We start from the raw sequence: 144,179 nt of genomic DNA on the forward strand, positions 1-144,179 counted from the left end.
ACATCTCAGGGTGGTTTCACGGGAGAATCCTGCTCTGAGCACAGGGGCCGCGGAGCTGTACTCGGGGTGGTTGTGCTGAGTATCTGGGAGGAGCTAAACACCAGGGGCGGACCACACACTGATTATCTGGGCGGAGCTGAACACCTGGGCAGTTTGGCTGTGATCAAGGTCCCAGCGCTCTAAGAATCCTCGGAGGCTGGGAAGAACTAGTCTGAGGCAACCTAAATTCACAGAAAATCTGCCCACATCACCCAGACCCTAGACCAAAAAAGAAAGTGGAATAAAACCACCAAAGGGATGGCTCACATGGCCCAAAATCAAGCCTCCAGGAAGAAAGGGAAAAAGGTGACTATTGAAAACTTTTATGGTGGGAGTACCCAAGGAAAAGAAGAGAATGAGGATGAAATCCAAAAAAAAATCAGAACATGCCTCCCAAAAAGGAAACTATCAACAAGCTCTGGAAGATCTCAAACTGGAGCTTACCCAAAAGATGGAAACCTTCTGGAAAGAAAAATGGGAGAAAGAGATCAGCAGTCTGATAGATAAGACTGCACAATTGGAGAAAGAGCAGGAAGCATCCAATAGAAGGACAGACAAAGCTGAAAAGCAAAACCAGTCCCTAATGACCAGAATTAAGCAACTCGAAGAAAGTGAGATCATAAAACAGCAAGAATCAATAAAGCAAAGCCAAAAAAATTAATGAATTAGAAGAAAACATAAAATATCTCACTGAAAAGGTCACAGACTTGGAAAACAGAGGAAGAAGAGACAACCTCCAAATTATCTGTCTCCCAGAAAAACCAGAGATAAACAATAACCTCAATGTTAGTCTACAGGAGATTATTGAAGAAAATTGCCCACACATTCTGGAGCAAGGGGGCAAAATAGAAATAGAAAGTGTTCATAGAACACCCTCTATACTAAATCCCCAAAAGACAACCCCCAGGAATGTAATTTCCAAATTCAAGAGCTTCCAAGAAAAGGAGAAAATCCTACAAGAAGCCAAGAAGAGGAGCTTCAGATATAGGGGGTCTCCCATAAGGATCACACACGACTTAGAGGCTAACACACTAAGAGACCGCAAAGCATGGAACACGATATTTAGAAAGGCAAGAGAGCTGAGTCTCCAACCAAGAATCAACTACCCAGCAAAACTGACTATATACTTCCAGGAGAAAGTATGGGCATTCAACAAAATAGAAGACTTCCAAGCATTTGCTAAGAAAAGACCAGAACTTAGTGGAAATTTTGATATCCAAGCACAGAAAACAAGAGAAACATGAAAAGGTAAATATGAAAGAAAGGGAAAAGGAGATAAATCTTATCTTTTTCTTTAAGTCAAACTCTCTTCTATAAGGACTACATTTACATCAAATTATATATATTAATATGTGGGGGAAATGTTTTGTGTAACTCTCAAAAATTGTATGCATCATAAGAGTAGTTAGAAGAAACATGCATAAGGAAAGATTGGGGCATTAAGAAGATTTGGTGAAAGTGGGGGCAAAGAAAGGAAAAGGGAGGGGGGAACCGCGATAATACTAAGATTTACTTCAAGAAATAGGGGGGGACTTAATAGAATAATCTTTCCCACATAAAGATACACATGGGAAGGGGAGGGGATGAACTCTCATATGAGAAGGAAAGGAAGAGAGCGTGAAGTGGAATTACTTAAACCTTACTCTCAGTGAAATCAAATCTGAGAGGGAAGAACATCTAGATCCAGTGGGATCCTGAATTCTATCTTATCCAACAGGGTAAGGGAGAAGGGAAAATTAAGGGGGGACCAGGGGGGAGGGAGTATAAAAAGGGAGGGAAGGAGAGGAGGGAGGGGAAAGGAGCATAAAAAGGGAGGGGCTAGAAAGGGAAACATATCAAGGGAAGGGACTAGGGGGACTGACCCAAAGTAAATCACTGGTTCAAAAGGATATAGCTAAAGAAGAAAGGTCAGAACTAGGAGAAGATATCAAAATGCCAGAGAATCCACAAGTGACAATCATAACTTTGAACATGAATGGGATGAACTCACCCAAAAAATGTAGACAAATAGCAGATTGGATTAGAATCCAAAACCCTACCATCTGTTGTCTTCAAGAAACACATATGAGGCGGGTCGATACTCACAAGGTTAGAATTAAAGGTTGGAGTAAGACCTTTTGGGCCTCAACTGATAGAAAGAAGGCAGGAGTTGCAATCATGATATCTGACAAAGCCAAAGCAAAAATAGACCTGATCAAAAGGGATAGGGAAGGTAAATATATTCTGTTAAAAGGGAGTATAGACAATGAGGAAATATCACTAATCAACATGTATGCACCAAATGGTATAGCATCCAAATTTTTAATGGAGAAACTAGGAGAATTGAAGGAGGAAATAGACAGTAAAACCATATTAGTGGGAGACTTGAACCAACCACTATCAAATTTAAATAAATCAAACAAAAAAAAATAAACAAGAAAGAGGTAAAAGAAGTGAATGAAATCTTAGAAAAATTAAAGTTAATAGACATATGGAGAAAAATAAATAGGGACAAAAAGGAATACACCTTCTTTTCAGCACCACATGGCACATTCACAAAAATAGATCATACACTAGGTCACAGAAACATGGCACTCAAATGCAGAAAAGCAGAAATAATAAATGCAGCCTTTTCAGATCACAAGGCAATAAAAATATTGATCGGTAAGGGTACATGGAGAGTCAAATCAAAAATTAATTGGAAATTAAATAATATGATACTCCAAAATTGGTTAGTTAGAGAAGAAATCATAGAAACAATTAATAATTTCGTTGAGGAAAATGACAATGGCGAGATATCCTTTCAAACCTTATGGGATGCAGCCAAGGCAGGACTTAGAGGAAAATTCATATCCCTGAGTGCATATATTAACAAATTAGGGAGGACAGAGATCAAGGAATTGGAAATGCAAATCAAGAAACTTGAGAACAAACAAATTAAAACCCCCCAGAAGAAAACCAAACTAGAGATCCTAAAAATTAAGGGAGAAATTAATAAAATCGAAAGTGATAGAACTATTGAGCTAATAAGTAAGACTAGAAGCTGGTACTTTGAAAAAACAGACAAAATAGACAAAGTACTGGTCAATCTAATTAAAAAAAGGAACGAAGAAAGGCAAATTAACAGCATCAAGGATGAAAAGGGGGATCTCACCTCCAATGAAGAGGAAATTAAAGCAATCATTAAAAACTACTTTGCCCAACTATATGGCAATAAATATACCAACCTAGGTGATATGGATGAATATTTACAAAAATATAAATTGCCTAGACTAACAGAAGAAGAAATAGATTTCTTAAATAATCGCATATCAGAAAAAGAAATCCAACAGGCCATCAAAGAACTTCCTAAGAAAAAATCCCCAGGGCCTGATGGATTCACCAGTGAATTCTATCAAACATTCAGAGAACAGTTAATCCCAATACTATACAAACTATTTGACATAATAAGCAAAGAGGGAGTTCTACCAAATTCCTTTTATAACACAAACATGGTACTAATTCCAAAGCCAGGCAGGCCAAAAACAGAGAAAGAAAATTATAGACCAATCTCCCTAATGAATATAGATGCAAAAATCTTAAATAGGATACTATCAAAAAGACTCCAGCAAGTGATCAGTAGAATCATTCACCATGATCAAGTAGGATTCATACCAGGGATGCAGGGCTGGTTCGATATTAGGAAAACCATCCACATAATTGACCACATCAACAAGCAAACCAACAAAAATCACATGATTATCTCAATAGATGCAGAAAAAGCCTTTGATAAAATACAACACCCATTCCTATTAAAAACACTGGAAAGCATAGGAATAGAAGGGATGTTCCTAAAAATAATAAACAGTATATATCTAAAACCATCAACTAATATCATCTGCAATGGGGATAAACTAAATCCATTCCCATTAAGATCAGGAGTGAAACAAGGATGCCCATTATCACCTTTATTATTTGACATTGTATTAGAAACACTAGCAGTAGCAGTTAGAGAAGAAAAAGAAATTGAAGGCATTAAAATAGGCAAGGAGGAGACCAAATTATTGCTCTTTGCAGATGACATGATGGTCTACCTAAAGAATCCTAGAGATTCAACCAAAAAGCTAATCGAAATAATCAACAACTTTAGCAAAGTTGCAGGATACAAAATAAACCCACATAAATCATCAGCTTTTCTATATATCTCCAACACATCTCAGCAGCAAGAATTAGAAAGAGAAATCCCATTCAAAATCACCATTGACAAAATAAAATACTTAGGAATCTATCTCCCGAGACAAACACAGGAACTATATGAACACAACTACAAAATACTCTCCACACAACTAAAACTAGACTTGAGCAATTGGAGAAGCATTAACTGCTCATGGGTAGGACAAGCCAATATAATAAAAATGACCATCCTACCCAAACTCATCTATCTATTTAGTGCCATACCCATGGAATTTCCAAAAAAAATTTTTTACTGATTTAGAAAAAAACATAACAAAGTTCATTTGGAATAACAAAAGATCAAGGATATCTAGGGAAATAATGAAAAAAAAATACAAAGGAAGGGGGCCTTGCAGTCCCCGATCTCAGACTATATTATAAAGCAGTGGTCACCAAAAGAATCTGGTACTGGCTAAGAGACAGAAAGGAGGATCAGTGGAATAGACTCAGGATAAGTGACCTCAGCAAGACAGTATATGACAAACTCAAAGATCTCAGCTTTTGGGACAAAAATCCACTATTTCATAAAAACTGCTGGGAAAATTGGAGGACAGTGTGGGAAAGATTAGATTTAGATCAACACCTCACACCCTACACCAAGATAAATTCAAAATGGGTGAAAGACTTGAACATAAAAAGGAAACTATAAGAAAATTAGGCGAACATAGAATAGTATACATGTCAGACCTTTGGGAGGGGAAAGTCTTTAAAACCAAGCAAGACATAGAAAGAATCACAAAATGTAAAATAAATAATCTGGAATACATCAAATTAAAAAGGTTTTGTACAAACAAAACCAATGTAACTAAAATCAGAAGGGAAGCAACAAATTGGGAAGCAATCTTCATAAAAACCTCTGACAAAGATTTAATTACTCAAATATACAAAGAACTAAATCAATTGTACAAAAAATCAAGCCATTCTCCAATTGATAAATGGGGAAGGGACATGAACAGGCAGTTCTCAGCCGAAGAAATCAAAACTATTAATAAGCACATGTAAAAGTGCTCTACATCTCTTATAATCAGAGAGATGCAAATCAAAACAAGTCTGATGTATCACCTCACACCTAGCAGATTGGCTAACATGACAGCTATAGAAAGTAATGAATGCTGGAGGGGATGTGTCAAAGTAGGGACACTAACTCATTGCTGGTGGAGTTGTGAATTGATCCAACCTTTCTGGAGGGCAATTTGGAACTATGCCCAAAGGGTGATAAAAGACTGTCTGCCCTTTGATCCAGCTATAGCACTGCTGGGTTTGTACCCCAAAGAGATAATAAGGAAAAAGACTTGTACAAGAATATTCATAGCTGCACTCTTTGTGGTGGCCAAAAACTGGAAAACGAGGGGATGCCCATCAATTGGGGAATGGCTGAACAAATTGTGGTATATGTTGGTGATGGAATACTATTGTGCTAAAAGGAATAATAAAGTAGAGGAATTCCATGGAGACTGGAACAACCTCCAAGAAGTGATGCAGAGGGAAAGGAGCAGAACCAGGAAATTATTATACACAGAGACTGATACACTGTGGTACAATCGAAGGTAGTGGACTTCTCCATTGGTGTCAATGCAATGTCCCTGAACAATCTGCAGGGATCTAAAAAATACTATTCACAAGCAGAGGATAAACCGTGGGAGTAAAACACTGAGGAAAAGCAACTGCCTGACTACAGGGGTGGAGGTGATAGGACTGAGGAGAGACTCTAAATGAACACTCTAATGCAAATACCAACAACATGGAAATAGGTTAGAAACAGGAACACATGTGATAACCAGTGGAATCGTGTGTCGGCTATGGTAGAGGGAAGGGGAGTGGGGAGGAAAAGAAAATGATCTTTGTTTCCAGTGAATAATGTTTGGAAATTACCAAATAAAATAATGTTAAAAAAAAAGAAATAATGGGCCAAAGAACAAATCATAGAAACAGTCAATGTAAAAGAAGATTAAAGCAGTTCTGAAGTTCTGCCTCATGCCTACCAGATTGGCAAAGATGACAAAAGAGGAAAATCACAAATGTTAGAGGGGCTGTGGATTGGTTCAGCCATTCTGGAAAGAAATTTAAGCAATGGCCAAAAAGTCAATGAAATGTTCATGCTCTCTGACACAGTGATACTACTAGACCAATATCCCAAAGAAGTCAAAGAAAGAGAAAAAGAATTATGCATATGAAAAATATTTATAGCAGTCTTTTTCAGATTAATCTCAAATTAGAAAATAAGGAAGTACCCATTAATGGGGAATGGCTAAACAAATTATGATATATGAATATGATAGGATATTATTGTGGCATAAAACTAATGAAATTAGCACTTTCAGAGGAAACTTGGTATGGCTCTATGACTGTTACCAAATGAAGCGAGCAGAACTACGAAAATAATTTATATACTCAATATTAAAGACTATGTACCAGGTGCTGTAAAAATGGCATGATTTAAAAATAACTTTTTTTCATTCAAATATACTTTATTTTCAAAATTACATGTAATAACAATTTTCAACATACAGTTTTTGAAATAATATGATCCAAATTGTCTCCCTCTCTCTCTTTACTACCCTCCCCCTTTCAGAGATGGTAAGCAATTTGATCTGGATTATATATTTATTATTATACAAAACATACTTCCATATTGATCATTGTTATAAGAGAATCTTCACATAAAACCAAAATCACCAAATAAAATTATAAACTCATGTGAAAGATAATATGCTTTTGATCCTGTATTTCTAGTAAATCTATATTTCCTACATTTAGTGATGTCTTTTATTGCTTGATTGTAATCATTTTTCTAAGTTTTTGAATCATAAATTCCATGCTATAATTTCCTTCATTGTTTCTTCTTAATTTGGGTAAGAAAGGTTTTAATTCTTTTAATTTTAATTGTTAAACTCCTTACAGGAATATTTCCTATATGCTCTTTTTTATTTAGTCTTTAAATTTTCTATTCTTTTTCAGTTGTTAGGAGGCAAGGAGAAGAATATGTGTTTGTGATATTATTGATATAGGGAATTCTCAGTGTGGATATGTGTCCACCATGCAGATCACCAAATTTTTTTATAATGTAATTTTTTTAAATTGTGAATTTAAATACAAAACAGAATGAGCATTTCCACATGCATAGTTTAATGGGAAAAGACAACAGTATATGAAACTGCAGGTCTTTGTTATAGATCTCAAAACTCTGAAAATAAATAACAATTTTAAACCGCATCTTTCAAAGCTGTTCTAGTTGATTATGATTTTTTCCGTGCTTCCTATTCTTATTTTCTGGGCATTAAAGAAAAGGATGGTTCAATGACCCATTGTTATTTTTCTGCTACTTTATCTCTATCTTCCCTATCCCTATCACCCATCCAAATGGTTGGGAGAGAGAGAGAATATAGGGGGAAACCCTGCAAAAATATGCAGAGTCAAATAAGACAAATTTTATTGGCATCTTTTTTCCATTATTAGTACTCTAGCATTGTGTTTGACTATTTCATTAGAAAGAGTTAAACTTTTTTTAAGTGGTTTTTAAAAATAATGTTATCATGGCATCTATTCTGTTTCTTCTTGCTCACTTTATTCTACATCAGTTCAAAAAAAGTCTTCTGAGGTTTTTCTGAAACCATTCATTCAATTATTTTTTATGTACAATAATATTTCATTACATCCATATATCATAATTTATTATATAACAACAATAATATAACTTCCTAATTAAGGAGAATTACTTAGTTTCCAGGTCTTTTCTATTGCAAAAAAAGAATTGTCATAAACTTATTTTACCAATGAGTCCTTTTCTTCTTTTTTTATATCCTTTGGCCATTAGTGGTACTGCTATAGTCATCCAAAGTCATGACTTCTGATTTCTGATTTTTTTCCAGAGCAGATGAACAGTTCAAGATTTTCTGCGTCATTATCCAGCATCTGGTAAAATGAAACATGAATTTAAAGTCGTTTTTTTTAAAACAGCAATAGTGTCAGTCAATCTCAAGTATCCTAAAAATTCCTAAGGACCTGCTATAGGGACAGAACCCTATACCTGACTCCTCTCCAGCAAAGGACAGGCAAACTCATACAACTACCACAGCTCTGGGAGCCCTCAAGCTACCAAAAAAAAATACCTCTGAAAGAAGATAGGTTGCATCTTCATAAATTTAAATCTGGTCTCAGACAATTACTAGTTGTGTGACCCTGGGCAAGATACTGTACCTTTTTCACCTCGGTTTTTCAACTGTTAAAAAACAATTGAGCTAGACAAAGCAATGGCAAACTACTCTAAGTATCTTTGCTAACTAAATGGAGTTCACAAAGAGTTGAACACAATCAAATAACAACAATAAACCTGAAAAAGTTTAGAACTATGATCAATGTTGCAGTAAATCACCAGTACATTTGTACTAAATGAAGAATGAGACATAATTTTTGCATGTGGCCAAATTGTGGACTTGCTTTGTTGAACCATATATATTTTCACGAGTTTTTCTTTTCTTATCATTCAATGAAACAGTGGGTCAGTAAGGAGAGATAAATACTAGTAAAGAAAGCACCATTTTTTTTAAAAAAATGGTTCTCTCTGGGAAGGATACAATGTAGGTAATTTAAAAATGAATGATATAAATAATTTTTTTAAAAGAAGAATGACCTGGGTTGGGGGGGGGGGGGCTTGATAATAGCCTTTATTTAAGAGTGGGTTAAGAGATGTTATTTCATTGGTATTGGATTAGTGTAACAGTTAAAATTTAGGGGAGATGGGGAGACTGAGGCATCTGAGGCAGGTAGAAATTAGTTTCTCTCTGCAAGAAGTATTATATTTTTTAGAGGTTTATTAAAGGTTAAAGATTAAAGAATATACAAGTAAGAAACATGTGCCTAGGCCAGAGGCCTAGACAAAATAACCTCACATCACGCAAGAGACGTGCCTGCTCCAAAACGGAAGTCCAAAAAGAGCCAAGAGAGAGACTCTCTAAAGCCTTTGAATCAGCTTAAATACCTTCTCGATCTCGGCCCAGGTGAGATTACAAGGCATTCTGAGGAAGTGGAGCAAAGGCTCATGGGGATTGTAGTCCTGTATTCGAGTCTATTTTTTACATTAGGAAATTCATTAAGAGGAGACTCCCTCTGCTGATAGAGGGAATTCCTATCATTAAGTATTGTACAATATAGCATAGTAGAGTAACTAACTGTAAATTATGACTTTAAAGTTTTTTCACCATATAGTGCTTGGTCACTCCAACCAGTATGTGTCAAAGGCAGGGTTTAAAAATCTTCATAATTCCCTCTATCATTCAGTGGCTCTGTTTCTGTAATTCCCCCTAACCCTCAACCCCTTTGCAACTTAAATTTTAATACTTCCCTGTCTTTTTGGTGTTGCATCAGCTGGACATAGTTTTCCAATTATTTGAAAACATCTGTTCATTTGATGAGTTTGTTTTGTCAGCACCTGATACAAAACTCATCATATAGGACTCCTGAGATACTTGATTGAAAAGAAAAAAAGACTCAAAGGGTCTCTTGGCTATCTTTTCTGTTCTTGGACTCCATTTGTCCAGGCAAATCACAAGTTTTGGTCTAACGTCATCAAAAGGTTGGCCATCCAACCTTTCTTTCCTCAGATCTTCCTTAGGGGACTGACTATGTTATTCCAGGCAGGAACAATGAGAGGAAACTATATGGAACCATTACGCTAAAGTAAATTAAAACAACAGTAAACTTGAGCTCAGATGAATGAATCTTGATTCCAAAAGACGGTTGATAAAAATTCCCCTACCATCTGTAGAGAAGTGAAAGGTTATGGCAAGTTTTGTCAGTCATAAATGGGGAGTGAGTGAGTTTTGCTAAACTTTTTCTTTGTGACATTCTGAGAATATTCTCTGGGTAGGAGGAGACCTGAAAGATCTGTGTTGGAAGAAAACAAACTGCATCATTGAAAAACTAATTAGAGTTACATAAAAAAATCACTCCATAGTCATCAACACTTCCCGTAATTCCCGGTATTTCCTATATGCCGTGAGTTCATTGCCCTCTACTTTGGCAAAAAACCTGCTTTGCATTCCTGCCAGACGTGAAAATGAGTTAAGACTCCACCTCTCTGCTTTTACTACTCTTAGCTCCTCCCTCCCTATTCTAATATTCTAATTACTACCCAACCCCGCAGCTGTCCAGCAGCTGTATGGAGAGGAAAAGGAAAACTGGGGGAACTGGAGTCAGGTCGGGGGAGTTTTTCCCTGGAGTAGTACGGGGAGAGCTGAGTGGGGTTCATCTCATTGAGCTAGGAAGCTTGAACAAGACTTTTCTTCCCTTGGAAACCGGATACCGTTTGCCATTCGCCAGAGCTTCCAGCCTTAGGAAGTCACATTGGAGGTTTGGGATTTTTCTTGTGCGCAGGTAAGTCTTTCGAGTCCTCGTTTCTGCACCCACTGGGTGCAGCAGCTGCCCCCAATACTATACTTCCTTTGACCACTTTTCTCTGTGCCAGAGACGGCGGGATATGCCTGACAGAAAATGGGCTTTGGGAGTCAGGTTGAGTAGAGTCGGAGTCCCGCCTCTGAACCTACCTGGCTTCGTAACCTTGGACAAGTGTTAGATCTGGGGCACCTCAGAACTGTCTGTGGAAACTTCTTTGACTCTATAGTTGAATGCCAAAAGCGGAGGAAATCCCATTTGAAGAAAGTTGGGGTCCTTAAAAAACGATAGTCAGGGATGCAATGAGGATGAGGGGAGGCAGAAGAGGTAAAGGGGAGAGGAAAGGCGAGGAGGGGAAGGCAGAAGCCAGGATGATAGAGGATGATAGCTTGAGTCTCAATTACTGAAGGTACAACTTCTCTGCCTCCGTTTCCCGATCGGTCCGGTAGAACTGAGGAGAACAACTCCGGGTTTTTCTCCCCGAAGTATAAGTAGACAAATTAAGAAAAGATGTGTTGTGTGGTGGGAATGGAGGGAGCTGATGGGGATGCAATCAAACTTGTCAAGATGCTGACATTCCCCTTATACAAGACTAAAGAGAATAATATTAGTTTAATTTTATTTATTACAAATTTCAAAAAAATTACAAATTATTATTTATTACAAATTACATTGTTATTGTAAATGTAACCACACATTTCCACACAAGTTTTCCCCATTCTTCCTTCCCCTCTCCCAAATTTGGCAAGCAATTCAGTCTGGGTTTTACATGTATTATCACGCAAAACATTTTCCCCATATTATTCATTTTTAAGTGAATAATCCCATAAAACCAAAACCCCAAAACATATATCCAAATAAACAAGTGATAAATCATATGCTTTCATCTGCAAGGAATGCCATTAAAAAACAAAAAAAACAACCCTTACCTTCTGTCTTAGAAGTAATAAGGGCTAGGCAATGGCGGTTAAGTGACTTGTCCACTGTCATACAGTTTGGAAGTGTCTGAAGCTAGATTTGAACTAGGATCTTCTGTCTCTAGGCCTGGCTCTCAAACCACTGAGTCACCTAGCTACCCTCAGGGAATGCCATTTATAAGACTGGGAGAGGAATGTTTCATATCCTTTTTGTAAAAACTTCCTGGGGGAGGGGGTGACAGTCTGGGGCAAGAGAACTAGTTTTGACTAGTCACCTGGCTAGATAAATTTCCAAAGATCCACTCACTTTCTCAAGTCTATGTCTGGGCTGTGCAGAATACAAAAAAATAAAGATGATGAGAAAAACACAGATTTAAAGTTTTGCTAACTGTTTTTCTCACAACCACCTTTTTATGCAATATAATTTAGTTTTATTTAAAATAAATAGAAAAACAGAATACAGACTTCACAGCACTGATATGTTAACTGCTAAACTTCATGCTCCATTAAAATGATACACTGGGATAAGAGCATGATTAACACAATAAAAAACATTACATTTAAAGAAAGAAAAAGAAACTTGAACACAAAAGAAAAACATCCAACACTATAATTGTGCACATAAGACACTGCAATCAATTGAAGTATTTGACCTGTGTTTGGGAAATAAGCAGGTGAAAAGTGGTCAATTAAAATAAACTGAAACATGCTTAACCATTTTATAGGAATGATTTCTTAGAATGTTTCAGCACCAGCTATTACTTAAAACTGAAAATAATGATTAGGAAATAGTTCCTTATTTGGTTTGCGGGCTGGTATATGAGAACTTTGCTTACAACATAAAATAGCTAGAGAAGGACACACAAGATCAATTAATCAGCACACATTTATTAAGTGCCTATTTTGTGCCAGAAATTCTGTTAGGGGTACAAAGCCCCCCCCCCCAAATGAATCAGGCTCTACCTTCAAGGATTTGCATTTACTCTGGTGAGACATTAAAGACTTCATGTTTTTGTTCACTTGTGTCAGAAATCATGACCCCAATTGGGGTTTTCTTATAATGGCTTACCATTTCCTTCTCCAGCTCATTTTACAAATGAAGAAACTGAGAAAAACAGGTTTAAATGATGACTTGTCCAGGGTCACCCAGCAAGAAAGTATCTGAGGCTTTGAATGAGAGTCTTCTTGACTCCAAATCCAGCACTCTATTCACTGTGCCAACTTGCTACCCCAAGACATCATAGTATACACAAATAAGTACAGGATAGTGTGTGTGTGTGTGTGTGTGTGTGTGTGTGTGTGTGTTTGTGTAGGGACTAGCAGCTGGAGGGGATAACAAAAGACTTCATATAGAAGATGGTACTTGAATGAACTTTTAAAGAAAGGAGAATTCTATATCTATCAGAAAGTTAATCTTTAAGTCAAGTATTTAGAACTCACAATGAATTTTCCCATATAAACAGCATTGTAAATGATGTGATTCCCAGACAGCTCACAAATAAAGTTGATTCAACCCATAATAGAGCTGAAAGTTATATATTTGCATTTTTTCAAAATAGAAAAATAAGCCTATGCAGTCACCTTTTTCTTTTAAAAATTAAAATGTCACATATCCTGTTCACGGAATATGTTACAAATTCACCTGGGTGGCCTCTAGCTTTTCTAGCCAAGTCAAGTCAACAAGCATTTAGTGATAGTAAAGTGTCACACAGGGTGAGTGCAGAGGGGAAAAACAAGAAACTAGTTCTTCTAGAAGGATGCCTTCTGACTGGACAAATGGATTAAATAATTCTCATTGGTAGAATAAGAACACCTGATGAGTCTCATTTTTGTCTCCTCTATGAAGTCTCTGATTTTTGCAATTGTATGTTGTTTCTCTCTACACACTTTCTCCCCAAAAGGTCCTTGAAGACAATGACTGTATTAATTTTGGCTTTGTATCTCTAGGGCTGGATAAATGGTTATTCAATTAAATTGAAGCAACATGCAAACTTTTTAAAAAAGGAAAAGAAAAGAAACAGTGATTTCCCAGAATGTTCTAATGTTTATGGTGAACCAAAACTGAAAATAAAATAGAATGGGGAAATAGTTTCTTATTTACTTTGAAGGCTGGTATTTAAGGAAATGCAGGATTTAATTAAAGCACCAGTGGTTTACTGATGTAGAAATACTTCCAGATATTCTGTGCAATTCCAGGACAGAGGCAGCTAGGTACAATAGATAGAGCATTAGACCTGGAGTCAGAAAGACCTGAATTCAAATTTGACCTTAAGATGCTTTCTAGCTGTGTGTTCCTGGCAAGTCATTTAACCTCTGTGCCTCAGTTTCCATATATGTAAAATAGGATTAAAAATAGAACCTACTTCCCAGGGTTGCTGTGAAGATCAAATGAGATAACATCTATAAATCCCTTAACTCAGTGACTAGTACATAGCAGGTGCTTCATAAATATTTTTGTTCTGACATTTATACAACTCAGTAGAATTTCTTGTCAGCTCTGGGAGCAGGGAGGGAAGAGGGAAAGGAAAGAAAATGAATCATGTAAACATGAGAAAATATTCTAAAATTTTTTAAATTAAAAAATAATTTTAAAAATTTCCTTCAAAAGCTTTAGAAGCTGGTAGCACTTGTCTGTTTGAAGGGATACTTTTCTCATGTATTTCCAGGGAATATACACTATTGTCTTCTTTTTCTCAGGGAGAATCTCATTGTAATATGGGATGGAATCTTTTTGGTCTAAACTAGAAGTGGCAAATGTAAATGGCTTGGATATCTCATGGTTTATATAAAATGCCTTGGTTTCTTCTTTTATTTGAGAGGTCTAAGGCTTTTTCTAACTTGTGAATTTGGCGGGTAGCAGCTATGCTTGGCCCAGAATAACTTTCCTTCCCTCTAAGGGGGCAAAAAAAAAAGCCAAAAAACCCAACCAATGCATGGATCCTCTCTGGACTCCTTCAGGTCACCCACCTGCCATTTAAAATTAATTCACTTTCAAACCCTATTAGTCATTTGTCAAATGACATTCTTTGAGTATTATTAAACCTCTTAAGCTTTTTAACAAGTCTATTGGTTCCCTTGACTCCAAGCCATGACTACGAGGAGTATAAATATGATAACCTTTGAAGAATATCCCTAATCTCTCCCAGCTGATCTATCCCTTCATTACATTGTACACACCCCCTTTTTAATTTCTTCCTGTTGAGATTCATTTCAAATCAGTTCAACAGTCCTACATGCTAAGGATAGAAAGTCAAAAATGAAAGATGATGAGACGGTGATAGCATCAATATTTGTTCATTCATTACATTTGGAGAGAGAGGAAGAAGGGAAGAGATGAGTGAAAATGAATGGAAGAAGGATAGTGCCTTTCACAGAGTTTGGGAAATTATGAAGAATGGAGAAAGGTAATGAGTTTTATTTTAGACCTGTTGAGTTTGAGTTGCTACTGAAGATACTGTGGGAGATAACCAGTGAACTATTGATGAAGGACTTGACCTCAAGAGGGAAATGAAGACTGGATTTTAGACTTAGGAATCATCTCATAGAGTTGTTAATTGAATCTATGGGAGTTAATGACACACCAAGAGAGAGTAAAGAGAGGGAAAATAAGAGAGTTCAAGACAGCTCTGGGTTACATGTAGAGAGGATGATTCTGAATAGTACACTGAGAAGGAATGGTCACACAGTTAGGAGGAGAATGAGGACTGATCAATATCACAAAAACCCAGAGAGCAGAGAGATCCCAAAATCAGATATTTAACAGTGTCAAATGTGCAGTGAAGATGACTGAGAAAAGGCAATACAGAGACCAGTGATGACATTGAAAAGTACAGTGTTAGGCAAGTGGTGGAGATAGAAGCCAGCCTGCAAGAATCTGAAGTAAATTTGGAAATAATAAAAGAGAGAATGAATCGAGTGAGAAGGCAAAATGGATAAAGTGTTGGATGTGAAATCAGGAAGACTTTGTTTTAATTTTATTTATATCTCAGATACTTAACTGCCTATAGTACCCTTGGCAAATCATGAAACCTCTTCAGTTTCAGTTTCTTTTTCTGTAAAATGGGGATAATAATAACACCTACTTCATAGGGTTGTTGTGGGGGTCAAATGAAGTAGCATATGTAGCATTTTTTAAACTCTAAAGCACTATATAAATATTGATGGGTTTGAGGAAGTATGTATTCAGCTTTTCTTTTTTAATTTGATTTTTTCCCTAATTACATGTAAAAACAATTTTTAGCATTTTTTAAGCTTTGAGTTCCAGATTCTCTTCCTTCTTTTGATCCTCCCTCCCTCCCTCCCTCTCTTCCTGCCCTTACCTCTCCTTGAGACAGAAAGTAATCTGATCTAGATGTGCAATCATTTTTCAATATTAGCAATTTTGTGGAAGAGTTCTCAAATGAAAAAGAAATAAAGAAAAAGAAGTCGAGAAAATTCGGTCTGCATTCAGACTCCAGTTCGTTCTCAAAAGGCAGAGCATTTTTCATCATGAGTCTAGAATTGTCTTAGATCATTGTATTGCTGAGAATAAAAATGGGCCATTCACAGTTGTTCATCAAGAAATAGTGGTGTCATCATGTACAACATATTTCTGGCTCTGCTCAATTCACTTTGTATCAGTTCATATAAGTCATTCCAGATTTTTCTGAAATCATCCTGCTTGTCATTTCTTATAAAGCAAGAGTATTCCATAGTTATCATATAGCATCCACAGCTATTACATCTTGTACAGCAATTCCCCATTGATGGATAATTCCACAATTTCCAATTCTTTGCTACCACAAAAAGAGCTGCTATAAATATTTTGGTACATAGCTTTTCTAAAGAGTTTTGCCATGAAAGGTTGGAGAGAGCATAGCTTGTGGGGATGATAGGGTTAAATAAAAGCTTTTTTTTTCTTTCTCTAAAATGGAGAGAATGGAAAGGGGAAAGGAGCCAACTTGGTGATACCTTGTGTAGCAAATTCACTCTTTGTTTCATTCTCCTAGATCCAACATGCTATATCTTCTCTCAGGGTTCTAAGGTACCCTGAGAAGGTTAGCATGTATCTTTTTTCTACTTCAATCCACTCAGGCTCAAATCCCTCAGTGGTTCTACTTCTTCCTATTTTGAGAGCTCAGTGATTAGCCTCGGGTTCAATTTGTCAACTTAATATATAATTTATTTTACAAAAATTTATTTACTCCAAAGATATGTAAAAAAACAAATGTACAAATATTTTCCCTCAACACTTCCAAGACACACACTTAGATCTTTTTCAATATAACATTGTTGCAAAAAAAAAAAAGGATTTTCATGTCCAGATGTGACTGGATTGCTGAATGAATTCTTGTTTCACGTTCTGCTGTCTTGGCTCCTGAAGAACATTCCTTGTCCCTCTGAGCACAGATGTTGCATTGGCTTAAAAATCCACCCTCCACACTCTGGGACTTTAGAGTAGCCTCCTGACCTTTCAAAATTCCCAAGAGTAAGGCTTCAATTCTTTCACCTAAAATGGAAAAGAACAAATGAAAAGACCAATGACCTGTTTCTTGAGGCTACATGTCCTCAATGAGAAGAACCAAGGCCTCTCCCCCTTCAGCACTGAGATCAAAGGAGTCAAATCCCTAGAGAATGGCTAGCCAAGTTCTGGTATAGATGGGAAATTACTTCACTCTCAGGAGAGAAAACAAATTAATACAACCTGTTTACAACCTGACTTCCTCAAGCCCTGAAGTCCCTTTTGGATGATCATTTTTCCTCTTCTCTGGACACTATAATCAGAATGAATTCTATCCCTCAGTAACTCCAGTCAGTCAGTCAAAGTCAGCAGTTTTTTTAAACCTTTATCTTCTATCTTTGAATTGAAACTAAGTATGGGTTCCAAGGCAGAACAGTAATGGCTAGACAATTGGGGTTAAGGAACTTGCTCAGAGTTACACAGCTAGAAAGTATCTGAGGCCACATTTGAATCCAAGACCTCTCATCTCTAGGCCTGGATCTCTATCCACTGAACCACCAAACTGCCCCAATAAGCATTTTTAAGTGTCTGCTATGTGCCAGGCACTGTGCTATATGCTGGAGATACAAAAAAAGTCCAAACACTGTCCCCCACCATTAAGTAGCTCACAATCTAGGCAGGAAGGGATGACAAGCAAAAAAAAATATATATATATATATAACAAGCTATATAATAGGAAATAATTAATTGAAGGAAGTTACTAGAATTAAATGAGATTGGGAAAGAAAAGAAAAAGTCATCATAATCCCAGAGCACTTAAGACACAGGGACTTGGGGTGGCCTCACCTCCAGTGAGAAACTATCCTGAATGGAAATGCTACTGTAATTTCCTCAGTATGGTAAGGTCAGCCAACTGAAGTCTAAACAAACTTTTCTGTGTCCCTTTCTACATGGAGCATAACAAAATTTCCCTAGGGGTCCAGGTCCAGGCAAACTTTCTCTAGATTCTTATTCCAAAGAGCACTTGAAATTTCCCTCAGTGGATTCCTGCAACATAAGGGCAATCCAAAATGAAATTCTTAACTCTCCTGGTAACAGGATACCTGTTTTCAAAGATAGAAAAGGTTTCTAAGAGAAGGAACTAAGCACTGAGAGTTTCTAGATACACAGACAAATATTAGACTAAAAGTGAATAAAGATCTCCTAATAAAACAAGCATGCTAGTCCTTACTAAACACAAAAAGAACCATGTAAGCATTTCTCAATTAGGTACACCATTTTTAGTGACACAAAGACCACACTTTTTATATTAGTCTTAATATCAATATTACATAAGATTCAAGAATATATCAAGTTATAACACTTAAGTATTCAATAAATCGACAAATGCATGATTTGTAATATAATCTTAAATGGAAACAACTAGTGAAAGTAAGCATCTTGGTAAAATGACTATATAATTACAGTCCCAAATGTTTTTTGGGAGGAGGGACAATTTTCCTAGGATCCCACAAAACAAAAGTTTTCAAAAATACATGAACCAGGTGGAGAATCTTTCCAGGGTTCCCAAAATTAAAGAGCTCAGTTTTGACCAAGAAGAGTCTTATATATTGTATGCATGCTCTGGTTCCTGTCAGCTCTTCATGGTCCTAGGATACCTTAAGAGATTGGAGAGTCTAACTGGGGTCTGTTACATGGAAGAGTGCCTCCATATTGAAAGTTATCATCTGAAGAACTCTTTCATGTCCCAGACCCCTTTTATATTTAGATATCCTTTAAAACCCAACTCAGATGTCATAGTCTCCATAAAGTCTTTCCTGATTCCTTCCTGTCTGCCACACCCCCATACAACACTACCAACCTCAAAGTGACTACTCAAATTGTCCTAGAGTATTTCATCAGTATCTCTTTCCTTCCTTATACTTATTTGTTTACATATCGTATTCTTTCCCATTGTATTATTGGATTTTTGAGGATGAGAACTCAATATTTTTTTCATATTGGTCATAATAGTCAATGTTTATGTAGTATTTTAAGATCTGGAAAGCAAAATTTTTAATATATATATTGTCTCATTTGATACTCACAATAATATTGTGAAGCAGGTGAGATTATCACCCTGTTTTGTTTTTTTATAATTCAATTTTATTTTATTTCATGTCCAAATTCTCTCCCTCTCTCCCCCCTACCTCCCATTAAGAAAACAAGAAAAATGAAACTTGTGACAAACATGTAGTCAAGAAAAATTGCCACGGGCAAGGTCCAGCCTCACTTGTGACTCCAGGGGTTCCCAACAGGTAGTAAACAATCAGTCAAAAAAATAACAAACGGAAGACAGCTGTATATTTACAGCCATGGGCATGCTTTGCGTCTGATAGTTGCTCCACCATCCCCAGGCCTGGTGTTTATTTTTCTACCCATTTTCTTGGCACACAGACACATTACCCAACACACATGTTCAAAGAGAGATCATTGGAAAAGTGATACATTAACTTTTAACAAATCACTTGATTAACATTCTATATTCTTATATTGTGATTACAGACAGCATACAAGATAAATGATTTTATCACAGGTGGCTTAATTTTCTCATTACCCTGTGAGAAGTTTTGAGCTTACAAAGAAAATTACTTATTGCTTTTAATAAAATGGAATAATTAATCAACAGTTCTTAAAAGACAGTTCAACAATCATATCATTGAGGTTGAGGGGTACTGAGAACACAATTCAAATTTAATATTAGACTGGTCATTTCTCAGGGTTTACTAGGGAGTTTCCAACTGGTGAATTACTGGTTTGTGAAGTCGAGTCACTGAGGCATATTGAAGCTTAATGTACCTGTACGTTTTATATGGGCTTTTATGATTGATTTGTGTGTTGGCTTCATGAGAATAGGTTTTTGTGAGTGGGAAAGTTCTGGACTGGGCCTGTAGCTATGGTTTCACTGGGGATTATGTACCTAAGTAAAAGTTAACCCATGATAGTCTTTTGGGATAGTGTTTGAGGGTCTGATCCTTTTGGCATGTGGTAGAGAATTAGGGTACAGGTATTTTGCTCTTGCATTATTCCTTCTGAGTCTAGGGGAATTGTGTAATTATATCAATTTCATAGGTAAGGGGCATTGATGAGAGAGGTCATGCAAGGGGGACTGAGTGGGCAATGTGAATTTTAGATTACTCCACCCTACTTAGCCTAACAAAAACAGGAATGTCTATACCCCTACTTAAGGATTAAGTATTTAGGAGGATGGCCTATGAGAGACATGTGCTAGCAAATGACAAATCATAAACAACTGACAGACCCCTGGGCTATCCTAAGTCAAGCTTAAGCTACCATTGGTACATGTGAGACTCAGGAAAGGGATGTAAAAACTATCTATATGTTTCACGTCACTTCCTCCTTCCACTCTCTTTCCACGGAGAGGTGGCTCTGGCTGGCAGCGTGCTGATTGTTTTGGCATCTTGGCGTGGCAGCAGCTATTGTCTGGTTTGATGGTGAATTTTCCTTGATACTATACTGGGAGAGGCTTAGTAGTCTAGTTCAGGTGAGGCATCTTAACTGAGCTCTCTCGGAGTTTAGGCTGCTTCCTTTTTCCTTTACCTCCCAAACATTATCCTCTGAGAAAGCCTCTAATCTTCTTCAGAGACCTCATGGTGGAAGGCTTTGAACTTCCCCTGGCACAGGCCAGGCAGGAGAAATCCTATACCCTCCTTCTCTTTCTTCTCCTTAATTCCTTCCCTCTATATTAATTAAAATCACCATAAATTTCCAACTGACTTGGGTATTTTATTTGGGATTTCCTCTGGTGACCAAAATTAATTTAGATTTGAGTCACAACCCTAAAATTACCTTTACAGCAATCACATCTTGCCAAGGGCCATTCTGTGGCCTCCTTAGCTACCACACGTGACTCTGTCAAGGCATTGTGGCCTGATGGCTCCCAGCAAAAAATAAATTCCCATAATGGCTATGTACACACACACACACACACACACACACACACCTGAGGCTATTACCTCTCTTTCTGGCAATGAGCAGCATGTGTTAGCATAAGTTCTCTGTAATTGTGGTAATTGTGGTTGGTCATTGGGTTGATCAGAGTTCCTAAGTTTATTGAAGTTGTTTGTCCTTTCAACATTGCAGTTATTGTAGAAATCAGTCTCCTGGTTCTTCATTCTTTATCTTTTACATTTTATTTTAATTCCAGTTCCAAATTTTCTTTCTCTCTATTCTTCCTCACCATTTCATTGAGAAGACAAGAAAAACAAAACCCATTTAAATGTATGTAGTTCTACAAAAGCAAATTTCCATATTAGCCAAGAAGAACAGAAGAAAATAAGGAAGGAAAGGAGAGAAAAGGCAAAGGGTCTCACAGCTAGGAAGTGTCTGAATCCAGATTTGAATCCAAGAGGTTGGCTCTAGGCATGGCTCTCTATATACTGAGTCACCTAGCTGTCCCTCCAATTTGGTCACTTTTACAAATAGTCTTTTTTGACATGAGATCCTACATCTCTATGGCATTTTCTAGCTTACAAAGGTCTTTTCTCACAGCAACCTATGAAATAGGTGGAGAGTGTATCTTCTTATCCCCACTTTTCATATGAGGAACTTGAACCTCAGAGATGCCAAGTGACTGACTCAAAACCATCTAGCTAGTAAATGAGAGAGCTGGCACTGGAACCCAGGCCTTTCAATTGCAATCATATTTGTAAAACACGTGTAAAACATATTTGTAAAACAGAGCCTGGCACATAGCATGCACTATCTAAATACTCATTCTCTTCCCCAGTCACTTCTGTTTCTACTATACTTCAATGACAGTTCACAGAAGCTTTCAAATGGTCTCTGATCTTTGTTCTTGGAGGGAGTAGTACTAACTTATTTCATATTGCTGATTCACAACCAGCATTCATTTCACTGCTGTGTGCCTTTTTCTCTGAGCCCATCTGGTATCTTCACAGTCACCCTGCTTTAACAGAGATCCAAGGAACATTGGATTTTGACCCCACTGAATTTATTTTCGTGGGTGTTCCTCTGTATGTGTGTGTGTGTGTGTGTGTGTGTGTGTGTGTGTGTGTGTGTGTGTGTATGTGTGCATGTGCATTTTGTAGGTTTTAGGAAATTGTTTACAAGATTTGGACTCTGATCAGTAATGTCAGAAACTTGATCAGTAAACATTTGTTAATCATTTACCATGTCAGGCTCTGTGCTAAATGGAAAAAAAAAACTGTAAAAGACAATCTCGATGCTTAAGAAGTTCATAGTTTAATGGGGAGACAGCATGCAAACTGGACAAATAAGATATATACGTATACATTCATATATATAAATACACATGTACACAGAGAAATATTATCTCTATAGATCTTCTTATCTGTCTAAAGCTATATAATATATGAATTGTGTGAGAATTTATTTTTCATATACTATATTAATTCTTATATCAGGGGTCTGGAGTAGAAAGGTCCCAGTTCTTATATATTAGAGAGAATTACTGTATATCCCTGTGTCTGGGATCTGGGTCAGAGATTCCATCTAGTCTACTGTTTTTTGCATTTTCCTTGTCCCTTGAAATCCCAAAGAATGCCTTCCCTTTTTCCTGTGTATGTGTTTCCCATGACATGGGGATAGGGAAGGGTGGATAATTTGATGGCCCACCTCTTAAATAGCTGTGTACCAATTAGAGATATCTTGGGATATTCAAGGAGGGGACTGACTAATAAGCTCCTAAAAATCTATTTATGGAATTGATTGACTAAGTTTTGGGGTCTCTGATAATTGAGAAAAGGTCATTGATCCATGTCACTTCATTGGTTATGATGCTGGCCTAACCAATGAATTGATATAATCAATAAACTAATATTTCTTACCAAAATAAGTCTTTCAAGATCATTTTAATTTTAACAACTGGAAATGGACTGACATTAGCAGAGGGAAGGCACATTAAGTGGGACCAGGAAAAGTTTCTTGTAAAAGGTGAGACTTTATCTGGGACTTGAAGTCAGGAGGCAGAAGATAGTGTTATTCCTACTACATTTCCCTTTGGCTTTTACATCATCCTCCAGATCCATATGTGAGGTGTTAGAGTAGGTGACCTAAAGGGCTCATTCCAGCTCGGAAATCCCATGACTCATTGATTATCTTTGGACTGGGATTCCCTCTTCAGTCAGTTTGCTATTTTTTTTTTGTCTTGGCAGCCAGTCTAATAAACCTGACCTATCAGTGTCAGCACAAAGTGCTGGGAATTATATGCCTGAGATAAAATATAGTTGTTATAGTGGGAGGCACCTAGTTAAAAGCAGGATAGTATTTAGGCACAAGTAGAAGTGAAGAAAAGCAGTAGAGTGTTTTCAAACTGACTGACATTGATAGTGGCCAGAAAACAGTTTATAATATTTGAGTCAAACTCAGATTGGGGGTGAGGACTCTTCTGTATATAAGTAGTCATGTAGGGCAGCTCAGTGGCTGGGTCTAGAGTCAGGAAGACTCAACTTTCTGTTCAAATCTGACCTCAAACATTTACTACTGTGTGACTCCGGGCAAGTCACTTAACCCTATTTACTCAGTCTCCTCATCTGTAAAATGAGCTGGAGAAGGAAATGACAAACACTGCAGAATCTTTGCCAAGAAGTCATGAAGAGTCAGACATAACCAAACAACAATACAATAGTTTTTATAATGTTATCAATGTTTTACTATATTTTTATGTATTTTGTTAAATGTTTCCCAATTATATTTTAATCTGGCTATGGCTGGACTCAGACTTTTGGAGCTGTTGTATTGGACAGTTCTGAAATAAAGCCCAAATTGCCATTCAAAACAGTAGAATAATGACACTGCCAGATTAGATTTAAAATCCTGAATTTCAGAGTTTGAAGAGTCCTCAAAGGCCATCTTTTCTGACTCATCCCTGAGTAAAAATCCTATCCCACAACATAGTCAGCAAGTAGTTATCTAGCTTTCCCTTAAAGAACAAAACACCATTTTATGCAAGGGAAAGAGGAATAGACTTGGAGTCAGTCTGAGATTGAAACCTGTTTTGCCCGCTAATATCTATTTGACCTTGGGCAAGAGAATTGAATTCTCAGAGTTTCAGTTTCTTCATCTGTGAAATGAGGGGACAAAATGATCTTTAAATCCCTTTCTGGTTCTAAATATATGACCCTCCTGCCAGAGATAAACCCGTCCCAGTTTTGGATAGCTATTGTTATTAGCTTTACTTACTTTCTTTATTGACCTAATCAATTAATCAACAAATATTTATCAAAGACCTACTATATGCTTAACATTGTACTTAGCAGTAGGATACTAAGAAAGGCAAATGACAATCTTACTCTGAAGGAACTCATCATCTAATAAGAGAGAAGGCATGCAAGCTACTATTCATAAACAAGATGCATACAAGAGAAACTGAAGATAATCATCAGAAGGAAGGCATTATCCTTAAGGGTCATAGGGGTAGAATAGAGCTGCCAGTGATACCAATGGATAGGAAAGAAGAAAGAGAGAATTTCATGCATGGAGGCCAGCCAGTGAAAATACCGAGTAAGGAGATGAAGTATTCAGGGAACAGTAAGACCAGAATCATTGAATCCCAGAGTCCATGAGGGAGTATAGAATGTAAAGAGTCTAGAAAGCTGGTAGAAGGAGGGCAGATTATGAAGAGCTTTGCTGTCAAACAGAGGATTTTATATTTGATTGTGGAGATAATGAGTAACCACCAATGTTGTCTGACCTGTGCTTTAGGAAAATCAGTTTGACAAACTGTGTGGGGCATAGAATTGAGGGAGGAGGGAAAGATGAACATGAGAAAAATAAAATAATTGCTCATGTCAACAAAATCCAGGGGTGCAATGCAGCACATTGGCCATCTCAGAATCCCAAATGGGACTATAACAACTCTGAGGATCTTTTACGACTATACTATTGTATGAAGCCATCTTAACAGCAATGAGAGAGTGTGCAGACAGTACAGATAAGTGGACAGAATTTGAAAAGATTATGCAAAATAAGGAAGAGACACCCTCCAGATTCATGGACAGAATAATCGAGTTTGGGGGAGATACCTGGATTTTAACCTATCTAAAGAAAATTGCATAAGACAAGTTAGAAGGAACTTTGTCAATAACTCTTGCAAAGTGATTAGAGATTATTTTAGAACACATTGCCCAAGATGGCCAGAGGTGGACCTTGAAGAATTGCGGAAAACAGCTCTATATGTTTCAAAGGGAAACAAAGAAAAGGAAGAAGAAAATAATGATGTCATGGAGGAAATAAAGAAAGAACTGAGATGTTTAAAAGATAAGATGGCTAAAATGGAAAGTGGGCATGATGCTCAACCAATGACACTTGCCCCTCTCCAGGAATCTAATATAAATAAATATTAATGACCTGCCAATTCTGTGAGAAGGGCCACAAAATGATAGAGTGTAGAACTTTACTCAAGAATATCAGAAGGAATATGCCATTTATTAACAACTACATAATTATAGAATTATGATAATTATAGAAATAACTATAATAATGATAATGGAAACCACAACTTTAGAAATGATAACTATAGGAATAGATATTGGGAAAATGGTAACTAAAACCAAATGACTCCACAACAATATAACTTAAGTGGTGCTTGTCCAAAAAATGCTTGGGGTGTTAATGCCCCTCAGCGGGGTGCCTTTCAGGGGAGTGCCCAAGGAACTTCCCAAATACAATGAAGGTGTCTGGGAGTGGCTGGGGCACAGAAATCAGAGGATACAACCTTCGATTTTCTGGACCCTGATGTCCTACTACCCATTGTCCCTATCCATTGCCCCCCCTATACTAATGAACCCCATGTTACCTTAAAGGTGGGTAACACCTATTATGATTGTCTTTTAGACACTGGAGCTTCCAGATCTGTATTGAAGAGTACACCTGATTTACACTGTTATTCTGTTGGCTCAGAGAATATAATGGGAGTGTTAGGAATACCCCAAAGGGTTAAAAAGTTTCCCCTAGAATGGTGTCTGTAGGACCCCTAGAGGTACAACATTCCTTCCTTTTGATGCCTGACTCCCCTTTAAATTTGCTGGGGAGGGACCTTCTATGCAAACTCAGAGCCACAATAACTTGCTCCTCAGATGGTTCCTTATCATTGGAAGTACCTGAGGAATCTTTAAATTTACTCCCTGTAATTCTCTCAGAGAGTCAGGAGGGGAAAGAGCATCCCACCTTTGTAATACCTGAAGATATACTGGAGTCTCTTTGGGCCACATCTTCTTCCAATGTAGGCTTACTTATGTCAGCTGTTCCTGTGTAAATAAAAATGAAATCTAGCCCACCTCCTTCCATTCCTCAGTATCCCCTCTCAAAAGAGGTAATTGAGGATATTACCCCAGTAATAAACTCATTAATTGATCAGGGAATAATAATCCCTCATAAATCTGAATACAACATGCCCATCCTGCCCGTTAAAAAAACAAAAAGGGGGCCCAATGGCAAGCACCTTTATAGATTTGTACAGGATCTGAGGGCTGTGAACAATCATGTTATAAAGAGACACTCCATAGTTTCCAACATACATACAATCATTTCTTCTATTCCTAGCACAGCTACATACTTTACAGTAGTAGACTTGTGCTCAGTTTTCTTTTCCATACCCATACAGGAGAACTCCAGGCATATCTTTGCTTTCACCTGGAAGGGCTCTAAATATATGTGGAGTCGTCTGCCACAAGGTTAAGTGGAAAGCCCGAGTTTATTTGCACAAATTTTGAGTCAAGACACAGATAATATAACATTTAAAAATAGCAAATTAATAAAATACATAGATGATCTACTCTTGGCTTCAATAGATGCAGAAGCATGTCAAGAAGATAGTAAACACCTTCTTTTGGAATTGCACAAAAGAGGACATAAGATCTCGAAGGGTAAAGTTCAGTGGTGTTTCCCTAAAGTAGAATATTTGGGGTTCATCCTGTGTGATATTGAAATCACTTTAAAAGACTGATATATATTAATTTAAGGTTGCCAAGGAATTCACCTATGTAATTCCTAAATGAAACACTCAAGTCAGCTGCCAACTTTTTTATGGTGTTTTAATTACAAACAGAAGGAAGAAAGTATTAGAGGGAGAGAGATTTAATTACGAACAGAAGGAAGAAAGTATTAGAGGGAGAGAGAGAGAAAGGGGAGAGAAGGAAAGAGGGTTTTAAATACCTACTCTGCGCTCAGGCTGAGCCAAAGCGGGCTTAAGGCCCTGGATAGGCAAGGCAAGGAAAGAGATCAGATGACCAAACTGGAGAAAAACAGTCTGCGGGCTCCTCCAACTCCAAGCACCAGGCTCCAACTGCTTCTTGCCCTCCTCACAGGAAGTCCCAAGAACTCCAGGGGCTGTTCTCACCCTCACTTCCTGCATCTCACCTGTGCCAATGGTGGCTCTAGCTTTACCTAGGACTACCCAGAGGTCTGTCCTTTTTTGCACATGTCTGTTGAAGGCCATATTCTCAAATAATTAAATCTTGAGTTTTGCTGCAGCCCTTCCTAATCTTGTTACCCTGAGTAGGGTGGAGATTGTAGTTTCCAAGACCTGATTCTGTTATTCCAAGTATCTCTATTGTTATTGATCAGGAAATAGCTAAATCCCATCTTCTAAAGAATGGTCTGAATAGGGTGGAGTCATTTTGAAATTCACACCTGAATGCGGGTGCCCACTCTATTTCTCCCAAACAAATTGAGAATATTCAAAATTTAAGCGCTCCTATCACTAAGAAACAATTGAGAGCAATTTTAGGAGCAACAGGGTTTTGTAGACAATGGATTCCTTGTTATGGGGAAATTACTAAACCCCTTATAGTACTAACAAGGGATTCAGTCCCTGAACCCATCAAATTAGAGCCAGAACACTTGTCAGCTCTATCAAATCTAAAACAGGCTATCCTGTCTGTCCCTCCCCTCTAGGCATCCCATATTACAACAAGCCATTTACTTTGTATGTACATGAGGGAAGAGGGGTAGCTTTGGGTGTTTTAATTCAGACTTTGGGGCCTTCTCAGTACCCAATTGCTTATTATTCTGTCCAACTGGACCCAGTAGCATCAGGAGCACCACCATGTCTTAAAGGAGTAGCTGCTACAGCCTTAGTAGTGACAAAAACTGTTGATCTAGTATTGGGATGCTCATTAAGAATTATGTGCCCACATGAGGTAGAAGCATCGTTGCTTAGGCATAGAATGCAGGCATTCTTGGATCAGTGAATTACAAGGTATGAAATAACTTTGTTAAACAGCAAAAATATTACCTTGAAACGCTGTACAACCCTTAACTCTGCCACCTTGCTTCTATATTTACCAACTGCAGGAGAACCATTACACAGTTGTGAAATAAGTGTCCAAGGTAGAAAAGCCTTGAGATGATCTCTTGAACACTCCCTTAAACAACTCAGATCTGGTCTTATTTACTGATGATTCTTGCTTGGGGATAACTCCCAAATTCCATGTTCCAAATCATCCCCAGAGGTCAGGCCAAGTTGAAAGAATGAACAAAGAACTTAAAACTATAATTGCCAAATTATGCACTGAGACACATTTAAAATGGCCTGAAATTCTCCCTCTGACCCTATTTTATCTTAGAAGCAGGCCTAGAGGAGACCTACACATCTCTCACCATTTGAGATGCTTTTTGGACATCCACCTATACAGGCTAAGCCTTTCTCCCCTGCATATACATCACGATTAGGGGGAGATATTACTATTGCTTCCTATATACAGGAATTACAGCATAAACTGCATGAACTCTATGAATCCAGAGCTGCCGTACAAGCCGGACTACTAGACTTTTTACTTCACTACCTTAACCCAGGAGACAAGATGTATATTAAGAATTTCCAGCATACTGGAGCAACTCAGCCTTCCTGGAAAGGGCCATTCCAAATATTGTTAACTACTCCAACATCTATAAAGATTGGAGAGAAGGACTTTTGGATTCATTGCTCACATGTAAAGAGAGCATCTTCTATTGAGATTGATTCACTGTATCCTATCACATGCATTGGAGATAATAATCCATTGACGAGTGGATACTGTTTTCAGGAATACATTGAATTCCTGATTTCCCCCCCTTGTTTTTATTATTGCTTTCCTTTTATTTTGATTAGAATATTTTATTTTTCCCCCTTTTCTCATTTCTTGTACTTAAGGTACATACAATCAATATTAATTTTATTCTACAATAATATAAGTTTAATATATATATATGTACTTGCTATAGTATTAATACATACCCAAACAGCTTTAGACTGTGGGAACCTGCCATTTATTGATCATTGTTATGGGACTGTGATTAAGGTTTATGTCTGATTCTAGGAAACGGGATCAAAAAGGAGCATAGACTTAAACTGAATAGTGCCAAAAGAGCACACAGGTCAAAAAAAAAGAGAAAGGAACCAACCCAGGTAGGATTGATGCACTTCTAAGCCAATACAAAGGACTTGAACCTAGTGTGAGACTTGAGGTTGTGATGCTTAACATATGTTAAGATGTAGGCCTTCCTTGTATCCACACTCTTTGTGAAAATACTTACAGACAAGTACCAAAATTTGGCTATCATCCTGGCTCCCTCTATCCCCGAGAATGAAGGAAAAATCAGATGAAGGAATGACACTTCCCTATCAAAATAAAATTCTAGTTCCTTTTCTTCTTATAGTATGGCACCTTCCTGTAGTCTTGGCTACAAATAGGTAAGTGAAATATTACTGCATTCTATCCTACAGACTTGTGGGATAGAAATTACTTTAAATTGGACCTGGACAAGGGCCTATTATGAATTTATTCTTTCTTACTCAACATTTTATATACATAGATTTTGGTATTTTGATTCTGATTTTGAATTTTTTTCTTCTTTCTCCCAAAAGTTTAACTTTTTTCCATTTTTCCCCTTTATATATTTTTTCAAATCTTTTAATAATTGACTCATATACCGCCCTCCCCCTCCCCATAACTCAACCATGCATCCTGAGCTGAACTGGATGTTTTTTAACACCCACTTCAGGGGGGGATTGTATTTTAATAAAAATCCAAGATTTTGAAATATTTTGTTCGAGAAAGATCTTCAAGGAAGAAGCTTGATAACTCCTAAATCCAGAGGATGAACTGTTACAGAAAGATGCCAGAAAACCTACACTACATCAACAAGAATAAGAATGAACTTTGGGTGTGATTGATTGAACTGAAGTTTGATTGAACATTTATTGTAAATGTATATACTTTTATGCCAAAGGGGATTGCCCCTAATTTGGCTTTTTGTCAATGCGCCTAGCAAAACATTGGTTTTGCTTTCCCTCTTTTCTATTCCTCCCTAACTATTGTAATTTCCTCTTAGAAATTGAATACCATATACATTTGTAGTTGGAAGTGCTTTAGGACTACAAGATGATTATGTTAAATGATCAATGGGGAGACTAGTCTCCCAATGATCATCAGAGGGGACTGTGATTTTCAAAACTACTCCACCCTACTCAGACCATACTTTAGAAGATTTGATTTAGCTATTTCCTGATTTGTAACAATGGAGATACTTGGTCTAACAGAATCAGGTCTTGGGAACTCTACATTGCTGCACCCTACTTAGTTTAACAATGTCAGGAATGTCTGCACCCATACTCAAGGATTAAGTATCTAAGAAGATAGTCTTCAATAGATATGTGCAGAAACAGCTGACAGACCCCTGGGCTATCCAAAGTCAAGCTAAGCTATCATTGGTACAGATGAGATGCAGGAAAGTGACATAAAACTGTCTATATAGGGCATGTCACTTCCTCTCTTTGCCCTCTTTTCCCAGAGAGGCGGCTCTGGCTGGCAGTGTGCTAAGAGTTCCGACATCTTGGTGTGGTGGCAGCTGTTTGTCTGGGTTTTGGCAGTGAGTTTGACCTTGAGCTAATTCAGGTTCAGTCATCTTGGCTGAGCCCTCTTGGATTTCAGGCTGATTCCTTCCTCTTTTACTCTCAAAAACCTTACCTTCCTAAAGCCTCTAATCTCAAGCCAGGCAGGATAAATCCTACACCCTTTCCTTCTCCCTTCTTCTTAATTACTTTTCACTACATTAATTAAATCATCATAAATTTCCAGATGACTTGGGTAATTTTTTGTTTGGGATATCCATGGCGACCAATAATTAACATAGTTTAGGTCACAATGCTAAAATTATCCTTTACAGATTTGAGGCAGGGAGACCCAACAATAGGTTATTGCAATAGTCCAGATGTTAAGTGATAACAGGGTGGTAGCAGCAGCAGAGGAGAGAAGAGGGTGGATGTTACAAGGGAAACTGAAACTGGCTGGATGTAGGGGCTGAGAGGAAGTAAAAAACCAAGATTAATACCTTGGTTTTGAGCCCAGGTGCCTGGTGGTGCACTTGACAACAATAGGGAAGTTAGAAAAGGTAATCTTTTAAAGATCCAGAACAAAGATAGATAGATATCTATATACACATATATAAAAATGTGCACACATGTATTTATATGGGCATACATATGTGTTTAATGCACACACGAATATGCATGTGTGAATATGTGGAAAGGAAAACTAAGGCAAGTTCTGGGCTTTCTGCCACTGAGTTGGAACAAATAGCAGTGGTAGTGTTAGAGAGAAGATATTGACAAAACTGACAGTTGGTGGGGGAAGGGGCAACTGGGAGTGGCAGTTGGTCTTGTGATGAGCACTTCCTTCCTGGCCCTGGAACGGGAAGAGGCTCTCTCCCTGTCTCTGGAAAGAAGTGGCTCTATTCCTGAATTTTCCTATGGTGTACTCTACCTGTGTTCCTGTGATTGTGTTCATTGGACAAAAGGACTTAAGGGAAGCAGTTTCTACTATAAGGCAGGTCTTTAGGGGTGTCAGCCCAAAGAGACAGGCCCAACCAGCTCTGAAGGTCAGAACTTTCTTCCTCTTGCTCTCTACTACTAAGACTTTGAATTTAAGAAAACCAGCATGGATTAGCATACACAGGAATAAAGGAAACCCTCCACCAGCCTGTGAGGCCTGGTCTCAGCTCACAAGCTGAGAGAGACTCAAAACTTCATCTAGGGAAATCCCTCTTCCCTCTTCCCTGATACCTCCCCAATACAACTTGTTATTAAAATTTATCTTTATTCAAATATCACAGTCAGATAAAAGGACTAACATTTCAGGGGACATAGAGGGAGCTGAACCTCAGGAAGCCAGTCAACTATAAACAGTCCTTATTGGACCCCTGCTGGGCGACTAAGTCTGGGAGGAGGCTTGACCTTCAGAAGGATCTGTGCTTACCTTCTCTGGGGTATCTGCAATATCAATCTATAGAGAAGACATCCCCTCAGGCTATCATAAGTGGCCCATTTCTCAGGAACCCCACTTTTCAAAATATAGCTGCTCGGCAGGGGGCCTCTCACTCCTTTTACCTCACCAGCAGCCATATTCCCTCTCTCCCTTCAACTCCTCCTTTACCTGCTACAAATCCATCAGTCTCCCCTGTTTCTTCAACCCCACCCCATTTTCCCAATAATTATTACAAATATTTATATACATGTATGTATATACATGCATATGTGTGTAGATGTGTGTTTAGGGTTATTGTTGGTATACACACACATGTATATAATCATTCAAGGATGGAGTTTATCTTAGCCTGATGACTTGTGCTTTATTATTATCTCCCCACTAATTTTGTTTCAACTCTTATTTTTTTAAAATTTTGAACCCATACCTTCCATCTTAGAATCAATACTGTATATTGGTTCCAAAGCAGAAGAGGAGTAAGGGCTAGGCAATGGGGGTTAAATGACTTGCCCAGGGTCACACAGCTAGGAAGTGTCTGAGGTCAAATTTGAATCCAGGACCTAGCTAACTTCCTCAACTATATATGTCACATTTGCTCTCTTCTTGACAATCCAAATGCCACTCCTTTGGTAGAAGGAACTACTTAAATTGGGGCAGCTAGGTAGCACAGTGGATAGAATGCCAGGCCTGGAGTCAGGAAGACTTGAATTAAAATCTAGCATGACACTAGTTGTATGACCCTGGACAAGTCACTTAACTGTTGCCTCACTGTCCTCATCTGCAAAATGCAGGCAATGGCAAACCACTTCAGTACCTTTGCCAAGAAAAACCTGAATGAGGTTATGAAGTGTCAGATATGACTGAAATGACTGAACACCACACAATTACTTAAATGGGTTTTTGATCTCACTGATTTGGTAGCTTTCTCTAATGGTTGTGGTTGGGATTCGTCCATGTCTGTGCTTCCTTTGCAACTTTTGTCTCTACATTCCTTTAAGTTCACCCTTGTGGAGTCCATCCAACATACTAAGAGGTTTGAGAGTGTCAGTAAAGCCTCTAACTATGTGACCACTGACCATCTCTTCTTATTGTTGCATTTCAAAATTAAGGCAAATTGAGGCAATAAAGTTCTGAGTACATTCATTTTATTGGTGAGAGTATCAATCACTAACAAAATGGGTCTTGTACTCCTCAGCAAGCTGAGACCACAAGATGGGGTATACTAGTCTAGGTTCAAGAAGTACAAGAGAGCAAAGAATGGGAAACACCACAAATGGGAAACTATGATTGGTTAAAAGATCTGAACTATCATAGGTGGCAAAAATAATATGATTGGGTAGACATTGAGAGCTAGCGCCAATCTCTCCTTCCATCCTGCCATCAGGAAAGGTTGATTGATAGAGTCCATCTGTTTATTAGTTGAACAAAGACACCAGACTTCTTGGTGCCCATCTGCATTCTGTAAGGCTCGTTAGTGGGATAGCACATCTCCTTTAATAGTATATGGGTATGCAAGGCTGTATTTGTTGTTGTGTTGTTTCAGTAAGGAACAACTCTTTGTGAGTCTGGTTTTTTTGTTTGTTTGCTTTTGGCAAAGATGCTGGAGTGTTTTGCCATTTTCTTCTCTAGTTCATTTTACAGATGAAAAAACTGAGGCAAACAGAGACACACAGCTAATATCTGAGGACACATTTGAACTCATGTCTTCCTTGAATTCCTCCCAAAACTGTCCACTGGACCATCTAGTTGCCCACAAGGCTGTATAGAAGTAATGTATTTCTTTCAGCAAAATTGATTTTTAGGACAACTGAATTTTAAACTAATTCAGAAAGGAAAGTAACTTCTGGACTCATGAACTTTAATTTTTTCCCCTTTATTTTATTCCAGTAAGAAATCTACACATAAGTTTTCCAAGGTTACATGATTCATGTTGTCTCCCTTCCCCCTTCCCAGAGTTGACAAGCAATTCCACTGCATTTTACATGTTTTATCACTCAAAATCTAATTCCATGTTGTTCAGTTTTATAATAACCTTTTAAAACCGAAACCCCAGATCATATACTTACATAAACAAGTGATAGATTGTATGTTTTCATCTGCATTTCTATTCCTACATTTCTTTCTCTAGAGGTAGATAGCATTCTTTCTCATAAGTCCCTCAGGATTGTCCTGGATCACTAAATTGCTGTTAGTGGCAAAGTCTATCACATTTGATTGTCCTACAACATTTCAGTTACTGTGTATAATATTCTTCTGGTTGTAATGGAGAAAAGATTGTGGGGTAAAAGAAATAGGATCTAGGAGCGACAGCTGATTAAAAATCACAGGTTGGTTCACAGAGAGGAGAGGGGGTTTGAAGGTTCTCCCCCTTCAGCCTTCCCTTCTCAGGTATGGCTGCTCTCCCAGATTTGCTCTTGTCCCCCTTGTCCCCCCTCCTCCACTACTATAAAGGGTTTTCTTAGGAAGATGTCTCTCCCCTTGATCTGTTCACTCACACTTGATTCAAAGTTTGGGGATAAGATAACTACTTTAATGTCAATTAACTCAATCAGGATGACACAAAGGAATAACTGACAGGGAGAATGGGAAAGAAAAGTGGGGAAAAGGGGGTCCCTTTCTCTAGTTAAATCCCTTTTCCCTCCCTCCTCAAGTTTGGGGGGAACTCAGGTTTTGGCAGCCTGAGCCCCTGAGAGATAGTCAGGGTGACTGACCCTGGGTTTGGCCCCTTGGCTACAGTTCAGACCCAGGGTATCAGGAGCTTAGGTAAAGTCTTGACAGAGATTCAAAATGCCTTTTCTCAGATTTCTCTTCAGTAGTTTTTTTTCAATTGGGAATTGTTGGGAGGAAGGAATTCCAGTCACAAGCAGGAAAAAGGTGGGTAACCTTCATCAAAAATCTTATCTGGCCCTCCCTTTTCAGCTTCTCCAAACTGAGAGACCAATTCTTCAGAAGGGAACATTCTGCTCCTCAAGATTCCAGCCCCTCCCCCATAGAGGTGATCAGATCCACACACTCTTTAGCCTGGCACTTTTCCCCTAGTGCCAGCCTCTGTCACATGGTTCTGCTTATTTCACTCCACATCAGTTCACATAGGTCTTTGGGGGTCTTTTTCAGTTCAATCCTCAGAAATCAACCATTTCATCATTCCTTATAGCACAATAGTATTCCATCACCATCAAATACCACAATTTGTGACATCCCCTCATTTTCCAATTCTTTGCCACCACAAAAAGGACAGCTATAAATATTTTTGTATCAACAGGTCCATCCCTATTTTGGACTTATGAACTTCTTCTGAACCTAACTCAGAGACAAAGAAATGTGGCTTAGGCAGTTAGAGAATAGAAACAGTTCCAGAATGAAATAAAATAGAAAATGTATATATAATTTTCTCACTATCAGGTATTTCCATAATAACTTATTTTACTCCTCTGCTTTGGAATTTTCTATTAGTTAATATGTTCATGATCACAATATGCCTCTGTTACCACCCATGTTATTTAAATTTTTTAATTCATTTTTAATTCTTTAGAGATTGTTGCATTTTGTGTTTCACCACAATATAGTAACACTGGTCAGATGTTCACATATAGAGAGCAGCTAGGTGGCTCAGTGGATCGAGAGCCAGGCCTGGAGTTGGGAAGACCTGGGTTTAAATCTGACCTCAGTATTTCCTAGCTGTGTGACCCTGGGCAAGTCACTTAATCCCATTTAACTAGATTTCGTCATCTGCAAAATGAGCTAGAGAAGGAAATGGCAAACCACTCTGGTATCTTTGCTGAGAAAATCTCAAGTGTGTCACAAAAAAATCAGATATAACTGATGACTTGCTACTAGCACAACATTAATAATAATAATAGCAGCTACCATTTATATATCACTTTAGCTGCTTTACTTTTCAAGATCCTTTACAAAGCTTTTCTCATTTGATCCTTACAACTACTCTAGAATGTAAGTGATATTACTATTCCCATCTTATAGATGAGGTAATTGAAGCAGACAGAGATTTAGGGACTTGCCCAGGGTGGGAGGCTAGTAAGTGTTTGAGACTAGATTTAAATTCAGGTCTTCCTGTCTCCAGATCCAGTGCTCTGTCCACTATGCAGTTTATCTGCCAATTTCTCAAGGTAGCCTTTTCTATTGCCAGACAACCCACAATGCTAAAACGTTCTTTCTTATTTTAACCTAAAATCTGTATACCTATAATATATACCCATATGAACCTCTACTAATTTCTGAAGCCACCCAAAATAAATCTAGTCCTTTTATGTGAGAATCCTTCATAAACTTGAAGGCAGCTACCTCATTTACTTTCTCTTCACACAGTTCTCCTCGTTTCCTCCAAATTGAACATTTCTAGTTTTCTAGAATTCCTTAGTTAACAATTGTAGCATCTTAGTCACAGCTACTTCAGTTTCAGAAAAGAAAGTTCTTCCCACTCAAGCTAAATGTTTCAACTTCAGAAACAGATATATTTTTTTAACAATGGACATAACTGTAAAGAATATGCATTGTCTTCTTGCCTGGATGCTAAACCTTAGGACCACTGAACTTTTCCATCTGCCCTGAAGTTGAAACATCTTAGATGTACCGCCTCCTCTTAATCAACAGGGAACTCCAAGAAAACAGGTCTGGTCTCACTTTCCTATCTGTTTTTGCTAGAGTTTAACATAGGATCTAACACATGGTAGATGCTTAATAAATGTTTCTTGATTGATTCATTGACTCATTTATCTTAGTCTCCCTCCTCTGGAACCACTTCATCTTTTCAATAGCATAGCCATCCCAAGATGTGGCTTCCACAATTGAACAATGGGCTCTGTAATGGTGCTCTGTACTCCAGAGATGGAACATCGCTTGATCTTGACACTATATTTTTGTCCCCCCTCTAATAATGTACTTATCTCTAATATACAATACTGTGTTATATGTCACTTTAATTCAATATAACAATTGAACAGTTTATTAAGTAATTATTATGTACAAGTATTTATTTATGTCTGTCAGTTGGTAAACATTAAGTATCTACCAGGTGCCGGGGAATAAGCACTGGAGATACAAAAGAAAGGCAAAACAATAACTCCTGCTTTCTAAAGAGTTTTCTCCAGAATATAATATGGAACCAAAGGAAAAAGTGAAACCTTTTCTACCCTTAAAGTGCTTGGGTTCTGTCTATTAGGATTTAAAGGTAGGGTCTTGATCTTATCTAAATTTTGTGTTTCCTCTAGGAGTAGCACAGGGTTTTACGCTAGAGGCACATGATAAATACTTGTAAAATTGAACTGAATTATTAATGTAGCATTTTGAAAATCTCAGATCACTATATAAATGCTAGCTATGATTATTATAATATTAACTTTTTAAAACTAGGATTTCCTTCCTTCCTTCCTTCCTTCCCTCCTTTTCTTTCTCTCTTTCTCTCTTTCTCTCTCTCTCTCTTTTTCTCTTTCTTTCTTTTTCATAAGTTACTGTCAAATAATCTTTCCCCAATCATGTACTTAAGGCCATGGAGTGAATCACACAAAAGCAGATGACTATGCTGATGTCTGTTAAATATTATTTTTATAGATCTTTACCCTGGGACCAAGCAGAATTAATTTCCTTTATGTAATAGTCCTTCAAATACTTGGCCTCAGCTTCAATATGACTGTTAAACCTTCTCTTTTCCAGGCTTAACCTCTCTAGTTTCTTCAAATAATCCTCATATACTGTGGTTTCAAGTCCCCTCACCATCTGCAAAATGTGTCTCCACATCTTTCATTCTCTTCTTAACTCTCTACAGTCTGACTTGCAACTTTCAGAACATTTCAACCAAAACTGCTTTTTCCAGTGTTACCAATGATCTCTTAATTGATAAATCCCATAGCCTTTTCTAAATCCTCGTCCTTCTGGACCTCTCTGCAGCCTTTATTACTGTTGAGGACTCTTCTCCTTGGCACTCTCTTTTCTCTAGATTTTTGGATCTACTCTGTCCTGGCTCTCCTCCTATACCAGCTATAAGATGGTATATAGCCATATATACCTTCTCATTCTCCTTTGCGGGGTCCTCTTTCGGAGCAGGCCTACTAACTGTGAGTGTCCCAAGGGGTTCTGTCCTTGGCCCTCATCTTCTATATTATTTCACTTGACTATTTCATTGTCTCTCATAGATTCAATTATCATCTTATAATGATTAGAATATTTGAGAGGATATTTTGGGGATAAGGATATCCATTTATTGATTAGGCTAGCACATAACCAACATATTGGTAGGTCATTGGCCCCCTCAGTAACTGAAGATCCAAAAGGTTTTTCATGCAGACCAATAAATATGGTTTGGGAGTTCCTTATTCAGCCTCTCCTTAGGAACCCAAAACATATCTGATTGGTAAATAGTTGATGAGGAAGTTGTATATGAAACTCTAATTCCCTCTATACCTCTATGGGTAATGGAGTCACAAGGCAGGAAGACCTTTTATCAATTAACCAGGTTTTATGTGAGGAAAACTTTGCTAGGAGTTCCTAAGAACAAAGAGATGCAAAAGTCAACAGACTGGTTAGAGTCATTCTAAATCAGGATGCTGACACAGAAATAACACAATATTTTAAAAATACATTCTCACAATCTCTATGCTGATGATTTTCAAATCTTTTTATCCAGACTTAATCTCTTTCCAATTGCCAGTTAGACATATTTATCTGGATTTCTGCAAGGTATCTTAAACTCAACATGTCCAACATTGACTCACTATCTCCACCTCTACTCCTTCCTTCTCCCTATAACTAGGTAGCCCAATAGATAAAATACTGGGCAGGAGTTCCAATTTTCTCTCTGTTTGTCTCTCTGTCTCTCACAAATACACATACTTGTTGTCTACCTTCTTTCTCCCCTATTTTCTATTCCTTTCATTCCTTTTTTGGCCTTCTTCCTTCTGTTCTTTCCTAAAGCACAGGGTTTGGAGTCAAAGGACAAGAACTTGGATTTCAGCTCCGTCGTATGTGATTTCGAACAAGCATACATCAGCTCCTTGGCTTACTCATGTAAAAATGAAAGTTTGGGACTAAATGACACAAAGGGCCCTTTCTGCTTTTAAGTCTGTGATCTCATTTCCTCTTCCTCTTCCATTTTCATTCCTTTTCCTCCCCCTCTCCTTCAGGCCTGCCAAAACATCTGTGAACATTCCTGAGCCTTCTTGGTTGCTCAAGGAGCTGAGAACATCATGAATTTTGGCCCACATTGCTTGATTGCATAGGAAACACCTGAGAAATAAACAAGTGGTCACGAGGAAATTCCTACAAATGTAGCTCAGTAACCCCGTCTTTGACATGTAGCCTTAAAGAGTTGCTCAGAAGACTTGAGAAGTTGCCCAGGGTCACACAGCCAGTTACATATCAGAGAAAGAACTTAAATCCAAGCTTTCCTCACAAAAAGGTCAGCTCATTATTAGGCTACCCTGAGCTGTCTCTCAATGCTAATACAAAATAATCCTCAACATCTACATAGTCTGAATGATTTTATTAATAACCTCACTTTCACTTTCATGTTGGCAACCATATATATTGGTGGCAATGCACAGTAGAAAAAAATGAGAGTTGCAATGGGCAAGTTTTTAGCCTCAAGAAGGAAGAAAATGTTCATAAAGGTGTTTGAGAATTTGCTCCTGAAAGTGCTAAAGTAACTTCTAAAGTATGTGAAGAAGGGATTGAAAAAATGGAAAAGCAGCTAAGTTTGTGAATCACTTCTACCCTCTTTCTGGTGCTCCCACAGCCAAGGAATTGTCCAGCTTCCCCAGCTGCCAGTGTAGGGCTCTGGAGCATCTTAGCTAGGCAGTGGCTGAGGAGCCCCATTATGTGTGGTCCATAGGGGTGAGAGTTCGAAACTTGGACCAGAATTGAGGACTCATCCCAAGGTGCTTTTTATCAGGGAGCAGTTCAACCAGTCTGCCAAAAGGGAACTTAAAGATGGTCAATATTGCCACTTTCCCTGTTTTCTCCTTAGAGTTCTTCTGACATCACAAATCCTCCCTCCCCACTATCCTATCCAGTGTTTATTTTACCTCTTGTGATAACAAAGAATTGGAAACAGAAGGGGATACCTATCACCTGGGGAAGGCTGAACACTGGATCAGAGAATAATGGAGTGAGTAGAATAGACAGGTAATTTTCTTCCAATCATTCAATCATGTCTGACTCTTCATGACCTCATTTGGGGTTTTCTTAGCGAAGATACTGGACTTAGCTTTGTTAGCTCATTTACAGACGAGAAAACTGAGGCAAACTGGTTTAAGTGACTTGCCCAGCCGATAAGGTACTAAATGAAGGGATCTGAAGACCAGAGATTTGAGCCTGGAGATAAGGATCTGATACAGAAACAGAACATAACATGGTCAGAAGTATGCCTTAGGAAGATCCTAACAATCAGGTTAGATATGATGAGGACCTGGGCTGTCTCAAGAGGTGGTAAGTTTAAAGTCCTTTTTGGAGGTCTTCAAGAAAAACTGGAAGACTCTTTGTTGGATATGTTATAGAGGAGATTGTTCTTGCTCAGTTGTTGCAGGAATATCCAGTGCTTCCTGACCCGTTTGGGATTTCCTTGGCAAGGATACCAGAGAAGTTTGCCATTTTCTTTTCCAGTTCATTTTACAGAAAAGGAAACTGAGATCAACAGGGTTAAGTGACTTGGCCAGGGACATATAACTAATAAGTGCCTGAATCCAGATTTGAACTCAGGTTTTCCTAACTCCAGACTGAGCCCTATATCTATGGTACCACCTAGCTTGCCCCTTCTTAAATAGGCTGGATTAAATAGCCTTGGAGATCCCTTCTAACACCAACCTACTATGCTTTCCAAGGTGCCTTCCACCTCTAAAAATCTAGAAATTCTCAGATTCTAGGGCTGTGGAGTGGGAAGTTTCCCGAAAGCCTTGCAGTTTCCCATCTATACTGAGTCCACATTTACATAGTTCATAATGCAGAATCAAAAAGCATTTTCATGTGTAAATTTTCATTTGATCTTCACAACAACCTTGTGAAGTAGATAGGGCAGTATTCTTATCTCCATTTTATATATGAGGAATAATCTACAGACCAGAGCAATCAAATGATATGCCAACTGTCCCAAAGGTGGTTAGTGACAGAACTATGAATCAATCCCAAATTTTCTGTCAACTTATGTTTTTTGTAGACAGTAACCAAGGCTTCAAAGATTAGTAAGCCATGTGATAACATATTAATTTCCTCCGGCTCTTTTTTTTCACCTTGAGAGGGATTCTTATCCATGCTTGGTTCTCCCCAATTGAGACTAGCAGTCAACAGGAAGCTATTTGGAGAAGAGCTGAGAAAGCCAAATCTCTTTGGAGAATAACATCCTGGATCTCAGTGTCTTCTAAAGCCTAATGTGAAGGTCCATCAATTCATGTTTCACTTTCTTTTCTGCCCCAGAAGCTGCAAATCACCTCACACTTCTATACTTTCTTCCCCCGACCCCTTAATTTCTGTCTTAGAATCAATACTATATATTGTAAGGGATAGGTGATGTGGGTTAAGTGACTTGCCCAGGGTCACACAGCTAGAAAGTAGATGAGGCCAAATTTGAACACAGGATCACACCCCCTTCTCTAAGCCTGACTCAATTCCTTGAGCCCTCACCCCTACACTTTCACACATATCAACATAGATACTATCCAACCCACTCTTTTCAAAGTCTTCTTCTATTTTGACTTGCATGAGCAATATTTTCCCATGGTTCTATGATTCATGTTCTTTCCTCCCCTCCTCCCCTCTGTCCCCCTGTAGCCAACACACAATTCCACTGGGTTTTACATGTGTCATTGATCAAGACCTAGTTCCATATTATTGATAATTTGCATGAGTAATTTTGAAAAGCGCAGATTCCCCTTTGAGTGATGCAATCAGTTTTGCCTACACAGGGCAGATCAATGAGTTTCATGAACATAAAGTTCTCACTGATGATCAGAGTAACCCCTGCCCCAAAATGTACCACAGTTTCTGATCTATCCAGAGCAATTACTTCTCACTGGATGGTGATTTCGCACATTTTGCAGAGGTGTTGGGATTTGACTGATAGCACTATCTGGGGAAAATGGATAGATAGTACTTGTGGTTGCTCAGAATTCCTGGTTTCCCAGCTTGGCTCAGTCAGGGATCCTGAAATAAGAAGGGCTTCAGGGGCAATATCAGGAGACTCTCATCTCCTTGAGGAGAGATTGTGTTCTGTCTCAAATTTGCAGCTCCCTCATTTTAAAAAAGGTTTCTTCAGTACATGTTTAATGAATGCTCTTTGAGTGGATGTTAAATTAACAACCTGGAATAAAATATAATTAAAAATAAGTCTTGGGCAAATCACTTAAACTCTTGAGTTTTAGCTTCCTCATCAGTAAAATTAGAGGAATGGTTTAGAACAGGATGGGCAGTTAGGTGGCATAGTGGATGCTTAAACCCTAAGCTTAAACTCAGGAGGAAGACTCATTTTCCTTAGTTTAAATTTGGTCTCAAGACACTAGCTGTATGTCCCTGGGCAAGTCACTTACTCCTGTTTGCCTCACTTATTTATCTGTAAAAAGCTGGAGAAGAAAATGGCAGACCACTCCAGTATCTTTGCCAAGAAAACCCCAAATAGGGTCACAAAGAGTCCACGTGGCTGAAACAACTGAATGATAACAAAATTACTTAAATGATCTGTATCACATCCAATTCTTCATCACTCCATTGGAGTTTTCTTGGTAAAGACATTGGAATGGTTTGCCATTCCTTCTCCAGTTCATTTTATAGATGAGGAACTAAGGCAAATAGGGTTAAATGACTTGCCCAGGGTCACACAGCTAGGAGGGATCCAAGGCTTAATCTGAACTCAGGAAAATAAGTCTTTCTGACTTCAGGTCTAGCATTCTGTCTTCTGAGCTGCTTAGCTTCCTCATTATTTTTTTTAATAATTTTTTTAAATTTGATGGATATAAGAATTTCATTGGTATAGAAATGAATTATAAATAAATTTAGGTGGCATACCATTTTAATTGTTTTAGTGTGGCCTAAATATGAAAATATTGATCCTGACCATTATTTAAATCTTCTTTTATTTCTATAATATTTCTACTTTCTACATTTCATGGTTTTTTAATTTGAGTTTTTCTTATTATTAGTGTTTTGGATTTCGTGGGATTTTCTTCTGAAAATTGGTCAACACCTACCTCTTGGAAAGTGACTCAGTCATGGAAATTATTTTTTCTATTTTGATTATCAGGATTTTTATCAGAGAAGCTTGATGGAACTGTCTTTTTTTTTCCAATTTGGTAAATTTTCTTCCTATCTGAGATGAATTGATTTTATTCATACAAAAACTTTATTGAAACTGTGTACTTTATTGTTTAGGATCTTCTCTATTTCTGGTTTGGATAAAGATTCTCCATATTCTCAATTTTTTTTGTTACCTTTTATATTTAAGTCACATATCCAGTCAGAGTTGATTATGAGTTATCATGTAAGATGCAAGTCTAAATTTAATTATTTTAACTACCTTCATTGTCCCCAGAAGTTCTTGTCTAATGGAGACTCTTTTCTCCCAGAAGTTTGTTTTCTTGAGTTTACCAATTGAATTGCTGTACTTGCTTACTTCTGATTCTGATTCATCTCATCTTTTATACTGATGTATATTTTTTTTGGTCTGGAACAAATAGTTTTTAGTTTTACCACTTTATAAAATAATTTGAGGGTTACTAGTGGGTTTTTTTTTGCTCCTTTTTAAAGAATTTCCTTTGGCATACCAGAATTTTGATTCCTCCATATGATGTTTATTATTTTGTCTAGTTCTATAAAAGAATGCCCTGGCAATTTTATTTGGTAAAGAATTTAATCTATAAATCAATTTAGGTAGAACAGCCATTTCTGTTTTGTTTTTTTAGCTTAACTATGAATCTGTTTGATCTCTGCATATATTTACATTTTTCTTTATTTCTATATAATACAATTTATAGTTTTAAAATAATATTTTTAATAATTTCCTTTTGGTTTTTAAAGATATTGTATTAAAATGCTGCTAATATTTTGCATCCTCTTACTTTGCTGACACCATTAATTATCCAAATTAGTTTCTTCAATGATTTGTTGTGGTTTTCTTAGTGAACTAGTATACCATCTGAAAATAGAGAAAATTTTATTTCCTTTTCACAAATATTTATGCTTTAATTTCTGTCAGCTTTGTTAAAGGTAACTTTTTTTAATCCTTACCTTCTGTCTCAGAATTAATACAGAAGATATAATACAAGGCAGAAGAGCAGTAAGGGCTAGCCTTTGGGGGTCAAGTGATTTGCCCAGGGTTACACAGGTAGGAAATGACTGATTTTAATTTGAACCCAGGACCTCCATCTCTGCACCTGGTTCTCAATCCACTGAGCTACCTAGCTGCTCCCAAAGCTAACATTTCCAGAACTATGCCAAATAGCTGAGAAAAGGAATACCATTGCTTTACTCCTATGCTTACTGGACAAGCTTCAATGTTTTGCCACTGGCAATAATACCATATTTTGATATTGGAATTTTTCATGATATTTTTTTAAAAAGACCCTTCAAGATGTTTGATTTTTAGAATAACTAAGACAATTAAGTATTCTGTTTTGTCAAAGGGTTTTTCTACACACACACAAACACATATGTGTACTGACAATCCTGGTTTGTTGTTTATATTATTATTTGCTATTTTCATTCAATACATCCTTCTATCCCTGGTATAAATCAGATGTGATTTTAGTGAATAATTATATATATATATATATATATACATGTATTTCTGTAGTCTGCTGAAATCTTATATTAATTTTTACATCAATATTCAGGAGTGAGATTGGACTATACTATAAATGTATGCATATATAAATACATATGTATTTAGATATATGCACATATATATTCATACATACATATATATAATATACAAATAATATACTTACATACCTATGTAGTAGTCTCTCAGTAACCGAGGATGACGATTGTCTTTGTGTGTTTTTGTGCACAAAGATACTTGTGCATGAAGATTTAAGTGGAAAAGTCGATGCACAGAGACAGTCCCGCTCTCTCGGCATTGGAAGCCTGGGTCCAGTGGCATGAAAAGTCGTTACACCTGGAGACTTCCTCAGCTGCATTGGATGGCCGTGTTGTCTTTTGTGCTCCATACACACCTATAGTCTCTGCTTTATCCCTTCATGTTCTGATCATCAAGATCATACTTATTTCATAAGATGTTAGGATTCCTTTTTTATCAATTATTGAAAAAGATTTTGTTACCTTGGTACAAATTGTTCTTTGAAGATTTGATAGAATTAATTTACAAATCTATCTTGGTGAGGGAATTATCATAGTGTGATAGAGAGAGATCTAGCCTTGGAGTCAGTAAGAGCTAGTGGGTGTAAATCCTACATCTTATGCTTGCTGGCTGGGTGACTAACCTCACCTCTCAGCCCCATGGCAATTCTTTAAAAGTATAAATTTCAGAAAAGTTGCCTGTCTGCCTTGGTAGAGGGATTTAATCACCTGAATGACCTTGGGCAAGTCACTTCTTCATGTCTTTCTTCACTTGTAAAATAGTGGAGTTGGACCTCTATTGTACCTTTTAGCTCTATTATTTGCTAGATCTAGCACATTCCAATGGATAGAGATTCTTTTGTATTTTGTTTCTTCCCTCCTCACATTTTTTCTCTGAGGGAATAGTAGTAGTAGTAGTAGTCTCTTGGTAACCGAGGATAATGATTGTCTTTGTTGTTTTCATCTGTGATGTAGATGAGTGTGCACAAAAACACTTGTGCCTGAAGGAGATTTAAATGGAAAAGTCAATGCACAGAGACAGTCCCACTCTCAGTGTTGGAAGCCTGGGTCCATTGACACGAAAAATCATCACACACACACACACACACACACACACACACACACATGTCAGTGTCTGAATTTCAAGCCCATGCTTTTATTTGTGGATTCTTTTCCTGGCAGTGCCTATCCCTCAGATCCAGAGAATGTGGGAACATGAATCCTTGCCTATTGGGTATTCTTGCTAGTCTTATTAATTTTTTTTCCTTTTCCACTACTCCTCTCTTAGATTTGATTTATTTAGGAGTAAAGTAAAATTAAGCTACTTTACCTTAATTCTCCAAGGGTTATTGCACTAACATTCACACCTTAATCCTCTTGTGGGCTCAGGAGTCTTGAATCTCATACCATGAATGGAATACTGGTGATATTTATTAAATGTTTCTGGTATTTTACTTCATCTTAAGTAAGAAGTGCTAAAGGAAGGGTAGATGACTCAGTGGATGGAGAGCCAGGCTTAGAGACAGAAGGTCCTGGACTCAGATATTTCCTAGCTGTGTGACCCTGGACAAGTCACTTAAGCCCCGTCACCTAGTCCTTCTCTCTCTTCTGCCTTGGAATCAATACACAGGTCCTGATTCTAAGACAGAAATTAAGGATTTTTTAAACAAGAAAATGCTTAAGGGCTTTCCCAGGTTTCATGGTGGGAGCATCAGTGACCCCATCAATGATGAGTTGAGATAGGTTTTTCTTTCAAGGCTCCTGGTGGAATGCTTCACTGTAAATTAAAAATCAATGAGGGACATTAATACATTGCTGGTAGAGTTGTAAATTGATCCAACCTTTCTGGTGGGCAATTTGGAACTATGCCCAAAGACAAAAGACTGTCTACCCTTTGATCCAGCCATAGCACTGCTGGGTTTGTACCCCAAAGAGATAATAAGGAAAAAGACATGTACAAAAATATTCATAGCTGCACTCTTTGTGGTAGCAAAAAAATTGGAAAATGAGGGGATGCCCATCAATTGGGGAATGGCTGAACAAATTGTGGTATATGTTGGTGATAGAATACTATTGTGCTCAAAGGAATAATAAAATGGAGGAACTCCATGAGAATTGTAACAACCTCCAGGAATTGATACAGAGTGAGAGGATTAGAACCAGGAAAACATTGTACACAGAGACTGAAACACTGTGGTACAATTGAATGTAATGGACTTCTCTAGTAGTAGAAATGCAATGATCCAGAACAATTCTGAGGGACTTATAAGAAAGAACGCTATCCACATCCAGAGGAAGAACTGTGAGAAAGAAACACAGAAGGAAAACAACTGCTTGATCACATGGGTCGAGGGGATATGATTGGGGATGTAGACTCTAAACAATCACCAAATATCAATAATATGGAAATAGGTTTTGATCAGTGGCACATGTTGTGGCCTGATGGCTTCCAGCATCTCCCCCTTTTTTGTTTTTTAAATAAAGTGACTTCAATTCAATTTGAACTTGAGGTAGGGTAAAACCTGGGTATCAGCTAAAAGAATATCTACCCTTTGACCCAGCCATAGCACTGCTGGGTCTGTACCCCAAAGAGATAATGGACACAAAGACTTGTACAAAAATATTCATAGCTGCGCTCTTTGTGGTGGCCCAAAACTGGAAAATGAGGGGATGCCCGTCAATTGGGGAATGGCTGAACAAACTGTGGTATATGTTGGTGATGGAGTACTATTGTGCTAAAAGGAATAATAAAGTGGAGAAGTTCCATGGAGACTGGAACAACCTCCAGGAAGTGATGCAGAGCGAGAGGAGCAGAACCAGGAGAACATTGTACACAGAGACAAACACACTGTGGTATCATCGAACGTAATGGACTTCTCCATTAGTGGTGGTGTAATGTCCCTGAACAACTTGCAGGGACCCAGGAGAAAAAAACACCATTCATAAGCAAAGGATAAACTATGGGAGTGGAAACACCGAGAAAAAGCAACTACCTGAATACAGAGGTTGAGGGGACATGACAGAGGATAGACTCTAAATGAACACTCTAATGCAAATACTATCAACAAAGCAATGGGTTCAAATCAAGAAAACATCTAATGCCCAGTGGACTTATGCGTCGGCTATGGGGGGTGGGGGGGGGGAGAAAAAGAAAATGATCTATGTCCTTAACGAATAATGTTTGGAAATGATCAAATAAAATATATTTAAAAAAAAAAAACCTGGGTATCAGCTGATGACTGGAAAGCAAAAAAGAATAAGACAAAATAAGACAAGAGCAAATCCACAAGCAATATAGGTATGGGTCAAATCATTGTTGGAGATAAAGGAGGAGATGCTATCATAAAAGGAATTGCCAGTGGATGAGTCTGAATAAAGGGAAGTACCAGAGTGACTGATATCCATGATTTGTTTGTATAGTGTGGACTCCTTGTAGGGAAGGTTGCTAGTGATACAATGAGTGCAATGATATCTAAAATAAGGGGTGCAATGAAGGATTTAGGACAATTTAAACTGTTGGAAATTAATTGTAGAGCATAAATGCCTGGACCATCATAGCATTCAATAGTCATATTAACAGGAAGCATAATAAATGGTGGTTATTTAACAACAAATTCAATGATAGCAGGAATAAAGGGATTAAGACAATTTGTTAAAATACATAGCAAGAATTTCTATAAGTTGTAGGGGAAACACATTGTACAGTCAATGCATAGGACTGAATGGGTTTGGAATTTTTCTTGTCACTAGGGTGCAGTAAAACAGCAGGAGGGGAAAGAAGCAATGAATTTCCACAAAGAGAAATGAGTAATAGGAGATGAGGGGCTTTCAATGGCAGAAATACCAGAGGGTACAGATGAAAGGGGTAGCATGGCAAGAAATAAGGCATTAGTACAATCAGGAGGTGTAAGTTGTTGCTTGTCCATTCTTTGTTTTGCTTGGGCTGCAAGTGTCCCAATTTGTTCCCAAATTGGCAGAGAGAGCATCTTGTTGTTTTGGTACAATCTCTGTATCTGCATTCTCCTAGGCTTGTTGTTGGGATGGGAGTCATGGCAGGGACAGGTGGATATTTCTGGAATCCAAATGTGTGTGGGAGTACCTGGGGGAAAAACATAAACAGATTCTCACCCCCAAAAGAGAGCTGGGGCTACCAATGATTAATAATGATACTTTTCCAATTGACCTTTTGTCTCTCTCTTTTTTTTAAGATTAACTTGAAATTAGCAAGAGCTTTGGATGTATATGTTGGGCCATTATCTGTTTTGAAGGTTTGGGAGATGCAGAGAGCATACTGCTTCAGTAGTATGGGTAGAAGTAAAAATTAGATTATAAAAGGTATCCAAAGATAAACAGATGGGCAGGATTTAACATCTATTCCAAATAGCAATTAGTAATATTGATGAAACTTTAGCTGAGAAGGAGTCTGGGGCTAGTTGCTGCTGCCGCCGACCGGCTCTCACGGAGGAGGTGGAGGAGGCGGTGAGGGCGGCGGAGGGAGAGGGAGGTCCCGCTGCCCGCCCGGATCCCTCGGCTCTTGCCTCCACCTCGCTTTCCTCTCCCCTCCATCTTCCAACCGAAGCCACCACCGCAGCCGCCACTCATGTGAGCGGACAAGAACAGATGCCTCCGGGATGTTCAGGAATACTGCATTGCCACTAATTGTAAAAATGGAGATTTGAACCCCGGACTTCAATTCCCAGGAGTCCTTGATAGCTCCCAGAGTTCCCCATAATCCCAGAATCAGCAATGGGGTGCGTTAAAAGTAAGGAAGACAAAGATCCAGCTATGAAATATGGAACCGAAAGCAGTTCAGAGCCCATTAGCATAAATGTCGGTCATTTTGGTTCAGAACTTACCCTAGGGTGCCAGTCATCTTCAATAAAGGGATCAACTGTTAATTTTTCCAGTCATTCCATGGCACCATTTGGAGGTTCAGCAGGGATGACACCTTTTGGAGGTGCTACTTCTTCCTTTTCATCTATGCCAAGTCCACATTCTACTGGTCTAACAGGTGGTGTTACTATATTCGTGGCCTTATATGATTATGAAGCTAGAACTACAGAAGATCTTTCTTTTAAGAAGAGTGAAAGATTTCAAATAATTAATAATACGGAAGGAGACTGGTGGGAAGCAAGATCCATAGCTACAGGAAAGACTGGATATATCCCTAGCAATTATGTAGCTCCTGCTGACTCCATTCAGGCAGAAGAGTGGTATTTTGGCAAAATGGGCAGAAAAGATGCTGAGAGACTACTTCTCAATCCTGGGAACCAACGAGGTATCTTCTTAGTAAGAGAAAGTGAAACCACCAAAGGTGCTTTTTCCCTTTCTATTCGTGATTGGGATGAGATAAGGGGTGACAATGTTAAACACTACAAAATTCGGAAACTTGACAATGGTGGATACTATATCACAACCAGAGCACCATTTGATACTTTACAGAAACTAGTCAAACACTACACAGAACATGCTGATGGCTTGTGCCATAAGTTAACAACTGTGTGTCCCACTGTGAAACCTCAGACTCAAGGTTTGGCAAAAGATGCTTGGGAAATTCCTCGAGAATCTTTACGTCTAGAAGTTAAACTAGGACAAGGATGTTTTGGTGAAGTATGGATGGGAACATGGAATGGGACGACAAAAGTAGCAATCAAAACACTAAAGCCTGGTACAATGATGCCGGAAGCTTTTCTTCAGGAAGCTCAGATCATGAAGAAACTAAGACATGATAAACTTGTTCCATTATATGCTGTTGTTTCTGAGGAACCAATTTATATTGTCACTGAATTTATGTCAAAAGGAAGCTTATTAGATTTCCTTAAGGAAGGAGATGGAAAGCATTTGAAGCTCCCACAACTGGTTGATATGGCAGCTCAGATTGCTGATGGTATGGCATATATCGAAAGAATGAACTACATCCACCGAGATCTTCGAGCGGCTAACATCCTTGTAGGAGATAATCTTGTTTGTAAAATAGCAGATTTTGGATTAGCCAGGCTAATTGAAGATAATGAATACACTGCAAGGCAAGGAGCCAAATTTCCAATCAAGTGGACAGCTCCTGAGGCTGCATTATATGGTCGTTTCACAATTAAATCTGATGTTTGGTCATTTGGAATTCTGCTAACAGAACTTGTAACAAAGGGTAGAGTGCCATATCCAGGGATGGTAAATCGTGAAGTCTTGGAACAGGTAGAACGGGGATACAGAATGCCTTGTCCTCAGGGCTGCCCAGAATCTCTCCATGAGCTGATGAACCTTTGTTGGAAGAAGGACCCTGATGAAAGACCAACATTTGAATATATTCAGTCCTTCTTAGAAGACTACTTTACTGCTACAGAACCACAGTACCAGCCAGGTGACAATTTATAAGTCACAACCCTACACTATATGCACAAATTTGCCAAAATGTAAAAGAACTTGTGTAGAGTTCCTCACTTACGTAAAGGAATCTAAAGAAGAAAATCTTCTCCACTCTGCATGCGTTTCATGGCAAACTGGAATTCCAGATACAGTTGCACAAAACCACTTTTTTTAAGTGTTAAACTCTAAAGAACCAATGATGCAATTTTCCAATTTATTTCAGGGTCCAAAGGAAGTTTTAACTAAGATACAAATGACAGTATGAGTGTTGGCATGATAATGAATAGCAACAAGGCTACTATTTGTAAATCCCTTCCTTTCTTTATTCCCCCCAAACTCAGAATTTTGACATTAGGGGAAACTTGTTTAGCATTATGTATAAACCTGGGAGATAAACACAAATGCAAAATGACACTTTCAGTATAATTTTAAATCAAGGAACTTTTTGGTATTGGACCAAATATTTCCATTCCAGTTCTGTAAAATTTTTTCCATTCATAATTTAAATAAAATTTTTCATATTTGATAAAAAAAAGAAACTTTAGCTGAATCTTCTTTTCATCTTCATAGATCTTGTTTGTCTGGACTCTCTGATCTATGTGCTCCCTGTTGCTTTGGATATGTCCTTTTACTAAGAAAAATTTTAGTGGAACTAACATATTGTGAAATAAATTCTTCTACATCAGGATATATAAAAATTCTCGAGGTCTTAACATTTAATTTTAAATTTTTTATTATATTTCCCTTATAAATAACTAAATTATATTTGTGACACTTAAATGTAGGCCAATCAGAATCTCAGTAATGCAGGGGAAAAGATTTTGTTTAGAAATATACATGAATAGACTAAACAGCAAATCAATAAAAGCAAAGTGTAATGGATGTGGTTGTTTTCTTCTTAAAGAACAAAAATTCTACCCATTATCAATAATATTCCAATTCCAATCATTGTCATAATTTGGAAACAGGTTGCTTGCATGTTTACATAACCTAGCAATTGCTAAAACATTTACCTCAAATAGGTGTAAGTTTCTCACTAACTTTGCTGCATAGAAGCTTTATTTATGTACATGTCACTATAGTGATGAAAAACTATCCTATCCTATCTTAAAGTCTATTTAAAATTAGTGTGATAGAACTTTTTAGTATTCTCTCTAAAAATTCTCTTTACTGTAGTAGGAAAAGGGAGGAATAACAGGTAACTTGTTGTAACAGGAAAAAGGGAGGGGTGACTGTGATAAAACAGGTTTACTCAAAAAATTATAATCCCACGTTCCATAGGAAGCCTTTCCCCAACCCCCTTACAGCTAGGGCCTTCCTGTCTTTTCTCATCCTACATATAGAATGCTTTTATGTAATTTTTACGTTTTGTCTCCATTAGGCTGAGCTTCTTGAGAGCAAAAAACTGTCTTTTGCTTTTCATGATATCCCCAGTACTCAGCACTGTGCCTGGAACATAGTAAGCACTTAAACATTTATTGACTGACAACAAAAAGAAAAAAGCAACTTGTGTTGAAACACTAAAAATTAGTTGACACATTGAGTAAGAATTTGTTTCTGCTCTTTGGATCTAGTCTAAACTAATGGTTTATTCAATTTAACAGTTGGCTTCTGTCTGTTTTTCAAGGACATTTCGTTAGCTCATCAGAATGGTGCTTATGAAACCTGATAAGTAATTAATAATAACTCAATATTTATAGACACATTAAGATCGGTAGAGCATTTCCCCCAAAACACCCTGTGATGCAGATAATGCAAGTAATTATTTTCCCCATTAGATAGAAGTAGAAATTTAGGGACTGGAATGATTGGGTCAAACATTATCAACAAAGGAATAACTTGTTTTTACACTTTTATCACCAGTATAGTATAGAAACAGAGCAATTGGGGACCAAACAATCAAATTCAACTGATTGAAATGAAGTAAAGCTCACTGGAAAGGGTAGTGGAAAGGTTGAGAGTAAGAAAACCTGGTTCAAATCACAGTCCTGTGTGACGCTAGACAATATGTGACTTTGACCTCTGGACCTCAATGAGGAGGTAAAATGAGGAGGATGGAATGAATGATCACAAAGGTCATTGCTTTCTCTCTGTGTGTATGTAAGTGATTCTTTCTGTCTGTTTCTCTGCCTGTCTCTCTCTACCTGGGTACTTACCTCTCTGTCTATCTCTCTCAGCTTTAGTATTTCTCATCTTCAAATTAATGTCCTTTACAGCTCTAACATCCTGTTGCTAAAAGCTCTTAAGATTACATTCTTTTGGAGCATCTGGGTAACACAGTGAATAGAGCACCAGGACTAGAGTTGAGAGGATTTGGGTTCAAATATGCCCTCAAATACTTCCTAGCTGTGTGACCGTGGACGAGTCATTTAACCCCATTGCCTAGCCTTTGCCATCCTTTTGTCTTAGAACTTATACTAAGACAGACACTAAGGTAAGAATTTTTTAAACAAAGAAAAAATATTAAAATCTTTTCTCATTCTGTTGGACTCTGTGAGAAAGGTAGATAAGTATAGATAGTGGAAAAGAAATACAAGACAAGTGAAACTCTGGGTATCAGTTTCCTCACCTTTAAAATGAGGGTGGGCAATCAATAGTGATGGATAGAGAGAAAGAATCAGCGGACAAGTACCAGTTCACTTTTCCTATCTCCTAAGGCAGGAAGGGTTACTTCTCACAATGGATAGTGGGGATAAACGAAGGTCCTATTGCATTTTTCTTTCTCCAGGGGGTGTCTGAAGAACAGATGACAAAGAGGACTGACTCCTGAGGCCTGATTCCCCAACATTTCACCTGCTGATGCAGCAAATCTGACTCTATGGCTTCTTATTTACTCATGAGAATATGTTTTATCTTATACTTGACTTCTTTGATTTCCACAAATGATTCAGGTGAGTTTCTTTGTTCTCCTTCAACTTCTCTTCATAGAAACATCTGAGGAAAAGAATAAAGACTGTATGATTCAGAGCTAGAAGAATCCTTAGAAATCATTTAATCTATTCATCTCATTTTATAGATAAGGGAATTGAAGCCTAGAAAGGTAAAGTGATTTGTCCAAGGTTATACAAGTGGTAAGAAGAAGAAATGAGATTCGAATCTGGGTCTTTCTACTCTCAGTCCAGTGTCCCATGGTTCATTATGCCATGGGAAGGAGGACTTTTCTACCCTCTTTGTAATATCCAGAAATAAGGATTTAGGTTGAATCTGTATTGCTATTTTTTCAGTAGAATATACTTTGTTGGAAATTTCCTGAATTGTTAGTTACAAGACCTAGTTCAGTGCCTTGCATCTAAATACTTGTTGAATTGGATGAGATGGAATTTGTCTATCTCTGTGTGACCTTAGGAAAGTCACCTCTCTATGCCTCATTTTCCCCATCTGTAAAAATAAAATAAATATATAAGATCCCTTCCAAATCTGACATTGTGTGGTTCTCTGATGCTATAATGAGTCTTTTTCTCTCTTTCCTATCTATATTAAACTATGCTCTATTCTTCTATACTAGATTCCCCTCTATTCATATCTCTCTATGGACCACATATTCTCCTATGATTAGTCCTGTGACTAGGTCTCCCTTTCTTGGATGGTGCTCTGTCATGCTAAGACAGCCTAGAGATCTTAGAACCCCAGTCAAAGCTTCCTTTTCTAATACATCCTGTTTCTTTTTCATGAGTTTAAGCCAATGGGATAGCCAACTCAATGTGACACTAAGGGAAATATTTAAATATGAAAAACAAGTAGGTATATGAAGGAGGCATGAAGCCCAAGGAGAAAATGAAATAGAGATATTGCTGATCAGAGAGAAGAATGGTGTTCTGCAGTCTTCACATAGGTTTGGGGGACCTGGGGTCACATACAGTGACTCTGAAGTGTCCCAGCTCCTTGTAAATCTGCCTATGACATCTGGGCATGACTACAGACAAAATTTTGAGCTGGGCTGGGTACTCAATAGGTTAACTTAGTCTTGAATGCTACAGAGGTCAATAATGAATGAAATCTTAGACCTGGGCCACCCATCCATAAGTCAATTCACTTTTGAATATTAGAATGTAAGCTTTTTTAATATTTTATTTTTTCTCAATTACATGTAAAAATAATTTTTAACTTTCGTTCTTTTAAAATTTAAGACAATTTCTCTCCCTCCTCTCTCTCCCTTTCCTGAGAGGACAAGCAATCTGATATAGATTTTACATGTGCAATCATGTAAAACATTTTTCCATTTTAGACATTTTGTAGAAGAGAACTTGAAGGAAAAAATGAAGAAAGAAAGTAAAACATAGTATGTCTTGCTCTGCATTCATATTCTATCAGTTTTTTTCTCTAGAGGCAGATGACATTTTTCATTATGAGACCTTAGATTACTAAACACAGCTAAATTAAAATGTAAGCTCCTTGAGGGCAGATTGTGTTTCCTTTTTTTTTTTTAATATCCCTAGTAACTCGTACATATCAGGCACTGAATGAAGTTTATTAAATTAAGTTGCATCACATAATTTTGTATTTGGAAGTGACTTCAACAGCCATACAGTCTAGTCCATTCATGATGCACTTGGCAAAGAGTTATCCAGCCTTTGTGAGAATAACTTCAATGAGAGGAAACTTCCCCCACCAAAACAAGCTCATATATTTTTATACATTTCTAATTAATAGGAAGTTTTTCCTGACCTCAAGCCCAAGAGGAATGGTTCTTCTTGTTACTAATTACTATTTATATTAAAGTTTCTACTTAACTGCCTCTGGTTCTGCCTCCTAGAACCAAATGGAACAAGTTTAATCCCTCTTACGCATAGCGGCCCTTCAAATACATTTTTGTAATATAGAGAAGGCCAAAGACTTCACTTTCAATTTACATACAAATTTATACTAATCAATATGATCATTTAGTTTCTTTTATAGTAGCACAATGTTCTATATTATTGCTTTGGAAAGAAATGCTTATCATTTAAAATTTTTAAATTATAAACAGTATGTCCAAAATAATAAGATAAACATATGCAACAAGGGGCAAAAATTTTATTTTTAGAGAATGTTGGAAAGGGAACTACTTGGCAGCACGTAGTCCTGCTCCCACTATTCCTTGTTCCTTGATAAACTACTTCATATAGATGAGGAGATTGAGGTCCAGATAGAGGAAGGTAATAAGTCCAAAGTCACATGGGTAGGTAAGTGGCATAACTAGGATAGAGACTCAGGTTTTCTTTGGGTGTGTGGGTGTGTGTGTATGCGTGCACAGTAAATGGACAGTAAATTCATCCAGAAAGTAGAATACTTTCAAGTTCATGCTCTAGAATTTGACACTTTTCTCCAGGTGGAAAAGTTCTCTACCTACTCTGAATTCTTTTATGGCTTGTTATCCATGCCATTCTTATGATTCTTTATCAGGTATTCTTTTTTAAAATAAAATTTTACTTATTTTTGTTTTTTCATTTCCTAAAATTTCTCCTGTATCCTCCCCTTCTGGCCCTCAACCATCTCCTATAACAAAGAATTAAAAGGAAAAAAAAAGATTAGGACAAAAATTTAGCAAAGTTAATAGAGATATGGAAAAAAAAAGCTTATCATTATAAATGATTCACACCCATGGATCCCTGTCACTGCAAAGGACATTAGATGGTGTCTCTTTGACTCTTAATCCATTGCTTATTTAGTCTACTGCACAGCCTTCTTAGGGTGTTATTTACCCAGAACAGATATTAGTTCAAGAATTTTTCTGGGCAGAGTCCAAGGAACATCTACTGAGTCAACACTGAGAAGTTTCTACCTAACCCAAGTAAGAAAGGACTCCTTGTCTCCTTTTAGGCTTGAAATAAAGAAAAATTTCCTATCATTTATAATTGTACAAAAATATAAGCTTGCTTTGGCATGTTGGTTTTCCCTTATTGAAGTTGTTTGTGCAAAGACTATATACCCCTTCTCAAACAAATCCCTTTGAAATTGAAGGAGAAAAGTCATCCTGGACCTGGTGGGTAAAGATAGACAGAATTCTCAAGAAAAGATAGTGCTTATAAATTCAGGTGATAAAAGATGGACCTATTGACTGGCAATGAGTTACAGAGAAGGTAGTTAGCTGCACACTGTACTTCAGGAAAGAGAAGCTGCTTCTCAACATAGTAAATAAACAATAAACTCTGAGTGGGGAAATAAGAAATATCCAAATATCTCAATTATGAGAAATCTTTGAAAGGAAAAAAATGTGAGATCAGTGGGTATATAAATGAGTGAAAATCACAAGTGAGAGAAGCTTTTTTTTAAAAAATATATTTTATTTGATCATTTCCAAGCATTATTCGTTAAAGACATAGATCATTTTCTTTTCCTACCCCCACCCCCCATAGCCGACGCGTAAGTCCACTGGGCATTAGATGTTTTCTTGATTTGAACCCATTGCCTTGTTGATAGTATTTGCATTAGAGTGTTCATTTAGAGTCTCTCCTCTCTCATGTCCCCTCAACCTCTGTATTCAGGCAGTTGCTTTTTCTCGGTGTTTCCACTCCCATAGTTTATCCTTTGCTTATGAATGGTGTTTTTTTCTCCTGGATCCCTGCAAGTTGTTCAGGGACATTACACCACCATTTATGGAGAAGTCCATTACGTTCGATTATACCACAGTGTATTAGTCTCTGTGTACAATGTTCTCCTGGTTCTGCTCCTCTCGCTCTGCATCACTTCCTGGATGTTGTTCCCGTCTCCATGGAACTCCTCCACTTTATTATTCCTTTTAGCACAATAGTATTCCATCACCAACATATACCACAATTTGCTCAGCCATTCCCCAATTGATGGGCATCCCCTCGTTTTCCAGTTTTTGGCCACCACAAAGAGCGCAGCTATGAATAATTTTGTACAAGTCTTTGTGTCCATTATCTCTTTGGGGTACAGACCCAGCAGTGCTATGGCTGGGTCAAAGGGTAGATATTCTTTTGTCGCCCTTTGGGCATAATTCCAAATTGCCCTCCAGAATGGTTGGATCAGTTCACAACTCCACCAGCAATGAATTAATGTCCCTGCTTTGCCACATCCCCTCCAGCATTCATTACTTTCCTTTGCTGTTATGTTAGCCAATCTGCTAGGTGTGAGGTGATACCTCAGAGTTGTTTTTATTTGCATCTCTCTGATTATAAGAGATGTAGAACACTTCTTCATGTGCTTGTTAATAGTTTTGATTTCTTTTTCTGAGAACTGCCTATCCATGTCCCTTGCCCATTTATCAATTGGAGAATGGCTTGATTTTTTGTACAATTGATTTAGCTCATTATAAATATGAGTAATTAAACCTTTGTCAGAGGTTTCTATGAAGATTTTTTCCCAATTTGTTGTTTCCCTTCTGATTTTAGTTATATTGGTTTTGTTTGTACAAAAGCTTTTTAGTTTGATGTAGTCAAAATTATTTATTTTACATTTTGTGACTCTTTCTAAGTCTTGCTTGGTTTTAAAGCCTTTCCCCTCCCAAAGGTCTGACATGTATACTATTCTGTGTTTACCCAATTTACTTATGGTTTCCTTCTTTATGTTTAAGTCACTCACCCATTTTGAATTTATCTTGGTGTAGGGTGTGAGGTGTTGATCTATTCCTAGTCTCTCCCACACTGTCTTCCAATTTTCCCAGCAGTTTTTATCGAATAGTGGATTTTTGTCCCAGAAGCTGGGATCTTTGGGTTTATCGTATACTGTCTTGCTGAGGTCGCTTTCCCCCAGTCTATTCCACTGATCTTCCTTTCTGTTTCTTAGCCAGTACCAAATTGTTTTGATGACTGCTGCTTTGTAATATAGTTTTAGGTCAGGGACTGCAAGGCCCCCATCATATGTGTTTTTTTTCATTATTTCCCTGGATATCCTTGATCTTTTGTTCTTCCAAATGAACTTTGTTATGGTTTTTTCTAAATCAGTGAAGAAGTATTTTGGTAGTTCAATGGGTATGGCACTAAATAGATAAATAAGTTTGGGTAGGATGGTCATTTTTATTATATTGGCTCGTCCTATCCATGAGCAGTTAATGTTTTTCCATTTGTTCAAGTCTAGTTTTAGTTGTGTGGCGAGTGTTTTGTAGTTGTGTTCATATAGTTCCTGTGTTTGTCTTGGGAGGTAGATTCCTAGGTATTTTATTTTGTCTAAGGTGATTTTGAATGGGATTTCTCTTTCTAGTTCTTGCTGCTGAGCTGTGTTGGAGATATATAGAAAAGCTGATGATTTATGTGGGTTTATTTTGTATCCTGCAACTTTGCTAAAGTTGTTGATTATTTCAATTTAGCTTTTTGGTTGAATCTCTAGGATTCTTTAAGTAGACCATCATGTCATCCGCAAAGAGTGATAACTTGGTCTCCTCCTTGCCTATTTTGATGCCTTCAATTCCTTTATCTTCTCTAATTGCTACTGCTAGTGTTTCTAGTACAATGTCAAATAGTAGAGGTGATAATGGGCATCCTTGTTTCACTCCTGATCTTATTGGGAATGCATCTAGTTTATCCCCATTGCAGATGATATTAGCTGTTGGTTTTAGATATATACTGTTTATTATTTTTAGGAATGACCCTTCTATTCTTATGCTTTCTAGTGTTTTTAATAGGAATGGGTGTTGTATTTTATCAAAGGCTTTTTCTGCATCTATTGAGATAATCATGTGGTTCTTGCTGGTTTGCTTGTTGATGTGGTCAATTATGTGGATGGTTTTCCTAATGTTGAACCAGCCCTGCAACCCTGGTATGAATCCTACTTGATCATGGTGAATGATCCTTCTGATCACTTGCTGGAGTCTTTTGCTAGTATCCTATTTAAGATTTTTGCATCTATATTCATTAGGGAGATTGGCCTATAGTTTTCTTTCTCTGTTTTTGACCTGCCTGGTTTTGGAATCAGTACCATGTTTGTGTCGTAAAAGGAGTTTGGTAGAACTCCCTCTTTGCTTATTATGTCAAATAGTTTGTATAGTATTGGGATTAACTGTTCTCTGAATGTTTGATAGAATTCACAGGTGAATCCATCAGGCCCTGGGGATTTTTTCTTAGGAAGTTCTTTGATGGCTTGATGGATTTCAATTTCTGATATGGGATTATTTAAGAATTCTATTTCCTCTTCTGTTAGTCTAGGCAGTTTGTATTTTTGTATATATTCATCCATTTCTCCTAAATTGTTGTATTTATTGCCATATAATTGGGCAAAGTAATTTCTAATGATTGCCTTAATTTCATCTTCATCGGAGGTGCTGTCCCCCTTTTCATCTTTAATGCTGTGAATTTGCTTTTCTTCCTTCCTTTTTTTAATTAGATTGACCAGTACTTTGTCTATTTTGTTTGTTTTTTCAAAGTACCAGCTTCTTGTCTTATTTATTAAATCAATAGTTCTATCACTTTCGATTTTATTAATTTCTCCCTTAATTTTTAGGATTTCTAATTTGGTCTTCTGCTGGGGGTTTTTAATTTGATCGCTTTCGAGTTTTTTCAATTGCATTTCCAATTGATTGATCTCTGCTCTCCCTTGTTTGTTAATATAAGCATTCAGGGATATGAGTTTACCTCTGATTACCGCTTTGGCTGCATCCCAAAAGATTTGAAAGGATGTTTCGCCATTGTCATTTTCCTTGATGAAATTATTAATTGTTTCTATGATTTCTTCTTTAACTAAACGGTTTTGGAGTATCATATTGTTTAATTTCCAATTGGTTTTAGATTTGGTTTTCCATGTACCATTACTAATCATTATTTTTATTGCCTTGTGATCTGAGAAGGCTGCATTCATTATTTCTGCTTTTCTACATTTGTGTGCTATGTTTCTGTGACCTAATGTATGGTCAATTTTTGTGAATGTGCCATGTGGTGCTGAGAAGAAGGTGTATTCCTTTTTATCCCTATTTATTTTTCTCCATATGTCTATTAATTCTAATTTTTCTAAGATTTCATTCACCTCCTTTACCTCTTTCTTATTTATTTTTTGATTTGATTTATCTAAATTTGATAATGGTTGGTTTAAGTCTCCCACTAGTATGGTTTTATTGTCTATTTCTTCCTTCAATTCTCCTAGTTTCTCCATTAGAAATTTGGGTGCTATATTATTTGGTGCATACATGTTGATTAATGATATTTCCTCATTGTCTAGAGTCCCTTTTAACAAAATATAATTACCTTCCCTATCGCTTTTGATCAGGTCTATTTTTGCATTGGCTTTATCAGATATCATGATTACCACTCCTGCCTTCTTTCTATCAGTTGAGGCCCAGAAGGTCTTACTCCATCCTTTAATTCTGACCTTGTGGGTGTCAACCCGCCTCATTTGTGTTTCTTGAAGACAACATATGGTAGGGTTTTGGATTCTAAACCATTCTGCTATTCGTCTACGTTTTATGGGTGAGTTCATCCCATTCACGTTCAAAGTTATGATTGTCATTTGTGGACTCCCTGGCATTTTGATAGCCTTCCCTAATTCTAACCTTTTCTTCTTCGGCTCTACCTTTTAGTCCAGTGATTTACTTTGAATCAGTCCCCCTTGTCCCCTCCCTTGATGTTTCCCTTTTTAGTCCCTCCCTTTTGGTTCCCTCCCCCTCCCCTCTCTATTTCCCTCCCTTTTTGTTCTCCCTCTCCCCCTCCCCCCCTTGGTTTTCCCTTCTCCTTACCCTTGTTGGGTAAGATAGAATTCAAGATTCCAATGGATCTGGATGTTTTTCCCTCTCAGAGTTGATTTCCCTGAGATTGAGGTTTAAGTACCCCCCCCTCTTCCTCTCCTTCTTATAGGAGTTTTCTTCCCCTCCCCTTCCCATGTGAATCTTTGTGTGAGAACGATTATTCTATTTGGTCTTTCTTTACCCCCTATTTATACATTACATTTTCCCCACATATTATAGATTATACATATACATACAATTATACATATACATATACATATACAATTATACATAGATTGATAGAAATGTAGTCCTTATAGAAGAGAGTTTGAGTAAAAGAAGAAGATAATATTTTTCCCCTTTCCTTAATATTTACCTTTTCAGGTATTCCTTGCTCTTTGATTTTCGGTATCAAACTTTCCACAGAGCTCTGGTCTTTTCTTTGCAAAGAGTTGGAAGTCTTGTATTTTGTTGAATGCCCATACTTTCCCTTGGAAGTATATAGTCAGTTTTGCTGGGTAGCTGATTCTTGGTTGGAGACCCAGCTCTCTTGCCTTTCTGAAGATCATGTTCCATGCCTTACGATCATTCAGAGTAGAACTTGCAAGGTCTTGTGTGACCCTGATTGGCATTCCTTTATATCTAAATTGTCTTTTTCTGGCTTCCTGTAGGATTTTTTCTTTTGTTTGATAGCTTTGGAATTTGGCAATTACATTCCTGGGAGTTGTCTTTTGGGGGTTTAGTGTAGAAAGTGTTCTGTGAGCTCTGTCAGTGGCTGTATTTCCCCCTTGTTCTAGAATCTCTGGGCAATTTTCTTTGATTATATCTTGTATCACCATGTCCAGTTTGGTGTTTATTTCTGGCTTTTCTGGGAGTCCAATTATTCTTAAATTCTCTCTTCTCCCTCTATTTTCCAGATCTATCACCTTGTCGGTGAGATATTTTATGTTCTCTTCTAATTTCTTGGTGTTTTGGCTTTGCTTTATTAGTTCTTGCTTTAAAGCCTGGTTTTCTTTTACAGTTTGGTCAAACTGGTTTTGTAGGTGCGTGAATTTCTTTTGCATTATTTCCCACTTTTCCTCCCAGAGGGCTTCCATCTTTTTGGTCATTTCTGATTCAAATTCTTCATGGGTTTGTGGAGAGTTTCCATTTCCTTTGGAAGATTTTGGAGCATTTTCTTGTATATCTTCTTCTATCTGCTCTGTATTTTGTATTTTGGCTCCATAGAATGTGTCCAAAGTCGCCCCTTTCTTCTTATTTTTCTTGGTATTTTGGGGCTTCTGTGCTTCTGTGGAGTTTGCCATCTCTGAATGTGGAGGATTAGCTTTTCTTATCTCTGTCTGGTGTTCAGAGGCTTTAGTCCTGGGCAAATTGTCGGTTCTATGAGCTTTCCCTGGGTTAAACTGAATATGCCTCACTGGAACTGGAATGGAAGGGTCGGACCACGAGGCCACACTCTCCACCCGGCTCGCTTTCCGGAAGTTGCCTTCAGAATCACTGGCCGTGAGGCTGTTTCGTCGGCCTGCGGGGGGATGGGCTGCAGCTTCCCCAAGCTCCGAGGGCAGGGACTTTCACTGAGACTTGGATAGCAGGATCCAGCCTGTGAGGCTGTCTTGCCCGCCCTGAGGGTTGCTGTTGTTTCGACCCGCTCTCTGCAGCGGGAGCCCCAGGCAGTAACTTTCACTGGGACTCGGATAGAAGGCCCTGAGGGTTGTTGTTCCGAGGACCCTGCTCTCTGAGCTGGGCCGGGCTGCGGCTTCCGGAGCCTTGGACTCTGAGCTCCTACCCCTGAGGTCCGAGTGATCTCGGGTTCTGGCTTTTGAGTGGGGCCGTACCTTTTGAACCGGGTCCAGGTCCAGGAGGAGGGTTCCCAGGGTCTGTGCTGTTGATCGTTTTGAATTTCGGCGCCTTAGGAGCTTATAGTTTGAGATCTGTCGGGAAGGGTTTTCCGGAGATCTGAACTTTAGCTTTCTCTAAGCTGCCATCTATACCGGAAGTAAGAGAGAAGCTTTTTTAAAAGAGATCATGGAGGTAGGGACAGCTAGGTGACTCAGTGGATTGAAAGCCAGGTCCAGATACAGAAGGTCTTGGGTTCAAATCAGGCCTCAGGTGTGACCTTGAGGTGTGACCCAGAACATGTTATTTCACTCCAATTGCCTAGCTCTTACCGCTCTTCTGCCTTGAAGCCATTACATAGTATTGATTCTAAGATGGAAGATATGAACTTAAAAAAAGATCATAAGAGTATAGAGTTAGAACTGGGAGGGAAACCAAAAATCATCTCATCCAAACCTCTCATTTTTTGAAATGATGAGAAGTGGAGAAGTAAAAGGATTTATACAAGGACACATAGGGAGTAAAAAGCAGAGACAACATTCAGACCCTGGCTCCCTCTCCAAATCTTTCCACATCTTTAAAGTCCTCTAGGAATGGAACACTGAGGGTCAATGAGATAGCATTGTGGATAGAGCACCAGACCTGGAGTCAAGAGGACCTGAGCACAAATCTAGCTAGCCTTAGGTATTTTCTAGCTGTGTGAGCCTGGGAAGTCCCTTCACCCTGATTGCCTAGCCCTTGCCATTCTTCTATCTTAGAATTAATATTAAGACACAAAGTAAAGGTTTAAAAAGAAAAGAAAGAAATGTCTACACAGATAAACATTTTATGTTTTCAGTATCCTTTCTGTGAAAATGACAAAATACACTTTTCTTTATGGTTTTGGCCTCTTATGCTTAACTTCATTTAAGGATTCAGAATGACTAAACTTAGACCAGTGCCTAGGTGAACCTATGGTATGGGTGCCAAAGATGGCACACAGAGTGCTCTCTTTGGGCACAAGGCCACCCTCCTCCACCCAGAGTTCATTACTAGAAAGGCAGAGGGACTTGGGCAGAGCTGCTTCTCTCCCCCAATTCACCACACTTGATGACATTTTTCACATCACCCACCACTCTATCTAGCAGCCCAATGAGAGCACTTTCTCTCTCCCCTGTGTGTGTGTGTGTGTGTGGCATAGCACTCAGACTGGGGCAAGGGGTGGGAGTGGGGCCTGGCCTTCTCTCTAAAAGGTTCATTGTCACTGACCTAGGCTTTAATCTGAAGAGGTTTTATTTTGTTTTGTTTTGTTTTTTAAATCCATTTCTCTTTTTTCTTTCTTTCTTTCTTTCTTTCTTTCTTTCTTTCTTTCTTTCTTTCTTTCTTTCTTTCTTTCTTTCTTTCTTTCTTTCTTTCCTTCCTTCCTTCCTTCCTTCCTTCCTTCCTTCCTTCCTTCCTTCCTTCCTTCCTTCCTTCCTTCCTTCCTTCCTTCCTTCCTTCCTTCCTTCCTTCCTTCTTTCTTTCTTTCTTTCTTTCTTTCTTTCTTTCTTTCTTTCTTTCTTTCTTTCTTTCTTTCTTTCTTTCCTTCTTTCCTTCTTTCCTTCTTTCCTTCTTTCCTTCTTTCCTTCTTTCCTTCTTTCCTTCTTTCCTTCTTTCCTTCTTTCCTTCTTTCCTTCTTTCCTTCTTTCCTTCTTTCTTTCTTTCTTTCTTTCTTTCTTTCTTTCTTTTTCTTTCTTTCTTGTCAGTAACTGAGAATCTTTCAAGGTTAAGTCAAGATTAAGCTTCTCCATGAAGCCTTTCCCAGCTGCTCCAATCCCAGATCTCAGTGATCTCTCTGCCTTTTGAACTTTTAGTATATAATATCAATGCCACTGCCACTCCTTCATTTGAACCTGAGCTTATGTGTTATTGGAGAGCAAGTCTTCAAGGATAGAGGCAGTTACAGTTAGTGCTTTGTACACCTTGGTATCCCTAGCACTTGGCACATGGTAGCATCTCACTTAGTCTTGATGATGACAGTGGTGGTGTTGATAGTGATAAGCTTCTAAAATTTGTTCATTTATTGCAGAGTTTGCAGTCTTCCAATGCCAGAAAAAAGTAACTGTTTGTAAAAATGACGAGGCTACATTAACCTGCAGCTCCACTCAGAAATTTGATGGGATAGAATTATATTTCCATCAAGAGGACAAGAACAAAAACCGACTCCTCTTCAACATGACTGGAGTTGGAAAGTCTTTTCAGCATGGAATGCAATTTGAACTTCAGGAGAAAGTGGCCACGTTGGTGATTAGGAACATCCAAGTTTCCCATCGGGGATCTTACCAGTGGGTTCTTATGGGCAAAGGATCTTCAAACAAATACACCAAACTAGATGTTTTAGGTAAGGAAATGTCAAGGATAAGAAGGGAGGGCAGTTTTTAATATGTAAAATTAGAGACCATTATAAGAGCTTCCTCTATTATGTTGGAAGTTCAACTATTATATTAAGCATTTATTAAGTGCGTAATGTGAGGGACATACAAAGTCTAGGTGTGACAGATCCTTGACATATATAAATTTTATGTACTATAATACAGATAACTACAATACCAATAACTTTTTGGGTGATCTGAACCTGTGATTTCTTTGGTGTGGAAAAACCCTCCACTGAAAGACAAATTACTTGTAGCTTTGTGGTCTTAAAGTGGCCTTGGGATGAGGTTAAATGACTTGCCTGCGGTCATACAAATTGTTTGTGTCATAGGCAAGGTCTGAAAATCAGGTCTTTCTGATTACAAAGCTAAACTTCTATCCTGTATGGTATTCTACCAATTAAAGATGGCATACATATAACTGGTTATCCTGGTTGGGGGGAATGTCTTCTCTTCTCTTGTTAAAGCAATAGATAGGCATTTACTGCAAGGGGGGAAATTGCTTACTTAACTTGCTGAGTCAGATCATTCAGAAAACCGCAGAGAATAAAAATCTAGAGCAGGGGTCCCCAAACCACATGTGACCCCCTGAGGCCATGTATCTGGCCCCCAAAGCACTTCCAGAAGGGGCACCTCTTTTATTGGTGGTCAGTGAGAGGAGCGTCAGAAGGTAAGGGGTTTTTTAAGTGCTTTATAAATATTTTATTTTATCCTCACAACTCTGGGAGAGAGGTATGCTATTATTATCCCATTTTACAGATGAGAAAACTGAAGCAAAAAGAAGTTGAGTGATTTGCACAGGGTTATATGGTTAGTACATGTCTAAATCTGGATTTGAACTTAGCTCTTTTAGACCCCAAGTTCTTTTCTCTATTTACTATGCCACATGCCTCTTTAGTGGAGAGTGGTGTTACCAAGAAGTCCATCAACACACTTGTGATCAATCTTCACAGGTGACTGGTAGGTTTGAGAGGATTTTGACATTAATGAGATTTGGACCCGGGCTTTTGACCCCGGTGTTCTAAAATTGCTTCCATTATATGATTCTGGCTGTCAGTTTGCAATTCTGTGACTCCCAAAAAGGCCATTTTCTCTTTGACTCATAATATTTCTACCTAGAGTTTGTGGAGAGAAATATCCAAATATATTCATGTCTAAGTTTATACAAATATGCCTCTAGCTCCCCTATAAGCACTCAAGATGATGGATGTATATTGGACTTTTATTTTACCCCACAGAAAATACAAAATACAGAAGACATTTAAAGAGCTCATATTTACTTAAATTCCACAATCTCTCCTTAAGAAGGGTTACCATCAAAATTACAGTAGATACCTAGCTTTCTCATAGAACCTCACACAGTCTCTCTTGAACTCATAAAACACCTTACTATCTCAATCCCCAGAAGATAAACAAATAATTCCCTTCCCATCACAAATTGTCCAAATAATTCACTGTAAAATAAGGGGTGGAAAACTGGAAGAAAGGGAATAAGGTCCAGAATTCTTTCCCTCCCATCTGTAGTTTTAATCCCCTTGTTGCTATTTCTTCAACTGAGAGGAGGAGATTATGTGGATGATTATTTTCTTTATCCAAGAGGCATGATACTCAAGAATACTTCTCTGTCCAGAAGTTCCAATTCTAAAACTCTAAGACTTTGGGTTACTCTTTTTTATAGTCAGATCTTTTTTTTTAAAAAACAATTAATAAATTATTGTTAGCATTCTTTTTATTTTTAAATGTTGAGTTCCAAATTCTCTACCCTCTCCAGTTAGCAATACGATATCAATTACATATGTGAAATCATGCAAAATATATTTTCCTATTAGCCATATATATATTTTTTAAAATTTTTTATTATATTTTATTTGATCATTTCCAAGCATTATTTATTAAAGACATAGATCATTTTCTTTTCCTCCCCCCCCAACCCCCCGTAGCCGACACGTAAATCCACTGGGCATTACATGTTTTCTTAGTTTGAACCCATTGCTATGTTGATAATATTTGCATTAGAGTGTTCATTTAGAGTCTCTCCTCTGTCATGTCCCCTCAACTGCTGTATTCAGGCAGTTGCTTTTCCTCGGTGTTTCCACTCCCATAGTTTATCCTTTGCTTATGAATAGTGTTTTTTTCTCCTAGATCCCTGCAAATTGTTCAGGGACATTACACCGCCACTAATGGAGAAGTCCATTACGTTCGATTATACCACAGTGTATTAGTCTCTGTGTACAATGTTCTCCTGGTTCTGCTCCTCTCGCTCTGCATCACTTCCTGGAGGTTGTTCCCGTCTCCATGGAACTCCTCCACTTTATTATTCCTTTTAGCACAATAGTATTCCATCACCAACATATACCACAATTTGCTCAGCCATTCCCCAATTGATGGGCATCCCCTCGTTTTCCAGTTTTTGGCCACCACAAAGAGCGCAGCTATGAATATTTTTGTACAAGTCTTTGTGTCCATTATCTCTTTGGGGTACAGACCCAGCAGTGCTATGGCTGGATCAAAGGGTAGATATTCTTTTATCGCCCTTTGGGCATAGTTCCAAATTGCCCTCCAGAATGGTTGGATCAGTTCACAACTCCACCAGCAATGAATTAATGTCCCTACTTTGCCACATCCCCTCCAGCATTCATTACTTTCCTTTGCTGTTATGTTAGCCAATCAGCTAGGTGTGAGGTGATACCTCAGAGTTGTTTTTATTTGCATCTCTCTGATTATAAGAGATTTAGAACACTTCTTCATGTGCTTATTAATAGTTTTGATTTCTTTATCTGAGAACTGCCTATCCATGTCCCTTGCCCATTTATCAATTGGAGAATGGCTTGATTTTTTGTACAATTGATTTAGCTCTTTATAAATATGAGTAATTAAACCTTTGTCAGAGGTTTCTATGAAGATTTTTTTCCCAATTTGTTGTTTCCCTTCTGATTTTAGTTACATTGGTTTTGTTTGTACAAAAGCTTTTTAGTTTGATGTAGTCAAAATTATTTATTTTACATTTTGTGATTCTTTCTATGTCTTGCTTGGTTTTAAAGCCTTTCCCCTCCCAAAGGTCTGACATGTATACTATTCTATGTTTCCCCAATTTACTTATAGTTTCCTTTTTTATGTTTAAGTCACTCACCCATTTTGAATTTATCTTGGTGTAGGGTGTGAGGTGTTGATCTATTCCTAGTCTCTCCCACACTGTCTTCCAATTTTCCCAGCAGTTTTTATCGAATAGTGGATTTTTGTCCCAGAAGCTGGGATCTTTGGGTTTATCATATACTGTCTTGCTGAGGTCACTTTCCCCCAGTCTATTCCACTGACCTTCCTTTCTGTTTCTTAGCCAGTACCAAATTGTTTTGATGACTGCTGCTTTGTAATATAGTTTTAGGTCAGGGACTGCAAGGCCCCCATCATATGTGTTTTTTTTTTTCATTATTTCCCTGGATATCCTTGATCTTTTGTTCTTCCAAATGAACTTTGTTATGGTTTTTTCTAAATCAGTGAAGAAGTATTTTGGTAGTTCAATGGGTATGGCACTAAATAGATAAATAAGTTTGGGTAGGATGGTCATTTTTATTATATTGGCTCGTCCTATCCATGAGCAGTTAATGTTTTTCCATTTGCTCAAGTCTAGTTTAAGTTGTGTGGCAAGTGTTTTGTAGTTGTGTTCATATAGTTCCTGTGTTTGTCTTGGGAGGTAGATTCCTAGGTATTTTATTTTGTCTAAGGTGATTTTGAATGGGATTTCTCTTTCTAGTTCTTGCTGCTGAGCTGTGTTGGAGATATATAGAAAAGCTGATGATTTATGTGGGTTTATTTTGTATTCTGCAACTTTGCTAAAGTTGTTTATTATTTCAATTAGCTTTTTGGTTGAATCTCTAGGATTCTTTAAGTAGACCATCATGTCATCCACAAAGAGTGATAACTTGGTCTCCTCCTTGCCTATTTTGATGCCTTCAATTTCTTTTTCTTCTCTAATTGCTACTGCTAGTGTTTCTAGTACAATGTCAAATAGTAGAGGTGATAATGGGCATCCTTGTTTCACTCCTGATCTTATTGGGAATGCATCTAGTTTATCCCCATTGCAGATGATATTAACTGATGGTTTTAGATATATATTGTTTATTATTTTTAGGAATGACCCTTCTATTCCTATGCTTTTTAGTGTTTTTAATAGGAATGGGTGTTGTATTTTATCAAATGCTTTTTCTGCGTCTATTGAGATAATCATGTGGTTCTTGCTGGTTTGCTTGTTGATGTGGTCAATTATGTGGATGGTTTTCCTAATGTTGAACCAGCCCTGCATCCCTGGTATGAATCCTACTTGATCATGGTGAATGATCCTTCTGATCACTTGCTGGAGTCTTTTTGCTAGTATCCTATTTAAGATTTTTGCATCTATATTCATTAGGGAGATTGGCCTATAGTTTTCTTTCTCTGTTTTTGACCTGCCTGGTTTTGGAATCAGTACCATGTTTGTGTCATAAAAGGAGTTTGGTAGAACTCCCTCTTTGCTTATTATGTCAAATAGTTTGTATAGTATTGGGATTAACTGTTCTCTGAATGTTTGATAGAATTCACTGGTGAATCCATCAGGCCCTGGGGATTTTTTCTTAGGAAGTTCTTTGATGGCTTGTTGGATTTCATTTTCTGATATGGGATTATTTAAGAATTCTATTTCCTCTTCTGTTAGTCTAGGCAGTTTGTATTTTTGTATATATTCATCCCTAAATTGGTGTATTTATTGCCATATAATTGGGCAAAGTAATTTCTAATGATTGCCTTAATTTCCTCTTCATCAGAGGTGCTGTCCCCCTTTTCATCTTTAATGCTGTTTATTTGCTTTTCTTCCTTCCTTTTTTAAATTAGATTGACCAGTACTTTGCCTATTTTGTTTGTTTTTTCAAAGTACCAGCTTCTTGTCTTATTTATTAAATCAATACTTCTATCACTTTCGATTTTATTAATTTCTCCCTTAATTTTTAGGATTTCTAGTTTGGTTTTCTGCTGGGGGGATTTAATTTGATTGCTTTCGAGTTTTTTCATTTGCATTTCCAATTGATTGATCTCTGCTCTCACTTGTTTGATAATATAAGCATTCAGGGATACGAATTTACCTCTGATTACAGCTTTGGCTGCATCCCAAAAGGTTTGAAAGGATGTTTCGCCATTGTCATTTTCCTTGATGAAATTATTAATTGTTTCTATGATTTCTTCTTTAACTAAACGGTTTTGGAGTATCATATTGTTTAATTTCCAATTGGTTTTAGATTTGGTTTTCCATGTACCATTACTAATCATTATTTTTATTGCCTTGTGATCTGAGAAGGCTGCATTCATTATTTCTGCTTTTCTACATTTGTGTGCTATGTTTCTGTGACCTAATGTATGGTCAATTTTTGTGAATGTGCCATGTGGTGCTGAGAAGAAGGTGTATTCCTTTTTATCCCTATTTATTTTTCTCCATATGTCTATTAATTCTAATTTTTCTAAGATTTCATTCACTTCTTTTACCTCTTTCTTATTTATGTTTTGATTTGATTTATCTAAATTTGATAATGGTTGGTTTAAGTCTCCCACTAATATGGTTTTACTGTCTATTTCTTCCTTCAATTCGCCTAGTTTCTCCATTAGAAATTTGGGTGCTATATTATTTGGTGCATACATGTTGATTAATGATATTTCCTCATTGTCTAAAGTCCCTTTTAACAAAATATAATTACCTTCCCTATCCCTTTTGATCAGGTCTATTTTTGTTTTGACTTTATCAGATATCATGATTACCACTCCTGTCTTCTTTCTGTCAGTTGAGGCCCAGAAGGTCTTACTCCATCCTTTAATTCTGACCTTGTGGGTGTCAACCCGCCTCATTTGTGTTTCTTGAAGACAACATATGGTAGGGTTTTGGATTCTAAACCATTCTGCTATTCGTCTACGTTTTATGGGTGAGTTCATCCCATTCACGTTCAAAGTTATGATTGTCATTTGTGGACTCCCTGGCATTTTGATAGCCTTCCCTAATTCTAACCTTTTCTTCTTCGGCTCTACCTTTTAGTCCAGTGATTTACTTTGAATCAGTCCCCCTTGTCCCCTCCCTTGATGTTTCCCTTTTTAGTCCCTCCCTTTTTGTTCCCTCCCCCTCCCCCCTCTATTTCCCTCCCTTTTTGTTCTCCCTCTCCCCCTCCCCCCCTTGGTTTTCCCTTCTCCCTACCCTTGTTGGGTAAGATAGAATTCAAGATCCCAATGGATCTGGATGTTTTTCCCTCTCAGAGTTGATTTCCCTGAGATTAAGGTTTAAGTAAAAAAAAACCTCTCTTCCTCTCCTTCTTATAGGAGTTTTCTTCCCCTTCCCTTCCCATGTGAATCTTTGTGTGAGAAAGATTATTCTATTTGGTCTTTCTTTACCCCCTATTTTTACATTACATTTTCCCCACGTGGTAGTATACATAGATTGATAGAAATGTAGTCCTTATAGAAGAGAGTTTGAGTAAAAGAAGAAGATAACATTTTCCCCCTTTCCTTAATATTTACTTTTTCAGGTATTCCTTGCTCTTTGTTTTTCGGTATCAAACTTTCCACAGATCTCTGGTCTTTTCTTTGCAAAAAGTTGGAAGTCTTGTATTTTGTTGAATGCCCATACTTTCCCTTGGAAGTATATAGTCAGTTTTGCTGGGTAGCTGATTCTTGGTTGAAGACCCAGCTCTCTTGCCTTTCTGAAGATCATGTTCCATGCCTTACGATCATTCAGAGTAGAACTTGCAAGGTCTTGTGTGACCCTGATTGGCATTCCTTTATATCTAAATTGTCTGTTTCTGGCTTCCTGTAGGATTTTTTCTTTTGTTTGATAGCTTTGGAATTTGGCAATTACATTCCTGGGAGTTGTCTTTTGGGGGTTTAGTGTAGAAGGTGTTCTGTGAGCTCTGTCAGTGGCTGTATTGCCCCCTTGTTCTAGAATCTCTGGGCAATTTTCTTTGATTATATCTTGTATCACCATGTCGAGTTTGGTGTTTATTTCTGGCTTTTCTGGAAGTCCAATTATTCTTAAATTATCTCTTCTCCCTCTATTTTCTAGATCTGTCACCTTGTTGGTGAGATATTTTATGTTCTCTTCTAATTTCTTGGTATTTTGGCTTTGCTTTATTAATTCTTGCTCTTTTACACGATCGTTGTCTTCCAGCTGCCTGATTCTGGCCTTTAAAGCCTGGTTTTCCTTTTCACTTTGGTCAAACTGGTTTTGTAGATGCTTGAATTTCTTTTGCATTATTTCCCACTTTTCCTCCCAGAAGGCTTCCATCTTTTTGGTCATTTCTGATTCAAATTCTTCATGGGTTTGTGGAGAGTTTCCATTTCCTTTGGAAGGTTTCAGAGCATTTTCTTATGTATCGTCTTCTATCTCCTCTGTATTTTGTATTTTGGCTCCATAGAATGTGTCCAAAGTCGCCCCTTTCTTCTTATTTTTCTTGGGATTTTGGAGCTTCTGTTCTTCTGTGGAGTTTGCCATCTCTGAATGTGGAGGATTAGCTTTTCTTTTTTTTTCTTTTTTTCTTTTTTTCTTAAATATATTTTATTTGATCATTTCCAAGCATTATTCGTTAAAGACATAGATCATTTTCTTTTGTTCCCCCCCACCCCCCATAGCAGACGCGTAAGTCCACTGGGCATTAGATGTTTTCTTGATTTGAACCCATTGCTTTGTTGATAGTATTTGCATTAGAGTGTTCATTTAGAGTCTATCCTCTGTCATGTCCCCTCAACCGCTGTATTCAGGCAGTTGCTTTTTCTCGGTGTTTCCACTCCCATAGTTTATCCTTTGCTTATGAATGGTGTTTTTTTCTCCTGGATCCCTGCAAGTTGTTCAGGGACATTACACTGCCACTAATAGAGAAGTCCATTACGTTCGATTATACCACAGTGTATTAGTCTCTGAGTACAATGTTCTCCTGGTTCTGCTCCTCTCGCTCTGCATCACTTCCTGGAGGTTGTTCCAGTCTCCATGGAACTCCTCCACTTTATTATTCCTTTTAGCACAATAGTATTCCATCACCAACATATACCACAGTTTGTTCAGCCATTCCCCAATTGATGGGCATCCCCTCGTTTTCCAGTTTTTGGCCACCACACAGAGCGCAGAGGATTAGCTTTTCTTATCTCTGTCTGGTGTTCAGAGGCTTTAGTCCTGGGCAGATTGTCGGTTCTATGAGCTTTCCCTGGGTTAAATTGAGTATGCCCTAGGGCAATGACTTTCACTGGAACTGGAATGGAAGGATCAGACCAGGGGGCCACACTCTCCCCCAGTTCTCTCTGTTTCCCTGCTGCTAAGGTGCCCCCTCGACTGGGTCGGGTTGCTTTCCGGAAGTTGCCTTCAGAATAGCTGGCCGTGAGGCTGTTTCATCGGCCCTGAGGGTTGCTGTTGTTTCAGAGGACCCTGCACTCTGCGAAGGAAGGGGCCGTGGCTTCCCGGAGTTCCGAGGGCAGTGACTTTCACTGAGACTTGGATAGCAGGATCCAGCTGGTGAGGTTATCTTGCCCACCCTGAGGGTTGCTGTTGTTTCAGACGACCCTGCTCTCTGAGCGGGGCAGGGCTGCGGCTTCCCGGAACCTTGGACTCTGCACTCCTACTCCTTAGGTCTGAGTGATCTCGGGTTCTGGCTTTTGAGGGGGGTCGTACCTTTTGATCCAGGTCCAGGTCCAGGAGGAGGATTCCCAGGGTCTGTGCTGTTGATCGTTTTGAATTTCGGCGTCTTAGGAGCTTATAGTTTGAGATCGGTCGGGAAGGGTTTTCCAGAGATCTGAACTTTAGCTTTCTCTAAGCCGCCATCTTGACCGGAAGTCTCTTAGCCATATATTTTTAAAGCCATAAAAATACAGGAAAAAATTTTACTTCAATTTGCACTCAGAGTTCATCAGCTTTGGAAGAAGATTGCATTTGTATTGATCAGAATAGCCAAGTCTTTCATAGTCTAAAAAATTATTTATGCTGTAAAAAATTAATTATCAAGTATCTCACCACCTCCTTCCCCTCTCCATACTCTAAAGGGCATCAACTGACAAAAAATGTACATGAATTATGCCTTTTGTGTTTCTGTTTATCAGTTCTTTCTCCAGAGGTAGACATTCCCAAATTATTCTTCAAATATTAATTCTGTAGCTGTATATAATGTTCTCTTGTTTCTGCTCATTTCACTTTTCATTATTTCATATAGATCTCTCCAAGTTTTAAAAAAAATTAATCTGCTCAGTTTTTCTTATGGCACAGTAATATTCCATCACAATCGTATACCACAACTTGTTTAACCATTCCCTAATTGATGAACATTTATCCTCTCAATTTTTCAGTTCTTTGTCACCACAATGAGAGCTGCTAGAAATATTTTGAAACAGATAGATTTTTATTTTTCCCTGATATCCTTGGGAAACAGATCCAATAGTGATATTGTTGAGCTTAAGGTTATACACCAACTCCCTAGGCTTAATTCTAAATTCTTTTACACCCATGGGTGTATCAATTTGTAGTTCCATCAAGAGTGTATTAGCGTCCCCACTTTTTCATATCCTCACCAACATTTGTCATTTTACTCTTTTATCATCTGATATCACATCTGATAGATGTGAGATGATATCTCAAAATTGTTTTCATTTGCATTTCTCTAAGTGGTAGTGATTAGCACATCTTTCACAGTTGATCATCATTTCAACATTACTGTTACTGTGCCCAATGATATGTTGGTTCTTCTCACTTCACTTTGCATCAGTTCATATAGATCTTGTCATGTTTTTCTGAAATTACTCCCCTGTTCATTTACTTATAGCTCAATAGTACTCCATTAAAATATGCCATATCTTGTTCAGCCATTCCCCAATTGTTGAACATGCTCTCAGTTTCCAATTCTTTGCCACCATAAAAAAAGCCATTATAAATATTTCTATACATATACATCCTTTTCCTTTTTCTTTGATCTTTTTGGAATACAGACCTAGTAGTTATATTCCTGGGTCAAAGAATATGCAGTTTTATAGTCCTTTGGACTGAGTTTCAAATTGTTCTAGTTGGATTAGTTCATAATTCTACCAATAGTTCATTAGTGTGTCTATTTTTCCCTCACCCCCTCCAGCACTTGTCATTTCTGATAAGTGGGAGGTGTAAGTATCTCAGTTATTTTAATTTGCATTTCTTGAATCTATAGAATCGATAGTGATTTAAAGCATTTTTATATGACTATAGATAGCTTTGATGTCTTCTGAAAATTGTTTGTATCCTTTGACCATTTATTAATTGGAAAATGGCTTTTATTTTTATAAATTTTACTTGATTCTATAATCAGCATATTTTTGAGAAATGAGGACTTTTTCAGAGAAACTTGCTGTTGAAATTTTTTATATTATTTCATTGCTTATGTTACCTTATATCATAATGTATTTTCCCTGATGATCTCTTTTAATTGGGTCTGTTTTTGCTTTTGCTTTGTCTGAGATCATGATTGCTATTCCTGCCTTTTTTACTTCAACTGAAGCATATTTTATTTTGCTCAGACCCTTTATTTTAATTATGTGTTTCTTTCTGTTTCAAGTATGTGTTGTGCATTCATTTGGTTAGATTCTAGTTTCTAATCCATTCTACTATCTACTTCCATTTTATAGGCAAGTTCATTCCATTCACATTCATAGCTACATGATTACAAACTATATATTTCTCTCCATTCCATATTCTTGTTTCGTCCTCTCTTTCTCTTCTTGTCCTGCCCTTCCTTAAAAGTTTTTTTTTATATTTTTTAAGCCTTTTAATCTATTCTTCCTTGTATTATTCACCTCCCTTCCCTTTTTATCTCCTTCTCATTTTAGGTAAGTTACATTTCTATAAATAACCCCAAGTGTGGTTGTATGTATGTATGTATGTATGTATGTGTGTGTGTGTGTGTGTGTGTGTGTGTGTGTATTCTTTCTTCTTTGAACCAAATCTGATGAGAGTGAGATTTAAGCATTACCTATCTCTCCTATTTTCCCCTCCACTATAAAAGCACTTCCTTGCACATCTAGGAGAAATTTTCCTCATTCTACCTCTCCTTTTTTCTTCTTCTGGTGTATCCCTCTTTTTTTACTCATAATCAACTTACACCCATACTCTCTGTCTATGCAAACTCCTTTTAATTGCCCTAATTCTCAGGAGTTACATGTAGCATCTGCCTATATAAGAATAAAACAGTTTAATTTTATTGAATCCCTTATAATTACTTTTTCCTGTAGGAGTGTATTGGTGTTCAGGGAAGACTAGTACCTCTGATTGAGGACTGACAATCCCTGTTTTTTCAAGGCTGCTTTCCAGCTTTGGCATCTACCTTTCACCCAGCTTCCACATGTACCTCCAAGAAGTTATAACATGCACATTGACTTTGCCCTCATAAAACCCTTTCCTCCAATCAGCTAAACCAGGCTGAAGTAACTGACAGGCCTCAAACCCATTGGTGAGTTAGGGGTGGGGTGGGGGTACATCTATCCCAAGCATGTGAAGACTTCCCCCTAAGTAAATGAGAAAATCTTATTCCAGCAGCCATCAAGATGGTATGGTGTGTTTAGAACTTAGTTAGACAATGAAGACACCAAAGTCATCCACTAAATCCCAAGTCATCTCTAGTCATCTTGACTTCTGTCTTGCCACTTGGACTTTGATGGCTCTAGAAAAGAGAGTGACTTCTCACAACTACACCTCACTTAAATTCAATTTACTAATGAATCAAAAGACATCACCCATACCATTTTACCATTTTCACTTACCTTGGCATTATTCTTTTCAGGGACATATATATGATGAGGTTGACACAAGCATTACCAGAACTAACTCAGTGTTTGGAAGGTTGCAAAGGAATGTATTAGGCTGTATACCAAACCAAAGGTTCACAGAGCCATTGTACTATCTCATTACTGTATGCAGGTGAAACTATATAAGCACTATATTAAGAAATTGAAATTGCTTCCATTTAAATTATCTTAGGAAGATTCTGAAGATAACAAGGCAAGATAAGGTAACAAACACTTTTTTCCATTTGAATTAATTTATTTAGTCAATTTAAAACATTATTCCTTGGTTATAATAATCACATTATTTCCCTCCCTCCCCTCTACCCCTTCTTCCCACAGCCAATACGCAATTTCACTGGGTATTACTTGTGTCCTTGATCAGAACCTATTTCCATATTGTTGTTTATACTAGGATGTTCATTTAGAGTCTACATCCCCAACCATATCACTTCAACCCATGTATTCAAGCAATTGTTTTTCTTTGGTATTTTTACTCCCACTGTGTTTCCTCTGGATGTGGATAGTGGTTTTCTTCGTAGGTTTCTCCAAGTTGTTCAAGGTCATTCCATTGCCACTAATGGAGAAGTCCATTACATTCGATTGTACCACAGTGTATCAATCAGTCTCTGTGTTCAGTGTTTTCCTGGTTCTGCTCCTCTCACTCTGCATCAATTCCTGGAGGTTGTTCCAGTCCCCATGGAATGCCTGTACTTTATTATTCCTTTGAGCACAATAATATTCCATCACCAACATATACCACAATTTGTTCAGCCATTCCCCAATTAAAGGGCATTCCCTCATTTTCTAGTTTTTTGCTACCACAAAGAGTGCAGCTATGAATATTCTTGTACAAGTCTTTTTACTTATTATCTCTTTGGGGTACAAACCCAGCAGTGTTATGGCTGGATCAAAGGGCATTGAGGTCTTTTCTTGTGCTGAAATGTCAAGCATTCAGACTCTACTATAGTGAACACAACTCTAATGGTCAGACCATATAATCCAAATGCCAAATATACATTTGCTGAAAAGATTATTTTATAGAGAACTCACACAAGACAATCAGTCACACAGAAGTCAGAAGAAATAATTCAAGTATATTCTTAAGGTCTCTTTGAAGAACTCTGGTACTGATTATGAGACAGGGAGGCACAGGATCATCCAGCATAGGGTGCCCTTATCAAAAAAGGTGCTAGGTTCCAAGGGCAAAGCAGAATTGTATCAACTCAAAAGAAATGTGAAATATGCAAATTTAGAGACATCTCCATTTCAAATGTTCATAGGGGCTATTGTCCCCAACCTATGGTAGAGCCTTCCAAGCTCACATTGGTTTTATCAACCTCAACTGAACACATTGTACATTGACTCCAACATCATGAGGCCATTTTGATCCTCTTCAAGTACAAAATACCACAAAACAATCTCTTTCCTATTTACTTTTTTACACTTCTCTTGAGTCTTATGTTTGAATGTCAAATTTTCTATTCAGCTCTGATCTTTTCATTGGAAATGCTTGAAAGCCCTCTATTTCATTAAATATTTATTTTTTTCTTTCTGAAGGATTATAGTCAATTTTGCTGGATAGATTTTTCTTAGTTGTAATCTTAGCTCCTTCACCTTCCAGAATATCATATTCTAAATCCTCTGATTCTTTAATATGAAAGCTGCTAAATCTTATATAATTCTGCCTGTGAATCCATATTTGAATTGTTTCTTCCTGACTCTTAGAAGTGTTTTTTCCTTAATCTGGGTACATATTCCTGGGGATTTTCATTTTGGTTCTTCAAGAAGTGATCAGTAGAGTCTTTCAATTTCTGCTGGAACTATTGGATTTAAGATATCAGGGAAATTTCCCTTGGTAATTTCTTGAAAGATGATGTCTAGAGGCTCTTCTTGATCATGGTTTTCAGATAATCCAATAATTCTTAAAGTATCTCTCCCAGATCTATTTTCCTGGTCAGTTGTTTTTCCAATGAAATATTTTATATTTTCTTCTATTTTTTCATTCTTTGTACTTTGTTTTGATTGATTCTTGATGTCTCATGGAATCATTGGCTTCCACTTGCCTAATTTTAATTTTTAAGAAATTATTTTATTCTATGAGTTTTTATATTTCTTTTTCCATTTTGCCAGTTTTGTTTTTAAAGAATTCTTTTCTTCAGTGAATTTTTTATTTCTCTTTTACTATTAGGTCAATTCTGGTTTTTAAGATGTTATTCTTCAGTATTTTTGTGCTTCTTTTACCAAGCTGTTAATTCTTTTTTCATAATTTTATGCATCAATCCAACTTCTTTTCCTAAGAAATTGTTTTGTGGCCAAAAGAGATAATAATTTTAAAGAGCTTAGCACAGTGTCTAGAACATTGTTGTTATTCAGCCATGTCCAACTCTTTGTGACCCTATGAACCATAATACACCAATACTGTCCATGGGATTTTCTTGGCAAAGACACTAGAATGACTTGCCATTTCCTTATGGAGTAGATTAAGGCAAATGGGGTTTAAGTGAGTTGACCAGGAGCACACAGCTAGTAAATTTCTGAAGCCAGATTTGTATTCAAGTCTTCCCAACTCCTGGTCCAATGCTTTCTACACTATGGTGCCACATAGATGCCTCTATGTGTGTCTATGCCTGATATAGAGAAAGCATTATATGAATGTTAGCAGGAGAAATAAAAGTTAGTGAATTAAAAAGTCACATCAAACATTCTAATCTAGATGAGAACCCAAATCATTGCCTTTCCCATTAGACCAAACTGCATTTTTATAAGAGGGCCTAGTATAGCATCTTGTGCACAATAAGTATTTACGAGTAGGCAGCTAGGTGTCACAATGAATAGAGTACTAGACCTGAAGTCATGAAGATTCATCTTCATGAGTTCCAATCTGGCCTCAGACACTTAACTAGCTATGTGGCCCTGGGCTAGTCACTTAACCCTGTTTGCCTAATTTCTTCATCTCTAAAATGAGTTGGAGAAGAAATTGGCAAAACACTCTAGTATCTTTGCCAAGAATATTCCAAATGGGATCATAGAGACAGACAAGACTGAAAAGCCACAAAAACAGCCAGGTGTTTAAGAGGTCATTAAGATACTTCTTGAAGTTAACTAGATTATGCAGAGCATTGGACTTAGGAAGAATTGGGTTCAAATAATGCCTTAGTCACTGACTGTGTGACCCTAGGCAAATCATTTTAACCTCAATTTTAGCCTCAATTTTCTCATCTGTAAAATGAGGATAATAATATTATCTGCTTTACAGGCAGGATTGTTGTGAGGATCAAATGAAAAAATTTACATATAGTGTTTGCAAATCTTAAAGTACTAGATAAATACCATCACCATCATTATTCTTGTGACTGAGTGGGAGTGAATTTCTCTAGTGCATTGCTGTCTGAACCCCTTGACCAGGACACTATGTTGATTCTACAGTTCCTGTTTTTGCTGAGGACAATGATTCTTCCTGGCATTTATTTGTCCTCAAATGATTCTGCTTCTTCCAGAATCCCCTACTATTTCCAAGGAGAATGACACCCTGATCTGTCAAGCAATTCCGAGAAGTCAGAGGAGGATAACTTGGTCCAATGATCTGCCAGAGTTCACAACCAATCCAGATACCACAGGTCTACTCAACCTCAGTATCTCTCAATCTTGGGATGATAGTTTCAATGATAATCCACCCTGCTGTAAAATCATAGAAGAAGAGGACTCCCAAGAACTTTGTGCAGAAACTTGCTATCACACTAGTACCTTTGCAAAACCAATCTCAGGTGAGAGCTAGAAGAGACTGTCAGAAGGAGTCGACAACTTTTCGAGTTTTTCCTGCTATTTAGGACAACAATTACAACCCCAGTGGCATTTAGGCGAGAATTGGACGGGAGTTCAGAGCTATGACCCAGGATCCTGAACTGTCACTTTGACACAATAATTCATTTTCTAAAACATTTTAAGGATTATAGTTTAATTTTCTCATAACAACATCCTCAGACAGACTGAGTAAATAGTGACAAATAATGAATTTGAGACCAAGAAAGGGGATATAGATCATCAATGTGAGGGCCAGAATTTGAACCCAGGTCTTCTAACTGTGACAAGGAAATCACTTTAAAAGACTGATATATATTAACTTAAGGTCGCCAAGGAATTCAGCTATGTAATTCCTTAATGAAAACTCAAGTCAGCAGTCAACCTTTTATGGAGTTTAATTACAAACAGGAGGAAGAAAGGTATTAGAGAGAGAGAGAGAGAGAGAGAGAGAGAGAGAGAGAGAGAGAGAGAGAGAGAGAGAGAGAGAAGGGAATAGGGCTTAAATACCCCCTCTGTTTAGGCTGGGCCAAAAGGCCCAAGCCCTTAGATAGCTGAGGCAAAGAAAAGAGATCAGTCCCTATCACTCATGTGACCAAAATGGAGAAACAGTCTCAGGGGCCTCCACCTCCAGCTTCTTTCAGAGCAAGCTTCTCAGAGCACAACCTCTCAAAGCAAAACCTCTCCAACCTCCCTAGTCCTCAGACCCCGCTATCTTTAAGGAAACCATCCAAGTTCCCTCCCCTCAGTTCTCACATCTACCAATCACTGTCCATGTCTTCCCTGTGCCAATGGTGGCTCTAGCTTAACCCAGGACCACCCAGAGGTCTGTGGCTTTGCACATGTCTGTTGAAGGTCATATTCTCAAATAATTAAATCTTGATCCTTTGCTGCAGCCCTTCCTAAATCCTTTTACCCTGAGTAGGGTGGAGATTGGACGTTCCAAGACCTGGTTCTGTCATTCTAAGTATCTCTATTGTATAAATTCTAAAATCAATCATGACTCAAAGAACTTCCTGTTCTATGCTTAAGCATAGGTCAAAGCCCTTTCCATTGTTTAGCAAAAGGTTTCTGTCCTAAAGTAGTCTTAGGTAGGGAGGAGAAGGACCCTCCCTACCTAATGTTGGAAATGGGGAAATTTCCAACATTCATAAGTCTAAGAAATTTTAAGGTTTATATAACTCTGAATGTTGGATTTTTACTACACTATTCTCAATCTTTCCCTCCTTTTTTCCCCTCTCTCTTACTTCATCTCTCCCTCCCTCCTCCTCTCTCCCCTTCTGTTTCTCTCTCCCTCTGTCTCTCTGTCTCTGTCTCTCTCTTTCCCTCCCTTTCCCTTTCTCTTTTTTATTCTTCCTCTATTTCTCCTCTCTTTCCCTCTTACTGTCTCTCTTATTCCCAGTACTCCCCTATCCCTCTCTCTTCATCCCTCCCTTCTCATCTCCAAAATAAGAAGTATCTTGGGTTCTCCTTGCTTGTCCAGTCAGTAAAATAATCTAAGTCTAGGAATATCACTCTAAGGTAATGATATCAGAGATATGGAGTCCAATTATGATACTGTGACTAGCCCTACAAAGGATTTGGCTCTCTCAACCTAGACACTAGTGAGATTTGGTTGACCTCAGGAGGGATTTATGTTAGTTGTCACCATTTCCACCCTGTGAGCCCAGTTGCTATAGACTTACACCAAAAACCAACAGAATGGATAGTATTAGGGCTTATCATGGCATTTGCTGGCTATTAACAATTAGTAGCATTTATCTCTGCTTAAATCTGTCCTTTCCAAATAAAAGGTACAAAAAATAAGTACATTGAGATTTCTTCATATCCTTTTCTTACTTGTTTGGTCTCGCAAGTGGTTTCTCTGAATTATTTCTAACTCTATTATTTGACTATGTATATTACATATAATATGAGTCATTTGTTGGCTCACCAGGGATGGGAATATAGGTTTCTGGATTCCCAGGCCAGAACTCATTTGTTATTTCCACTTTTCTCTCACTACAGGTATTCCAGAGACACTCCAAAGAAAGATTGTATTGTGGCCTCTATTAATCATCTCAATTCTAATTGCAATTCTGTTTCTTGGCCTCATATGGCATAAAAAAATGAAAAATAAATCCAGTTGTTTTTTCAGAAATGGACATTAATGACCTTATCTTGGAAGAAGAAATGAAATAAGTCATAAAGGAGCTCCTTAAGAACAAAAACAAACCACGGAACCTAGGATTTACAAGTGAATTTTGTAAAAAAATTAAACAATTAATTTTTAGGGAGCATGGAATAATTTACTTGTCAGATATAAGGATGAGAAGAATTTATGATCCAAGAAGACTTACATGAATAAAAGGTCTAATTTCTCAAATACATAAAGATCTAAGTAAAATTTGTAAGAAACCAAGTCATTCCCCATTTGATAAATGGTTAAAGGATATGAATAGGCAGTTTTTGAATGAAGAAATCAAAGTTCATATAAAAATGTTCTAAATCCCTCTTGATTAGAGAAATGTAAATGAAAACAACCCTGAGGTATCATTTTACACCTAGCAGATTGGCCAATATGACAATAAAGGAAAATAATAAATGTTGGAGGGGATGTGGCAAAATTGGGACACTTTGGGGACAAATTGGGACATTGCTGATGGAGTTGTGAACTGGAAGAATTCCATTCTGGAAGGCAATTTGGAATTATGCCCAAAGGACTTTAAAAAAATGCATATCTTTTGATACAGCAATATCACTACTAGGTCTCTATCTGGATGAGATAAAAAATTGGGAAAGGACCTGTTTGCACAAAAAATATTTATAGCTGCCCCTTTTGTAATGGCAAAGAATTGGAAACTAGAGATATGTCCCTCAGCTGGGGAATGGCTGAACAAATTGTGATATATAATGGTGATGGAATACTATTGTGATATAAGGAATGATGAAAAGAGTGATTTCATAAAGATTCAGAAAGACCTACATGAATTTATGCAGAGTGAAATAAGCAGAACCAGGAGATCATTATACTCAGTAACTGAAATATTGTGGGACAATAAAATGTGATAGATTTTGCTACTAATAGCAATACAATAATCCAAGACAATTCTGAGGGATTTATGAAAAAGAATGCTAACTGCCTCTAGAGAAAGAACTGTTGCAGTAGAAATGCAAATGAATACATACGATTTATCATTTGTTTATTTGGGTATATGATTTGGGGTTTGGTTTTTTTAAGATTATTCTCTTTAAAAAATAATATGCCAGGAAGTGATGCAGAGCGAGAGGAGCAGAACCAGGAGAACATTGTACACAGAGACTAATACACTGTGGTATAATCGAACGTAATGGACTTCTCCATTAGGGGCGGTGTAATGTCCCTGAACAACTTTCAGGGATCCAGGAGAAAAAAAAAACACCATTCATAAGCAAAGGATAAACTATGGGAGTGGAAACACCGAGAAAAAGCAACTGCCTGAATACAGAGGTTGAGGGGACATGACAGAGGAGAGACTCTAAATGAACACTCTAATGCAAATACTATCAACAAAGCAATGGGTTCAAATCAAGAAAACATCTAATGCCCAGTGGACTTACGCGTCGGCTATGGGGGGTGGGGGGGAGGAAAAGAAAATGATCTATGTCTTTAACAATAATGCTTGGAAATGATCAAATAAAATATATTAAAAAAAAAATAATATGAAAATGTGTTTTCAGTGATAATGAATATATAAACCAGTAGGGTTGCTTTTCAGCTTCTCATGAATCATATAACTTTGGGAAACTTATGTGTAAATTTGTTATTGAAATAAAAAATAAAGATAAATTTTTAAAATTAAAAATTTAAAGTTTCCATCCCCAAAAAAACAACCCAAAACTACGTATGTCCGTTTACCCAGCAATATCATTATTAGGTCTGTATCCCAAAGAGGTCAAAGAAAATGGAAAAGGACCTATACGTATAAAGCTATTTATAGCAACTCTTTTTGTGGTGGCAAAGAATTGGATATTGAGGGAATACATACCTATTAGGGAATGGCTGAGCAAGTTGTGGTATATGATTGTGATTATTATGTTATAAATGACAAGAAGGATATTGTTGTTTTTTCAAACCCTTACCTTCCACCTTAGAATCAATACTATGTATTGGTTCTAAGGCAGAAGAGTGGTAAAGGCTAGGCAATGAGGATTAAGTAACTTGCCCAGGGTCACATAGCTAGGAGATGTCTGAGGCCAGATTTGAACCCAGGAACTCCTGTCTCAAGGCCTGGCTCTCAAACCCTGAGCTGCCCAGCTGCCCCTAAGAAGGATAGTTATAGAAAAACCTGGGAAGAATTATGAACTGATGCAAGATGACATAAACAGAATGAGGACAATATTGTACACAGTAACAATAATCAACTATGAAAGACCACGCTGATCAAGAGAATAATCCAAGACAATGGCAAAGGATTCATGATGAAAAATTCTATCCATCTTTGAAAAGAGAGAACTAATGAACTCTAAGTGCAGACTGAAGCATATTTTATTTTCCTTGCTTTTTTTTGGTAATGTGGCTAATATGGAAATATATTTTGCATGACTTCACATGTAAAATTGATATCAAATTGCTTGTTTCCTTAATGGTTGGGTGAGGACCTCAATGGAGGGCAAAAATTTGGAACTCAATTTTTAAATTAATTTATTATATATTATATATAAATATAAAAATATGTATAATTAATAATTAATTTAATGTCAAAGTTAATTAATTAAAGAAAGTAAGAAATCAGCCAACAAATACAACTATTTTCTCTTATCTTTCTGTTAAAACTAAAAGAAATAGTTACTTAATAGTCCTTTTCTAAATTCCAGATCCAGAATCTTGATTACAAAGAATAAATTATGAAACACATTTTGGTCTCCTTGGTAGACAAGTTGGGGACTACAGTACTGGTATGTTGCACACACTATTAGGTGTGGTTCTGAAAATTTTGTTGTGCTTTATCATTTTTGCTAAACTGATTTTCTTTGTTAAAAGGGAGGACCTTAATGAGGATGAAGGTTATTGACAAATAGTTATGGTACAAAAACAAAACACATCAGTAGAACTTAAATATAAACCCTTTCCTTTAAAAGAATGCCTTCCCTTTGATCCAGCCATACCACTACTGGTACCCCAAGGAGATAATAAGGAAAAAGATTTGTACAAAAATTTTTATAGCTGCGCTCTTTATGGTAGCAAAAAATTGGAAAATGAAGGGATACCCTTCGACTGGGGAATGGCTGAACAAATTGTGGTATCTGATGGTGATGGAATACTATTGTGCTGAAAGGAATAAAGAACTGGAGGAATTCCATGTGTACTTGAACAACCTCCAGGAATTGATGCAGAGTGAAAGGAGCAGAACCAGGAGAACATTATACACAGAGACTGATACATTATGGCACAATTGAATGTAATGGACTCAATGCAATGAACCAGGACAATCCAGAGGAACTTAGAAGAGGAAGAACACTGTCCTCTATCAGAGAAAGAACTGTGGAAACTGAAATGCATTAGAAAAATATATGATTGATCACATAGTACGATAGGGATATGATTGGGCTTTTGATGTTAAAGGATCACTCTACTGCATATATGAATAACACAGAAATAGGTTTTGAACAATGATACATGTATAACCTAGTGGAACTGCTTGTCAGCTTTGGGAGGGGGGAAGAAAGAGTGTGTGTGTGTGTGTGGATCATAAATCATGTAATCATGGAAAAATATTCTAAATTTTAAAAAAGGGAAAAAAGGAAAAAGAAAAACCCTTTCCCAAGAGACTGATTTCATATTAGACCTCTGAAGACAGAGACAAAATACAGCTTTGTGCAATTCTGCCTTATTTAAATCCAATTCACAAACAAGTCAAGACATTCCCCCCATGTGTTCATTGGTGCCCTTCAAAAAATAAAGAATCCACAACAACATTGTAATGAACTTAAACTACCAGACCAGCCTGAATCAGGCCTGACCTATAACGTTTTGTCACAGAAGGCAGAATTGGATGGAAAGATAACATGGCATTCTTGTTGTTTAAATGGAGGAAGGGCAATACAGATGAAAATAAAGATAACTAGATGGAACAGTCCTTGTTTCTATTGTTAACAGTCCTAAAGATGGATCACTATAGTGTGGAAGAGGCATGAAGAAAGGGAGGATTTGCAGGACAAGCCAGGCATGCAGACCAAGGTGATTGATCTGTCTGTCAATCAAGGTGAAGATTTCAAACAATGTTCCCAGAAGAGGCAGTTGAAGCTGGCCAGGGGGAGGAACTGATTCTCTCTCTCTGCAGTGACTGACCAAGAGAGAAACCTCTTCTCTGGGTTCCTGATCAAGAGAGACTGGCTTCTTCTGACCTAGGCAGAGAAGGGCTTTGGGGCTTTTGACAGAGTCTGGACTTGAATTACTCAAGCAGAGATTATCTGACTAAAGAAAGAAGAAAAGAAGGAAAATACTTGTTCTCCATCTCTCTGACTGTCTCTGTCACAGCTGTGGCAAAACTGACATTTCCCAAAACCCACATAACCCTTCCTTGTAGATTAGGGACAAATCTAATCCCTCTTACCTCAATTCCCATCTTGTCCTATCTTTCCAATAAACCTCCTTACCTGAGAAAGAGGACAAGAGCATCTTCTCTAAGTCTCACAGTTCCCCTTTGAGTTACATAGAAAGGTGACTGACCAATAGGGCGGGGGGAGGGGAAAGGGGGCAGGAAGGCATGGGTGAAAAGCTGGGAGGTGAAGGGTGGCATTGGGGGAGGAAGGGTAGGAAATATATTGACTTATTAGCCATTATGGATCAATAGGCAGCTCCAGAGCACCCCTCTAGAGGTATCTATCTCTTTAGCAGAATCTCTCATCTATCTCCATTATAACTAGGCAGCCTCAGGTGTCCCCCCTGCAGTAGCTCTCTAGCAGTCAGAGTATATTCCAGTTATTACAACCAGAAATAGTTCCACACAGATTATCACGTTTATTACAATAGCATAAGGAAAATGGAAATAAACTAGTAGGGCAGACATATCTTGGTTTTGTTTGTTTTCTAATATTTAAAAATTTTACTTATATCTTCTGTTTTTGCATTATCTCAATTAAGAAAATAAGTTTATTTATTTTTACCATACTTTTAAAAAAATCGAGTCCCAAATTCTTTCCCTCCTTCTTGCCCCTCCCCTATCCATTAAGACAAATAATGTGATGTTATAATATGAAATCATGCAAAACATATTTCCACATTAGCCATATTGCAAAAAAAAAAAGAAAGGAAGTGAAAAATGTATGTTTCAGTCTGCACTCAGACTTCATCAGTTCTTTCTCTGGAGATACACAGCATTTTTCATCATAAGTCCCTTGGAATAGTTTTGGATCATTGTATTGACCAGAGTAACTAAGCCTTTCAAAGTTGGTCATCATTACAATATTGTTGTTACTGTGAATAATCAATGTTCTCAGAGTTCTGCTCACTTCACTTTACATTGATTCATATCAAATTGATTACCATCTTGGTGTGGGAGGAGGGAAGGGAAAGAGGGAGACGATTTAGATCTTACAATTTTAGAAAATTTATGTTGAAAATTATTATTATATAAATTAATTGGGAAAATAAAAATACCTTTGAATTAAAAAAAATTATATAGATCTTGCAGCTAATGGAGGCTTAGCTGTGCAGCCAGTGGGAAAAAAAAGGATCCTCCCAACTATGAAGAAGTATAGCTCTATATAACCTAAATTTTAGTAAACTGTCTAATTTTTTTTTCCCCTGGATCCTTATGGCCACATGGAATCCATTATTTTTGAGGTCTCTATCCATAACAACCAGGCTAACTAGAACCTTTGACAAGTGATATTGGGTGGCCAGATCAAACACCAGTTAAGTTACTGGAGCTGTAGGCTCCCTAAAGCAGACATTCAATATGCCATTTTTGAAAAACAATTACTAGCCCATTTACTTTGTTCTTGTTATTACTGAATAGATGATAACAGGGTCTTTCTATTATCCTTCATCAACAGTTGCCAATCATGTGTTGGATGATGCCAAGATGGCTCCCCTAACAAAATAGGTCTCCATAGGGGGTCTGCATCATAACACCCTTCATGACCAAGTTGCAACTCTGCCAAAGGTTGAGATGTTTATCTCAACCCTGACATTTTGTCTCCTCCATTAGCTCAATGTGCTCCCACCTATATTATCTCATTCAATCCTTATGACACCCTGGCATGGAGGTGATATTATTTTCCACATTTTAGTTGAAGAAACTAAGACAGACAGACAGACATTAAGTGCCTTTTATTGGGTAATAAAGCCAATAAGTATCTGAGGCTAGATTTAAGTTCTTGTCTTCTTGACTCCAGATTCAGTACTGGTTGCTGAGAGAATCTAGTTCTTGAGAATTGACTGACATTTTTGCCTGGTTTACTGGTTTCTACACAATACACGAAAGGCACATACAAGAAGACTTTAGCATCCATCATTCTGGTAATGGGGAGATCTTGGCAAGGAATCTTAATAAGCTGAGCTATGAGCCACATGACTGGTGTGAAAGAGGGCCTTAAGGAACAGATAAGATGAGATCTTCATCTACATTGATGTAATATCCACTAATAATGAAATACTTCCTGCCCCTGGGACCCTTCAAGGACAACAGAGCTTCTGAACTCTCAGCACAGCAGCCACCATCAAAGCTCTCATAAACCTTATCTTGCTCCCTACCCTTGTCCTGCTGCCTAATACTTCCTCATTGTCTCTGATCAGGGCACTCACTGCCCCATGAAGAATATCTAAAACTGGTCCTGACACCATTACATTTGCTGGGTTTTTCTTTTCCTCTAACATCCTCAGGACATTGGCACTGTTGAACATCAAACAGACTGTTGAAACATTGACATTATGATTGGTGTTTCAGATCCCAGAAATTATGTCCCTGCGGAATTGGCAGAACTCTAGGAAGGGAAAGAACTTTCTAATTCAGTGATTTATTGTGTCTAACCAAGGAAGAAAGAAATCCAATAAATTTGAGCTGCTTTTAGATATGATGTCCATTGACCTTCCCTGATTCTTCATTTTTTTTGCCCCCTACACAGAGTCACTTGGATCTCAAGATCCCTGTTCCCTTAAAAGGCCCCATGAAACACCAGGAAGTGGCTTGTGTTCCCCTAAATTTCCAGGCTTGCCTTTCTCTAGAATGGTTCAGATTACACCTTCTAAGGGATGGGACTTGGTGGAGTTGTGGGGTTCCATGCTGTCTAACTACATAGGGTAAATAAAGATGTCACTGCAAATCTATAGTGATTGATAATTTGTCTGTGAGAAAGAAATCTCTTGACCTACTTGGTGGCTTTCCTTAGGTCCTGATTGAAGAATGAAAGAGAAACCTACCTCCAAAAGGAGGCAGATTGTTTGGGAAGTACCTAGATGGATTGGAAATGGAAAAAGCCCAACTAGGAACCTCCCAGGGCTAGTGAAGCACAACCCTTGCAATTATAGGAAAAAACAAGTTTTTCAAGGTTAGGGAAATGGTAGATAAGGTACTGCCAACACAAGATCTAGACTCCACTAAACTTCTACTCTCGCCTGGATTGCTCCCCTTGTTGGGATGCCCTTTTGGTCTTCTCAAGCCCTTCTTATTCACTCCCTGATCTTAGTTAGACTCCAAAAACTATCTGACTACCTATATACTACATATTGTCTTTAAAAGGCTGAGGATGCAGGACTCAAAGATATACTGAGTCCTTACCCAAAGCCTGGGTTGGCTTCCTAGGTAAACCCAAAGTCCCAGGTGACAAAACCCTTGGGTTTACCTCAACCAAGTTGATCTCTGACTGGTTGATCTCAGACAGGTTGATCTTTGTACTTCAGGGAAAGGCAGGTCTCCTCCAATACAATTTTCCAACCTAGGAATTTCCTAATCTTTCCACAATATAAGTTTTTCCCAGGGGATGCCAAAGCAAAAATCCTCCTTACCAGCTCAGAGGAAAGCCAGATCAGGAGTGACAGTTAAACCCAGTAAAACTCCTCTCCTTCCAGAATCTTCCCCCAGGGTTTGTGTTTAAATTCTCCTCCTTTCCTCTTAAAGACAAGTCATGCCTTTTTCTCTAGGTTTTAAGCTCTCTTATGGGCTCTAGTTCCTGGTGACTCTTGACTTTTCAGAGCTCAGGAGGTCAGACAGCCTGGTCCATTTTGTCTCCAATATTCCTTCACTAAGAATAAGGTAGAACAAAGGCAAAGATATAAAACATAGAGACATCATGTACTCATGGCCAAGTGTGGGAGTGGGTGGGAAGAGCAGACCATTGGTATTAACTCTACATTTCTCCCTACTCTGAAATTAATGACAGTTATTGTTTCTCTATCTACCACGGGAAAGGGCAGAGTAAGTTATCCCTATGAGAATCAAAAACTGGAATTAAGGTTGCTGGGAGAAATATCAAAAATCTCAGGTATGCAAATAGTACCACTGAGGGCAGAAAATGAAGAATTAAGAATTCTCTTGATGAAGGTGAGAGAGGAGAGTGTAAAAGCTGGCTTAAATTTTAATGTTAAAAAAAAAAAAACCCAAGATCTTGGCAATTGGTCCCATCACTTCCTGTAAAATAGAAGGGAAAGAAAGAGTAGTGCCAGCTTTCATACTCTTGGTTCAAATATCATTGCAGATGATGTTTACTCCTTGGAAGGAAAGTCATAGCAAATCTGTACAGCATTCCAAAAAGTAGAGATATCACCTTGCTGATAAAGGTCTACATAGTCATAGCTATTGTTTTTCTAGTAGCAATGTATGGCTGGGAGAGTTGGACTATAAGGAAAGCTAAAATTTCCTTTCTCAGTTTCCCCAATAAATCACCCCAATAAATTTAAGGACTAACTCACAGGATACATAAGAACCTGAAGGTACTGTGCATTACATGGAGAGTCTAACTATGATACTTGGGTGTCCTTAACATGATGTAAAAAATTATTGATACATGCAAAGATGGCCATTAGAAGACACTCCCCTTCATGCATAAGGATCTTACAAACAAAATAAATAACAGTGCATGGGAGAAACATGAAAGGGATAGGTTACCCAACTCCCAATTTCTAGTCCATTCTGTCCAATGACTCAAAATCTCATGATGCAAATATCTGATTTCTGAAGATATCTTCTATTGCTATCATCTTCTTCTTCTTAGGCCTTCTGTAATCATGCTGGCCCTCAGAGCAACTTCTCTGACAGATCTCTTTTCCCCAGACCAGGTCATTGACATCTTTCTCTAAAATTGTTTGAAAAATAGATCTTAATACAATTTAATAAGTCACTCTAACTTTGCATTGCCAGCAATTAGGTCATTTGGTAGGAAGTAGATGGATATAGATAGATAGATAGATAGATAGATAGATAGATAGATAGATAGATAGATAGATAGATAGATGGATGGATGGATAGATGAAGAGAGAGAGATAATAAAAGATATCCAGTTATTACCCTCTGCACAAGAGAATTTACATTTTCTATGCTTCTTGCTGTTCTTCTGTCTAAACCAGATACTCACTTTGGAAAATGCCAATAACAGACTGAAGGGAAATTCAAAAGAATCCATGTGGATTCAACCTTTAACATTAGCTTTTCTAGTTAAAAATTTTGATATATACCTAATTTCTGCAATTTATTGTTAGAACATGCTCAATGCCTTAGAAGCCCATTAGAAACACTTATACTTGATGTATTTGATTTTTCAACTTTTTTTCAAAAACTTTTCACTTTATTATCTCACTTCAATTATTTTTAATTTACTTTTAATTATCTCACATTATTTATTACTTACTATTATTTATTATTATCTATTTTATATACTATTTATTCAATTATTAGTGATATGAGAATTCATATTTCATATAGTATATTAATTTCTATATCATAGTCATGCATTTGGGAGAAGTTCTGTGTATTGGGATGTTCAAGGAAGAGCCTGAATATTGAGCTCCTAAAACTCTATTTATAGATTTGTCTTTGATGGAGTTTTGGGTGTCTTTGATCATTTGAGGGAGCCACTGGCCTATATCACCTTATCATTTATGATGCTAACCTAATCAATAAATTGATATTCTTACCCAACACCAATCTCTTGTAATAATTTTATTTGTAACAGTTATTCACTTTAATCCTCTAACTTTAATCTTCTCAGTCCCCACTCAGAAGGATGAGATTCTCCTAAGGATCTTATTTTACACAGGACACATACTTTTTGCAAACATGTGACTTCTAAGAAGTACCTAAGTTTGATGACTACATAAATGAATTACTCAAAAGATATTTTGCTTTTATTATAGCAATAGATTTGAGATGGGATTCTTAAAAAGCTAGGCAAATTACTCTTCATTTTATCAAATGAAATCTATAGTAAAGTTTCTAACAAGTAAATTAAGTGTTATAAGTTCATAGGGTAATGCTCTTAGATTTTCTTCCAAATCCTTGTGTAATCTGCTTTATATATATATATATAAATGTTGGTCTTACAATAAATAGCACTGCCTAAGTAGAATTAGATGTCAATAACAGACTGAAGGAAAATTCCAAAGAATCCATGTGGATTCAACTTTTAATATTAGCTTTTCTAGTTAAAAATTTTGATATGTACCTAATTCCTGCAATTTATTGTTAGAACATGCTCAATGCCTTAGAAGCCCATTAGAAACACGTATACTTGATGTATTTGTAGAATTAGATAACAAAAGATAGACTATAAATCACTTTCTTTCCAAAGATAAGTAATTGCACAAAATTCTTTTTAACATAAAATAGAAAATGTTTCTAATGTAAATTTATTATATAGTAGAATTATGTCCTGGTTTTTGTTAAAGGGAGTTTCTTTATTTCTCCCTCTGTCTCTTTAAGAAGCAGGAACAGACAGATTTTTTTTTTAAAGGATTGAAGACAGAAGGCACTTTTAATATTGTTTTAGGATGCTGACTATAGAAACACAGTCACAATTTCCATTGGATTTATTCAAATCAGCTTTTTAATAACTTCTTCACCCTGCACTTTTCATGGCTCCTAGAAAGAGCCACGCCAGCACTCCTGAAGCCTCCCTCCCTTCATTAGAACTTTCTTTCCCCTACTAAGTAAACTGAGTCTCCTGTCAAGTTCACTTCTAAATATAGCACAAATCTGAGATTCTAAACCAGATCAACTCTGGGGCTCTTTAGTTAGTGCAGAACTCAGCTACTCAGGAAATCACTCTGAAGCTTCTCCTCTGTCATTCTCCTCTGCAGTCCTTGGGCTTGCCCGATCCTCCTCGGCCGCCTCAGCCGCCGCTCCCCTCCGTCTCAGCCGCCACCGGGGCCGCCACCTGCCGGGGCCGATCCGGCCTCAGCCTCAGCCCCAGCGTCAGCCCCCACCCCAGCCGCCGCCGCCCCAGACAGATTTTTTAAGAAAGAGTGAACCAGAGTTGAAGATTCCATTACCTAGGAGAAGAGGAAGGATATAAGTAAGAGACAGTTTAGAGTTGAAGGTTGTTCTCTCTGGATTCCCAAGAGAGCAGGAGCTCTGTCTGTGTCACTGTGACAGGCAGTTTCACTACTGACAGTTGGAAAAGAGAAATGGAATTAAGGAGGGTGTGGGTGATTAATGGTTATTGATTAGCTTAGGTAGGTACATAGTGAAAAAATTTTGGTAGACAGTGTAGATAAGTTAGGTCTAGGTATTGTCCAGGTAGAAGAACCTGTCCTCAAAGACAGTTAGATTAGGGTTTTTAGAAATCTTAGGTAGAATTAGGATTTTAGGTATAGACATAAAGTATTAGAGTGATAATCTCACTTTCCTCCTTTCTGTTTCTATCTGAACTTCTTCCAAATTAAGCTCAGTGTTATCACACTGCTCTCCTCACCTTTGTCAAACTCCTACCAAAAATTAACCCTTCACATTTTACATGTTCCCATGTTTCTTTCTTCCCTCCTTTCCTTTCTTTCTTTTGCTAGATTTGTCTAAGTCTGAAAGGGGCACATTAAAGTAACTCCACCCAACACACACACAATTTGAAGTTTACTGTCAATTTACTCCTGTAATTTAATTAACTTTTCTTTTGGGTATTTAAATTCAATGTCATCTAATGCATATATAAATATAATGTTGACATTGTTTCATTATCCATGATGCCTCTAAACAAAATGTAGTCTCCCTCTTTTAATTGACTATATTTAATTAAGTATATGGTCTAAGATAATGATTGCTTAACCAATTTTTTTAATTCACATGATGAATACTTCATATATTTTGTTCCAGTCCCTTATTTCAATTCAGTGTACCTTATTATGTTTCTTTTAAACATATGACTATCAGAAGGATTATTCACTATGACCAGGTAAATTTATACCAGGAATGCAAGGATGGTTTAATATTAAGAAAACCATCAGCATAATTGACCATATCAATAATCAAACTAACAGAAATCACATGATTATCTCAATAGACACAGAAAAAGCCTTTGACAAAATATAACACCTATCTCAATGGGATACACTAGAAAGCAAAGGAATAAAAGGGCCTTTTCTCAAAATACTAAGTAGTATCTATTTAAAACCATCAGCAAGTATCATCTGCAATGGAATAAGTTAGAAGCCTTCCCAATAAGATCATGAGTGAAGCAAGAATGCCCATTACCACCACTATTGTTTAATATAGTACTAAAAATGCTAGTGGTAGCAATTAGAAAAGAAAAAGAAATTGAAGGAATTAAAGTAGGCAATGAGGAAACTAAACTATCACTCTAAGTATAACTGAGTCAGTTATGATGAGAGTAAGGTTTAAGTATTGCCTATCACCACCCTCATCCTCCCCTCCACTGTAATAGTTTTCCATGCCTCTTTAGGTGAGATAATTTACCCCATTCCACCTTTCCTTTTCTCTCAATGCAATCCTCTTTTTCATCCTTTGATTTATTTTTGTTTGCCATATCTTCCTAATTAGCTTACTGCGATACCCTCTGTCTATGTATATACTCTTTCAAACGGCTCTAATACTGATAGATAATTTTAAGAATTACAAATATTATCTTTCCACATAGGAATATATAGTATTGAATCCCTCAGTATTGCTGGATGGGTGATTCCGAGTTGTAAACCTAAATCTTTCACCTTCTGAAATATCGTATTCCAAGTCTTCCAATCCTTTAATGTGGAGGGTGCTAAGTCCTATGTAATCCTGACTGTAGCTCCATGGTATTTGAATTGTTGCTTTCTGGATGATTGCAGTATTTTCTCCTTGACTTGGGGGCTCTTGAATTTAGCTATAATATTCCTCAGAGTTATCATTTGGGGATTTATTTCCAGAGGTCATCTGTGGATTTTTTTCAATTTCTATTTTACTTTCTTGTTCAAGAATATCAGGGTAGGGCAGCTGGGTAGCTCAGTGGATTGAGAGCCAGGCGGGAGGTCCTAGGTTCAACTCTGGTCTCAGATACTTTCCAGCTATGTGACCCTGGGCAAGTCACTTAACTCCCATTGCCTAGCCCTTACCACTCTTTTTTTAAACCCTCACCTTCCATCTTGGAGTCAATACTGTGTATTGGCTCCAAGGCAGAAGAGTGGTAAGGGCTAGGCAATGGGGGTTAAGTCACTTGCCCAGGGTCACACAGCTGGGAAGTATCTGAGACCAGAGTTGAACCTAGGACCTCCCACCTGGCTCTCAATCCACTGAGCTACCCAGTTGCCCCCAAATACACAGTATTGATTCTAAGATGGAAAGTAAGGGTTTTATTTTAAAAAAAGAATATCAGGGCAGTTTTCTTTGATAATTTCTTGTATTATGATGTCCAGGATTTTTATCATGATTATGTAAGAATATAAAATTTAGGGTTTTTTGCTAATATGAAAGTTCTAAAGTAATATTGTGGTTGCCAATTTAAAAATATTATAGCTTAAGTCAAAATGACTTTTAGTAGCTTTATTTACAATGAGGTAAAAAGAGTGAACATGGAAAAAATGTAAGAAGAGGATAGATGTGAGATTTAAATTGGTTGAGGTCTTAAACTGTAGTGAGTTAAAATGGTGGAAGATATAAATTGTGATAGATATAAGAGAGGGTGAGTAAATTTTGACCGCAGAAATATGTTTCACTACAGTGTCTTGAGTTTTAAATCAAATATAAGGTGGTCGCCAGGGAAATATTCCCAATTATTCAAATACCCAAGTCAATTGGGTTTTATAGAGATTTTAATTAACAATACAATGAGTAATCAAAGAAAGAGAGAGAAAGAATAAGAAAGGAATAAGTATGAAGGGCCTCAAGCCAATATGGCCTAGACCTGAATCTTAAGAGAGAAATCAGTCAGTTTTTTAACACTCACCACAAGGTCTGACTAAACAAGGATTCTAGTAACACCAGGCCAGCTCCATCTCAGCTGACTTCACCAGAGAGCCTTCCAGCCAGAGACTGTTCCAAAGGGCCTCTCTCCAGAGCCTCCAGAGGGACAGAGTCCCCTTAGAGGAGCTCCAGGGAGACCTCCTTAGAGATTGTCCTCCAAGAGTTTCCCTTCTTCAGAGCCTCTCTCAAGAGATTCTTCCCAAGTGATCCTCATCAGAGATCCTCCAGAAGGATCTCTCCAAAAGGATAATCATCTCCTCAAGAGATTCTGTTTTTTCTTATATAGGGGTTTTTCTCCCATGTCACCTCCCCTAAGTCCCTACATCTACCAATCACTGTAGACGCTTTCCAAAGGACTGCCCATCTGAATTCCTGCTAAGTCGACAAATCTCCTCAGTAAATCTGAACCAGTGAAAACACAGCTGAGTCAACTAATCTCATTAAGACAAAACTTGCCCGACCCTTTTAGGTACCTAGCATCTCATTGTATCAATTCTAAAAACAGGCCTGGCTCAAAGAACTCCTTGCCCCACCATAAGCATGGATCCAAGTACTTTTTTTGTTTAGCAAGGAGTTTTTTTCCCCTAAAGCAATCTTAAGTATGGTTGGAGTAGAGGTCCTCCCATTTCTGATCCTGGCGAGTTCTCACATCAAAATGGGGAGTGCTTCTCAGTAGGGAATTTGTTCCAGTTAAGAATTCCCTGATGGGGAAATTTTTAACATTCACAAGTCTGAGAGATTTCAAGATTTACATAGAGAAATGTCTAACTTACCACTCTAAGTGTTTATTCTAGGGAATCACCCAATTCTTTCTATAATATAAAATTTAAAATGTCACCAAGAGTCAGGAAGTTAAAAGTTTACATCAACTTGGTTTGATTATAAGCTTTTAAAGTGTGGTTAGAATCAGAAACCATATGTGGTTTGCATGTGTTTTTTTTTTTTTTTGCTAGAGATCAGGCTGCTAAAAGTAGAAGGCAGACATTTGGGTGAAGATGTTCCAGCTGGTGATACTTTCAGTGTTCTTCTTGATTCTTTCCAGGACCACAGCAGAAGATGGTATGTGTGTTTCCCAAATACCATAGGCATCTTTGGGTTCTTGCTTGATAAAGGGTCCAAAATCAGGTTATGGATGCAGCATCTCAGTTTCAGCTTCTTCCTATGCTCTTTTTTCCCACTCTATTCAGGTCATTCAATTCAACAAACATTTATGAACTTTCTACCATATTTGAAACAAGAGAGAGAGAGAGAGAGAGAGAGAGAGAGAGAGAGAGAGAGAGAGAGAGAGAGAGAGAGAGAGAGAGAGAGAGAGAGAGAGAGATGGAGAGAGAAGCTTATTCTAATTTTTAAGAATTTATTTTCTTCCATGAGCTTTTGAACTTCCTTTTCCATTTGGCCAATTAATTCTACTTTTTGAGAAACTCTTTTTTTTTTTCCACTGGATTTTTGTACCAGTAGAAACCATTGGGCTAGTTCTGCTTTTTAAAGTGTTATTTTATTCTTGTAATAGCTTTCATTTCTCTTCTCCATCCCCCCCCTCCCAAACCTTTATTATTTGATTTTTCAAATCCTTTTTGGGCTCTGCCAGAGCCTGAGACCAATTCCCATTTTTCTTTGAAATTTTGCATGCAGTTGCTTTTATCTCACCGTCCCCTTCTGAGTTTGTGCCTTGCTTTTCTTTGTCTTCATCATAATTTTCTATGGTTTGGTTTTTAAAAATGTATATTTGCTCATTTTCCCAGCCTTTTTCTTGACTTTTATTTTGATCTTAAAGGTGGGCTCTATTCTTAAGGTATAGGAGGCATTCTTTCAAACTTCATTTTTCCTTGCTGCTATCTTCAGCTCTAGTTCTGGATTTCTACAAGTTTCAATTCTTCCAAGGTGGTATGATGGCCTATGGATGGGGAACTCTGAAAGTTACCTGCCACTACTGATTTAATCTCCTCCAGGACCTACTGATGGCTTGAAGGACTCAGAGAACTATGTGAGGACCAACTTGTGTTAGTCCTCAAGGCCTTACCTTGGGCTTGGGCAAGAACTCTGGGCCTTTCCTAGGACATTTACCAGTTAGACACACTGCTGACTGGCTAGCACTAGGACTTGGGGACTTACCTTGAGTTGGGGCAGGCCTTGGGGCCTCACTGGCTAGGTATACTGTAAACTGTCTTTCACTAGGGCTTGGTGTCTCACTGCAGGCTTGGACAGGGGCTCTGAGCCTTCCCCTAGACTTGCACAGGCCAGGCACACTATAGACTGTCTTGTGTTTTTGACACTTGTATAAAGGATAGAAAGAAGAAGCCAGGGACCAGGGAAATAAATATGAAGACAGAGTTGATGAGATGCTTAAGCTACAAGAGAATGGATACAAGAAATATTACGGAAAATAGAATTAACAATACTTGGCAACTTATGGGATATTGGGACTAGAAAGGATAAAAATCAAGAATGAATTCACAGTTATAAACCTGAATAACTAAGATGATGGTGCCCAAAACAAAAATAAGGGAATTAAGAAGAGGAGTAGATTTAGAGGGGATATTAATCAAGTCTATGTTGCAATAATGAAATTAAGGTGGCAATGAGGCGTCCAGTTGATGTCTGACAGGCAATTGCCAATTTGGGCTGAAATTCAGTTGAAAGATTATATAGGTGAATATATAGATTTGGGAATCATCTTCATTAAAATCATACTATTTTTACAATATTATATATATACATATATATAATTATACACATAAGTATGTACATACACACATAAAGTACCCCCAAAGTCAGTGCAGTTTTAATCTATTAAAATTTGTTTGTTTTTAGCTCTTATCTTCTGTCTTAGAATCTATACTTTCCAAGGCAAAAGAGCAACAAGGGTGAGGCAATTGAGGTTAAGTGACTTGCTCAGAGTCAATTAGAAAATATCTGAGACTTTTTTGAACCCAGGACCTCCCTTCTCCAAACCTGGCACTCTATCCACTGAGCCACCTATTTTCTCTATTTCATTCTTGTATAACACACTAGTAATTGCCCTTCTCTCCTTCCCACTAATGAGACACATTGTCATCGTTGTTTGTTGTTCAATCACTCAGCAATGCCTGACCTTGCAACCCCATGAACCATAGCTATCCACAGGCTCTTCTTGGCAAAGATACTAGAGTGGTTTGCCATTGGATCCTTTTGTCAGACAAATAAATCATTTGTCACTTGTCACTCTGAATCTGGATTTGAATTCAGGTCTTTCTGATTCCAGGCTCAAACATGTAGCTACAAGCTGCCTCCTAGGCATAGTTTAAATGATTTGCCCTCAGCTACCCAGTGTAGGATTTTAATAATAATTAAAAGAGAAGGAAAAGAAAAAAGGGTTCTTTCAGTTAAGGGAGCAGAGCAAAGAGAGCCAGAGATTCACACCTGCAGCACTTTACCAAAAGCACAAGCTCCCAAAAAGAGGTCCCTCAGGGTGGGTTTCAGCCAAATTTATCTCCCAAGCCTCCTTACTTAAAATGAGGGTGTAACTTAAAAGGATGCTGGCAATGTAGCTCAGGTGTGGCAAATTTTCCACCTGCACACCAACTAGGAAGTATCTAAGGCTATATTTGAACAGCGGTCTTCCTGACTCTTAACAGTCACTGAGAAATAAAGATGAGAAAAAATAGTAATCACTGAGCCCCAACTGCCTCTCTAATGAAACAAATACAGATAAGAAAACTGCTAGGGTTAATCACTCCTTTATCTTCTACCAGTTTTTAACACTGTTTGAACAGAAATATAGGCACCCCTTAAAGAGCAGATGCATTTTGGATTTGCTTGTGAAGCACACAATATGCGGTCATTGATAGTGTTAGTTTTTGGTGCTAATTGAAAAACAAGCAAATTTTAAAGAACAGATAATCTTGTCATTTACTAATCATTAACTATCATCTAGTAAATATTGACACTGTCATCTGGTAAACATTAATCCACTTGTCCTTGCAACACTTCAAGTTAATTTGGTCACTGTAATATCATGATTTAGCCCAGCTCTCCTGTCTGTCTATTGATCTGTCTATCTGCCTGACTATTGTCCTCAGCAGAACGACTGATGCATAGTAGGCATGGAACAAATGGCTCAGTGAGTAGAGAGCCAGGTCTGGAGACAGGAGATCCTGGGTCCAAATCTGGCCTGAGACACTTGCTAGCTCTATGACCTGGGCAAGTCATTTATCCCTAATTGCCATTCTTCTGCCTTGGAACTGACACTTAATTATAGATTCTAAGACAGAAGATAAGGGTTTTTTGAAAGACAGACAGACAGACAGGTAGATAGATAGATAGATAGATAGATAGATAGATAGATAGATAGATAGATAGATAGACAGACAGACAGACTGGCACAGATGGGCAGACAGGTAGATAGATAATAGACATATGGATAGATAGATGGATGGATTGATGGATGGATAGATGGATGGATGGACAGAGATAGATAGATGCTTGCTCTTTAAACCTAATTTTGTGTAAGGTGAAAACTGGTCAGCTGTATGATTACTGTATGTGAAATATTTATACTACAGGCTGAGATTCCAGATAGAAAGGGGCCTCTTCCTTTTTTTTGAAATGGCTGTTGGGTTGGAGTATCCAGTCTCTTTAGTGCAAATGTCTATTTCTGAATCACTGTCCAGTTGGGACAGTCTTTGCACTACTGGCAGATGGTCTCTTTTACTTAGTGTCCACAGATGTATGTCTTGCTCATGAGAGATTCCAACCAGTTCACTCACAGGTAATGAGTAGTGGCGATAATTGTTATTATAGGGCGCCTGCCAGTCTCTGGAGCTATTCTGTAAATGAGTAAGCTGCTCGGGCTCCCCAGCTAGATGTAGAATCGCTTTCCATAGATCTCATCTGTCATTTATGTATCCCATCAGTACCAACATTTCTTGGTTAAAGGTCTTAGCAATCATACTCCGGCGTCATACTGTTATTCTTCTGGGTAAAAGTTGTACCTATGTGAAGAAACTTCTTTCAGTTTTTCTCTCAGTCAAAAAATGTGCTGTTCGGCAGTTTCTCCATCCTCCGAGACTCCAACGCATGTCAATAGGAAGCTGTGGCTCTTACTCAAATATCAATAGGAAATTAATAAAGTCAGTGGCCGTCTTCCTGGTTGGGCTGCATGTGTGTATTGGAAAGCCACATAATGACTCACTGCGATTTTTGTTCTCATCTCCGTGTCCCTACATGTTCATCACTGCGTAGTTGAAAAGCTGAGGTTGTGGCCTTCTTGCAGGTGGTAAAGTAGAATTCTGATCTTGATGCCAGCCAAAGAAAGCTAACTTAACCTCCCTGAGCAATGCCTTTAAAAGTCCTTGGGCTGAATGGATCCTGGTAGGAAGCCTGAGAAATATTCCGGGGCAGCTGGGTGGCTCAGTGGATTGAAAGTTAGGCCTAGGGGAGGTCCTGGGTTCAAATCTGGCCTCAGACACTTCCTAGCTGTGTGGCCCTGGGCAAGTCACTTAATCCCCATTGCTTAGTCCTTACTGTTCTTCTGCCTTGGAACCAATATGCAGTATTGATTCTAAGATGGAATGTTTAAAAAAAAAGAAAGAAAGAAATATTCCCTAGACAACACTTTAGCAATAATGAAAACATTCTGGTTCATTCATAGGTACTCCTGACCATACCATGTGTATGGTATGGTATCAGTCACCACCAATGGAATGCTTATGTTCTTACTATCTTATTCCAGAGATAAAAAGTCAATGCAAACAAGTTCCAAAGGTTTGCTAGTGCTTATATTCTCCAAATATCTAACACAAGTGGGTAATGCCTTTTTTGCACACAATAGGCATGTGTCACACTTCTTGGGGGCATACATAGCCATTTGAGGCTCAGTAAAATCTGTTTCTAGGGTTATTTCTTTAACCAAATTCATCATTAAAAGCTTTCATGGCCATGGAATGATACACGCAGGGTAACACCAGTTGTTTCCTGGCTCCATGTATAGGACTAGAGACAATACATAGTTGCATAGTTCTAACTTCTGCTATTGCCTGATTTGTAAGCTGCTTCTAAAGGGCAGCAAGGTGGCTCAGTGGATTGAGTCAGAGCTAGAGACAGGAGGTGTTGGATTTAAATCTGGTCTTAACACATGTCAAACTCAATGGAACTGTGTGTTAGCTATGGGAAGGGGGGTGGAGGGGGGGAAAGAACACGAACCTTGTAACCATGGAAAAATATTCTAAATTAACTAATTAAATAAAAATTTCCCCCAAATTAAAAATAAATTAAAATATTTCCCAAAAATAAATAAATAAATCTGGTCTTAAACATTTTCTATTTGTGTGACCCTGGACAAGTCATTTAACCCCCATTGCCTTACCATTCTTAGTAGTGATTCCCAGACAGAAGTAAGGGTTTTAAAAAATAGAAAACCGATCCCAGTATTTTTGAACTTGAACTTTGGCATCATTGACTTGCTTCTTAGCCTGTGTCCCTTTCCATAGTTCCTTGCTGAATATTTGTTCTCACTGCTAGTCATCCACAGAAAACTAACGCAAAGCAGAATGGTTCAAGAAAGGGAGGTGATTGGCATGTCCTCTGGTTGAAGTCCCAACCCTTCATCTTGTAGCTTAGCTCGCTGGGGGCAAAATATAACTTTCCTTCCTTCTCTAGGTATTAACATAGCTCTAAATTGGCCTTTGTTAATTGTTAATTGGCCTTTGAAGCAAAGAATCTGCTTGCCATTCACAGCCACTAGAGTATGCCCCCCACTCACAGTTGGCTAGAACGGCTACTGGCAAACTGAACACAATTCGGTGCTGGTCAGAGTAGAAGTCGGGTCCCACTTGCCCCTGCTCTCCGTACACCCAGTCATTGAGCATTTCAGTGACAGCTCACTTCAAAGCCTGGAACTCCAGTTAGTAGGGGGATACACTCAGTATGTCAGCCAATAAACATGTACTAAGAATCTCTTATGTGTGTGTCAAGCACGGGGCCAAGCTCTGTGGAAGAAAGGCAAAAGTTAGTCCTTTTCTCAAACTCATAGTCTAACAGGGAAGGAAGCACATAAAACAGCTACGTAGAAACAAGTTATATACAGAACCAACTGGAAATAACAAACAGAGCGAAAGCATTAGAATGAAGGGGAAATTAGGAGGCAGAATTTTAGCTGACACTTGAAGAGAGTCAGAAGGAAGCAGAGAATTTGAATCAAGGAGAGCAGAAGTTGAAAATGGTTGGAATCAGGAGATGGCGTGTCATGTTTGAGGAACAGGAAAGAGGCCAGTGTCAAAAGATTGCAAAATATACATGGGCTGGCAAGTGCAAGTATTTTGCTTGCATCACTTTCTTAGTACAGGATGACACCCAAGCTCTTTACACACTATTATCTATGTGCATGATGAAAGACTTACTTAGGTCTGCTTAAGCTTATACTGGCATATGAGAAAGGCAATTGATCAAATCATCAAAAGCCTGTTCAAAGGGCAGTTAAGTGGCTCAGTGGATAGAGAACCAGGCCTAGAGACAGGAAGTCCTGGGTTCAAGTCTGGCTTCAGACACTTCCTAGCTGTGTGACCCTGGGCAAGTCACTTAACCCTCATAGCCTAGCCCTTACCACTCTTCTGCCTTGGAACCAATTTACAGTATTGATTTCAAGAGAGAAGGAAAGGGTTTTGTTTTGTATTGATTTTAAAAAACCAAACATGTTCATGTCTGTTTTTCCACTGGTTTCCAAAGGACTTTGGATATCTTAAGACAACTTTAAATTTCTTGCTCTTTTTTTTTTTTGGTATTTCTCCAGTCAGTTATGGGCCAGGAAGGTCATTTGGTGGTTTAGCAGCATAGTCCCCCCTCCTTTAAAAAGTATTTTTCCATTTAATATTTGAGTAAATCATAAAAGTATAATAGTTTCTTAATGCTACCCTCAAACTTTTAAAAATTCTTAAGGAAAACATTCATTTTTTTATGACATTATATCTCTGTCTAATAGCTTTTCAAAACTGAGAATAATCCTTAAAAAGGTTTCACTTAGTGGTAGCTAAATAGTTCAGTGAATAGAGAGCCAACCTATAGCTGGGAGGTCCTGGGTTCAAATTTGACCCCATACTTCTTAGCTGTGTGACCTTGGACAAGCCACTTAGCCCTAAATGCCTCACCCTTACCACACATCTGCCTTAATACCAATACTTATTTTCAGATTTAAAAAATTAATAGGTTTCATTGCTACCTGAAACTTTCAAAATTTAACATTTCCAAAAAAGGAATGATTCTGCACTCTTATAAACACACACACACAAGAAATGACAAAAAGCTAATAAACTGATTTGAAAATGTTTTTATATTGTTGTAAAATTCTTTCTCCACTATAAGTTAATTATTAAATAATACAAGGCAGTCACAAAATGGCTTTCTGTGCCTTCTCTGGCATCTTCTGAAATATCCCTGCATTATGTACGCATGACCAAGATTAGTTCCTTAATGTTAGTTTTATAACCAGAAGCTGTTTTATTACCTCTGTTACTTCTGAGCTCTTTTCATTCTTCCAGTAATGGAGAATTCCCAAAGTCAGATTTCAAGGGATTCCTTCTAAGACTAAGGAGCCAGAAGTTTCATGATGTTCATTATCATCCCTTGCTTCTTTTCTCCTTTAACCTCTCCATAGGTTGTGTGGGTAGCCGAAACACGCATGTATTAGGTACCAGCTTCTCCTGCCAGCATCTTGAACAGATTAGAATTAGTTCTAAATCATGGTTAGAATAGTAGCTAAGATTAATGGCAGTGAAGATCCAAAATGATCTTCAGAGTGCAGAATATTGCTGAAATTTATTCAGGTGGGACAGCCGGGTAGCTCACTGGATTGAGAGCCAAACCTAGAGACAGGAGGTCCTGGATTCAAATCTGATCTCAGACACTTCCTAGCTGGGTGATCCTGGGAAAGTCAATTAAGCTCGGTTGCCTAATCCTTTACTATTCTTCTGTTTTAGAACCAATATATAGTATTGATTCTAAGATAGAAGGTTTTTTTTGAAAAAAAGAAATTTATTCAGGATACTTTTAAGGAAGATTTTAATCAGTAGACACTTAGTAATCATAAATGATACAATTATCAAGGAACATTAATAAGAAAAACATTTTAATGATTTTGCATGAAACTAAAATTTATTATTTATAATTTACCATTAAAATATAAACATAGTGGGGCAGTGTGGTCACTCAGTGGATAGAAAGCCAGGCCTAGAGCTGGGAGGTCCTGGGTTAAAATCTGGCCTCAGACACTACCTAGCTGTGTGACCCTGGGAAAGTCACTTAACCCCCAATGTGTAATCCCTTACTACCTCTTCTGTCTTGGAACAGATACTTAGTATCAGTTCTAAGAAGGAAGGCAAGGGTTAAAAAAAAATAAATACATGTTAATATCAATGGAGTAACAACAAAATAAAATCATATTTCATTCCCTCTGAAACTTTAAAAAATTTTGTGTATTCTCCTGGTTTTACTTGCTTTAAAAATATTTTACATAATTATAGTCATTGTAGCTATTGTTTTCATGGCTGTTTTCTCAGTCAAAATAATTTGTCTTACCATATTTTTTGCATTCAAATTTGTTATTTGCTATAATACAAGAATATCCCATTACATTAATTTGCTATAATTCGTTTGTCCATTTCCTAATCATTGTACAGATTTTTTGTTTACAGGTTTTGACTATTATAAATAGCTGCTAGAATATTTTTGTACAAGTAGTTCTTTCCCCCCATCTCAGTAAAGTCAAAGGCCCCAGGGAAAGGAAAGGAATAAGCATTTATGTAGCTCCCACTATGTGCTAGGCACTGTTAAGCTCTTTTCATAAATACCATCTTTTTTGATCCTCACAACACCTCTGAAAAGTAAGTGCTATTATTCTAATTTTATGGTTGAGGAAATTGAGGTGACTTGCCCAGAGTCACACAACTAGTAAATGTCTGAAGCTAGATATGAACTCAAGTCTTTGTCACTATAGGAAAAGCACTCTATCCACTGTGTCACCAGCTACCTTGCAATAATCCTTAGCAATAATAATAATAATAGTAATAACAATAATTTACAACATGCTTTAAGGTTTACAAAGTACCTTACAAATATTGCCTTATTTTGTCCTTACAACAATCCTGGGAGATGGGTATTATTATTATTCCCATTTTACAGATGAGGAACTGAGGCAAGCAGAGATTAAATGATTTGCCCAGGACTACACAGTTAACAAATGTCTAAGACTATATTTGAACTCAATTCTTCTTGACTCCAGGTCTAATAATCTCTATTAGTGAGACCATGTGGTATGAACATTTTTTAAAGTTCCTATTGTATAACACCAAATTGTTTTTCAGAAAAATTATTGCAATCCATAGCTCATTAAGCAGCACAATAAACTTTCTCTTTCTTCGTAGATCTATCAAAATGCATTTGATTACTCTTTCCTATCTTGGTCAAGTCAAAAGTTACATGGTGACACCTAGACTTGTCTAATTTTCCATTCCTCTGTTTATAAGAAAAATTGTACTTTTTTTCCAGATGATCATTGAACTATCTGTTCATTTCCTTTGACAAGTTACCTATTGTACTAGGGAACAAGTCTCACTAATAAATAGTTATCAATTTCTTATAAAATTTGGATGTCATGTTTTAAAAAAATATTTATAGCAAAGAATCTTATTATACAGGCATGTGTGCACACACACATACACACACAGTTTATTCTGGCTATATTGCTTCTTGTTGTGTAAAACCTTTTTTATTTTTACATCATAAATCTATCTCTTGGGCAACTATTACTATATTTAATTGTTGTTTGTTATTTACAAAAAGGAATACAACCTTTCTTATAAATGTTCTAATTTCAACCTTAACATGTACACATAATGACTTTCCAGTTCCTTTATTTAATATTATTCATTTTATTTACAAAAAATTCTACCTGCATTCTCCCACATATAATCTTCCCCTTGAGATAGGAGCATTTTCCAAATATTGCCATCCCTCCACACTCTACTCTCTTTGCTTTGGTTCTTTTTCTCTCGTAATTATTATGCATAGCATTAATTTATTCCTTTTTTCCTCCAACTTCATTTCTCCTCCCCAGTCTCCCATGCTCATTTGTTTCGTTCAGTAAAAATGGCTATTGTTTTGTTATTTTCTTCTGATCACTACATTTCTATAGACCAACTAGTTAGTCATAAGTTCTTATCTTGATAGAGCTTCTCAGTCTGTGGTCTTGGTGGTTTTGTCTATTTAAAACTGTAAAACTGTTCAAGTTAATATAAATTCTTAAATAACCACCTTTTGTCTTGAAAAAGCATTCATAGCTTTACCAGTTAAGTACTATAACCTTTAACTTTTTAATATATCATTGAAAATTCTTTTCTCATTTCTTATTTATGTGGGGAAATCTTATGCAATTAGACTTATAGCTTTTGTTCTTGGATTACTATAAAAGTCACATCCTTGGCACTACAGACTTGAAACTTGAAAATTATTTGTCTGGATGATTTGAATTTGGGGTTCGTTTGTTGTCATTTTGTGAAAATCTGCAATCTCACCCTCTTTCTCAATATTTTTAGAAAATTTTCCAACATCATTTTCTGAAACAGCAAAGTTAGTTTCTTCTCCTCTTCATAGTTTTTGAGAAGTGTGACAATTCTTAAATTTTCTACACTTGTTTTGTTACTTAGAATCTGTCCCTTTTCCCTAGGTTGATCCCAATTCTTTTTCTAAATGTACAGTTTTATGAGATCATATTTTCTTCTTCTTTATTGTCTCTCTCATTTTGTTTTCTATGGAAATAAATCTGTTCTTCATTGAATCTATTGTTTTGCTTATAATTATTATGGACAATGGATAGCTCTATTCCAGTGGTTAGAGAGAGAGAGAGAGGCAGATATGAGGAAGGTTCCACATAAAAGCAGAAATAGTATTTTATACAAGAACCAACAGGAAGGCTAATTTGGCTGGACTACAGAGCATGAAAGCTATAAAGGATATTAAGGCTAGAAACAAAGTTTAGAGACAGATCGTGAAGGACTTTAAATTCCAGACAGAAATTGTTATGACACTGACACTAAGACAGACACAATACTCAACTCAATAGGAATGACTTCTTTGGTTCTTCTTTTTAGAGGTGAAACAATTTCCCCCACTCATAATGGCTCAAGAAGGGGACACAATCAATATGACCTGTTTAGTCAGTGGAAAATTACGTGGGCTCTACTTGAGGCGACTTACTGTCATGGAAATGAACGTGATATATTCCTCAGAAAATGAATTCATCACAGCACCAAATTACAAGAATCGTACCAGCACCTCTGGGTTCTTAAACAATCTGATGATCACAATAATCAATGTACAACTGAATGACACTGATGTCTATATCTGCCAAGCAATAATGATTCATGAAAACATCCAGGGAACTGGCACCATGGTAGTGGTAACAGGTACCCAAGTCTGCTCATACTTCAGAGAAATGAATACCTTTCCCCAAGTCTTTGCTTATGCTGTGTTTGCCTTAATTCCATTCTTCCTTTCAAGATTCAACTCTAGACCCATTCCTTTCATGAAGAACTATACTAGTCCTTAGAAATCCTCTTAAAGTTCTTCCTAGGGGGCAGCTAGGTAGCTCTAAGCCAGGCTTAGAGACAGGTCCTGGGTTGAAATCTGACTTCAGACACTTCCTAGCTGTGTGATCCTGGTCAAGTCACTTCACTTTGTTGGCCTCAGTTTCTTAATTTTTAAAATGATTCTGGCTTTGGACACAATCAGTTTAAGTTACAAGGATACCCCAGGAAGTTAGTGAAAATTTGGTACTGTAGCTCAGGGGGAAAATCTATAGTTGGAAATTGTCCATTCTCCTGGAGGAAAAAAAATTGAAGTCATAAAAGTGTATGAGATAACAAAGGAAAAATCATAGAGGAATAAGAGACTGAAGATAGAGCTTTGATGGAAGCCCACAATTAGAAGGTAAGAATTACAAATAGAACTAATAAAGAAAGAATAGTCAAAAGGAGAGTAACCACAAATGTACAATATCATGACAGCAAAGAAGAGAAATTGATGTGGATAAGTGTTATGGAGACCTGAAGAAGACTGAGGACTCTGGGAGACACAAAGATGAATAAGACATTGTCCTTTACCTCAAGAAGCTTAAAATTTTTAACAATATAAAGCAGTGATACTACAAAGTAGAATGTAGCAAGAAAAGCCACATGAGTAGTATGGAGGTTTTTGGGGTTCAAGGGAAGGAGAACCTACTCCCAGATGAAAAACAGATGACTTAAAACCAGACCCTATACAGACAAGGAGCTCCCAAATGGAAGTGATCAGGTTCTAAGAGGTGTTTAACTATCAATAAGGAGTAAAATAAGTTAAGGAACAGTAGGGAGTAATAGATTGGGCAAGTTCTAGTGCCGTCAAAAATCCTTCATGGTAGAGCCTGGCCTAAGTTCATCTCCATTTATTTTCCCTAGGATGGACGTAGGGTTCCAGTATCACACAATGTCAGAACTAAGAGGCACCTTAGAAATTCTCTTTTCCAACACTGACTTTACAGATGAGGAAATTAAAGGTTCAGAGACATTAAGCAACATATAATCAATCGCACAGTTAATAAGTATCAGAATTGGGATTTGAACTCCAGACATGCACAATGTATTTTCTACTATTTAGGGAAATGGAGACTTTTCCAAGTTAAGTGATTCTTAACACACAGTTAGGGACCCAAAGGTATCAGCCCTTTCTTTTTCAGTACTCCCCAGATAGCTGTAGTGCCCACCTAAGTTTGTCAGAGTCCTGCAATTCACTCTTTACTGTTCTCTCTTCCCAGAAAAAAAATGGAAACAAGAGGTTGGGAACCCAAAGAATCTACAGGTATGGGTAGGCTTGATTGTGCTATTTTTCACCATTGGACTGGCCCTGGGACCACTGTATATGATGATGAAGAAACTGGTAAGTTAACCAGACCCATTTCCTGTCTTGTGCTTTTTTATTTGGCTCTTTCCCCACCCAAAAGGCTGAGTTTCTCCCAAAAGCACAGAAAAAAGAAAAGATAATATGAGTTTTTTTTAATGATTGGAAATCCCAAATACCTTCATGTTTTCTTTTGTTGGGCTCCTCGGAGTGGGGGCCCCTGACTGCAACGTCTCTGGAACACTTAGGCCAGAAGCAATATCAGTTGGGAAGAGCAGGTCATGTAGTCGGGAAGGAAGGAGTAGAGTTTAGGAATCATTGGTAGAATAGCCATAAACCCTGAAACACAGAAGATAGTTATAGACAGGACAAACAATTAAGAGGATGTAGATTTCCAAAGATTCACTGTCAGTGATATTCTGGAAATATTCATGGGCTGCATAGGGTCTTGCTTGCATAACTGGAGAGAGAGCCAGGAAATTCATTCCACGTGAGGGTCTTAGCTTCTTTCTCTAACTTTGTCAGAGACCTTAAACCCCTCAACTAAAATCCCTAAAAATTCCCAATAGGAGAATCTCACTAAAAACCAGGTGACACAGGAGAAAATAGGGAGTTAAATAGTACTTTCCAGAGTATAGACAAATCTCAAGCTCAGCTCTGACATAACTATAATGCCAGTCACTGCCAGATCCCATGTCTCTTGTGTGTGTATATATACACATATGTACATATAAAGAGTATGTATAGACATGCATAGTATATGTGTGTATTGTGTATATGCATATGTATGGATAGTGTGTATATATAGTATATATGTGTATACATACTGGGTCCGGGTCTAGGTCTGCCCATGATATAGGTTCTGCAGGCGTGAACATGTGTCAAAAATTGAGAGATTAGAGATCTTTGGGAGACCAGGTGCCTCAGAGAATTGAGAGCCAGGCTTAGAGACAGAAGATCCTGGGTTCAAATCTGGTCTCAGAGACTTCCTAGCTGTGTGATCCTGGACAAGTCACTTAACCCCCATTGGCTAGCTCTTACCACCCATCTGCCTTGGAACCAATATATAGTATTGATTCCAAGGTGGAAGATGAGGGTTTTAAAAGAGAGAGAGAGAGAGAGAGAGAGAGAGAGAGAGAGAGAGAGAGAGAGAGAGAGAGAGAGAGAGAGAGAGAGAGAGAGAGAGAGAGAGATTAGAGATCTTGTCCTCACTCAACTCCTTCCTAGTGGTTCATCCTTGGGCAGATCCTATGCCCACACAATGGACTTAATCAATACTTACATTTCTGTAGCACTTTGAAGTGTGCAAAGCATTTTCCATACATGTGTATCTCAGTGTTGGGAATTTCGTCTTAGCAGTTATGTGGAGGATAGACTGGAGAAGGAAGAGGAAGGATACAGGAAGACAATTAAGCTATTGCAAAAAGCCAAGTAAAAGGTGACAAGAACCTAAATTAGAGCTGATATGTAGCAATATACAAAGATGTTGGGGGATATGGGAGTAGAAAGGACATAATGACAAAAAATTAGATATGAGAGCAAAAAATATAGAATTCCAAATCTTGGTGACTAGAGGAATGATGGGCAGGGGGGAGGGGGAGGTTGCCTGCTAAGTGACTGAGTAGATAGTGTATTAGAGCCAGGCTTAGAAAAAGGAGGTCCTACATTCAAGTCTGGCCTTAGACACTTCTTAGCTGTGTGACCCTGGGTATGTCATTTAACTCCCCATTGCCTAGCCTTAACTGCTCTTCTGCCTTGGAACCAATACACAATATTGATTCTAAGAGGGAAGGGGAGGGTTAAAAAAAAAGAATAGTGGTATCTTCTACAGAATTAAGAAAGTTAGAAGGAAGAAGGGGTTTCCAGAGCAAGATGAGAAATTTGTTTTTGGACATGTTGAGTGTGTCATGCCTATAAGACATCTTTTACAGTGCTAATTCTATGATCCCAGATGTGTCAGAAATAGGATTTGAACCTGGAATCGGGTCTCCTCACTACCTCTCTTTAGAAATACAAGATGTTATTGTGGAATGAAAAAACAGCAACAATAAAAACAGATCTCTACTAGTTAGTGTTTTATTTCTGCGAAAACGTCTGATCTAGTCTTGAAGAGAATGCTTAGCCTACAGAGGGAGAACTGAAGCACTCAAATTGAACTAGAAATAGGAAAACAGAAAAAAACTGCTTTTGTTTTCCAGAGAAAGAAGTTCCATTTAAGAAGGATTCAGAATCCCTCAAGTAGCATATATGAAGACATGTCCCATACCCTTCGTCGCAACACTATGTGCCCAGACAATCAGTACGAATGACCAGCCTCAAAACGAAGATCAAGCAAGGTACCCCTACAGAAAGAACATTTTCCCTCACCCATTCTGTAACTTCTTTCTGCTGTAGAACAAGGAACTGTCTTCCATCAGAAAAGAGCCATCACAAATCATCCAAAGATAAAGGAGATGAAGTTGTTTAATGGATGATGAATTTCACAGAATTAGAAAATGGAAGCAATCTAGTCCAGTATATACCAATGTACTCCCATTCCATTTTACAGACTTGCCGGAGATCATACACATAGAAATGACTAGAGCTGAGCTTTGAACCCAGGGCATACATTCCTAATCTAACATTCTTTCAACTTTGCTTCTGGAAATTTAGGCAGCTTTGCCATAAGTCAAAAGAATCTAATCCAGTGGGGTATACCTGGTGAGTGTTCAGCAAATATTAACTGGATGAATTACCCTCATTGGAACTTTCTTTTTTATTGTATTTGATTTCAGATAATCTTTATTCCTCCTTGAAGACTTGACTGATACAGACATTTTTCACTTTATAAAAATGATGTATGTGCTTGATCACATGGGTCGATGGAGATATGATTCAGGATATAGAATCTAAACAATCCCCCTAGTGCAAATATCAATATGGACATAGGTCTTGATCAGTGACACATGTAAAACTCAGTGTAATTGTGCGCCAGATATGGGGAGGGGGTTGGGAGAGGGGAGGGAAATAACATGAATCTTGTAACCATGGGAAAATATTCTAAAATCAATTAATTAAATAAAATTTTCAAAAAAACTAAATAAAATAAAAATGATGTATGACAACAAAGTTAAACATAAGATAAATTTCTCTTAAGTGGATTCACTTTTAATAATTTTGTTATATAATTGTAACAGATCAGAATACACTAGATGGAAGAAGTCCCCACATGAAGTTAGGACTATGTGGGTGTAGAGGGAGACTAGATGAGATTAGTTCTATAAGCAGCAGTGCCAGAAAGCAAACTACTCCAAGTCTACATACCTCACCACTTAAAGACTCATTTCCTTGAGAAGTTTTTCTCCAGTTTTATAAGCAGTCTAGTACGTATGATTATGCTCAAATTGACCAAAAATCATGAAAATATTCTCTTTAATCATTTGCCCCCACCCCAATCTGAAGTGGGGAAAAATCTCTTCTCACTTTATGTTTTCACCCTCTCTCAGTTCCTAACCATTCACTTACTGACTTGGACATGAATCAAAATTAATTACCATCTATTTTAATAGCATAAAAACACACCAACAGGAAATTAAAACAGTGTAAAGGGACTTTTAGTTAAGAAATCCAGGTCACGTGGGAGGCCCAATCTCCCACTTGTATTCTAGTAAATAGCTAAAAAAGAGCATCAAATTAAATAATGGACAAAAATACAAAGAGAAATTTCAGTAAACCTCTTTTTCCAATCCAGCACAGCCAGAAGTTTCAGTTACTAGACAAGGAGATTCACAAGAGCTAGGTAAACAAACTGGACAGAGTATATTGAAAAGGGAAGCTTAAAGTGGTGCCCTAATTGGAAGCACACTAGGAAGAGTAGAGGCCACCCAACATTCTGATAATGAAAAACCCAAGGAAAAGAGGGGGAAAATAGTAGGACCCTACTTAGGGAATCTCAGACAGACACTTGCTAGTTGTGTGACCCTAACTCCCATTGCTCTGAGCCATACTGCTCTTCTGCCTTGGAACCAAGACATAGTACTGATTCTAAGACTGAAGGTAAAGGTTTTAAAAAATGACACCATTAAACTGTGAACTATTTTTACTGCAGGAATCAGAAACTTTTTATCTCAGTTTCCACTAGATAGAGTGATGTTGAAACAACTAAAATTCTATTAATAACTAAACAAAGAAATATGTGCTACCACATCCTCTTTGCCTTCAGTAACTCTGCAGAAATGGACAACCTAGGGCTCTGTTTTTTTTTTAACCTTTACCTTCTTATGGGGTAACTTGCCCAGGATCATGCAACTAGAAAGTATTTGAGGTTGGATTAAAATATAAGACCTCCTGCCTCCTGGTCTGGCAGTCTGTCCAGAGCCACCTAGCTGTTCCTCAGCCTAATACTCTTAAACACTGAGGAGCTGTCTCTTCAGGAAGAGAGGAGAATTTTGTTATTACCTAAAATAGGTCATTGGAATAGGAATCGTACTTGTTATTTCACTGTTACTGTATCTTCCAGGTAAAAAAATTCTGTCTGCACAAAAGATTGAGATCTCCATGGTTATTAAAACTTAAAATGGCATTAGACTTTGGGAACAACCTGTATATAACAGCTATCATGTTTATAGTGCTTTAAGGTATGCACTGCCCAGTGCCATTATTACTATTAAAAGTACAGAAGTAGCTATAGCTATGACTATATATGCATATATATATATATATATATACATAATTAGCCCAATTTTATGGATGAGGAAACTGAGGTTCAAAGAGGCTAAATAACTTGCTTGGTTAAACAACTTATAAATATTTTGGTTAAGATTAATTTCTTCAGGGGAGCTCAGTGGCTCAGTTGATAGAAAGCCAGGCCTGGAAAAGGGAGATCCTGGATTCAACAGTCAGTTAAGCATCAGAATCAACGTCCAAAGTTTCTCATGACTTCACAGAGACTGGTACATATCTACTTTTCCTCCATATGGTTGTAAAGAACTATAAGAGATTAGTATTATAAATAAACAAACAAATAGATGAATGAATGAATGCATAAATAAGTGAATGAAAGAATGACTAAATAAATAAATAAATAAAGGGGCAGCAAGGTGGCTCAGTGGATAGACAATCAGACCTAGAGACACAAAGTCCTTGGTTTAAATCTGGCACTTCCTAACTGGGTGACCCTGGGCAAGTTGCTTAACTCCCATTGCCTAGCCCTTGCTCTTACCACTCTTCTGCCTTAGAACCAATAAAAAATGATTTATTCTAAGATGGAAGGTAATTTTAAATAAACAGAACCCAAAAAAAACTTCAATTAAAAAAAAAGAGAGCAATTAATGTAGTCCACAGATTAGTTTGGAAGGCTTGCATCCATAGACTGATATGTGGCAAGCACCTACCATTCATATTTAACACCTACAGATTCCTGCCAGAGAAAAATCACTTTCCTTATGCTATTAGATCCTCCTGGCGTCCCCTTAAGTTACCTTTGATAACATTAACCCAGGAGATGTCATGAGGGAGCTGCCAGTATTTTTCCATCTAGCCCTCCTTTGACGTATTAAAACTTTCCTTGGAGAAGGGTCTAGTTCTGCATGGAAGCAGTATCTTCTGTTTTGCCATATATTTCTGCTATTTATAGGGCCCCCTGGCATAGCTCAGGGTACAGGAAAGCTAAGGCTTGGAACTGGCTATGCAGAATGAGATTATCTCTCCATGAAGAGTGAGAACAAGACTTGAGAATTTTCTCAGAAATAACGTGGCTAGCCATATGTGGCCATTTTTCATCAGACACCCAAGTGATATTGTTTTTTTCCTATTTACTCTTTCAAATCAGTGCAATTTACTTATATGGCAACAATTACTTTATTATCATATGACTTTTGGAAAGTGAAGAAAGTAGCAGACAAGTTTACAACTGGCTTCTGCTAATGGAATCATATTAATGGTGATGAAAGAAGGAAATAAGTATTAAGTGCCTACTATTTTTTAGATTCTGTGCTGTTTTCTATAAATATTATCCCATTTCATCCTAATAGCAGCCATTTTACAGGTAATAGAAAGAGACACTGGGTATTTGAGGCTGCAAAGGATTGGAATTGAGAGGAAAATGTCTATAGAAGCTGAATCATAAATATTTCAGTTAAGATTATTTTCCTTAGGGCAACTAGGTGGCTTAAGGGATAGAGAGCCAGGCTGGAGAAGGAAGATCCTAGGTTCAAATCTGGCCTCAGCTACTTCCTCACTGTGTGAGCCCAGACAAGTCACTTCACAACAACTGCCTAGCCCTTACTGCTTTTCTGCCTTAGAATGGATTCTTGGTATTAATTCTTTTTTTTTAATTCTTTTTTTAAAATCTTACCTTCCATCTTGGAGTCAATACTGTGTATTGGCTCCAAGGCAGAAAAGTGGTAAGGACCAGGCAATGAGGGTTAAGTGACTTGCCCAGGGTCACACAGCTGGGAATATCTGAGGCCAGATTTGAACTTGGGACCTCCCATCTCTAGGTCTGGCTCTCAATCCATTGAGCCACCCAGCTGCTCCCTTGGTATTAATTCTAAAACAGTAAGGGTTTAAAAAAAAAGTAACTTCCTCTCCAATCATGGGAGTGATAGTTTCCTTTCGTGCCTTCAAGTTGAAGTGGTTAGCAGTACTCATCAAGGGTGTGGTACTAGATGCAAAGTGGGCAACCAAAAGAATTTAACTAGTATAGCTACCCCTTACTTTGGAAGCAACTCTTGAGATAAAACATTAAAGATGATCAGATATCCTGAAGCTAAAGAGAAGTATATCCTGCTGTACTGGGAACAACAGAAGGGACTGTCTTAATCTTTTTGAAACTAAGCAAATATCTCAAGGGAGTACATTGCTTTTTTATATAAAATTCATAAGAAAAATAGCACTATGTGATTTTTTTCATAGGAAGATATGTTCTCTACTCTGGCAGAGATCATTTCTCCTACTACTTCTTGAGGAGTTTAAATGTGAAACAAATATGCACACACATTCTTGTGTGTGTGTGTGTGTGTAGGCACATTTACATTTTTACAGGTGCTTTCTAAAATAGGGAACTTTGGTTTAAACTATTACTAGGGCAGCTAGGTGTCCTGGCTGTGGCTCCAAAGTTAGCAGGCAAAGCAGCGATGCTCTGGTAAAAAATGGTCCCCAAAGAGGGGCTAAACCATGCTGAGGGTAACCAATAGACCTCCACACCCATCGGAGAGCAAGGGAATGTCTACCCCAAGCCTGTGACGATTCCCCCTGGTAGAATGGGCTGATGAGAACAATTCGTTCCAACAATTCATTCAGCCATAAAAGTGACTCGAGCTGAAGCTGTGGAGAACTTAGTCTTGAAAGACAGCAAAGATACCACAGTCATCCACTGCATCCGGGGCCACCCCAGTCATCCTGAAATTTTGTTTTGCCACTGGACTTTGATGCCTCAGGAAGAGAGAATGAGGTAAACAACATTGTATAACTCTGCCTCACTTAAATCCAATTTATGAGTCAGTCAAGACTTGATGTCATTGGTCCTCTGAAAATGAAGTAAAAGGGATGGGGAGTGTCAAGGTACATGGCTCAGTGGATTGAAAGAGTCAGGCCCAGAGAAAAGAGGTTCTGGGTTCAAATCTATACTTACTGGCCAGTAAATCTGGCACACTTTCTAACTGGGTGACCCTTGCCAAGTAAGTCATTTAACCTTCATTGCCTAGCCCTTACCACTTCTGCCTTGCAACCAGTACACAATATTGATTCTAAGATGGAAGGTAAGGGTTAAAAAAAAAGAAGAAAGAAAAGAAGAAAGAAAATGAAGTACAAATAACAATCATTGTGACAGCTAAATGGAAGGGTGAATAGAGCATCAGAATGCAGAAAAATGCAGAATGCAGACACAGAAAAATCTGAGTTCAAACCCAGTCTCTTAAACTCATTGTGTGAGCCTAGGGGAGTCACTAAACCCTTGTCTACTTTAGTTTCCTCATCACGGGGATAATAATAGTACCTATTCCCAGGGTTGTTGTAAAGATCAAGTAATATAATATTATGTCAAGTATTCTGCAAAGCTTAAAAATGTTAGAAAATGCTAGTTTTATTATTATTATATATTTATATCAATTTTTAAATTCTGAATAATTTTTTAATGTTTTAAGATTCTTTTCTAAAGTGGTTACCTCAGAACTGAATTAGAGTAAACACATTATTTTCAGAAGGAGAATGATATGCTTATTAAAAGGGGCAGAAGAGTAGAGGGGAAAGAGGGATAAACTGAGACAGAAGACCTGATTTCCAAATCCATTTATACCATGTACATGTGTTTCCCGGGCAAGTCACTTTCTCTCTCCGGACCACAGTTTCCTCGTCTATAAAATGAGTTATAGATGACCTCTAAGGTCCTTCCTAACTTTTGCTCCAGAAGAGTCATTAGATCATATATTTAGAATTAGAAGGAACTTCAGATTGTATATTGTCTAATCTCCTAATTTTACAGATAAGAACACATATTGACTAGTGTCATATAGTGGCAAAGATGGGATCTGAACCTGGGACTTCTGGTTCTTAATCAGTTGTCCTTTCCACTGTTTCATTCTGAGCTTGAGTTTCCATTGGCATCACCTCCTTAGAGAGTTCGTGGCTTTTGCTATCAATTGCCTTATGTGGAAATATATAGCACAGAGACTTCAACAATTCAAAATGGTACAGGTAGAACCTGTAGCTAGATCATTTGAAAGAGTTTATGGCTTCTAAACTAAGAGTAAGAATTTCTTTCTTGATAAGCCAGATATAGAGATATAGAGAGCTGTTTCTTTTGTTCCCTACTGACCAGGTTGAAAGAGGAAGTTAAGATCTTGTAAGTATTTTAACCAAAGGGGAGACACAGAATCAAAACTCAACACCAAAGAATGAAGTTCAGAAAGAGAGAATAGTTGTTTCTGGGAATTTATCTCCAACATTAAAGTGTGATATTAAGTTCATTGTTTGCTAATTCTTAAAATTTTGAAACTGAATTTATGTACTTTTATTTTTATAATTGCTATGAAATGTCAACTTGTATTTTATAATTTCTATAAAACATGAATTGGGGATTGTTGAGGAAGGTGTCTTTTCTGGTTTAGCAGACAGAACTCTGCCAGTCAGAACTTGTTTGCAAAAAGAAATGCTTGTACATTTAATAAAATAATAAATCATATGTCTGGTAGATTTGGCTAAAATACAAAAGTAAATATTTTTTTCTTCTACATCTGCCTCCCTCTGGTTATCTAATTCCTAACTAGTTCTCTTTGTTTCTCTCTGTTCTCCCTGTTCCACCAGTCCTTCACTCAAGCTCGCTCACTTTAGAGAGTTTCTCCCTACTGAACTTCCCAGACTCAGACCTCCACTCTCATTGCAAATACTTTCATTAAACTTTCTTGACAGGGGCCTTACCAAAGCCTCGCAGTTCTGCCTCCCTGATACAGCCCTGTCCTCTGGCAGAATCACAGCCAAAAGAGGCCCTATCTTCCAGGCTTTGGCAGAAAGTCCCTGAAGTCCCTGCCTTGCTAAGCCTGGGGCAACTAAGCCCATTCTGGATGCTTGTCACTCTACTTCCTCCTTCATCTGACCCTCATCTTTTTAATCAATTTATTGTCTAATTATTCTGTTGGTATTTACAAAAAATTTTTTTACTTTTTTAACGTATTTTATTTTTTGGCATTTTAACATATTTTATTACAAAGGTATTTCTAGCCTAGTTAATTTAATTTTAATTAATTATATCTTTTATAGAATTAATTATTATGCCATCACTGAAATCACTCCACTAAAATCCTCTTCTAATGAGCCTACAAGTTGGCATGGTGAAGGCATTCTTGAGTCCTGGAGACAGCTGTTTTTCTGAAGTATGATTCCATTTATTTGCCATTCCCAGCTAAAATATCCATTTACCTGAGTGCTTCTTATTAAAAACTAATGATCCACAGCAGTTAGATGGCACAGTGAGATAGAGAATCAGGCCTGGAGTCAAGAGGACCGAGGTTCAATCTGGTCTCAAGCTCTTCCTAGCCGTATGGCCCTGGACAAATCACTTAACCCCATAGACCCATACCTTGTCTTTCTGTCTTAAAGTTGTTTCTAAGAGAGAAAGAAAGGGTTAAAAAAAAAAAAGACGAAGAGCCAAGTGTTGGAAGTGGTCCTCCCCAGGTGAAAGCAGTTGCAATAAGGGGGAAAGCAAAGAGTCCTCAGACAGGGAACCACCTTCCCAACAAGTCTGTGGTAAAAGCATCAGGAATGAATTACCAAGATTAAAAAAAGCAGGTGCAGCACCTGCTTTAGATGCCTCTGCACCTAGGGGAATCTACAGCAGGGAAGAGCAGAAGCCTTAAACTGAGAGGAAGAAAAGGCAACAATTCACCAGGAAGTTACTATTTCGAGATCTAGCTCACAAGAACTTCTTGGACTTGAAGATGGACAGCTTAGGAGGAGCATTTTTATTGGGGAAAACAACTTTGGGGACATTACATTAAAGTGATTTAAATAGTAATCCATTACTTTTTCTTTTTTGTGCTATAATGTTTATTTTATTTTGATTTTCTCATTTTTTACTGGCATTCAAATAAATTCAATAGAAGAAAATGTTCACTGACTGCTTTTCTTTTGTGCCCATTATTCTTTGTTTAATTTTGTGATTATCATTAAAAATAATTCTGTTGTTTTAAGGAGGGAGAGGTGTTAAAAATTATCCTCTGAGTGTCAAGGAAAGATAATTAATACATGGAAAATTTGTGTTTTCTGCCACTGGCTTCCTAGTTCCAGCATGGACTTGCCACACTCTCATTTGCTAGAATATAAAAGTCATTGTAATAAAATATGGGCTTATTGATTTAGAACTAGAAGAAAACTTTTAGATATCATGTAATCCAATGATATCAAAATCAAATAAAAAATGAGAGCCACTAAATCATACACAAGGATGCCTGTGGACAACATATTAACTGTTTCAAAATATTGTCTATGTTTTATTGTATTTTGTTGTTGTTGTTAAATACTTTATCAATCACATTTTTATCTGATTCAGCTCCCACTGGTGGTGTTGTGGACTTTATGTGACCCAAAAGCCACACATCTGACACCTCTGTCAAAGCTAATAAATAGTTGCTCAATGTTGTGATTAGGCTTCAAATCTATTGGGGAAAAAAAGATTTATTCATCAATTAAGTAATTATTTGAAGGACAGTAGTCTACTAAATATTTTCCCTATCAGTTAAGAGATCTAATTTTACAAAAGAAGGCTGTATTTGTATGCCCTTTCAAGGGACTTCCAAAGAATTCTAAGCAATTATCTATCTCAGCTCAAGAATAGAATACAACAACAGAAAGGGAGGGCAAGTCAAAGAAACATGTATGATCATATATATGAAAAACAAATAACATAACTTCAAAGACAATAGGATGTTATAACGGTATGGCAAATTACAATTATTCTACATAGCTTGTCATGAGAGCATGAACATTATGTCTGGTAACATTGCAAAAGACTGATAGTAGCTCCCAATGTCTTTCAGGATGGGCTGGTATTGACACTAGGTATTTAAAAACATTTATTCTGCCTTCACCAGTCTTCCAAAGGAGTACATAACAACCCAAAATGTTGAGTCCCTATTATATATCATCACTTGTTGACTTCATTTGTTCCTCTGGGCATAATTATCATCTCAGTGCAGATGTCTCTCAGATAAAGTCCTAGTCTCACTTCAAATCTTCATCCCCCCGAAAAAAATAATATTTTAAAAATCTTCATCCCATCACCAATTGTCTATTAGACATTTTAAGATGGATATCCCTTGGGAGCACCTAAGTGACTCAGTGGGTTTACCTAAAGATGGGTTCAAATGTGGCCTCAGACACTTCCTAGCTATGTCCCTGGGCAAGTCTTTCACCCCGGTTGATGAGCCCTTACCCTTTTCCTACCTTGGAACCAACACACAGTATTGATTCTAAGATGGAAGGTAAGGGTTGTTGAGTTTGTTTTTTTTAACGTACATCCCATAAATATTTCAAACTTAGTATGTCCAAAATGTAATTCATCTTTCTCCCCAAACCCAGTCCTATTCTGAACTTTCCTATTGCTTTTGAGGGCACCACCATCCATCCATAGTGTCCTCTTTGACTCTTAACTTGCTCTCATCCCATATAGCCTAATTTTATAGTTTCTGTCTGTACAATACTTTCTGTGTCCCTCTCTCTATTCACAGACACCTCTTTGTATGAGTCTTACATCACTTCTTGCCTGAACTATTGTACAAATGCTTCTAACTTGCTTCCAATCTCTCCTCACTCAAGTTCACTTTCCACTAGGCTGCCAAAATGATTTTCCTAGTAAACTACAGGAAACTCAAGTGACTCCCCACAACTTCTAAGCTCAAATACAAACAATTCTTATTAGGCATTTAAAGCCCTTCTTAAACTGGCTTCTTCCTGTTTTCTAGTTTTGTTGCACATTAATTATGTCTAAGAACTCTGTAGCCTAAGTAGGGTCATTCCTGTCTGGAACTCTCTGGCTCCTTACCTCTTTACCTCTTAGAATTGTAGGCAGCCCGCGCAACATAAAGTGACCTGGGTTCTTAACCTGTGAGGGAAGCCCACAGACACAAAATATGGAAAAGAGAGAGAAAAGAAAGAAAAGGCCCCGAAAGACACACAGACAGATTCTGGTAGGAGTCTTGAAGCCTCTTTGATTTGGGACTTCTCTGCTTCAGCTTTTATTTGCAATTCAACCCATTATCTCACTGACACAGCTGATAAGCATCACAAAAGTTCATTCAAAGTTACAAGTTTTGTTTCTACAAAGATAAGTCAACATTTTTGCCACAAGATGTTCATTCCTAAATCTGATGATCCTAGTAACGTGTGACAATAGACATAGGTGCTTCCTGGACAGTAGGACAGTTGCAGGGACCTCACTGAGCTTCCTCTAAATGTATCTTATCTATAGTGTCCTTTTCCTGCTGTGCATTGTGCAGATAACAGAATTCCTTACCATGTGGATTTTGAAAGCTGAGAGTGTAACTTTTTTGAGAAAGCTAAATTAAGCTTGTTTCCTGCCTTGTGAATTTAGCCTCTAAACCCCAAATCAATTCTTTTATTGAAGGTTTCAATACTTGTCAATCCTGTGAATTTCTTACTATGATCACAAGAAGAAAATTGCCTTTGCAATTATACCCTGTTTTAACTGTCCCTTGACCATTGCCATCAGGTTCAGTTTTGACTGTATTTATCATCTCAGGATAGTTCTGATCTCTTCATGGTCTTATCAAACAAGGCAGACTTGGCTGACAGTGTGAAAGATAAGAGTGAAATTCCCTTCTCTATGTAGGTGTTAACTTGTTGAGCAAATTCCCCCCTCACTGGGGAAGCACTTTCATTTCCAATTAAGTCCAAGAACATCAACTGTGGGTTTTTAAAAATGAAAATGAATTTAACAATGAATTACTCCCTCATAGCCTTCTATTCTGGATGCTAAGTTACTGATTTCTAAATATAACTCAATCCTAAATTCACATTGGGATTTTATGGTCTAATCATATTCTTCCTAACTTTTCCTAAGAGTTCTAAACTCCAAGATCATCCATCACCCACTGACCCAACCTTTCATCTCCCTTGAGTAAGAAACCCTCTCTCCTGTATCGCCCTTTCAATTATCTCATTTAAAAAGAGATAATATTTAGGGGAAAAAGAACTTTACAAAACTTAATAATTATTGATTCTAAGAAAGAAAGAAGGATTTGTTTGGTTTTTTTTAAGAGTGCATCATGTGTATTTTTTTCTTTTTTTCAGTTTAGAAATTTTGTATTTTTTTTCTATTTAAACATTATTTTTTTTATTTGGTCAATTACTAACATTATTCCTTGGATAGAAAAATCATTTTCTTTTCCTCCCTCCCCTCCCACCGCCCCTCCTATAGCCGATGTGCAATTCCACTGGGTATTGCATGTGTCCTTGATCTGAACACATTTCCATGTTGTTGGTATTTGTACTAGGATGTTCATTTAGAGTCTACATCCCCAATCATATCTCCTCAACCCCTGTAGTCAAGCAGTTGCTTTTCTTTGGTGTTTTTACTCCCACAGGTTTTCCTCTGCATGTGTATATTGTTGTTGTTTTTTTCTCATAGATTCCTCCAGTTTGTTCAGGGACATTGCATTGCCAATAATGGAGAAGGCCATTATATTTGGTTGTACAGCAGTGTATCAGTCTCTGTGTACAGTGTTCTCTTGGTTCTGCTCCTTTCACTCTGCATCAGTTCCTGGAGGTTGTTCCAGTCTCCATGGAATTCCTCCAGTTTATTATTCCTTTAAGCACAATAGTATTCCAACACCAACATATGCCACAATTTGTTCAGCCATTCCCCAATTGAAGGGCATCCCCTCATTTTCCAATTTTTTGCCACCACAAAGAACACAGCTATGAATATTCTTGTACATGTTTTTTTCCTTATTATCTCTTTGGGGTATAAACTCAGCAGTGCTATGGTTGGATCAAAGGGCAGACAGTCTTTTAGCACCCTTTGGGCATGGTTCCAAATTGCTCTCCAGAATTCATAACTTCACCAACAATGCAATAATGTCCCAACTTTGCCACATCCCCTCCAGCATTCATTACTTTCCATAGATATCATGTTAGCCAATCTGCTAGGTGTGAGGTGATACCTCAGAGTTGTTTTGATTTGCATCTCCCTGATTATAAGACATTTAGAACACTTTTTCATGTGTTTATTAATAGTTTTGATTTCTTTAAATGAAAACTGCCCGTTCATGTCCCTTGCCCATTTATCAATTGGAGAATCAAGATTTTTTTGTACAATTGGTTTAGCTCTTTATAAATTTGAGTAATTAGACCTTTGTCTGAGGTTTTTGTAATGAAGATTGTTTCCCAGTTTATTTCCCTTCTGATTTTGGTTACATTGGTTTTGTTTATACAAAACCTTTTTAATTTGATGTAGTCAAAATTATTTATTTTACATTTTGTGACTCTTTCTAAATCTTGCTTGGTTTTAAAATCTTTCCCTTCCCAAAGGTCTGACATGTATACTAATCTGTGTTGACATAATTTACTTACAGTTTCCTTCTTTATGTTCAAGTCATTCACCCATTCTGAGTTTATCTTTGTGTAGGGTGTGAGGTGTTGGTCCAAGTCTAATCTCTCCCACACTGTCTTCCAATTTTCCCAGCAGTTTTTATCAAATAGTGGATTTTGGTCCCAAAAGCTGGGATCTATCTTTTGGCTTGTCATAGACTATCTTGCTGAGGTCACTTACCCCCAAGTCTATTCCACTGATCCTCCTTTCTGTCTCTTAGCCAGTACCAAATTGTTTTGATGACCACTGCTGTATAATATAGCTTGAGATCTGGGACTGCAAGGCCACCTTCCTTTGTATTTTTTTTCCATTATTTCCCTGGATATCCTTGATCTTTTGTTCTTCCAAATGAACTTTGTTATGGTTTTTTTCTAATTCAGTAAAGAAGTTTTTTGGAAGTTCAATGAGTATGGTATTATATAAATAAGTAAATTAATTTCGGTAGGATGGTCATTTTTATTATGTTAGCTCGTCCTACCCATGAGCACTTAATGTTTTTTTCATTTGCTCAGATCTAGTTTTAGTTGTGTGGAAAGTGTTTTGTAGTTGTGTTCATATAGTTCCTGTGTTTGTCTCAGCAGATAGATTCCTAAGTATTCTATATTGTCTAACATGATTTCGAATGGAATTTTTCTTTCTAACTCTTGCTGTTGAAATGGGTTGGAGTTATATAGAAATGCTGATGACTTAAGAGGGTTTATTTTGTATCCTGCAACTTTGCTAATGTTGTTGATTATTTCAACTAGCTTTTTGGTTGATTCTCTAGGACTCTTTAAGTAGACCATCATATCATCCGCAAAGAGTGATAGCTTGGTCTCCTCCTTGCCTATTTTAATGTCTTCGATTTCTTTTTCTTCTCTAATTGCTGCTGCTAGTGTTTCTAATACAATGTTAAATAATAGAGGTGATAATGGGCATCCTAGTTTCACACTCCTGATCTTATTGGGAATGCATCTAGTTTATCTCCATTGCAGATGATGTTGGCTCATGGTTTTAGATATACTGTTTATTATTTTTAGGAAAGGCCCTTCTATTCCTATACTTTCTAGTGTTTTTAATAGGAATGGGTATTGTATTTTGTCAAAAGCTTTTTCTGCATCTATTGAAATAATCATGTGATTTTTGTTGGTTTGCTTGTTAATATGGTCAATTATGTGGATGGTTTTCCTAATATTGAACTATCCTTGTATTCCTTGTATAAATCCTACCTGATCATAGTGAATGACCCTCCTGATCGCTTGAATGAATCTTTTTGCTAGTATCCTGTTTAAGATTTTTGCAACTATGTTCATTAGGGAGATTGGTCTGTAGTGTTCTTTCTCCGTTTTTGACCTGCCTGGCTTTGGAATCAGTACCATGTTTGTGTCGTAAAAGGAATTTGGTAGAACTCCCTCTTTGCTTATTATGTCAAATAGTTTGTATAGTATTGGGATTAGCTATTCTTTGAATGTTTGATAGAATTATGTGTATTTTTTCCAGAGAGACGCTCATTAGACATTTACTAGCACATTGCTGCGGAAAGGGTCTGATTGCTCAGGATGGGTCACCATCTTGGAGATGTGATGCCCTCCTTCAATGGACTGCTTAGGCTCATGCTGCCTAACAAGAGTGATAGGAGGTTGGCCAGGCTCCAAGGCATTTGCAGAAGTTGGGATTGGGTCAGTCCTCCCCCTAGCTCTTTATATTCAGTAAGTGATTTAGTTTACTGTCTCACAGGAGTTTGGCCAGGTTCTAGGGCCTTCATTGATGCTAGACCTGGGCTAGTAATCTACTTTTACTTCAAATGACTTGAACTATGACAGGATTAGTCTGGAGTGGGGAAGATTTTGTCTGCCTGGTAATGCAGTGGATAGAGCCCAAGGCCTGGAGTCAGGAAAACATCTTCCTGAGTTCAAATCTTAAACATATACAAAAGATAAATATTTGATTTTCATGAACAATTGTTGTTTTGTTGTTCAGTAGTGTCTGACTCTTCATGACCCCATTTAGGATATTCTTGGCAAAAATACTGAATCTGTTTCCCATTTCCTTCTCCGGTTCATTTTACATTTTACTAGATGAGGAATTGAGACCAATAGGGTTAAGTGATTTGTCTAAGGTCACACAAAGCCAGATTTGAACTTAAAAAGATGTCTTCCTGACTCTAGGTTGAGCACTCTAGTCATTTTGCCATCTAGCTTCCTCTGCCTAGCTTCTATTAGCTGTCCACTCAACTTGGCATTCCATTTTCTGCCTCTTTAAATTCACATAAGCAATCTCCCTAAGTCTAGATTTCATGCCCTCTTAATATCTGCCTTTCAAAATCCTTCAAGAATTCTCCAAATTAGGGATAATCATAATTATAATGCTTATCCCCTACAAGATTGTTGTAGGGAAAATGCTTTGAAACATTCAAGCAACATCTAAAAGTGAACTTAGAAAAAGACTATTTGTTTCAGTTATTCTTAGTATCCATTTAAGTTTAGCTACCTTCCATCTTTTTCCAGAAAAGAGATAGTAATATCAGGTGCCATGACGTTCCCTAGGGAAAAGGCCCTAACAACTCCTGGCCGACTGGTTTCTGTTTCCACTTGCAAAAGAGGCTGAGTGAAATCTGCTCTGACAGATAGATGTATGCCAGCCCCATTCTGTGATCAGGCTCTGGCATGCCAGCCTTCCTGGTTTCATCCTTGGACTTCTACTCCAGCAATACCTATTCCCCTGGCCCAAAGGGTATATGAATCCTGGAAGCAGCTGCCCCAGACTGACAGGTAAGAGAAGCATCTTATGAAGGAATTCAGATGTTTCATCTCTCTGAGTCTAACAAGGACTCCAGGAAAATCATTGAATAAAAGACTTTAAGAGGTAGAAGGGCCTTTAGGAATAACAGTCTGGTCCAATTCAATTTTACAAAGGAAATTTGAGAAGTTGTGACCAAGAACATGGCTAGCAAGTGGCAAAGCTTGGAGATGAATTGGTGTTCTTTTTGTTGTCTCTCTGAACTCATGGAAAATAGTACTTCTCCCACAGTAGCCCTCAGTGCCTCAGTACATGGCTCTGTACACAGTAAGTACTCCCTAAATCTTTATTGGCTGGTATGGTGACTCTGTAAAGATCACAGCATCCCAATTCTAGCCTGTCACCCAGAGATGATTTCCAAGTTTACCATCCCACCTTTCTCCTTAACCACTTGACACTCAAAATCAGATCTCCACTAAATCTGATAACCAATTTTGCAGAGCACTCTTCCTTAGATAAGCAGATGGTGCAGTGATAGATCTTTAGGGGCACCTCCCATTAAAGGCATTCAGCAGTCCTCCAGAGCCTGTCTTGTCATGTTTCAGTCATTAGAAGAGCACTTCAAATACAAATATGATTCCAGGCTTTGGGAAATTTTAAAATTCCCCCATTATATTCTATTACATAAAAGGAAAATAAATAGATTAGAAGAGAAAATGTTAAAACTTATTCAAGTATTAGACTCCTTGAAAACTAGAACAGACCAAAGGGGAATCAATAAGCTATCAAGAAATATTAGAATAAAGGGAAATTAGGTAACTCAGTGGATAGAAAATCAGACCTAGAGACAAGAGTTCCTTGGTTCAAATCTGGCCTGAGACATTTTCTAGCTGTGTGACCCTGGGCAAATCACATAATCCCAATTACCTAGCCCTTAACACTTTTCTGCCTTAGAATTAATACTTAGTGCCAATTTTAAGATAGAAGTTAAGAAATATTAGAACAATTGAAAATTGAAAAAAAAAAAAGAAGAAAATGTAAGATATTCAAAAAATTCCTGATCTAGAAAGCAGGTCAAGGTGATATTTAAAAACTCACTGGACTCCCTGACCACTATGTAGCTGGGGGTTTTTAAACCTCTTTGCGATATTCCAAGAAATCACTGATTAAAACTGCCTCAAACCTATTAGAACCAAAGGACCTCATAAAAGGGACTCCAAAGGGAAAAGTCTTGGGGAAATCGTGGTCAAAATTCAGATATTCTTTACCAAATAAAATGTACACTAAGCATTCAAAAAGAAGGAATTCAAGACTTGACAACTTCTACCATATATGAGGAGATGTTAAAATATAAATTACCATGCAAAGCTGAGCAAAATCTTAGAGAGTAAAAAATGAACCTTTCATTTCAAATATTCCTTAAAATTGGGATGCAAGAGTATAGAAATATAAAAGGGTAGAGAGAGGAAATATTAGCTGAACTTCATTATAATTTGAAATGAACAAAGGAGGGTTGAACACACACACAATTTGGTTTAAAAAGACATCAATATTAACAAGGAAACAAGTAGAGACAGGGATAGGAATAAGGAAAGAACAGTCACAAGCAAAACAAAATTTTAACCTTGAAGGGAGAACTAAAAAGGAAAAAAGAAAAGAACTAAATTCTAAGGAAATGTCCATACATAATATTGAGAAAAGGCTGAACCAAAAATAATAAAGTGAATGATTATAATGGAATAAATGGAATTAAATATTATTACACTATATGAATTCATTTGATTGAGTTTATTTGTGTATTATGATTGATTTTTTTCTCTTTTTCACTGGAGGGGAGTTGGAAGAAAGAAAGTAGCAATAGTAATGCCAAAAACAAACAAACAAACAAAAAAGTCCATTAAAACATTTTTAAGTACACAAAAGAGAAAAAGAAGAAGCACTGATTACCAGGATAGTTTTGAAAGTAATGTGGGGATATTTTATATACTTTTTTAAAAACAAGCAATATGAGGGTTGCTAGGTGCCCAAGTGGATAGTCAGGACTGGAGATGGGAGGTTCAAATGTGACCCCATGTACTTCATAGCTCTGTGACCCTGGGCAAGTCACTGAAGCCCCATTGCCTAGCCCTTATGGTTGCCTGCCTTGGAACTAATGCTTAGTATCAATTCTTAAACAGAAGGCAAGGATTAAAAATAAAACCAACAAGCAGTATAAAATGGATAATCATTGTTTCATAGTCAATCCTCTCATAATCTGCAATATATAGAAATGTTCAAGTTCAAAATGTCTAAAAAGATGGGAAAAAAAGAAAAAATAAGCATATCATGGGGACTCAGGGGATTTGATAATAGAAGTAGGTGCCCCAAGTACTATGTCTAGTACTTGAAGGAGAAATTACTTTCTGGAATCCAATTTATAATCACAACTATAAGCTGGAGGAAGTGCCTCAAAAGAGATGGTATACCATAGAAATAGAAAAAAGCAGGATCCAAGCCCAAATTTTGTCAAGGAAACAATTTAACAAGCATTTATTAAGCACCTTCTATATGCCAGGCACTATGTGCTAAATCCTGAAGTCACAAAGGCAAAAACAGTTCCTGCTCTAAAGGAGCCCACACTCATAAAACTGTAGATCATGGTGCAGATCATGAATTTAGAGCTGTTTGGTAATTTAAAGATTATTTATTCCCACCTCCTCACCTAAATGAAGAAAATCAGGGTCAAAGAAATCAAGTGATTTTGCCCATTTTACAAATGAGGAAACTGATAAGTAGGAAGGAAAAGTGACTTCTCATTATTTTGTAGCTAGTGTCAGAGTTGGGATTTGAACCACATTTTCTTCCTGCTCCCACATCGGTATGCTTTCTATCTTTTTTTCTATTAAAACATTTTTGTTGATCATGTTAATTTCCCCCCACAAAACCTTTCAGACTACCTGTAAATTCTTAGAACATCAAAGTAGAAAGTTAAGAATAAAGGGAATTAAGGAGAAAAAATAGCAAGTTGGCAAACAAATCTTTAAAATATTCTATTCCATGTCTTTAGAATTCTTTTTTCTCCAGCAAGATTTTGTGCAATTCAGCATCATTCTTGGTGGTCTTGACCCTAATTAGCATCATCTCAGGGATGGCACCATTCTTTTCATTGATGGTGGATTTGGGACATGAATAATGAGAATGTTCTTCTTGCCATTACAGGAACAGGGCATATTGAGTAGAATGAGGACATTCAGAAGTATATTGCTTAAATTAGTGTCAGCTCAAACCAGAAGCTGTGTCTTCTGATTTCCAGAAGGATTCAAGTGCAGGATGCTCATGCCCTTCTCTTTCAGCTCATTCTCTTTTTCTGTAAAATAGTTTGGACCTGAATAAAAGGCACCTTCCTCTTTGAATTCAGTCATGCTTGCTTTGAGTGGGTCTTCCTCCCTTTTAAAAAATTCTTACCTTCCATCTTTTTTTTTTAAACCCTTACATTAAAATAAATCCTTACCTTCCATCTTAGAATCAATCAGTTAGAAGAGTGATAAGGGCTAGGCAATGAGGGGGTTAAGTGAATTGCCAAGGGTCCCATAACTTGGAAGTATCTGAGGTCATATTTGAATGAGGTTTTTCATATTTTCCTCATTTTTTTCATTCTCTTGAGTTTGTTTTATAGTTTCCTGCTGCCTTGTGAAATCACTTGCTTCTAATTGTTGTATTCTGGTTTCTAGAGACTGAATTTCATCCCTGACTTTTTGGTTATCCTTCTCCTTCTGGTCTGATTGTCTTTGGAGGTCATCTTTCATCTTCTTTGCCTCATCTTTCATTTTCTTTGCCTCATCTTTAATCTCCTTTGCCTCATTTTCAAGCTGATTAATTTTGGCTTTCAGGACACTATTTTCTGTTTCCAGATGACTTATCTTGCTTTTTAAGTTCTTTTCCCAGTTGTCTGCAGCCTCTCTTAATTGTGTTTTGAATTGTATTTTGAGTTCTTCCAAAGCCTGTGTCCAATTCACTGGAATTTCTGTGTTTTTGCTTGGTGTTCCTTGATCCTCCTCTGTTACATTTGCTCTTTGTTCATTGTCTGGATAGAAGTTGTTGATTGTAATTTCTTTTTTCTTTTTCTGTGGCTTGCTCATATTTGCCCCTTCATTCCCCCTTGTAGTTGCCTATTGTCTTGCTCCTCTCATTATGTGCTGGATCTGTGGGTTTGGGTTTTTCTTCACCCTTGGACCTTAGCAAGGCTCTTAGAGCAGTCTGTGGGGGAGGGGTGTTGGAGCTTGAGCTTCTCTGTCCTCTGAGAGCTTGATATATTAAGCCCAGGGGAACTGAACTTGCAGAGCTAGATGTGCCCTGAGGCCAAAATCTCAGGAAAGGAGAGGGGGGAACAATATGGAGTGTCTTAGCTGCCATTGGGCTGCCTTCTTTAAGGTTCTCCTCCAGCTGCCTCCCGGCCGCCTGTGATCAGAGCCCTGAGCTTGGCACAACTTTTCCCAAAAGGCACTCTCTCCATACTAGTGTCCTTGCCCGCCCAGAGATTCTAGCCACTGCTGGAGGCTCAGTACTGTAGGTTGGAGAGGGGTCCTGGGACCTTCCTTCCTTCCCCTTAAGCCCAAGTGTTCTCGAATTCAGGCCTTTGAGGGGCTTACCTTTTAAGTTGAGTCCAGCAGGAGAGTTCCTTAGCTCTGTCCTGTTGTTAGATTTGGTTTTCAGTCCCCTAGGAGCACTTGATTTTTAATTGGTGAGGAAGGGTTTTCAGAGGTCTGAGCTTTCCCTGCCTCTACACCGCCAGCTTGACTCTGCCTCCCTGAGGTCATATTTGAAACCAAGACCTCCAATCTCTAGGCCTGGCTCTCAATCCACTGAGCCACTAGCTGTCTCCCTCCCTTCTTTTTATTTTTATTTTTTTACCATTTTGGCATTAACCAGAAGACCTTTCTGGGTGACCCTCCAGCATTTTTAGAAAGAAGGAAGAGATGGGCTTCATCTGGGTCATGTTTTTGCCAAATACACCTGCATTTCTAGGAGCAAAGAAGAAATTTACCATTGTGTCAAAGCCCAAGGAGCTAAAACAGAGCTATTCATTTTCTGGCCAAAGGAGGACATAGATATAACTTCTTTACTGAATCTAAATTTTGCCCATATGAAACAAAAAGCAAGGTGAGCCTGGTCCCAGCTTATTCTCTAAACCACATTGCTCCTCCATTGCACCTCTTCAATGCCTGTGAAATATCTCTCAGACATTGAAGATGGGTGTCAGATCACAGAGAAGATGATGTCTATTTGCTCCATGATCCAATCCCTCATAAGCAACCTAAGGCACCTAAAAGTTGGTGGTAAGTATTAGAGCTGCATGACTTCACCTACAAGGTATGGCCAGAGGAAAAAGGCTGCTGGCTGTCCTCATTGATTTTGGGATTGAGAATCTTCTTGTATGATGCCAAGACAAAGGTAGGGTCATTGGTTGTGATACAGCCAAAGGTTACCTTCATTTTTGACGTGGTCTTGACAGTGGCCAGGGCAGGTGCACAAGACATGCTACTGCCATTGGACAGGCCTCACAGGGTATTAATGCCAGTGCCATTGTCAAACCACCAATTTCTCCTCCTCCTAGAGATACAACCAGGTCTTCAAACCATATAACAACACACGCGCACACACACACACACACACACACACACACACACGTTCAAATTCAGAGATCAAATTCCTGTACTGTCTTCTAAAGGTATTCCCACCTTTTCCACTTCATCCATTAAGTTCCAATTCCTATCTGTCAGCTCCTTCTCCCCATTTCTTTTTGCCATTTTTTGTACCTGCTGCAAGTAGCTTGGTGGTATGTGAAACACATAGAGTGCCAGGCCTAGAATCAAGAAGACTCATCTTCCTGAGTTCAAATCTGGCCTTGGAACCTGTGTCTGTGGGCAAATCATTAACCCTGTTTGCCTCCTATAAATAAGCTGGAGAAAGAAATGGCAAGACACTCCAATTATTTTTGCCAAGAAAACCCTAAACAGGACTACAAAAAGTTGAACTGAAATGACTAACAACAAAAGAACTGTTAAATGCCTAAAACCCATACCAACCTAACAGAATAATGACTAACATGACTAAAGACTAAATGACTAAAGAATAACAGAATATAGACCATAGACTATATAACACCTCATCTGAGAGAGGGAGGGAGAGAGCTAGACAGAGACAGAGATAGATAGACATAGAAACAGAGACAGAGAAAGATACAGAGAGGGAAGAAGAGACAGAGACACAGAGAAATAGACAGGGACAGAGACAGAGAGAAATGGATATAAGAGGGGGCAGCTGGGTAGCTCAGGGGATTCCCATCCTAGAAATGGGAAGAATCTAGGTTCAAATCTGGCCTCAGACACTTTCTAACTGTGTGACCCTGGGCAAGTCACTTAACCCCCATTGCCTAGCCCTCACTGCTCTTCTACCTTAGAATTAATACACAGTAGTGATTCTAAGATAGAAGGTAAGGATTTTTTTTTAATGGATATGAGAGATGAAGGGAAAGAGAAAGAGGAAAATGATGAATCATCAGCTCTAGTCTCAGGAGACCAAATGGTTTCAGCCATTCAGGCCTCTTCTATTTCTCTCATGCACACCCCAGTCACAGCATCCCAACATTTGTTCCTCAGTCTCCCAAACTGGGGCTCGCTGCTTCTGGGGCCTGTGCCATTGTCCATTGTGCTGTCACTGGGGCTTGCTTCCAGTCCCACTGTCTGCTGCCCATTCCACTGCCTCTGGGGTCATACTCTGCCCATTCTGCCACCCTCTGCCCATTCTTTGAGGGTCTAGAAAATTCCCATAGTACTGAGGTAAGGGCACTGCCACCACTCTATTTCAGATATTAGCAATACTTCTTGTCACATCACTTGGTTGCTGCCTACTGCTAGTGCTAGGATATCACTGCCCTCTTACCTAGTCACCATGTTGATGAGTTCAGGAATAGCTAGGCAACTCCAAGGATTTCTGGCAGAGAGAAGCAGTAGTTCTTGGCTAGAATTGTCCCTATCAGAATTGCTTACCTAGGGTCAGGAGAAGAGGTATGTAGTAAAAGGGGCAGCCAGAGAATCTTTTAGGCCCATAGAAATGTTCTAGTTGTCATGTGCAAGCAGAGATACCTGGAAAGACTTGCATAAACTGGTTCAGAGTGAAGTAAGTAGAGCTAAGAGAACACTATAACCAAAGACTACCAAAACAAACTTTTAAAAAATCACTGAAAAGAAATTAGTCTTTGAATAATGGGGGGAAAGTAGTTCTGGAGAAGAGATAAGGAAATATACCTTCTCCCTAAGGACAAAGAGCTGGGAGACTACTAGGACAAAATATAATCTTACTGGTCAGACAGCTGGATGTCTCTGCATAATTGCTTTTCATGGTTACAATGAAAGGTTTAGTTTAGAGAGGGAAGTGAAAAATTATTGTAATATAAAGAAGGATTAATATAACATTAAATATTTCCCAGACCAGCCACACTCTGGAAATGTTTGCATTATACAAATGCAGCTTAAAAGGAGAAAAACATTAATAAGGACCCCGAGAGACAGTACCCCTTAGTTTCCCCTGGCTTTTCAAAGTGCTACAAGGGTGTTGAAATGATCTGAAAGGAGAAGTGGCCAAGGGACCTAGAAGATTAATTTTTAACATGATACTTTTGTTAAGTTGTGGTATATAATAGTTATGGAATACTATTGTGCCACAAGAAATGACAAGCAAGATGATTTTAGAAAATCCAGAAAGACTTACCTAAGCTGATGCAAAGTTAAGTAAGTAAAACCAGCACACCGTACCCAGGGACAGCAATGTTTCTGGATGAACAACTGTGAATGACCTAGTTATTCTCAGCAACACAGCAACGATCCATGATAATCCAAGACCCTCATGATTAAAAATGTCATCTGCCCTCTGAGAAAGAGTCTGAATGCAGATTAAAGCATAATATATTCATTTTCTTTCCTCTTCTTTTATTTTTCATTTGCAAAATCTTCCACAAAACAACCAATATGGAAAAACGTTTTTATATGATTACACATGTCAAATCAATATCAGATTACTTGCAATGGGGTGGGGAGAGAGGGCAGGAAGGGAGGGAGACAGGGTCAGAAGAAAGGAGAGAATTTGGAACTCCAAATATTTTTTAAATGAATGTTATAAATTGCTAATACGTGTATAATAGGAGAAAAATATATTTTTTATTTTTAAACTTCATAGTTTTGTAAAATTAATTTATTTAGCCAATTTAGAACATTATTCCTTGGTTACAATAATCACATTATTTCCCTCCCTCCCCTCCACCCACCCTTCCACAACCGACATGCAATTTCGTTGGGTGTTACTTGTGTCCTTGATCAGAACCTAAACTTCATAGTTTTGCTAAAAGCTTGCTCTAGGTAGAGGTGAGGGTAGGAGTAAGGAAGAGCAGACAGTGAGGTATTGATGTGGGCTACAGCACAACTGCAGGTTCAAGGATCTGGAACGTCTTCAGTTGGTTTGCTTGTTTAGTAAAATTTATGGCAAAAGTCCCGCCATTGTTAGCTCTGGCCAAGCAACTAAAACTCCCACAGCACTGGAATATAAATGTCACTTAATGCACAGGGCTGTCAGCCTGATAGGGAGCTCTCGGTTTTATTGTTTCCTACCTCAAAGGGCAACGCTAATTAGGAGGCATTGTGGTTTTAATGTAAGCTACTGAATGATAGTAACAAACTATGAAGGTAGGGTGTGGATGAAGGCAGAACCAAGAGTTCTGGGCCAGGTTCTATGAATTAGAACACACTTTCCTAGCAATGATACCATCACCAGTAATAATAATAATAGCAACTAGAATTTTCACAGTATATGTATGTAATATGGTCTATTATATGCATATAGTAACATCATATTATAATAAATAACATGACATAATGGGGCAACTATTGGATAGAGTGCCAGGTCTGGAGTCAAAAAACTCATCTTCATGAGTTCATAACTGCAGCCAGACACTTCCTAGCTGTATGACCCTGGGCAAGTCCCTAAACTTATTTGTCTCCATTTCCATACCTGCAAAACAAACTAGAGCAGAAAATGGCAAATCACTCCAGTATCTTTGCCAAGAAAATGCCAAATGGGATCACAAAGAATTGGACACAAACACAATATATTATAATGGTACCATTTATATAGATTTTTCAAGTTTGCAAGGTACGTACTTTATCTCATTTGATTTTCATGACAGTTGTTAAAATTAATTATGGTTGAGACTAAAATATATTAATTAAGTGGTTTCCAGGGATTTAATTTCTAAATCCCAAAATGAATTACTAAATTAAATGGAATTTATGGCAGTTTATTTACGATAGAGGGAAGATATTAAGGAATGAGAGAGAGAGAGAGAGAGAGAAAGAGAGAGAGAGAGAGAGAGAGAGAGAGAGAGAGAGAGAGAGAGAGAGAGAGAGAGAGAGAGAGAGAGAAGAGAGCACTCTGGTTTCCTCTGATACCAGTTAGAAATTCTAAGCCCCAGCTGGGGGAAGAGAGTCTCAAGATGATGGGCCTTTCTTGGAGGCTTAATGCCTCCAGAAAGGCAAGGTCACTAAGTCAGCCTTTCACTCACCAATGGTGACCATCTAAATGAAAGCAGTCAGAGGTCTCCTGCATGAGTTCCTCCCAGGGTTCAGTCACCTTCCTTCTTAGAAGCAATGCTAAATATCAATTCCAAAACAGAGGGAAATGTCTGAACCCCAATTTGAACCCAGGACCTCTCATCTCCAAGCTTGGCACTCTACCCAGCAAGCTCTAACTAGCTGCCCTCCACTATCTTTTTGATAAAAGTTCTCAAGTTTTCTTAGAACTTTCCATATCATGGTAACTTCAAAGAATTCAAATGACTTACCAAACAAAAATAACCTCACCAGCCCTTATATCTTTCTTAGTGCTTTCAAATTAGCTACATAGAAATCAGAACCACTTCCTATAGTGTTTCCCTATTTTCCCAACAACTTAAAAAGCACAGACTATCATCTAGTTTATGCTACCCAGACAATGCATGAATTCCTTCTACATTTTCTTTAAGTTGCCATCAATCCTCCACTTGAACACTTCCAATAACAGGGAATTCATTATTCTTATTGAGGCAGTCCATTCTTATAAAAGATTTTGTCAAATATTTTCTTGATTTCTGTATCCCATAGGTTTTGGTATGTTCTTTCATTATCATTCTCTTTAATAAAAGTATTCATTGTTTCTATGATTGTTCTTTATCCCACTCATTTTTTTAAGCTTAAGTTATTTAGTCTCCAATTAATTTTTACTCATTCTGTGGTCTCTTATTAAATATAATTTTATTGCATTATGATCTGAAAAGAATTCAATTTCTTTTTGCCCTTTACTTTCTCTCTTTTATGTCTCTGCCTGATTAAAAAGAAAGAGGCAAGGTAGTCTTGAAATGTATTCCCTTACTATTAATATTTTTGTTTTTCCTTAATATTTAACCTTTTTAAAGTTTTATGGATGTGTTCTGTTCTTACATTAAAATCATTTACAGATTTCTCTCACTCCATGAGAAGTCTCCTTTAATAAAGTAAGACAATTACAGTGACCTCACTTGAAAGTGCATGCATCAAAACTTGTGCAAAAATATTTATAACCGTGATCTTTGTAGTGGCAAAAAAAATGGAAAGTGATTGGGAATGGCTGAATAAATTGTGCTATCTGATGGTGATGGAATATTATTGTACTGAAAGGAATAATGAACTGGAGGAATTCCATGTGAATTGGAAAGACCTCCAGGAATTAATGCAGAGTGAAAGTAGCAGAACCAGGAGAACATTATACACAGAGACTGATACACTGTGGTACAATTGAATGTAATGGACTTCTCTATTAGCAGCAATGCAATGAACCAGGACAATCTTATGAGAAAGAATGCTATCCACGTCCAGAGAAAGAACTGTGGGAAGAGAAACACAAGAGAAAAACATATGGCCGATCACATAGGTCAGTGGGGATATGATTGGGGTTTTGATGTTAAAAGACCACTCTACTGCAAATATGAACAACATGGAAATAGGTTCCGAACAATGATACATGAGTAACCCAGTGGAACTGCTTGTTAGCTCCAGGAGGGGGGAGATAAGGATGGGGACAATCATGAATCATGTAACCATGGAAAAATATTCTTTCACATCTGCAATATATATTTCTCTAGTTTTAAAAATATGAACAGAAATCTATTTTCTCTCCTTCCCACTTCCACTCTAGTGGGATGAAGGGAAAGAAAAGAAAAACAATTTGTAACAAATCTGTATAATCAAGCAAGACAAATTTCCCCAATGACTATACCCCAAAAATGTCTTATTCTGTACCCTAAAATCCTTTACCTCTATAATGGATATAGCTTATTTCATCATCAGTTCTCTGGAATCAAAAATAGTTAGTATATTTTTTAACCCTTATCTTCCATCTTGGAATCAATAATGATTTCAAGGCAGAGAAGCAGTAAAGGCTAGGCAACAGGGGTTTAAGAGACTTACCCATGATCTCACAGTTGCCCATGATCACACAGCTAGAAAGTGTCTGAGTCCACATTTGAACCCTAGACCTGACTCTCAATCCCCCAAGTCATGTAGCAGTCCCCAAGAATTGTCATTGTATTAAACACAATTCTTACAGCTTTCAAAGTCACTGATTTTTACAGTATTGTTGTTATTGTATAAATTGTTCTTCCAGTTTTGCTTTCACTCTGCACCAGTTCATATTAGTCTTTCCATATCTATTTGTAATAATCTACTTCTTAAAGTCCAATACATTTGGTAAACAAGAGTAAGAAGAGCACAGACAACACAAACCTGGCTGACGACAGAAATAAAGTACTGTCTAAATTCTTTGCTTTCATTTGCTTACCTTCTTCTCACATATCAGTCCTTTGCAATCAGACTTTTTACTCCAATATTCATCTGCTGGAAAATATTAATTCACCTTTTTTGTTGGATAAGGGAATAATCATTTATTAAGCCACTATTATGTGCCAGGAACCCTGCTAAATTATAATGATTATTTCATTTAATCCTCACAACAATCTTGTGAGGTATGCTATTAGTGTTCCCATTTTATAGATAAGGAATCTGAGCCAGACAGGCTAAGTAACTTGCCTAGAATCACACAACTAAGAAGTGTCAGAAGTTAGGTTTGAACTTGGGTTTAGGTGGCACAGTGGATAGTGTTCAATCTGGCATTTGGGAAGACTCATTTTCTGGAGTTCAAATCCAACCTCAGACACTTCCTAGCTGTGTGACCCTGGGCAACTCATTTAACCCTATTTGCTTCAGTTTCCTCATCTGCAAAATGAGAAGGGGAAGGAAAGGGCAAACCGCTCCAGTATGCTTGCCAAGAAAACTCCAAATGCAGTCACAAAAAGTTGGACATGACTGGAAAATGACTAAACAACAACTTCCTGACGTAAGCCTAGCATTCTAGCCACAAGGACACCTACCTATGGCATTGTTGGAAAATTCTTGAACAGTTCCTCTATCTTTGGTGATGATATTCTAGGCCTTCTGTGATTAAATTAATATAAGGTGTGAAGGGAAATTCCTTTCCTTATCACAGCAAATTCCAGAGATTAGTATCAAAATTGGTATAATTCCTACAGATAAATTCTTCCTTGCTATCCTCACTTAACTATGAAAATTAATGCACAAATTTCTTCTACTCTTTAAATCCAACACAAATTTATTTTCTCTAATTCATTATCCCACCTCCCAGATATCTAGGCTTCTTAACTTAGGGGTGGCTAGGTGGTGCAGTACATAGAGCTTTGAGTGTGCAGCAAGGATTAAGTTCAAATCCAGTCTCAGACACTTATATGTCAATGTCACTTGTGCTGTCTGCCACAATTTCCCCAACTATAAAAGGAGATTAATAAAAGCACCTCCCCTATCTTCGTCCCCTGCCCCAATTTATTGTGAGGATCAAATGAGATAATATTTGTATGTGCTTAGCATGGTATTTTAAGTACTTAGCACAGTGCCTGTTACATAGTAGTCACATAATAAGTGCTGCTTTCCTTCCTTCCTTCTTGTCCCTCAATAGGGTAAGAAGCAAGGAGAACACTTCAGAGGAAGGACTATAATGGGAATGAAATAGTCACAAGCAAAACAAATTTCCTGATACTGAAACAAAACAAAGGGGAAAAAAGGAAGGACTAGACTCTAAGGAGATACCTCAAGTTGCCCCCTAGATATTTAGGGAATAGTTGAATAAATTATAAATACACAGAAGAGAATAGAGAGGTTAGAAGGAAGCACAGAGAAGTAGGATGGCTGTGAAATTAAAATGTATAATTTATTTGTATTTTTTAAAGTGAGCAGTATAAATTAAATTCTACAACTTCCTACAGACTGTTTTCAGTATTTTATTGTGTGTATGGAAATGATCTTTGTATGTGTGTGGGCATGCATGTGCTTATGTAAGTTCAGAATTTTTAAACCACCCCTACCCTAAACCGTAAAAACTTAGTTTGTGTCTATAAAGGTAAAAGATGGATATTTGTGAAGATAAAGACTTTGAAAAAGCAACGGAATGATAAATCTACTCCAAGAAATCTTCTAAGAACAAATAAGGCAAGTGCACAAAAGGATAAGTGCACAAAACGATGTACTCTTTTTAATCAATATAAAATACTTATTAATAGGGCATCTGGGTAGTACAGTGGATGGAGTGCCATCTGGAGCTGAGAAGAGTTGGGTTCAAATGTAACCTCAGACACTTCCTAACTGTGTAACCCTGGACAAGTGACTTAAGCCCAATTGCCTAGCCCTTGATGCTCTTCTATCTTAGAATTGATACTAAGACAGAAAGTAGGGGGTTAAAAAAACAGTTATTAACAGCTTGTGAGTCCCTTCAGAGCACTGTATTGGCTAAGACACTAAAGGTTTACGTTTGAGAGAAGCAAAGGAGAAAGAATCTCTAAAAAACAAACTCCTTGATGGCAGTGTTATTGTTCCCCCTGTTTCTCCAGGGTGTAACATGGTGCCTTGCACAACACAAGTAGACACATTAGTCAACTCCCATTTACATTAGGTATCTACCATGTACCATGCATTGTGCTGGTATACAAAGGGATACAAAGAAAAAAGAAAAATCATCCTTAACCACGAGAAGCTTAGAATCTAATGGGGGAGACAACACATTATGAACAAATCATGAACAAACAAGATATATACCAGACAATTTGGGAGTAATCTTAGAGATAGGAAGCAGGTAGGTAGTATAGTGAACAGAGCACCAGACCTCAAGTCAGGAAGATTCACCTTTCTGAGTTCAAATCCACCCTTAGAC

The 144,179-nt window shown here is 37.7% G+C and overlaps 3 protein-coding genes across 6 annotated transcripts; all 3 read left to right on the forward strand.

Moving 5' to 3' along the window:
• Positions 1 to 10,358: 10,358 nt before the first annotated feature.
• Positions 10,359 to 86,461, forward strand: LOC100619270 (uncharacterized). 4 transcript variants are annotated; one of them, XM_056817286.1, is made up of 5 exons: positions 10,359 to 10,602; positions 54,148 to 54,310; positions 65,894 to 66,205; positions 81,521 to 81,640; positions 83,829 to 86,461. In XM_056817286.1, the coding sequence occupies exons 2-5, from the start codon at positions 54,238 to 54,240 to the stop codon at positions 83,969 to 83,971; spliced, it is 648 nt and encodes a 215-aa protein (XP_056673264.1). In that variant the 5' UTR covers positions 10,359 to 10,602; positions 54,148 to 54,237; the 3' UTR covers positions 83,972 to 86,461. The 4 variants fall into 4 exon arrangements, 3 of the variants coding, with proteins under 3 accessions (XP_056673264.1, XP_007482860.1, XP_007482861.1); XM_007482798.2 differs by having other exon boundaries at positions 10,360 to 10,602; positions 81,521 to 81,787; XM_007482799.3 differs by lacking the exon at positions 10,359 to 10,602 and adding an exon at positions 53,527 to 53,853 and having other exon boundaries at positions 81,521 to 81,787.
• Positions 49,469 to 51,948, forward strand: LOC100020341 (tyrosine-protein kinase Yes). The gene has a single exon (XM_056817285.1). It carries the CDS (start codon positions 49,803 to 49,805, stop codon positions 51,426 to 51,428), a length of 1,626 nt encoding a protein of 541 aa, XP_056673263.1. The 5' UTR covers positions 49,469 to 49,802; the 3' UTR covers positions 51,429 to 51,948.
• Positions 86,462 to 109,682: 23,221 nt separating the features above from the next.
• Positions 109,683 to 116,691, forward strand: CD7 (CD7 molecule). The gene is made up of 3 exons (XM_007482800.3): positions 109,683 to 110,595; positions 111,981 to 112,102; positions 114,262 to 116,691. Exons 1-3 carry the CDS (start codon positions 110,307 to 110,309, stop codon positions 114,370 to 114,372), a joined length of 522 nt encoding a protein of 173 aa, XP_007482862.2. The 5' UTR covers positions 109,683 to 110,306; the 3' UTR covers positions 114,373 to 116,691.
• Positions 116,692 to 144,179: the final 27,488 nt, after the last annotated feature.

The sequence above is a fragment of the Monodelphis domestica genome, chromosome 2 (genome assembly GCF_027887165.1).
Source record: "Monodelphis domestica isolate mMonDom1 chromosome 2, mMonDom1.pri, whole genome shotgun sequence".
In the NCBI taxonomy this organism is placed as follows: Eukaryota; Metazoa; Chordata; class Mammalia; order Didelphimorphia; family Didelphidae; genus Monodelphis; species Monodelphis domestica.

Excerpts from the sequence above, each read along its gene's own strand:
- LOC100020341 (XM_056817285.1), top strand. The coding sequence starts at position 49,803 with ATGGGGTGCGTTAAAAGTAAGGAAGACAAAGATCCAGCTATGAAATAT.
- LOC100619270 (XM_007482798.2), top strand. The coding sequence starts at position 54,238 with ATGGCTTCTTATTTACTCATGAGAATATGTTTTATCTTATACTTGACT. Across the intron at positions 66,206-81,520 it reads CACCAAACTAGATGTTTTAG|AATCCCCTACTATTTCCAAG; the intron begins GTAAGGAAATGT and ends TGCTTCTTCCAG. Across the intron at positions 81,788-83,828 it reads CTTTGCAAAACCAATCTCAG|GTATTCCAGAGACACTCCAA; the intron begins GTGAGAGCTAGA and ends CTCTCACTACAG.
- CD7 (XM_007482800.3), top strand. The coding sequence starts at position 110,307 with ATGGCTCAAGAAGGGGACACAATCAATATGACCTGTTTAGTCAGTGGA. Across the intron at positions 110,596-111,980 it reads CACCATGGTAGTGGTAACAG|AAAAAAAATGGAAACAAGAG; the intron begins GTACCCAAGTCT and ends CTCTCTTCCCAG. Across the intron at positions 112,103-114,261 it reads ATATGATGATGAAGAAACTG|AGAAAGAAGTTCCATTTAAG; the intron begins GTAAGTTAACCA and ends TTTGTTTTCCAG.